The following is a 144,179-nucleotide window of genomic DNA, read 5'->3' as shown; positions in this document are numbered from 1 at the left end:
AAATAAAACAATAGAATATTTTATAGAGCAAAAAAAGGAGTAGTTAGAGATGGTATCCGGGAGGATATAAGTGAAGGAGTAAAAAAGAGTGTGAGGAGTTTATGGAATTTTTCAGAATCTATATGCATATACATTAATCAATAATTATACAATGAAAAAGTTTATAAATGACCTATTTTTTATTTAAAAATATTATATTTGATGACATTTTTTTAATATCACATTGACGGGTTTATCCGGCCTCATTAGAACAGCGGATGCATTGAACTTTGTCATCGGAGGAAGAATGAGACTAATCTCTCAATCGAGGAGAGAGATATATACTGTGCCCTCCAAAAATTTGCTAAACACTTGGGAACTAAGCTACCCTTGGAAGTTATATCTTACTTATTTAAATACAAATGAATGATGATGAGAAAATGCATTAAGACAAAGGGTGACAAAATTATAATTATTGATTTCATTTCACTTACCTCGTGTCATATGAGATGATACATTTCCGAGATCCATCACCGTTTTTGTTCATAAAGATCATTTTAATGTTACACAGTTTTCAATTATCCATATCATCTTCAATAAGTTGCGATTGCATTTAATCACTCATTTATGATTCATAGAATTTAAATTGAAAAAAAGTTGATATGTAACATATATATTTTTTGGATGAGTATAATTCATTCATATATGATTAATGATCAACAATTAAAATCATAATTTTCTCATTTTCAATTTATGAAATTCATCATTAAAACTATGGCCGTTAATTTATTTTTTTTGGTACATACTATGACCGTTAATTTGTTAACTAATGACATATTTTTCACATTGTCTTGTTGAAACAAGACATGAAAAGATATATGGGAATAGATTCTCTCATGTTAAAATGATTATTCTTTTTTTAGCCTTTAAGTTAATATATTCTATAATCATTGTTGATTTATATTTAGACGATTGGAATCCCCTTTTATGACTTCATGACATACAACAGTATCAATTCTTAACATGTGAATATGTTGAAAAAATGAATCCTAGTTATGTAGTTTTTTTTTTTTAATATACTCAAACTCCTTAAAAATAATAATATGACACGATAACATTTGGAGAATATGGTAGTTTACGTGGAATTTTACAAGTCATTACGCGGAGCAACATATTCTTGAAAGCTATATGCATAATTACTATAAATTCTTGAAACTATGTGTTGGGCTGTGGGCACTTACTGTTAATTTTTCAACTGTTTGGGATTTCTTATTGTTTCCTGACTCTCTGTTGCTTTTTCTTCTATTATTTGGCTATTGCAAGAGGATATTTAATCCTTCGATCACGTCCTTTCTCCTATTTTGACGATCCTTCTTTTGCATGGTAAGTGGGAGCAAAAAAATAAGACTCCATCGATCATTTTGGAAGTAGGCCTTTTCACTCATTTAATGCAACTTTTAAAATTTAAAAGATTTTATGAAAACAATGGAGGCATTATTTTTTGAAAGATAATGGAAATGAAAAACACAGCAAAAAGGCCTAAGTACAGAACCTAGCCCAGCGAACACCTACAGTGTCGCTGTATAAACTTTGAAGACAGCCAGGAGGAGGGTCATCAAAGACTTGCACATCCCAGGGAAAGCTATACGCATGTGAAGCTAAGAAATCAGCTACTTTGTTTCCTTCATGATGGACATGAGAAATCTGCACCTGCCAGCATCTTTGCAACATTCCTCTAATACGTTGCACCAAGCTCGACGAAGGGTGATCCTGATGACACCCATTAGATATAATCTGTTGGGTTGAGAGGGAATTTCCTTCTAGCCACACTTTTCTAAATTCTTTTTCCCAAGCTAAACGCAAACCTTCCAAACAAGTCCATAATTCTGCATGCAAAACAGTACCTGGCCCCAAATTCTTTCATGAAAACAATGGAGGCATTATTTTAGTAAAATCTTTTGAACTTGCATTGATTGGTACAAATAATTATGGAGTTAAATTTTTTAATAAAGGGGGTAAAATTACAAATGTAGTATTTCTTGTAAATTATAATTATCTATGTGACTAACATAAATGATATTCATAATTAAAAACTTCTTAGAATTTGAAGGGGACTAAACAACACAAATGAGGCTCGCAAAATAAGGTATCAAAAACATGTGATAATGAAAAAGCATGCTGGTCAGGTTTTCCTTTTAAGAGTATGTTTGGCACATTTTTTTTTTTATTAAGTTAAAAATTACTTTTAAGTTAAGTTAAAAAAAGAGCTTAAGAAATAAAGTAAAGTAAAAAATAAAATTATTCTCATGGTTTGAAGGTGGAAAAATGAAATATTTTATTATTAGAATGAATTATTAGAGTAAAGTATAAAATTTATAAATAAAAGTTTAGAATAAGGGTAAAACTATAAAATAAATATGAAAATTCCAAAATATTGATATACATATTAAAAAAACTGCTCTCAAGAGTTTTTAGCTTTTAGTTTTTTTTCTTTGTTATAAAAAAATTATGTTTGATTAAAAATAAAACATGTGATTACTTATCTTTTAATTTTTGTTTTTGAAGCTGTAATCAATAGTGCATTGATGCTCAGTATATATTATTCATCTAATTTGGAGTAACGCCGCAGATACCGGTTGATATCCACCAAAATTTGAAGAAGAAAAAAAAAATAGTGCTTTCGGCTTAAATTTGCATGTTTTTTTTTTTGAACTCAGCGTATCCTCTTTGTAACCGCACTCACCAAAACATAATTGTAATCCCTACATTATTGGTTGAAAATTTCAAACATTGGTTATGGTTCATTAAAATTTTATAAATGCAATTATGTCAAATGGTCGATTTCAATCAACGGATACATAATGGTTAAGCAAAAATTATTCACATATTCAACCATTGCCAACGATGCATGCATTATAATAAATGCAATTCCGTAATTAGGACATTATTGGTAGGATAAATTAAAAAGAAAATTTTGCCTTTCTAAATCAACAAACCACCTCATTAAAGGGTGCAACTCTTTTTTTCTTTTTTTTTCCTCAATGTAACTAATGATATAGACTATAGAGGCATTATAATTCAAAGAAACTAATCAAAACTTGACGACCTGCTCCATTGTTCTTTCAGGTGTTCACTATTGCTGTGATCTGTGCTACAACATGATGCACGGTCATCGTCAACACCAAGTAATGCAAGACTCAGGTGTAACTCTGCACTTGAATATGGATAAACTTCATCATCAATGTTTTCTTGATTTTCTGAATCATCGTGATCATTACCGTGGGAGTTGAAGATATGTTCAACTTTCTCATCTCCTTTTAGGATCCTTAATACCTGTACACATTGGAAATGATCAACTTTAGGAGCTAGAGGTTCTTAAAATATACATGGGAATGGGAATGTTACTTCCATAAAGAATTTGTCAGCTTAAGTGTCATTTGGTCATTTGGTAATACCTGGTTTAGTTTAGGACGAAGCCTAGCAGCCCGTGTGATGCATAAAGATGCTGCCAGAACCATTCTTTGCATTTGGGCCTCATCAAACTTCCCTTCTAAATTTGGGTCTAATAAGCCTTTAATATCCCCACTTTCTATTATTGGTTTTGCCTGAAAATGAAATCATAGATTTAAATTCTACATTGTACCCAAAAAAAAAAATATTTATATTCTATATCATATAACAGTAAGTCAAATTCACTCTAAATGGGGTTAGGTCTTACCCACACGACCAAGCTTTCCTGTCCTTTGAAAGGTTCGGAGCTGATTGGTTCCCTTCCTGATATTAGTTCAAGTAGAACTACACCAAAGGCATAGACGTCTATCTTGTCACTGACCTTTCCATACATGAAGTATTCAGGAGCAAGATAACCAAATGTTCCTACTACATCTTCTTGAGTCAAAAAGGATGAAGTTGTTGGTCCCCATATTGCAAGTCCGAAATCAGATAGCTGCAACATAATGAATTTAACACAAAAGGTTATTTCAATTTAGATGCTTATAGTATCAATTTACAAAATGTTCTTCTATACTAATAGTCTTAAAACTTTGATTACTTGTGGTTCAAACCCTTGGGAAAGAAGAATGTTTGAAGACTTGACATCTCTATGTATAACAGGCTTCAAAGCTTCCCTGTGTAGGTAATCAAGGGCTTCTGCGATCCCAACAGCTACATTAAATCTCATTTCCCATGTCAAGATAGATCCATCCTTGTTCTTTCCTACATCCATTTCAAAATTCATATCAGCATCATTTCCTTCTTTTCCAGCAATTCAAATGATGGGTGAAAAGGGAAAGCCAAAAAAACCACTGAAACATTACCATGTAGATTTTCCTCTAAGCTGCCTTTGGGGAAATAATCATAAACAGAGATTAAAGCATTGTCCTCAATGCAAATCCCAAGTAGAGGGGCGATACTTTTGTGCTTCAATGAGGATATTATTTCCACCTCAAGGGAAAAATCTTTCCAGGCTTGTTTTGTTGACTGCATAACTTTAACTGCGATTGGTTTTCCATCATGGAGAACTCCTTTGTATACACGATTGCTCCCTCCTTTCCCAATCAACTTTTCTGCAATGGAATTCAAGGTCCCTATCATTTAAAAACTAAAGAAGGTCATAACAGTCAGTGTAAGCAAAAATGGTCCAACCTGAAGAGAATTGGCTGGTGCAAGACTTCAGAACCTCAAGGCTGAACCACCTGCAATTGAGTGAATTTACATTTAACATCCCCTCTAGGCCCTTTGGTAGTTCAACGGATGGAGGTGAAGAATTTTTAGAGCTCTCATCCTCAATATCGCTGATGCCCCTTTTGAATGGATTTTCCTCAATGGAAGAAGAAGAGTGAGGACTTTTATGTGGTGAACGATCTGGTAAGTTCATTACCCATTGTACTACAGACATGTCCCTTGCATGACGGGTTTGTGAGATTCCTGAATTAGCTCTGCGGAGTAGAGGCCACCCAAGCTTCTGCTCAGCAGGATCACCAGCAAACATAGTTATTGACCTTGTTTTGCACCTTTCTGATCCGTTAAATGTTTCTTCCTTCAATTCTCTGGTATCTTGGGGTGTTGATTTCTCACTCTCCACCAGGGAGTCATCAAATTCAGACTGGATTATTTTGTCACTCAGGTTTTGTATGCTTGAGAAACTTGGTCTTGGATCCAGTATAAGACCACCTGTCACAAAATGGAAACAAGCCTTATTCTAGTTTCTTATGTCACTGACTCACTGGTGATATGACTTTTCTATTGAGAGTTAAGACTTGGTTTCCTCTAGCCTAATTAAGGAAACAGTTATAGAACCTGGTAGTTGTTTATTGGTGCACCTCCTGAAGACAATTCTTGAATCTTGGATGGCTAGAACATTGGTGGTAGGTGGAAGTCGTTTGGCGCAATATTTAGCTGTGGAAGATCGACCCCTGCAATTGAAATCTTTTTAGTATTTTTTAGACTAATCCGAAAAGGAAAAATAAGTAAATGAATACATATACAACTAAACCCACAACAGAAGTTGTGAAATACAAAGCCTCCACATACCCTACCACTAGAGCCAGAGCAGCATGTTTTTTTGCTTCTCTGACAAGAATGTTTTGAATGGAGTTTCCTGTGAAGATTTGACCAGTGAGACCTACCTGAAATCCAATTAGGACAAATCAATAAAATCAGTGACATGTACCAATTCCATGAATGAAAGAAACAATAAGGGGTAGAAATGTTGATGTACCTTCTGCACACTACACAGGCCTTCATAAACCTCTAAGTAGCCATCTATCAGGGTCTTGTTTTTAGAAACATAATCTGCATTAAAGTAACTTTTTTTTACAACGTTTAAGGAAAATAGAAAATAAAATAAAAATACATATGCTAATTTGTGTAAAAGTTTTGAAATTGGTTACCTGAACTTTTAACTACATGGACTGCAATAACACAATCCCCAGGTTCAGCAACCTTGACAAGAGCCCAGTTAAGGAGCTGTCTGCTATGGTTATCGATTCTAATCCCCACCAAAACAAACCTCCTCTCAACTGTCATTGTGTTTTGCCCTTATATCAATAACCTCACCTGTTCAATCCCAAAACACCTCTAGATTCAATTCCTCCTTGAATTTGCACAATAATAACTCTTGCAAATATATGCCATGCTGGTTCACAATAATCCCAGTTCTTGAGTGAACCATCTCATTCTCTGCAAAGCAAAGCTACTACCATTATTGGAAATTGAACCTAATGTCCCCTGTACTAGACACACCGGAAAAGTACTATTTTTGAATATAAATAGCAGCACCCAAAAGCTTAGTACCATTAAAAAAAAATATATTTATCAGTGAGACAGAAGGAAATAAAAAACCATTAAAAATCACATGACCCATTGGATGAAGCGATCGATGAAAACCGACAAGACCCTTCAAATATTATATGCTCATAAAAAAGATGGTATTAAAAAACGTTGAATAAAACAAGACCAGACAAAGAAATGTGCACCTAAATGTCGTAAGCATCCCAGGTTCGAGAACAACATGATTTTTTTAACTGAATTTACCGCCAAATTGCATCAGCCACCCTATCTACTTCAACTGAATTTTCAAACAAGACACACAAATTGCGTTTGTTTATTCAGTAGAATGGAATAGAATAACACACAGACCATTCTGGTCTAGCATTAACGTATATATATATTTGAAAAAAAGAAAAACAAGAAGAAGTGAGTTATTGAATGAAAGAAGATGTTAAAATTGGAAGGGAAAAAGGAGTAAAAGAAGTTGAGGGTGAGAATTAAGAAGGAAGGGAGTGTCGGCAAGGGAAAGAAATGTACCGAAAAGTGAGGAATAAAAGATGGAGGAAAGGAAAGGGTACGATAGGATAGAGGGTTGTTTTTTTTAACATATGATAGATGCAACTCATAATTTTTAGTCCTTGAGTGTAACCGGACATTTTCGCGGGAAACCCTTGATATCCGGTCGTATTACATGGACGGACCCATCACCATCAAACTCTATTCAACGATTTTTACGGTTCCCGAGCTTGGACCACATTGCTTCCACTAAATGATCTAACTTCGAGTCTCCCTCACATGGTCTTCCTATCATCATTATTATTATTTATTACAATGCCTTTTTTTAAAATATATATACAAATTATTTTGTAGTTTTTTTCTTAAATTCAATAACTTTTCTTATTTACACATATTAGCTTTATGCTAATGTGACATTGACGAAAGATAGGGTCCTGAGCGGTTTGTATAGTACATTTGGATTTTATTTTTATGATACGTAGCTACGAAGTACCGATATTTCAAAAATTCTGACATATTGTGTTCGACACTTTTTGATACTTCGACACGTTCCGACACTCCAATACTCGTTGCAAAGACTCAAAAAATGTTCAAAGGTTATGTTGCGTTACATTTTGAGTTCTAACTATTAGATTCGTTAGATTACAATTACGATTTTATTGAGTTTAATATAAATATAGAGATATATTATGTTTCTTTATAAAATTGATGAGTATTATAAGTTTAGCTTTATTTTTTTGTTAAATTATTGAATACTAAATATGATATACACTACATAAATTAAAAATATTATATAATATCAAAATGTGTCTTAACGCATCGAAATTTAACATTTTTTAGAATTAACATGTCTCATGTCGTATCATATCTAACCTCAACGAAAAAATGACCGTCAGTGGGTCTCTTGCGTAGATTAAAAATGAGAAAAATCTGTAGGGCACGGTGGCTCGAGTAATAGTAAGGAGAATTATGTGTAAAAGATATCTTCTCAATAATATTGAGGGGTATATAGATGAAGAAGATTCTTCAATAATTAGAAAGAACCATAACGTTTTTTTACAAAGGTAAGCCTTATTAAGTGTGAGACAAGCGCATAAAGTATGTGTGTTAGGGGAGTGACATTCAATGTAACTAGAAAAGATTTTTTTTTTTTCTTTCAAAAAAGAAAAGATTTTTTTTGGAAAATTTTATTTTCACCTATTGTGATTTTATGATTATTATTTGATCTCATGTGATTTTAAACTTATCAATTAAATCTATTATACTTAAATAATTTATCATTTAACTCATCGTGATTTTACATTTTCACCTAAATACCTTGTGGTTAGAAATTTTTTTACTTAGATCCTTGTGGTTTAAAAAATAAATATTTAAAATTAAAAATATCATTTAAGATGAATTAAATATTTAGATAACTTTATAACGATATCGGGTAAAAATATATAAAATAAAATAATATTTTATTTGAATTTATTTTCTTGATAAAAATAAGTAACTTTTTTTAATTTTTAATTTTTTTTTTAAATCCTAAATTCATTAGGTGAGAATATAAAATAATAAAGAGGAAAATTTTATTTTAAATATTTATTTTTGTAACCATAAGGGGTCAAAGTTAAAATTTTTCTAACCACGAGATGTCTAAGTAAAATTTTGAAACCATGGGAAGTTAAAGATAAATTATTTAAGCATAATGAGAGGGAAGTCGGAATAGGAGAGCACTCATCTTGGGGTGGGCCTAAGTGATAAGTTTAAAATCACATGGGATCAAATGATAAATCATAAAATCACAATGGGTGAAAATGAAGTTTTTCCTGTTTTTTGAGTAAAGTATATTTTGGATCCTCAACAAATATCAATATCACGGAGCCGAATCGAATTTAATCTCTTAAAAAAAATCGACTCGTGTTCCTTCTCGAATTTAATCTCCTAAAAAAATCGACTCGTGTTCCTTCTGAAATTCAAAATACAATCATGTTAATCCTTTTGAAAGACTAATGTAGGTCTTCTTTAAATTTTAGAGGAATCATAATTTTAACTAACTGAATCTATTTTAAATTTCAGAGGAATTACAAATCGATTTTTTTCTATAAAAAATTAAAATAGTATCCGTAATTTTTATTAGAACCCAAAGTTACTTTAATCTATTTTTTTCACTTTAGGAATGGATGAGTGTAACTCCCTTAAATTGGCCTACCTAGCGAATTGAGTTTATGTGACCAGTTCAGTTCTGAACAGGTTGGAACTTGAAACTACCTACTACTATGTATTTGGGTTCTTGTTTTGCTTAAAAGTTAAAAATCTCTCTGTTTCAAGTATATAAACCAATGGAGGTTTGAATTTTTTTTGTTATAAACCGGAGGTTTGAACTTATAAATCTTCATAACTTATTCTAACCTTTTACTGCCGTTAGTCCATTTTTTATAAATCTCGAAGTTAGTTTTCTGTTTTATCAGATATTTTTGTTGCATACTAGAGCAAAACTCTTAATTTAATCATGATGCGAGGTTTAGTTTGTAGCTTTGTTTGGTCGAGACAAACTTTACCAATATAATGTGGCCATACTTTCTAATGCTAAAGTAGAAAACTAGTATCATACCAAAAGTTACGTATATACCTCACCAAAAAAAAAAAACAATTTAAAATTATCAGTTATAACATGATTAGCAAAATACAAGCACATTTTGTATTTCTAATATCTTGAAAATATAGAATTTCTTTGCGTTTGTAAATCCACAAACAATTGGGATTTTAAAGAAAATTGATTGCAATTGTTTTAGAAACTTTAAAGTTAAAAAGAAATTACTAATAAATTAAGGGAAAAATATTTCTGCAGTTAATGCAGATAACTTATCTGCATTTATTTTCAAAACGACGTCGTTTTAGTATTGAAATCTTAAAAAATTATAATATAAAGATTATTATAACCCTGAAATAAATTAAAATTACAAAAATATCATGATTTCCGTCCCAAAACGACGTCGTATTGACTTACTGCAGATAACTTATCTGCAATAACTGAAAGCGAACCCATAAATTAATATAGGCTCAAACAATAAAGGAGTTTCACTATAAGCACCCACTAAGGCTACATCATCAACTGTTTGACTGGAGATTAGTCTTGCATTAAGAATATCTTCACACTCTTTTAATAATAATAATAATAGTTCACTTGACTATCTTGATTTTGAAAATTGGATTCAATATAAAATAACCTAATTATTTCAACTCGATTTTTTTATTAAACCAATACAATGAAACTTTACCATTATTAATCTTAAACTAGAATAGAGAGTAAAACTGGTTGTTCAACACACAAGGGACAATGGTTTGTTGTACTATTCGATTGACACTTAAATGTGAATTATTGGAGTTCAACAAATTCAAATGAGTGCACATAGCCACATATTCAGGCAATGACTGAGTAAAGCAGGAGGTACAAAGGGCACCACTCCGACAGTAAGAAATGCAATGATATAGAGTAGAGTGGCATAATGAAGTGGAAACATGTGCGGGAATGATTTATGGGAAATATAAGTGTCATTGACATAACTTTCTTTTGTTTACACATTCAAAAATATATGAGACCATTCCAAATTTTTTTCTCTTTTTCTATCCGTAAGTGGTTGATAAAGGTTTGTAAAATGTAAGGCCGGAATCGTTATCTTCAGTGGGCCCCACTTCCAATGAGGGGGAGGGGAGGAATATTGTGTGGTAGGAACGTTTGTACTATTTTTGTGGTAGGAACTTCTGCCAAAATATTATTTTTTTTTTTATAGTTACTTTTAAATCTTTATATATATGTGTGTGGGGGGATTAGATCATTTTATATCAGTGTAAGAATAATAAGTCTTACACCAAATTTTAACTGTTAAGTTTTGTGTATCTAATGGTTAAGATTTATTAGGTCTCATTAATTAATTAATTATTAATTCGTAATAAATCTTAGTAGTTAGATGCACAAAAAACAATGGTTAAGATGTGATGTATTCTTCCGATGTAAGTTGATCATATATATATATATATATGATTTACATCTTTGTAGCTGTTGCACGTGCATCAGTTAAATATTGCCATATATATATATATATATATATATATATATATATATATATATATATATATATATATATATATACACGTGAAAGCATTAAATATGAGGAATCATAACCATACAAAATATGAAAGCATTAAATATGAGGAATCATAACCATACATTTGTCATTGATGTATGTAAAGCGGCTGTAGAAATGACTTTATATATATAGGTTCACTTTTTCTACAGTCACTGTAGATAACTTATCTATATTGAGCCCAAAACGAAATCGTTTTGAGACGAAAATTAAGGTATTTTTGTAATTATAATTTGTTTCAGAGTTATAATAGTCTTTTTTATTATAATATTTTAATTTTTCAACCCAAACCGACGTCGTTTTGGGAGCGAATGTAGATAACTTATCTATATTTAATGTAGAAACATTAAAGTCTATATATATATATATATATATACAGGGTTTAAGTTTTCTTAGGTTGTAAGATTGTAGGAGAGAATAAAAGTAGAGAGAAGTTAAATGTGGGTCCCATATTTTATATTAAAAAAGAAAAGAAAAATTAATTGGCACGGAAAATGAATTTGTGTAGGAAAATGATTTACTTTCATGTAACATGAGAGTATTGTTTCCCACATATATATATATATATATATATATATATATATATAGGAAAAAACTAGTCTTATGCCATAGGAGATAGGTTTATTTTCCTACAGAGACATCGATCCTTGAGCTTTTTTATTTTTTATTTTTTTATTTTATAACTATGCGGGTCCCACCACATGATTGTGAGAGTGGTAGGAGATACTTCTCTCCTATTGATGGAGATTAATAAAGCCCATATATATATATATATATATATATATATATATAACTTGTATATCATTATTTGATCTTCGATCAACACATCCACATGAATACATGAGGCTAACTATGGAAGTACAGTTGCAAAATCACAACCAAAACTCAAGCAAGTAAATTATTATTGATAAATAATTATTTCATCTACAAGTTGAAGCAATTAAGCAAAGATTTTTTTAATAATTTTTTTTTTATATTTCTCTCGTACGTCTCCTCACATAAAAGTGGGCTTTTTAACTTTTTTGTTCCTCATTAATTAATTAATAATCATTTTATCCTTTAACCAGAACTATCTACCAATTTGTCCCTCTTTAATCGATTAACTTGAATATTTAATCGATTAAATGGTCAAAATAGACAAAAATGATTGACTCGAGATTTAATCAATTAAATCTTCCTATTTAATCGATTAAATCTCCCAAGATAGAATTTCGTTTTTGAGTTTGGAGTTGTCTTCTTGAAGAGATTGAGATGGCTTCTTCACAGCAACCAACTTGTTGTTATCTTGGAAGAGTACACCTTTGTAGACCCATCCATGGCTTCCTTTGCCTATGAGAAATAATCAAACTCTGCCATGTTCGTTAGTATTAATTCTCAGCTAATTCTTTTGCATGTGAGAAATAATACTACATCAATGGAGGGTTGGTTTGGGATGAGTGGAAAAGGCACTGAGGATTTCAATATGCACATATATCATACAGTTTTTTGTAGTACCCAGGGAATAAAGGTGCTTTGGAGACCTAAGAAATAATTAAAACAAAAAATTATCGAGAAGAGGAAAACAGGGGAAGAAGGTTCAACTTTCAGAATCAAATTGTGGGTCTTTGATGGAGAAACCAACTGATTCAGATTCAGAAGACTCCATTGTTGTTCCTCCACATTTCAAGAAACCCTAATAACGGAAATTAATTGATTGTGGAAACAATCAAGGCAGTGAGAGAAGAGAGAAAACAAAGTGCTTTGTAGCGTTGGGTGCTTTAGAGATTTAATCGATTAAACAGTAAGATTTAATCGATTTTCAATTATTTTTATCTATTTTGATCATTTAATCGATTAAATATTCAATTTAATCGATAAAAGAGGGGCAGATTGGTAGATAATTATGAGTAAGGGGTAAAATAGTTATTAATTAATTAACGAGAGACAAAAGGGTCAAAAAGCTCGTAAAAGTGTATTGGGTTTCAATGGTAAATAATACATCACATCCTTATACGTGCTTAAAATCTTTTCAATATTAGTTACTTAATTACTTTTCAATGTTTATAGTTAGTAAAGATTATCATCCTGTGATCACGAAGACTTTTTTTTTTATACAACTAAGAATTAAACATATAACTTAATACAATTTATCTAAATCCCTCACCACTAAATCAAATCTAATGGCTTGTGATTACAGAGACTTTAATACTATATAAAAAAAAAAAAACCAATTTATCTAAAAGTTAAGTAAGTAGGTGAAGGTGAATTAATAATTTTATATTATATTTCTCAAATAATTATCAAATATTTAAATTTGACCACATGCTTCACGAGTGCTTATTTAATGATAATTCATACTCGCGCAACATCCTACAAATGAGATTAACAAAGTAAATGATATTATCGACAATGTTGCGCTTCTAGATTGTAATATACCTTTAGTTTGCTTCGTTTTCATGAGGGGTCTAAAGATAACGACTGGTTAACCGCCTCATATCTACTTACTAAGTATAAACATTTCATAATAATAATTATTTTACAGTAACGCTAAATATCATAATTTTTTGTTAACAAATGTCCATATCTCTCTCAAGCATGTCCACAACACCCAATCTTGCATTATTATGACGTGTACGATATTCTAGGTATGATTATGTAGTATACAGGAGTTAGTTTACACGTATATTTCTCTAATAAAAAATATAACTTCCACATCAAAATTATAAGATTAAAAAAATTGGATCAATATGTTTGTCACTATCATGACCATGTATGTATAGTTATCCAATACTATTAGGATTCTCCGAGTGCACATCCTTGATTGAAAATATATTTGCTGACCAGAAGTTTCTCTACCAGAACATATTTTCTTTAGCAGCCCTCGCACACAACAGCATGAATGCAACAGTTGAAGGGATCCCGTGTGTGATAAATGGAATTGTTATTCGAACATGTAACTTAGTAACTTTCTTTAATTTATTGATTGTTTGACTAGATGAAATTTAGATTGGCAATAAAATTGAAGTTGAACACGTTAAACACCTGATTTATTTACGGGAAAAGTGTTTATCTTTTTAAATGACACAAATTATATCATTTCACTCTCACAAAGAGGTGGAACCCACACTTTTATTTTTTTGTCAACTTTTTCTCTTTCTTTATCTATCTCTTTCTCTCTTAAAATGACACAACTTTACGACTTTTAAAATGACACATTTTTTCTTTCATTTATAGGGTACAAATCCAAAGTCTAAAGAGTTACGTTTCAACTTTCAGTTTCAATATATTGCCACGTCTTCTCGTCCGGCCTTCTCGTTCTTTGGTGAGAAATGATCCTATAATCTTCTACCTTATCTGATATTAGGTACAACTAAAATGGTTTGGTTCTGTTTGTTTGGTTGTAATTGGAGTTTCACTTTTTTTTTTCCTTTTTAATTTGTCTAAAATATAAAATAAAAACACTATATATTTGAATTGATTAAATGTAACAGTCAAATAGTTACATGAAGAACTAATTTAATCAAAATGCTTAAGCTATTGGATGAGATTATATTAATGATTTTATATTTTTTTAGCATATCTCTCACACGAAAATCCATTGGACTTGAATGATGGATGATGTATCAAGCTCAGTTTACCTATATTAAGAAACTCCACAATATTTAATTATATTTATTAATAGAATGTGGGAGGTGACAACTTAGCATATTGGCTTTGAAACAATATAAAAAATTAATTCAACCAAAAAATTTAAACTATTGAGTGATGTTACATTAATAATTGTATATTTTTCTAACTAGTTAAATGCGACGAAATATCAAAATGAGCTTCGGAAAATAGCTAGATTAAAATTTTTCAAAGATAAAATTTATATGAATCAATAAAGTAAAGCAAAAAAATAAAAAATAAAAGGAAAGAAGAAGGGACAAGCCAACACATTTTAAAACTACTCCAATACAGAGAGAATGAGAATTAGAATTTTATACGTAGCATCTCGCAGATGAAAGTAAAAGCTATAGGTCTAAACTGTCTGCGAATGTTTTACAACGGTATTTTAGCTCAGACGGCAAAACTATTCAATTTCTAAAGTCATGGTGATGTCCTTTTCTTTTGGTAAACATATAGAATCTGAATAAAAAGTTAAAATCATTATAATTATAAAATCATCTATAATAATATATCAAAGGAATGAATGACTGATTCTAATTTTGATAAGATACATGACCAACCAAAGTGATTAGTGGACGATACATACCTTCTCTCTGTCATTAAACCATTGTATGCAGTACACTAATTTAATACTCTACACATCTGACAATATAGGTCAAGAGGCTTTTCTATTTAAATCTTATTGTGGAACTAGCTAGCATTTTTGAAATTATAGCACCCTGGTACCTTTGTTTTAAAAAATGAAGGAAAAGAAAGAAAATTAAAAAAATAATAATCTAAAGCAGTTCAAGCCTCACCATCGCAAGGGTTCCCCACAGACTCTGAATCTACCATCACATATAAGAAAGGTGCTATGGCCTACCTAACTGCATCTTTGGAACCAAGTAAAAGAATTTTTTGCTTGAGGAATATTGATGGGGTATGCCTTATTCTTTCTGCAATAACGCCAACCATAAGCATACCATTAGAATTATTCTTTGCTTGAAATGGCATCGCTAGTGTCTAATTTTGAATTCTATATGTGTGGTACGTAATGTCTGCTCCTAAAGTTGCACATATTGCATCTTGCAATTATTAAAATAAGACTTGAATTATAATATTAATTTCTATCGGAATATTAATCACACTCAGATATAATTGATGCCTTTTATTTCTTTCGAGTATAAAATGAAGGAAACGAACCACTGGATCCGGGACAAAGATGTGTATAAACAAACTACTCCCTCCATTTTAAAATATAAGTTATTTTAGAAAAGAAAAATTATTTTATATATCTTTAATTACTTTTTTTTCCAATTTTATCCTTTGTATCGTCACTAAGTAAAAACATTAATGGAGTAAGAGAGCTATTTCGTTAAATATGGTCATGCATGTTATCCGAAAAATGATGGTGTCTAATAATTTTTTTAATACATGTGCAAAAAATATATTAAATAATGTTTAATATGGTCAAAGACATGGTAAATATTATTAGATGCAAATGACTTTTCGAGTTTTCGTGTTTGGCAAGATAATGACTAAAAAATATATCGGTTTCAAGTTAAAATTGCTATATTAGAGCATTGATGGATCAAGAAAACTGGAGAAAGATAAGATTCAAGCCAAAAGTGTTATTTCATGCTGCAGCTCAACTAGCAAACATAAAAACGTGCTGATTTTCAAACTTCTTTGCTGGCTTGCTGTTACAAGTCCTGCATTGGTTGCCTATACAACTAATGTGGGATTTATAAAGTCTTCGGCACTCCCACCCTTTGAGCTACCTTTTGGGGTGGTGATCTCAAGACTTCATTCATTGAGAGTTGAAGCCGCCCATAGGGGGAAAGGGCTACCGTCGGGTCAGTGTCGATAGAGTGAAAGCCGCCGTGGACGTCGGCTCTTAAAGGGGGTGGCAATGTTACAAGTCCCGCATTGGTTGCCTATACAACTAATGTGGGATTTATAAAGTCTTGGGCACTCACACCCTTTGAGTTAGCTTTTGGGGTGGTGATCTCAAGGTCCGTAACAATTGGTAATGTTACAAGTCCCGCATTGGTTGCCTATACAACTAATGTGGGATTTATAAAGTCTTGGGCACTCCCACCCTTTGAGCTAGCTTTTGGGGTGGTGATCTCAAGGTCCGTAACAATTGGTGCTTTCATTGAGAGTTGAAGCCACATAAAGGGCTACCTATAGGCTGGATTAAGGTGCCTTTGGGCATTGAATACTGATAGGTGAGTGAAGCCGCCCAGAGGGGGAAAGGGCTACCGTCGGGTCAGTGTCGATAGAGTGAAAGCCGCCGTGGACGTCGGCCCTTAAAGGGGGTGGCAATGTTACAAGTCCCGCATTGGTTTCCTATACAACTAATGTGGGATTTATAAAGTCTTGGGCACTCTCACCCTTTGAGCTAGCTTTTGGGGTGGTGATCTCAAGGTCCGTAACAATTGGTAATGTTACAAGTCCCGCATTGGTTGCCTATACAACTAATGTGGGATTTATAAAGTCTTGGGCACTCCCACCCTTTGAGCTAGCTTTTGGGGTGGTGATCTCAAGGTCCGTAACAATTGGTGCTTTCATTGAGAGTTGAAGCCACAGAAAGGGCTACCTATAGGCTGGATTAAGGTGCCTTTGGGCATTGAATACTGATAGGTGAGTGAAGCCGCCCAGAGGGGGAAAGGGCTACCGTCGGGTCAGTGTCGATAGAGTGAAAGCCCCGTGGACGTCGGCCCTTAAAGGGGGTGGCAATGTTACAAGTCCCGCATTGGTTGCCTATACAACTAATGTGGGATTTATAAAGTCTTGGGCACTCCCACCCTTTGAGCTAGCTTTTGGGGTGGTGATCTCAAGGTCCGTAACACTTGCTCGCTGCATCAAGCAAGTCAACGAGCATTAACATATTTCCTCGCTATGTTGCTCGCTACATCGAGCAACCTAACTAGCAGGACGTAATTTTCAGCTGCAGCAAGCATCTCGTAAAGAAAAGCACATGGATCTTTTTATAAAAAGGGAATGAAAGAGGGAAAGATATAGCATTATTCTGCGACTGAGAAGAGGAAGGAGCTCTGTTCTGGACCTGAGGAGCGGAGGAAAGGATTGAGGCTTCACCGTAGAGATCAACAACAGAGTTCTTTCATGATTTTCGTTAATTTTTCATCTTTTGTCTTAGTTTTCCTGACTATGTCAGGCTAAGATTTCTTGTAGTTTGAGTTAAATGGAACCAATAAATTCTTAATTATATTTACTCGTTTCCTTTCAATTTAATATTCAATCTTTCATGTTGTGCAATTATTCCGTGTTTTATTCATAATTGTTATGTTTTGTTTAATCTAGGGACAAACTAATGAAACCTATGACTATGTTAATTCACTGCTCTTAATGCTTGTCATGAGCGGGATCACTAAGAGATTAGGATTCTTAATAGGTCAAAGAATGGAAATACCATGGGATTGGGTTTTGATTAATCTATAATGAATTGCCAATAACATGAGTTTGAATGTTAATTAAAGGAAATGGTAGATTAATTAGGAGAAAATTAGAGAAATCGAAACCTTAGCTATGGTTTTGCATTGTTGATTTTTATTCTAAGTTTCAATTTGAGTTCTTGATTTTGTTCTTTATTATAATTGTTTGGTAGTTTTAGTTCCTGTTTTTGTATTTCAATCATATTCATAAAAATCATTCCAGCTGATCCAACTTTGGTAGAGTAGTGAAAATAGTGCTTGATAGATCAATCCTCGTGAAAACGATATCTTACTCATCTCTTTATTACTTGTACTGTCGGTATATTTGTCATGATCGCAATAGTGCACAAGCGGTTAGTTACAAGACAACTTTTTGTGTTGTTAGTTATTTGATGATGGTTGTACATATGATAAAAAATGTTATGATATTAATTATTTAAGAAAAATATTACTCTCATTTCACATAAGATAACTTCTCTCACGCTCTGTCACTTTGATTTTTTTTTTTTTTTTTTTTTTTGATAACAGTCACTTTGATTTTTGTATACCAAGTTTTTTCTTTTTTTTCTTGTAATGATGGAATCCATCCATTTTGTCTCTACAACATAAGATAACTATTTATGTGAAATGAGAGTAATAAAGCTCATTATTTAATAGTGTAAATATTAAATAAAACAATGTTAAATACTTTTTGTGTTACACGTTATTTCGTGCGCAGCGCAGTTTTAAAAGTGAGAAGGCAAGAAGTATTGATTTTGTCTCTCTGTTTTTATATCATGGAAAAAATTATGTAACCTAATTTTAATAAAAATTCAAGTATTATGCTATCAGTTGTGTTGTTTTTTGTCTATTATTTTATTTCAAATATCAAATCAAATATATTTATTATTATCTTTTTGGTGTTATTCCTTATTTTTTAGGGAAAACGACTAATATTTTAAAATGGGTGTTCTAATAATTTTTGTAAAGCTGAATGCTTTAATAATTTAATACTGTTCTTGACTATATGCTAAAATCGATTAGTAACAGAAAACATACCTTTTTCAAGTCAGATGTATCACTTTATAAATAATACAAGACTGTTATGTGTCAATCTGACAACGAGAACTATTGGGTAAGGTTAAGATGTTTAATAGCACTGGCAGTAGAGTTTGTGTTTCTATGTATTGTAGTAGATACTCAACAAAAGCTGTTACCAGTATTGATGGTTCCTGGTTGCGTATCTTCGAGTAATTACTTGATACTTGTTCACTACGCTCATTGGGATCAACAAGCTGATGACGAGTTTCATTACCTTATAATCAAATGTATAAAAATTAATAAAGCCAAATTAAATTTTCATCCATTTTTTATTTTTTTTAGTTAACTCAACCCTAATTATCTTTCTTTGAGACGAGTTTGTTCTCCTGATATCCCTACAAGCTTCGACACTTTGAACTGGCTACGAGACTAATTCGGAGTGCAGATCAGGAATGAAGATGACAGGCGAGAATCCAACCGAAACACTTTCCTTTCCATTTAGTTAACACTCTTCCTACCCACTGAAGCTACCACTATTTTCTATTTTCATCTATTCTTACTCCTTCCTCCCCCTCCCCTTCCGAAAACAAACTCCAAGCTAGAAATACAGATCACAAATTCGTAATTTATGTCAAATAAAAGTCCAAGTATAGATATAATTCAGAACATTTTATTTCTTTCTTTTTTGGCCGTAGATTATATGATTCGGAGTATTTAACCTTGATTTATTTTTTCAAAAAAATAAAAATAAATTGCAAGTAAAGGGCATAGAGTCTTATCGAAACAAGCTTCAGAGGTGTAGTTATAGATCTCCAATGTAACATGATATTGTACTGATTGGGTATCAATCTTGAATTGAGTACAGGGGTCCATCTCCAGAAAAGATGTTCAATTCCAAATCTCACCATGGCAATTAAACAAGTGGAAATACACAATGATTTAGCCTTCTTGGTATTTTTTTTAATGAGCAAAATATAAGAAAAGCTTGTTCACCAAAAAATATATATATATATATAAGAAAAGCTCCAAATGATAGTAGCATTTATTCATAGAGAGCATGCTCCAATTACAGAGGAAAAGCCTTTGAGAACAATACCATATGTATGCAAGTTTTTCAGTAAAAAAAAGGGGGGGAAGGGTTTTGAAGAGCAAAAAGACAATCCCAAAAGTATTGGAAGAGTCAAAGAGGGCAGAGACTCTTAGCCCATGGCATACTTGTGTGTCCAGCTTCTAGCAGTGGACTCATACTTGCCTTTGTCAGTCTTATACATATGAGCAATTTCAGGCACAAGAGGGTCATCAGGATTTGGATCTGTTAGCAGAGAACATATAGAGAGCAACACCTGCATCATGATTTTCAACAATCAGTCACCACTCATATGAGACAGAAAGAAACTAATAGCTTCAACGAGGAAGGGGTCCAAAACATGACCTTGGATATGGTGAGAGCAGGACTCCATTGTTCTTTAAGTATGTCCAGGCAAATATTACCATTGCTGTTAATGTTGGGATGGAATACCTTACTCCTGAATGCAACCTGTATAATATGTTTTAGCATTTACAAAATATAAATATTAAAGACAAACCTTTGACCACACCAAAACAAAAAAAAAGACAAACCTTTGATTTAACAGAATCAATTTACATCGGTGTAAGAATATATATATATATATATGAACATGATCAATTTACAATAGCGTAAGAATAAGAATAGACTCTTTGGTTATCCAGTTTATAAATGATGGTTAAGAAAATGAGTACAAGAATGTAGTAAAAGGTTTTGGTATGTACCTTGGGAGGTTTGAAGGGATAATCAGGAGGGAAATGGATAGACACAAGGAAAACGCCACCAGCATAGGGACTTTCATTTGGACCAATGATTGTAGCTTGCCAATGAAACATGTCCTCACCTACAGGGCCTGAAATCCACCATAACAAGCATATCACACTACACTAATCTAGTGTGGTTACAGATAACATCAAGTAACTTAAATTCAAGTTTCATTTAATCTCTTTACCTGCACTGCATGAAGTTGGTGGGTCTCTTTGCAAGTCCTTGAGCTCCTTCAGTATTCTCTTGGAAGCCATTCAAGTGATTCTAGAATAGTAGAAGAGAAAATCAGGATGGATTGGAAAAGCAAAATAAATAATTAAGAACACTACAAGAAAGAAAAGAGGTTGCATCCATATTTAATGGAGCATGTAGGTGGTGTTGAGAAAGGGAGAGTGAACGGAATCAAGAGTTCCACTTGTCGTTTTTGACCTATGGAAGTGGGCACAGTATATATTCCTCAAGAAAAGGAAGATAAGATTTTAAAGAATCAACCAACTTTTAGAAATGGGAATGAGTGAAAGATGTTTGCCATATTACTTTGTATATTAGCCGCTTTCATTTATACAGGAATTAATACTTTGTCTTTTGTATGATGGCATGTCATATGCCATCATATCACCGTAACAAATAATATTCAGTCTTTATTCTCTCTTTTCTTCTTTCTTCTGTACCTAAATCCTATAATTTGAATATATCATTCCTTAGAAAATTATATCGAAGTTACTTTGACGGACACCTATTAGTTTGAGAGCTAATGAGTTCGATTTTCGTTAAACAAGATTCTAGTTAAGTCTTAAAATTAAAATTTAAAAAAATCTAATGAAAATTGTAAAAACTATGTTCTGTAGGCCTACCCGATTCATCAGAAACCAAGAATTCAGAGAAAAGCAAAAGAAGTTGAGCTGAACCAAAGGTGAAATTCACAAAGAATTGATGAATAATTAATTATAGTTTTGTTAACTACTTGTTGAGTAAAACATCTCTTGACTTTTCAAACATTTCTCTTTCTTCCGTTTTGCCTTGAGGTACCACTTCCCTTGTGAAATGCATCGATGCCAAAACAAGATACCAAGTTATTGGATGCCAAATAACAACCAATCAATGTCCATGTCCATAAAGAAGAAATAAGATCCTAACTTTGCTCGCCGTCTCAAACAGTCCACTCATTGAGTATCTGATAAAGCTATAAGAAGTGAAAGACGAATTTAGTTTTATTTTATGAATCCTTCAAAACAATGTATATTCCCTTGCAGAGATAGAGTTGTTGACAGCTCCATGGTATTCTCTACCCACCGTTATTAACTATTTTATGGTTTTCAAAGTTAACTAAGTCAACCGAACTTTGGATTACAAGTTAGAGCTTTACCATAACCACTTGAAAAACTAGGGAACAAATGGAAGAATGAACCCTTAATCAAACCAATTATATTCAGGCTGTTAAGCAGCTAACATAATTACATATACTTAGTTCATATCCAAAGCCACGTATGCAAGCACTTCCTAGATTAGATTACAACATGAATAGAACCCATGTCCACAGATGGAAATGGCCATTTAATAATCAATACAACAGGTAAACAGCCCAGAGAAACGCAAGAGTTGTCCACGCCAAACATATTGATATGGCTGTACAGATCCTACAGCCAAAGACAAATAGCTTGATGCTTATAAGCGAGCATTAATGTGGTCAGTTGAACATGGAGATTCCTTCATCAAGGTTGGAAATATTGATAAGATATAGAATGGCAAAGACTACCAGGAAATGGCTACAGTCATGTCATCCTCCACCAACTACATTATGAAGAACTGAAGATCACAAAATGGAACAGGCCTTTTGCCCCTTTCTCTTCTTTTTCTTCTGCTTTGGGGGCTGGAGTACTACTTTGATGGCCGCATCAAAAACAGCCTTCACATTCTGTATTCAAAAGGCAAAATATCAATAAGATCATGACATTCTTTAACCTCCAGAACTTTTAAAGATTCAAAGAACATATATGATATATGCACCTGCTGTGTTTTTGAACTACATTCAATGTAAACTGGAGCACCAATAAGTTTTCTCAGTTCCTCACCCTTCAGAAAAGACGGTAAATATTAAATCAGACCACTAACCTATCAATTAAGCTGATGCTTTAATTATGAACAACAAATAAAGGCTAAAAAGACAAAACAGTGAAATAGAAAACAAAGCAAAAGCAATTAATTGTATAAATGAAGCAAGCATTAGCAAATAAGAAGTACCTGCGCTGTAGTGATAGGCACTGCACCAGGATGGTCTTGAAAAAATTGCTTATCATCCCGAAGATCTACAAGACATAATTTGGTTGTCATGAAATGCCCAATCAAATTAATTCTGACATCTTTAGGATGGAACCATCAAATGCATAAAATTAAAACTAATATGTAGGAGGAACCACATTCCAAAAGCAACCATATGAAAACTATAAACAGAAATTTTTCATAACATAAGCTCTACTTTTGTTAAAAAATTATAAATTCTGATGAGCCATGAAGCCAAGGAATTATGTCAAGCACTGACTCCACCAAGGCAATTATTACTCATGTACTATGTACTTGCACTCTTCTGACTTCTTAAACTTCCTAAGTCCAAACTTCTCAAGCATTATCAGCGACCACTCATGTAGCATTGAAATCAGCCACTACGCTTGCCTTTTAGTTTTGCAGGAGGTAAACATTGAAAAAAGATGAAAAATTATCTTAGCTCTGCTATAAAAACTTAACAAGATAATTCCATGAAATAATTTGTTACATCTGAACCAATTATTGGTTAAAGTCATGACTGAGATAAGCTTGGAAGTTGGAAGATACAAAAGAACTTCCGTCTCTCAATCTCAACTTAAAAACAAGTTATCAAGGCAAGATAAAAATGCAGTTCAGATTCTAGAATTTAGGTTAAGACATCTATTGGGAGGTTGGCCTAAATAAATAAATAAGTAAATTCCCCCACTTTAAACAATGTGAGATATATACCATAAGTAAAATATGGCAATTGGTATCATCATTAAACGAAGAAACTTCACAATAACAAGGAGCTACAATTATGCTGAATGTTATCCGCCGGCGCCATGTAAGGAGCTCGACAACAGTGTAAATATAGTTAGAGAAGGTAATGAAGAAACAAGAATCTAACCAAGTTTTGTTCCAACAAGAATAATTGGAACACCAGGAGCATAATGCCTCAACTCAGGAATCCACTGAATAAAAGAGGAAAAAATTAGTCCAGAGTAGATAGGAACAAAAAATATAAAATGAATAATATCAAGCTTACTTTCTTGGCAATATTTTCATAGCTGGCCCTGCTTATGAGAGAGAAAGCAAGCAGGAATACATCTGCTCCACGATAGCTTAAGGGTCTTAATCTATTGTAATCTTCCTGGCCTGTTCCATAAGTTGAAAACATCAAAACAATGACAAGACACTCCTAAAATACAAGAAGAATGAGATATAACTTGTAAACTAAACTGACCAGCAGTATCCCACAACCCAAGATTCACAGTGCTCCCATCCACAACTACATTTGCACTGAAATTGTCAAAGACAGTCGGCACATAGTCCTGTTTCCAATGGATCACAAAGAAACACAAGATGTCACAACACAATTACTACATCCCAAAGCCATGCCCCCTCTGTCAGATAATTATAAGTCAAACAGCACAGCGGAAATTGTTTTGAAGATTATAGCATCAATTCAAGAACAAGAAGGATCGAAGTCCTAATTTCCAAAAATAACAATTCCAGCAAAGCAAATTACCTAGAGGAATCATTGTACCTCCATAGAGTCATATCAAATAGAAAGACAACATCTAAGAATCGAAATCAACACTAAAGATTCAATCCTAATATTTCCTCGTTCCTCTTTCCACCGAACAAATTACATAAAGGCCCAATTCAACGGGGTCGTGTCTAAGAAGTGCATACGAAATGATGGAAAAGACCCCAAATTTAACCTAATTTGAAGAAAGCTTATCACCAGCAACTTTAAATTAAAGGCTCAGACAACAGAACCAAGAAAACTCCAGCAACAAAAGAAAAAAAAAATATAAAAATTACAAGCAAGCCCATTTCTTAATTTGGAAGAACAACTAGGTCACATGCATCCCCAACTCATGTTTTTCTCATCACCTCAAAAACCCAACAACTTAGAACTTAAAGTGCACATAAAGTGGGAGTCTTTTTCTTAGTGCTTGGGACAATTTTCTTAGAGAAGAAACAGAAGCACTCACTGTAGGGAAAGTGTTGCTGGTGTAGGAGATAAGCATACAAGTCTTGCCGACGGCACCGTCACCCACCGTGACACACTTTATGAACCTGGAGGCACTCATTGTCGTTTGCTTCTTTCGGGTACCCACTTCAACTTTATTGTGTTTCTTGGGGGTATAAACCCTAATGATTCATGGGGCAATGCTGTTGTTTGTTCAAGTTGTGAGCTTTGTGCATGCCCAAGAAGAAAAGTGAGAGAGAGAGAGAGAGAGAGAGAGAGAAGTGACAATAAGAAAAGAAGAAAGGGTGTTTAGAGAAAAAGAAAAGAAAAGAAATTGAATTTTTGGGTACTGGTGCTGGTCCTGCTTATTGTAGAGCCAGCTCTTGCCAGCTATTGTTTATTATGATCTTTTTTTTCTACCAAATTTTAACCTCTATATAATACAATACATTACACCCACCAACTCCTCTCACTTTCATTTCAGTTTCACCTTCTTTCCCTTTTTTATAATCTATGTAGAGGGAAGATATTTTGATTACCAAAAATTTTCATTACCACCTTACTATCTATCTAATCACCATTGGATTAACATTTTCTCTCTCTTCAAAAACTTTTTAACATTCTCTCTTTGATCTAATGGTGATTTGATAAGTAGTAAGGTGGTAGTGAACACTTTTGGTAGTCAAAATATTCCTTCTCATCTATCTATCCATACATATTATAAAGACTTCAATGATGTAGAGGACACCCACTATTTTCCATTTTGATGCATTTAATGTCATCTAGAATCATTATTCTATTTTCAATCTCTTCATAATGCTTGCTATATATCGAAAATAAAGAGTTCATTTTTTTTTTCATGTCATTATGATTTTAAGATGTAGAAATTTTAATTAATATAAGATGTAGAAATATAATGTTGATTTTAAATTAAAATCTTAATTAATTTTAAGAATCCTGAGTTAAAAGTGGAAAAGGAATTTGCTGCTACATAATAAGCTTGCCTAATGTTTGTCGTTTGCTGTATACGAAGAAAATATATTTTTTCTGATTAATTGGTTTTCAATTTATTTATTTTCCCTTGAAGCTTTTCCCGAGTATTTAAATCGGAAGATGGATGTCATTAGGTCCGTGAACACCTGAAGTTAAATAGAAAACTGAAGAGGAAATTGCAAAATGTCTTTTGAGAATAAAGCAGCTTTTAGGATAGTATTAGAAGGATACATGTCTTAAGAAATGCATTCGTGCAATCAACTGAAATGCTTAAAAGGAGAGTGCTAGCAATCCAAAAATGGATGCAAGTAACAGTTGCCAGTGTTTTGGAACGATTAATTTATTCTCTATAAAATAAAAAGTTTCTTACTTAATTTTAATCGTTAATTGCATTTACATATAAGAATTAGCTTCTATTAAATTCTCATCTGTTTAAAAGGATTGAACTGAATCACTCATGGTTAAGCCTACTGCAATAGCTGGCAGGATGTTGAGGAGGGATTTCTTTGTAGGATCATTTGGCAGGGTGAAGAGTTTGTTGCTAGAATGTCTTGATTGGCCGAGAGAAATGTGGAGTTCATGCAACTGACACTCAAATTAGTATGTGAATAATGAGCTTTAGTCAATATGAGTTAGATGATTATATTTGGGCTTTAAGCCTCTCTTACACAATAGTTGGTTATCCTGCTTATGCTTGTTCCTACAAAGCATTCCAACACTCAAGTTAGTATGTGAATAATGAGATTTAATCGAGATGAATTAGATTATCATATTTGGACTTTGAGCTTCCGGTCATCCTACTTATGCCACCTTAGTAAAGCGGCATTTAACATCATTAGTGGGTAGGCTATTTCATGTGTTAGATACTTATTTATAGGCTATATCTTATAGGTATAGCGGAAACTAGGTATCTGCCCATTAGCTAATGACTATTAGGGTAGTTGTAGAGTTCTAGGTTATTGATATCGTAATTGTATGCCTTAGGATGACATCAACACGGGGTGGATGCATTTCTTTAGCTTTTTTTTTTGGATGTCAAACATAATTATCTCTTTGAGACGAATAGGCATTCTCGGGTATCCTATAAACTTCAATTCTTTAAGTCGACTATGGGTCTAATTGTGGGACAGATCGAGGATTAAGGTATTATATCCTTTTCAAAATGACATTGGTGGGGATTTTCTTTTCCGTTCTCTCAATTCACTTACATCTATTGAGCTACCATCATTAAATGTGTTTCTTTAGCTTTAAGTCTTAATTATTGGGTTTAATGGGTCATTTATGGATTAGGGCCTTGTATTCCACGTATGATAATTCCAAACCAAATTCAAATTTGCATATATTAATATATATGATTAATAAATTAAAACTATTAAATATAAATAGAATCCATCGTTAATATTTAGTATAACACTTACACTGATATGAATTAATTATGACCATTTTACAAACGTAAAGGAGTGAAATATGATTGGGGTGGAAAAAATATTTAAATAAAAATTATAAATAAAATATAACCTCATCTTTCACTGTACTTGATAAAAGGGTGGTCGGTAACGTGAGTAGGACACATGTGCAGGCAAGCTCTGTAAATATCACGTTGCTAGTAATAGTAAGGACAGTATGTATTAAATAAGTAATTAATGGCAAGTTAAAATGGTTCTGCCATACAATTTTTTGAGCAAATGTAACAGAATTCTGACAGAGAGAAAGAAACAGTGTCCGCTGCTCAATGAATTTATGTAATTGTGCAGCATATTGATTTAGTCCTATTTTTTTCTTCCTCACAAATTCTCTGTTCGAAGAATAAAATGGAAAGTCAAGTCAACAAATGCTTCCGTCCTGAACACGGAAGAGTTTTGCAACTGCTATAATAAATGAGAAGTGCTAAACAAATTAATAGTGCCAAAATATTATTATTAAGACGTTTGAGTCCATAATTTAATAGAAGTAGGATTCAAGTGATTAATGATAAAAGAGTACTAGTGAGTAAAGTAATAAAATCAGATGTATTATTTTTTTCGAAGATGTACTCTATGAGAGTATTGGAGATATTTTGATAATATAAGTGGGCAAATAGAAGTTATCGAGCAATAAAATAAGGGAAAAGTGTGTATAATTTTGAAGGATGCAAAGTTGTGTCATTTTAAGAGAGAGAAAGAGATAGATAAAGGAGGAGAGAGAGTTGACAAAAAAAATAAAGTTGTGGGTCCCACCTCTTTGTGAGAGTGAAATGATGTAAGTTGTGTAATTTAAAAGTATAGACACTTTTCCCATAAAATAAACTACAAATTTCAGAGTTCTTTACATTGGTGACCAAAATTTTCACACGCTTTTAATGCTTAATTACATATAATTAGAAACTTGTTGATATAAGAAAAGTTTTGATTCCGGGCATCAAATTTAAAGCTTAGAAAACTACGCATTAGGTATGAAAGCGAGGAAGATGATTGGGATGGACAATTCATTTTCCATTAAACCCACATGGAAGATGGTGACAAGAGTGAGCATAATGTGAAAGAAAGCAACACCTCTCATTACAATTATGTCACAATACACAACTGCAAAGAGACTGGACCACGCTTTTCCTTCCTTAGGAAGCGATTGCTTTTAGGGCGCCATTTATTCATGTGTAATTAAACCAAAGAAGCTACCAGTGAGTAGTGACATAAATTATCATTGGTCCTTCTTGTGTAGCATTGGTCCTTCTTGGTGCATCACACTAGACAAACATACTTAATTTCCAATTTATATAAACTTTTTTCATTCACCTAGCACTAAGTATGTGAATTTTATTTCCCTTAAAATTGCATGAAATAAATGGTTTTTGGGTACTGTGGCAAAAAAAGAAAAAAAAAGTAGTTGAGGGGCTAGTGTTATCCGCCACCTAATCAGATTAGTTGATTCAGGTCCATCTATGCCACTGTTTAAGCATAGGAACTATCATCTCAGTTCAAAGATTAAGCCCAACCAACATGTGAATGAAGACACAATCTGATTTATTATAAATTATGTTAATAAAGTCAACGGATTTTTATTTTTTTAGAAGACATGGTAGGTATCTCTTGGATTTTTTTAACCGAACTTACCTAAAAATAGCAATTTATCACAAACTAATCTATACCTAAACCTCGTGATCAACAGTTCACGACCTGATTTTAAGCAACCACCTAGATAGGTTATATTCAAAAAAAGAATGGTTCAAATTTCGAAGCATTGTTATTTATACAAAGAATTATAACAAAAAAAAATAACGAAACCTTTTCATAGACTGAGTCTCTGTCACATCTCACTGAACCTCCTTAGGCATAGTCAATCCGTTAACAGCCATTGTTGCACCCTTGAAACGAAAGCAACCTAAGAACATGTATAGGTATAGACCAGGGTTATAAAAATGGATTTTACTAATCTCATGTTAAAGGAAATAAGTTATCTCATGTCATAGAGATAAATTTGTGGACTCCATCACCTGAAAAATAAAAAATAAAAATGTGGCACAGTTATCAAAGTGTAGGAAAGAAAGTTATCATAGGTAACATAAGAGTAATTTTTTCTTATAAAAAGTGCGGTTTATATATTGGATTGGTTATGTATTTAATCCAATATAAAATTGGTGAATCGATTATGAATTGGATTTAACCAATATTAAATTTGCATTGATTTTTTTTTTTTTAATAATTTTAAAAAAATTTGGACAAAATATTTGAAAGATGCCATTAATAAAATTCAAACCTATATCGTGTGGATTATAAATTATAGCACTTACCACTAGATTAACTCTAATTATTAGTTAAAATATTTCTAATTTTATATTTATTATATATATTTAATTTATATGTTTGAACTAGTAATTCATTGATTGAATCGGTGATCCATTAACTTAATATTTTAACCGAGTCAATAATCGATTTGAGTTTGATAACACTCCTAATAAGATAATTGCTGTTCGGTAACATAAAAAAAAAAAAAAAAAAAAAAAGAGAGTTGAGGTGAAAAGTTACAACAAAAATGATAATTACTTAGCGGTGTCCTTTTCTTTAATATAGTTTTATTGGTACCTAACAAATCTTAGGATAAGGACTGTAACCCAAAAAAAACAACCCTCCAAATAGGGAAAATAGGACAAAGATTAATTTCTTTCTAAACCCGCAACATCAAAGAAGTTTAAAAAAAAAAATAAAAAAAAAAATCTAATGTACTGTTATATTTTTAGGTTGCACTCGTCTCACTCTTTATCAGGTAACAAGAAAACAACATGAAAAAGAGAAAGAGAATGGAAAGCAAGTGTCTTTATCTTTAAACCACTGGATATGAATTGACTCCACTTAAACTAAAGAAATGGCTAGTTATTCACCTTAAAATCAGTGTAAGACAATAGTCATCGACAATTTATCAAACATATCTGTGAAAGAGGAGGTATGAATTTGTGTATCTCTTATAATTATAGCACTAATCAAATACCAAATTATTAATCCATGTGCACATGGATAAAGGTCCACCAAGGCTAGCCTCAAGATTCCCCTATATATTGGCCATTCATCTTCAATTCCTACCAAAAACCAATAAATTAAACCACGGGGAAACAACTTTCTTTAATGTTCTTCCTCTTGAGTATTATTTTTTTCTCTTTTGCAAGAACGTATCATATTTAACGGTTGGCACAAATTGACGGCACATGGAATAATAAGTGTAAGAAATTTAATCAATACAAGAACAAGGCCTCGAATGTTCTTTGATAGATGGCTGCATTCAAATACGGGAATAGCTAGGTTGAGTCTAGGGGTGTAAATGGGTCAGGCTAGTCCAGTCCAGCCTACATTGAGCCGAGCCTAGCCCGGCCTTTCAGAGAAAGTAGAGTAGGTTTAGGCTTATAAGAAAGTATTTTTAACAAATAGGTCATAGGCTAATTTTGTCAAGTTTGGCCTAAAGTCTTGTAGGCTGACTTATTTAATTTATTAAAATAAAATAATATTTATTTTATGTGGCAAAGTACCAATACCAACCATAATTTTTATGTGCACCGCTGCTTCTCACTCTCGGCTTCGTCTTTTCTTTCTCTTGTCTTGATGGTGGTTTGAAGATTTTTAAATGAATGACATTCTCTTGTAGACTTTATTTCAGCACCCAATAATTGTATTTTTTTATTTTCTCCATTTCTTTGACTCTATTCCTCTATGATATACATTCTAGAATTGAGGTATTATGTTGACTCTTTTTTGTTTGTCATTTTTTTCTTATGAGAAGTACTAGTGCATGCATGAATGGAACTTTCTTTGCTCTATATAATTATTTTCTTTGCTTAGTATCTACAGTGGGAGGCCTACAAGGCTTGTAGGCCATGTCAGGTTTTCTTATTTTTAAAAATAGGTCGGGCTTGGCCTACAAATAAAGCCTTTAATTGGCCAGATAGGCTGAATTTTTTTTTACATAGGCTTGGGCCATGAAGGCCAAAGCCCAGCCCATTTACACCTCTAGTTGAGACTAAATTTTGTTTCCTTATCTCTCATACATAATACCTGAGTTTGAGTTATTTATTTGATATGTTTTTTTTAATACTTGGCCTAACTTAAAAGTTTAATTCATTATACTTTTAAATAAATGAATATATTTTCTTTAAATAGGTTAACAAGCTTTTAAACAGGCTAACGACCCAAAACTTTAAACAAGCTAATGTGCTTAGACATTTAAAAAAATCATACTTATTTAATTAAATAAGTTAATTTTTTAAGTTTAAAAGGGTTTTTAATAATTGATAAGTCCATGAAATGTGACTTAAAATATATGATTTCTGAAATGAAAATGTAAAAAAGAATATTTTTTGTGTTAATATATATCCCAATTACATTGACATGAAATGTTGTTGATTTAAATGCTAATAGGTTTCATTTTGATTTTCAGGCCCACATATTAAGACTTTCCAAAGCAAAGAAGGAAGAAAGAAAAGAAAAGAAAGTGGGCTGGATTTTGCAATGCAAGTCAGGAGATCCTAGTTGAGCAACAGAAAGAAAGGAAATTGGAAGAAAGAAAGACAAGGCAGCGTTGTACACAATTGGGAAAAAGCATTCTGAAACCATCGAACCCTAACCCTCATCGTGCGAACCAATCCATTTCCATCCAACCACAATCCTAAACCTTCCATCTTGATTCTTCTTTACAAATCAAACCACCAACCCACACCGGGTTTTTAATTTTTGTTTACCCATCGAGCCTTAGCCCCTCACCCATTGTCCCTTAAGTGAGCATTCAAACCAAAACAATGACCCTAGTCATTTTTATTTAAACAGAAAATGCCAAACACTACCAATAACTGATTGGGTGAGCTGGAGTTTGTTAGGATTGTTGGCTGAAGCAATTTTTGGAGTGCGGTTACTGCCTTTGCAAAGGAATCATACAATTGGGAGGAGCGCGTAGCACGTACCAGCTAATGTGTGAATCATCTCTGCATGTGGGAGCATCAGCTATAAAAGAGAAAAGCAAAGCATTGTAGGCACTTTTTTCTCTCCATCTTTTCTATTTTTCGTTGTGGTCTGTTTTGATCTTTACATTTTTACATTTTTTTCTTTTTTGTTAGTTTTTTTTTAGCACTGTAGCAGAGCTATTTTGCGGATATAGTTTCTCCCTCGTAATTTCCATTTGTTAGTTGTAATTTCCTTTTAATTTTTGTTTGTTGTTTTTGTAGCTCAACCCTTTTGGGTATGAGCTAAACCTTTGAAGGTTGGGTTTAGGTTACCCAAACCTCAGTGATGGTTGATTGCTAATTACTATTGTTAATTTTTAATTCTAAGTTGTTTAATGACGTGCTTGTTATTTAAACATGTTAGGAATGTGGCTTCCATACTCAAGAGGGGGGTGAATTGAGTATTACAAGATTTTCTCAAAAACCCCTTCTAGTTTCTAAATAATCATTTCAACCAAACTTTGATATGTGAAAAGCTAATCAATACATTCAAACAATCCATAATATATAATATATCACAATTATAGAACTAATTCTAGCACATACAAGATATCAAAGAAGAAATTAAAGTGCTAGAAATAAAGAGTTTAGAGTTTAGAGAATTGCAAATTGCAAACACAATATACCCTGGTTCGGTCACCACCACTTGTGACCTACGTCTAGACTGAAGCCGCTCGATCAACTCTTTCACTAATGGTCAAGCTTCACGGGTGCTTGACAAACCTTAACAATCTTCCAAGACTTCGGGTTCTTGGATACCTTACAATCTCCAAATTTACGAGTACTTGGCAACCTTACAATTCACTCCAAATTTACTTAGGTATCTGGCTACCTCTCAAACAATGGGTCTCACAACCCTTTCAACTCAAGAATACAAGGAGAGAAATATTTAGAAATGAATATACACTCTCAAAGTGTGGATATACAACTTGAAGCACTATGGGTATATGAATTTTCAAGATATGAGCTCAACTATGTTTGATCTTTGAAGATATGAAAGAATATGCAAATGATAGTGTAGAAGCTCTCAAATCATTCTTAAGATGTGTACGAATAATGATCAAATCATTTTAGGGTCATAAGGAATGTATTTATAGTGATTTTTCTCAAAACTAGTTGTTTATAACAGTTATAGGCTTTTTGTCGCAAGGGGAAATCGATTCCCAACTTTTCTAGAGAGTGAGAATCGATTCCTACTCATAAGGAATCGATTCCAAACCTGTTGGAAAGGTTGGAAATACGACAGCAATAATATTGTTTCATATTTTGCGCATAACTTGAGCTATTCTTGTCGAATTGATGTGATCTTGGTCTCGTTGGAAAGATAAAAGAAAGATCTATAACTTTTATAAAAAACACAAGATCTAAATCCATCATATTGGATACGATAAATTGTATGGAAGTCAGAAGCAAAATTATGCAATAAATTTTAAGTTCAAATGTGTTTTTGCTTGCTTCCAACCACTTTTTGTGAAAGATCTTGACTTGATAAATATGTTTTGAAGTTATAAAATATGTCAAGGATCTTTTCCATGGGTTTTTCAAATTTCTTTCAAGTATATAAAAGTTATGATTATGCAATTCGAAAAACACGTTTACTTTGAGACAAATTTTGAGCTCATGCAATGCAATCTATCATATACCCTCACACATATTCTAAGTCCTAAATATATATTCTAAATATAATTTTAGACTTAGTTTCATGTCTTGTGTCTTGGATTTTTACTTGAGCTCGATGCTTTGACTTGTTGGATATGACAATGCTTGACACTCTGTTGGTTTTGATCATTTTTCACCATGTTATGATATTGAGCTTCTCTTAGATGTTGTCTTTGATCTTGGTGTTGCTCTTCTAATTATTCCTTGTTGCTCTTGATCCAATGATCTTGTTACTTTGATATGTCATTACTCTTCTTGTGTGGCTACATCATACATCTTCAATATCCACATATGGTTGATGCTTTTTGCTCTTGATTAATACTCTTCTCTTTTTATTGTTGCCACTTTGTAATCATCAAAACATACATTGTATCTACAAAACATTCTTTCATTGAGGCCTGATGTTCGATGTTGTGTTAGGAAAAAGTCATCGAGAGGTGGCTAATTCGGGAAAATGCATTAAGCACATGGACTTGAATGAGAGATCATTCAAGGACTGTCACTTAGAGATGAGGGAAGCCACCATGTAACTTTGGATTTGAAATACAAGAGTCCCCACTTCATTCAGCACAGAGATGTGTGAATGAAGTTTTGAGATAAAATGATTTTAAGATATTAAAATTAACAAGAGTGATTCGTTAACTGGGAATTAAAATTAAGCAATCTGTAATTGACATTCCTTCCAATGTTGTGGGAAGGGTAAACTGAAAGCCCAACCTATTTTTCTAAAGATTTTCACCAACTCATTTTTTCTCTGATTTAGAATTTTAATCATCCTTCTGTTGTATTTCTTTTATAAAAATCTCTTTACATCAAAATAGACAAAACAATACTTAAATTGCTTTCTTATTATTTTTCATCTTTTAGAACAATTGATTCAAGAAATTAATTCAGAAAAGTCTAAAAAAAAATAGTAACGTAATCAGTGCTATTTCAGAGCAGTTTTGTGTTATGTTATTTTTACTGTTACTCTCTTTTTAAAAATTCAATCTTAAGCAATTGCACTTTGTGCTTTTGAACTTTTCGCCAAAAGATCTTTGTGAGAACAATAACTGGGACTTATAAATCCTATATTACTTGTGGCTGCATATACTTGCGCAATGCTTACCTACTCTTTAGCAAGTCCAACAATAATCTTTGAGCCTTTTGTCTAAATAAGTTTTTAAAATTGGAACAAGACTCTTCTATAGTGAGCAAGTAAAACTATTATTTACTCTCCTTTATTTAGTGGAAAGAATATTCTACGATTAACTTATTAGGTGTCTATTGGGGGGTTTAATTTTTAGCTGCTATTTTTTTATTAGGATAAGTTTAGTCAACTATATTTTTACAAAAAAATTTGTTATAACAGAATTTTTTTTATAATAAATAAAAAAATAAAATTTAAAATCTTCTAATAAAAGTTTTTTTTTTAAGATATATATTTTTAAAGTTCTTATATTTATTTTCTAATTTTACTTTTATTTAAATTTATATTTTTTATTTTGCTCGTTACTTTAATAATTTATCTTAATAACAAATCTTTTCATCTCCTCATCAAAATTTTGAAAACAACTTTATGTAATTACCAAAAAAAAATTTAGCCTGTATTTCCAAAAGAAAATATATTTTTAGCCTTATTTTTAAAAAAAATTATTAACTTTTGCTTAAAAATAATTTTAATAAAAAAATGTCAAACAGACTTTAAACTAAAGGTACTTATTTTTTTTTGTGAGAATACCTTTACTTATTTATTCTAAAAGTCATATCAATTTAGAAAAAAAATTCATAACTTTTTTATTTTTTTGGAAACTTTTACTAAAACAAAGTGAAGCATAAGGAATCAGTAGCCGGTCCTATTTATTGTAAAGTGAAGCATAAGGGATCCTGTTTGGATGATTTTTTTAAAGTTAAAAATTACTTTTTTTTCAAAAAAAAAAAGCATTTTTATTCTAAAATGTCTTTGGATGTCTACTTTTAAAAAAAACAGAACTCATAAAAAAAGTCAAAAATCTGATTTTTTTCATAAGCTAAAACTTTTTACTTCTTAAAAAAGCAAAAATCAAAAGTCAAATTTTTTTTAAAAAAAATCTAAATAATTTTAACTTTTATAAAAAGCACTTTTAAAATAAGCAGGACATAAAAGTAATTTTTTTTAAAAGGTAATCCAAACACAGGGGCTTTTGGTATCCGGAATATTTTTCATTCCCCGATAAACCAACCTTGGCTACATGAGAATCTCGCGTTTGGTAACAAAAAAATGTGTAACTTTCCACACTAAATATTTTCTCCGGGGATGACTGTTGTGTGTAAGTTTTTGTACAATCCCCAGCTCCAAAGTTCCATTGATCAAATCCCCATGACATTCTAGAACACTATAGGCTTCTTTGGAAGGGTCTCCATCCGAATATATTTGATATTTGTTGGAAATTTAAGTAGGAGAGATAAATATTTATATTAATTAAGAATAAATTACGTTTGGATCATATTATTAAAATGATCCATAAATTTTAATAATGTCTTTTAATTTTTGATTGAGATATAATATCAAATTTATTTATTATGATTTACGGGTATAGTTTAGTTCTTTAAAAATGACCCTCTCTTATTATAGATTACCCTGATATCTTAAATTTTGATTAAAATGTGATGCTAAATACATAATTGTGAATATCGATATTAATAATCGATCCCATTAATCACCCAAGAGTAGGACTTCAATTACACTTTCCCAACAATATTTTGCATACAATAAAAGCTTTTTCTTACGCTTTAGAAAATATTGTATATTTTTATATACATTTGACACTGTTGTGCATGCAGTTTAACATAATAGTACCCGATATTCCAGACACAAAAATTAAAATATATCATTTTTTTATTTTTTTTTATTTTTTGGGTAGAAAAACATTTTTGACCTGCTGTACCATGAAAACTTTTTTTAGTCTGCACCTATTTAAGTCGCGCTAGTCTCCACTAGCGAGATCAAGTTGCTACATGCTGGATCCACTAGCTAAACCATTTTTTGCTTGTCTGTGTATTGAGACTCACCAGTCACCACTGACAGAATCTTGATCTTCTATTCTAAATTTAATTTCCTTTTCCATCTCTATATTTTCATTTCCATAGATTGTATTAAATTATCATTATTATTTTATTATTAAATAAAAAATTCATATTAAATTAATTGAGTCAAATAATAATTAATTATGTAATTAATAAATTTAATTTATATTTTAATTTTTTAAAATTCCATCAAATTTAAAAATATGAAATTTATCGTCCATAATATCTGCAAATTTTCTTTTTCTGTCATTGTTTGCCAAATAAAAAAATGCTGCAGAGTAGATTTTTTCCCCTGAATAACATCTCTTTAGAAATTAAACATGTTGTGCTGTGTATTGTTAAAAAGAAATATTAGAAAAATATATTTCATTTTTAACTATTATTAAAATATATTAAAGTAAGAGTAAAAAACGACATAAATATGTTTATGATAAAATACTTTATTTTAGTATATTTGTAGAGCATTTACAAATATTTTTTAAATTTATTTTTTTTTGGTAATAAATTTATCTGTTTTCAATAAACAAACACAAATATATATATATTTTTTGTTTTTCGGACAACTTATGATCAAAATGTTTTAAAAAAATAATGTTCTTGTTCGCTGAGAATCTTACTGATTTGGATACATAGGCCCACCAGGTTCAAGGCTCAAGAAGCGCAATGGTCTCGTAACGCGAGATGTAGACATTGTGCAGATTATGTTAAACCGTCTTATATAACTTAAAGACTAACCAAAGACTATGTAACAGGCTGAGACCCACCGCGCATAAAGACCAACGCACGTAAGAAAGCTCCAGCTTATCACCACTCTAAGAAGACAGACAAATATATAGACTTATAGCCAAAAAGGCACCAGCTAAAACAGATAAATCTGCAGCCCATAATAACCAATAAGAAGGCATGCCGCCTCTCAAATGTGGCATAAAGCTTGTTATAAATATGAAGGGTACAAACTCAGGTATGATCATCTGATTCCCATTAAATATAACATAAACCTAGCATCGATACTGACTTGAGTGTCAGAGTGTCTTTGCAGGTACACCCCTCATTCATTCCCAGTGCGCCAGCAATATTCTTCAACCTTCACATACACAGTGAACATCTCAAGCCCACAAAATACCACATACAGCCCAAAGTCTTCATCTCTTTCAACCATGTATGATTTAGCTCAATTCATATTGGACTATTCTGATCACTTATCATCAAAGTCCTCGATAAAAAAATATTATTGAGAACTTTTTCTTTCCTCACCAAAAAAAAAAGTTCTCAATAATTTTTTTTTTATCATTTCCCAATTTTAATTAAAATATTTTTAAAAATGACTTATAGAAATATGATGACAAATATTTTTATTAAGATTTTATGACAAATTATTTACATGATTAATTATTATATGATTCAATCAATTTAAAGTTAATTTCCAATTATTTTTTTATTTTTAATTTAATAAAAAAATAATAATATCAATTTAATATAATTTATGTGAAGTATAGTTTTGAAAGAGAAAATTACAATTAAGAAGGACAATTAAAATTCTGCTATATGACGGATCGATATTGGAAAAAAAAAACTTTTCACGATAAGATAAATCAAAAATAAATTTGAAAATTTGATATATTTTGATTTATTTTTTTTAATCTCAGATTCACAAATCAAACTTCAATTTAGACCCAAATCAAGCTAATTAATATATATATATATATATATATATATATATATATATGTGACGATCTATAGTTTGGAGGGATTAAGAGCAATGTACATGTGTCAAAGTATCTAAATTGTACTTCTATTTGCCTTAATTTAAGAAAATGAAAAAAAAAAATTATTGACTTATTTTTTAATTGTTCAATAATTTTACTACGAAATATCATTTTGACATCAACAATTTATAAAACATTAGAAAAATGGGAAAATAAATCGCAAGTAATTATGTAATAATGTATTAGATTACGAATTTAAGTTATGAAATAAGTTAGTAATTTTTTTAACATTATTGTTTTGTGCTAATAAATTATGGAAAAAAATGTTTATCCTTTTAAATGACACAACTTATATCCTTTCACTCTTACAAAGAGATGGGACCCACACCTTTATTTTTTTGTCAACTCTCTCTCCTCCTTTATCTATCTCTTTTTCTGTCTTAAAATGAGACAACTTTACATTCCTTTAAAATGATACACATTTTACCCATAAATTATATATTGTACAACCGTACGTAGGCGTGATAAAGTTATATACAATTAGGTTCTAGACACACCCTGAGTGTAACTATGAACATATCTCAAGTTAAAGTTGGGGAAGAAAAAGATTAAAATGATACTAATTAAGATTAGGTTCCCTTATTTAATTATATATATATATATATATATATATGTGTGTGCGCGCGCGTGCGTGTGTGTCCCAAAAATAATAAGCAACAAAGAAAGGAGGAGAAAACCGCGTAGCTAACTGATAGTGAAAGAAGGAGAAAGCAACACATATAGAGCCACACATAGACGTAGGACGAAGCAACCACGACCAATGATTCATAACAAAAATTCAAAACGAGAAACCGAGCTTTGCTCTAAGTCCATAAACACATGTCTTAGCTTTCGGAACCAGTTTCTGACCAACACTTAGCATCTAAGAAAGAGGATCCTTGTCCTTTACCCTCACTTTAATCACCTTTAACCTGTGACTCTCAAAGTGTTTCCTCCAGTACTGCAGATCACAAGAATATGTTAACTCTCAAAGTTCTTTCGATTACCTTTCTTTCCTTCATTGTTTCCTTGGCCATTGCCAACGACCTTAATATTATTGATGACAAGAATGCTGTGACTTATGATGGAAGATCACTCATTATCAATGGAAAACGAGAGCTTCTCTTCTCTGGTTCCATCCATTACCCACGAAGCACCCCTGAGGTACCTACCTTCTTCATCAAGTAACATCATTTATATATCTATAATTATATAATAACATTATAATATGATCATAGCTAATATGATTTTTATTTTGTTGTTGTTGTGTGTGTTTTTCAGATGTGGCCAGACCTTATTGATAAGTCAAAACGTGGAGGCTTAAACGTGATCCAAACTTATGTGTTTTGGAATGTTCATGAGCCTGAGAAAGGCAAGGTATGGATTAATTCTGGAACCAGAGATCGACCTACTGCATGCAATTGAAAACTCTGATTAATGTCATAGCCTGTGACTTGGTTTGTTTCATTATGCAGTTCAAATTCGACGGCAGGTATGATTTGGTGAAGTTCATTAAGCTCTGTCATGAGAAAGGAATGTATGTGACCCTCAGGGTTGGACCTTTCATCCAAGCTGAATGGAATCATGGGTATGACGTAAATTAATTTATTTCTCATATGCATGTTCTCGATTACGTTTATAAAGAAACAACATACAACAGATTTTGCATAATTACATGTTACATCAATATTTTATTGAGATTGTCTCATAACCTTATATTACATGAAAGAAAAGATCTCGTGAAGAATCAATTCAACCCAAAAGCTTAAGCTGTTGGGTGAGACTACATTAATAGTTTTTATATATCTCTAACGCGTCCCCTGACAAGAAAGCATATTAGGCTTAAAAGGTGGATAATGCATCAGGCTCAGTCTACCTGTACTAAGAAATTTCACACAAAAAATTGAGGGATCAAATCCGTAACACCGTAGCTCTGATAACATGTAAAGAACCAATTTAACCCAAAAACTTAAACGAGACTACATTAATGATTTTTATATATCTCAAAAGAGATGTATTCCCCTTACCTTTTAGTATTGTTTATTCTCAATCTCATGATAATGTGCTTCCTACATGTTAATATATCAGAGGACTTCCATATTGGCTAAGAGAGGTCCCTGACATCATATTCCGTTCAAGCAATGAACCCTTCAAGGTAATCAACCTGTTATATTCTCTATATATAACTCGCTGGCTTCTAGTTTCTGGAAAAAGAGGCTATAATTAAGTGATATTGTTTCCTATTTGCAGAAGCACATGAAAGAATACGTATCAACTATTATAGCCAAGATGAAAGAAGAGAAACTCTTTGCTTCCCAAGGAGGCCCCATCATCTTGGCACAGGTTCTGATTTTCCACATGATCCTTCTCCCAAAGTCTATTTAGTTTCTTCTAGAGTGCTCAACCTTATAAATAAACCCCTCACATTCTATCAATGTGCTGCAGATTGAGAATGAGTACAACCATATCCAACTTGCTTATGAAGCAGATGGAGATAATTATGTCCAGTGGGCCGCAAAAATGGCAGTGGCATTGGACGCTGGAGTTCCATGGATCATGTGCAAGCAGAAGGATGCTCCTGATCCAGTGGTAAGTTCATGAAATTGTTTAGGCACAATTTTCCTTCCAAGTGAGATAGTGCATGTTACCTCTGACCTGACCAATCTTACTTCATTTGGAAGATTAATGCATGCAATGGAAGGCACTGTGGTGATACCTTCACAGGACCAAACAAACCATATAAGCCTGCCATATGGACTGAAAACTGGACTGCTCAGTAAGTATACCCCTTTGGCCTTGCTTACCATTAGTGAACAATTTATGAGTCTTGGACATTTTGTTACACTTAAAATAAGACAACATAACCAACTATCATTATTTCTAGTGATAAGAAGCTTCTTGTCCTTAATCAAATATGTCAGACTTTTGAGTCCTACAAATGAAGAAAATAGAAGGACACTCGAATCTAAGACATGGTTTCATGTTTTTGCTTACACCAAGCACTAAGAATATTTGTTGGTAATTTGCAACTACAGGTACAGAGTATTTGGAGATCCACCATCACAAAGATCTGCTGAAGACATTGCCTTTTCAGTTGCCCGTTTCTTCTCTAAGCATGGTTCTTTGGTCAACTACTACATGGTAATGGCCTTATTATCATCCAAACTTCCCATTGATGAAACTGATGGGGCATATAGTGTTTCTTACTATACTCAATCTGAAACTCTTGTAGTACCATGGTGGAACAAATTTTGGGAGAACAAGTGCTGCCTTTACAACAACTCGTTATTATGATGAAGCTCCTCTTGATGAGTTTGGTATGCAGAGAGAACCAAAATGGAGTCACCTGAGGGACGTGCACAGGGCTTTGAACCTATGCAAGAAGGCACTGTTCTCTGGTGAGCCTACAACCAAAAGACTGAGCCAATTTCATGAGGTAAGCATGACACAGCCTTCTCAGAATTCCCATTCCCATGTTAGGAGAAAAAAATAAAAATAAAAATGTGTATAACTTTCAGTTTAAGCTAAGCTGCATGTATATATAAATTATGCAGATTATAGTGTATGAGAAGGCAGGAAGTGATTCATGTGCTGCTTTCATCACTAACAACCACACCAAAGCGGAAAAAACTATAAATTTCAGAGGCTCGGACTATTATTTGCCACCACGTTCCATTAGCATCCTCCCTGATTGCAAGACCGTAGTCTTCAATACTCAAAATGTATGAAACTTGTTTATCCCTTACGTTACATATAGAGAATTCACATTGTTCGGTGCTTCTTGCTAACTATTTTTTCATTGCCTCCACAACTTGTGAAAAAAAAAAAAAAAATCAGATTGTTTCACAACATAGTTCAAGAAACTTCAAGAAGTCAAAGGTTGCAAACAATCATAAGTGGGAGGTGTTTTCTGAGGTCATTCCAACTACCAAGCAATTGCCACCAACTAAAAAACTTCCTGCAGAGCTTTACACCATGCTTAAAGACACCACCGATTATGCATGGTACACCACAAGGTGAGTTCATCTTATCCCATGCATGTAACCGTGATATTTCATTCTCTCAGTTTTTCTCTTTATCCCCATCATCGATCGGGTATTTTATGCTACTGGTGTGAAATATATTTACTTGCAGCGTGGAATTGGGTCCAGAAGACTTGTCAAGGAAGAATGATATATCCCCGGTTCTTCGTATTATGAGTCTTGGCCATGCATTGCTTGCCTTTGTAAATGGACAATACGTTGGTAAGTACACATAAATTTGACTAATGATTAGCCTTCTAAGAGGAAGTGAGTCCAATTGTATATATAATATAGATTGATTCATGTCAAAGTGATATTATTCTATAATATTCATGTTAATATTTGGGTAATTGTCTTGATGGTTTTAAGGATCTAATCATGGTAGCCATGAGGAGAAAGGTTTTGAATTCCAGAAACCTGTAAACTTCAAGGTTGGAACTAACCAGATAGCTATCTTGGCTTGCACTGTGGGACTCCCGGTAAAGACTCACCAACATTTTCCTTTTTCCAAATTTGCAACACTTCTTAGTTCTTAAGTTTCAAGAAGGATTATAACATTTTTTGTTTCTCCTTTAATATACAGGACAGTGGAGCATACATGGAACACAGGTTCGCTGGACCCAAGTCTATAACCATCCTTGGTCTGAACTCTGGAACAATTGATCTCACTGTTAACGGTTGGGGTCACCAGGTATTAATTTGAGAAAAGATGGCATAAAATAAACTTAGTAAAATCACTATGGAATAGGTGAGATATTTGTATCACTGAATCGGTTCCAATTTGCAGATTGGTCTCCAAGGTGAGAAGTTAAGCATTTTTACTGAGGAGGGATCAAAGAAAGTAGAATGGAAGGATGCCAAGGGATCAGGACCAGCTGCCTCTTGGTACAAGGTAATGGTTATTGGATTAATGATTGTAATGTTGTTTTTATTTCTAACAAGATTCAATCAAACACCTTGAATTATTTGTGATTCTTGTATTTTATTTCACAGACACATTTTGCAACCCCAGAAGGAAGGGGTCCTGTTGCTGTCAAGATGAATGGTATGGGGAAGGGAATGATTTGGGTCAATGGTGAAAGCATTGGTCGTCACTGGTTGAGTTACCTCTCTCCTCTTGGAAAGCCTACTCAGTCAGAGTAAGTAAATCAATCACTGATAAACAAATGTTGGCCTTGAAATCCAAGTAAATGAAAAAGTTTCTCACTATCTTTCTTTCTTCTTTGTCCATTTTAAATATGTTACTTGTACCAGTTACCACATCCCAAGATCTTTCCTCAATCCAAAAGACAACTTGCTTGTTGTGTTTGAGGAAGAGGTAGCAAATCCAGAAAAGATTGTCATTCTAAATGTCAACAGAGACACAATATGCAGTTACATCACAGAGAAGCACCCTCCTAATGTCAAGTTATTTGAGAGCAAGAAACAGAAATTCAAAGCTCTTGCTGATAATCTGGGGCCAGAAGCTACGCTCAAGTGTCCAAACCACAAAACCATTTCGGCTGTGGAGTTTGCAAGCTTTGGTGATCCTGCTGGTTTCTGTGGAGGCTTTACTATGGGCAAATGCCATGTACCTGCCTCCAAGCAGATTGTTGAGAAGGTATACCTCTCATTTTTTAGCAAACATATCAACTATATATATATATATATATATATATATATATATATATATATATAGGGTTCATATTTTCTTATGTTGTAGGATAGTAAGAGAGAAAAAAAGTAGAGATAAGTTAAATGTGGGTCCCACATTTTATATTAAAAAAGAAAAGAAAAATTAATTGGCACGGAAAACGAATTTGTGTAGGAAAAAGTTCTACTCTTATGTAGAAGGAGAATATGATTTCCCATATATATATATATAGGGTCAGGATCATTTTACACCAGTGTAAGTTACACTCTTAATCTTGTCCGTTAATCCCACTTATATCTAACGGCTCAAATTTTTTAGTAATGTGAGCCATTAGATACCAGTGGATCAATGGTCAAGATTGAGTGTAAGACTTCTAACTCTTACACCGGTATAAGAATATCCTGCCCCATATATATATATGTGTGTGTGTGTGTGTGTGTGGAAAGATCCATTTACAAGTTTTTTTTATAAATTACATTAAGTATGACCGATCATATACTCTTAATTAGTGTATGACTGGTGAGACATAACGTAGTTTGTAAGAGTTTGTAAACAAAAAGTTTGTAAATATAACATGAAATTTTGACACTAAATTCTAATCATTGATTTTCGCTAATCTACAGTTCTCATTTATTGGGAATCAAACTTACTAATTAACTATTAATTTACAATAAATGATAATCGTTGATTCGCGAAAATCAACCATGAAGATTTAGCATCAAATTTCAGAGTTTGACATCGATGTATATGGAAAGGATCTGTTTATAAACTTTTTTTACAAATTACATTAAGTATGACCGGTCATACTTAGTGTAGTTTGTAAGAGTTAAAATTTGTAAATATAATATTTTCGCTGCACATATATATATATATATATATATATATTCTATCCTATGGTATAACAAATATTGAAGTTGATCACATTTTTTTATTTTTTTATTTTTGTGTGTGACTTGGAGCAGTATTGCTTGGGAAAAGAAACTTGTACGGTTCCAATGGACAGTAAAATCTTCAACCCTGATGGCCACGATGCTTGTCCAAATGCGTTGAAGGCACTTGCTATACAAGTGAGGTGTGGTACCGCCCAAAAACCTGCCAGCAGGTAAGGTTGAGTTGGGTGGCTAAGTTAAGTGATTTGATTGGTGAAGTGGAAATGCATAAGCTCAAATTTTAGTTAGTTTTTTTTTTAATTTAATTTATTTATTTAGCAAATGATATCTGAATTGGATGTCTTTATTTAAGAACTTCATTTTGTTTGTTTTATTTACATTTAAGAACAGAGAGCTAAATTTACAATAATTCAATTTTGTTTCATATTCTTCAGCAACTTGCCATCCTTCTTGGAATGATGAAATAAATCCCTTCATTTCCTGGCTCATTAAATTAAAGCACTTCAGGCTTAGCAATTTAAAAGGCTCATTATTTCGTTTATTACCCAAATAAAAAAGTTCCAAGCTCTTATAATTCATTAACATATATCAGACTTTTAAAAAATAGATGATACTTATAATTGGGGAATGCTATTGGCACACTATTGAATTCACATTTTTTTTTTAATATTTCTCACTTTTTTTATATATGATTTTCCTAACTTCCTTAGCTAGTTGTTTTGTTTCTCATCAAGAATTCTTTGGTGAAAATGTTGAATTTTTATGTGTAGTATTAGATTTTCAAAAAATAATTGTCAAAAATAATTTTTGTCCAATATTTTTACATTTTTATTTTTACAGGGTAGTGAAAATTTACATTCTCATGGCATTGAAATACTTTATCATACAAAATGTCCAAAATGTTTAACAGAATAATGTTTTACCTCTTAGTGTTAATCAGATTGTAACTGCTTCCTATTAATTCATATACGTCATTATAAGCAATTAAGTAATCAAAATGCAATATTTTTTCCATTTCAAAATTGGGTCAAAAATTGTAAAAACTAGTCATGGTTATTAATCAATCATTTAACACTTGCAGATTAAAACAAATTGCGTTCACTTTATTTTTATAGATGACGACTATGCAGTTCGCGTGAACTATGATCCTTTTGCAATTCCCTACAAAAAAAAATTAACCGGCTGTTTGGTTTGGGTTTTCTTTTCAAAACTCCAGGCATTACATATTGGTATTTTATTAATTTAATGTTTGGTTCAACCTTTTTTAAAAATTTTCCAGCCAACTATTTGGCTATGCTTCTACAATTATGTGCAAAATGGAACAATAAACCCAGACCAACAATGCCAGTTTAAAAGTGGTATTGTATGATAACTAGACAAATGTGGTATATAGAATGAAGGATTTGACATTACTATCCTTCTATTATGGGTTACTTTTGTAATGATATTAAAAATTATTGTATTGATATTAAAAAATTAATAAGGGGTTACTTTTGTAATTTTATATCATCTACCCATCAATATTCTATCATCAACCAAACATACATTTTATAAATCTTACTTAATTTGCCCGGTAAAATTTCTTCTAACCAAATAACTTTTTTTACATTTTCCTACCAAACTCACTTTTCAACAATTTTCCTATCAAATACATTTCCCTAGTATTCAAACAATTTCTTCTCAAGCAAACGCTCCCTAAAACTTTTTCAGTTAATCCCTAAAGTATAACTATTATCCCAATAGACCTTACATCCACCTTTCGTTAAGTCACTAATGAAAAAATGACAAATCTTAGCTCTTCATGTATTCACAATCCTATCCGTTGATATTTTTTATTAAAAAAATTCTAATCTTACCCATTTATTATTATTTTATAATATTAAAAACAACTAAAAGAAGATATATATTAAAAGAAAATATATATATTCTTCCCCCAACCAAGCCTTCCTGAGGGTCCCCAAGCTGCTCTAAACACTTTTAAGGAGGCTTTTAGAGATGTTTGGATGAGTTCTTGAAAAGTCAAAATCATTTTGCATTTAGATGTAACATCCAAAAAGCATTTTTAAGTAAGAAATAAATTATTTTTTTAAAGTCAGGAATATTGGCTAAAAAAATCAGTATTTCAAGTTTTTTTTAGCTTTTATTTTACTACACCGTCTAACATAATAACATACAAATACATAATAAATTAATAAACACTTTTGTTTTGGAAAAAAAAAAAATTCCAAAGTCAGCTAAAGGTTTCACAGTGTGAAGAGTCTAAAGCTGATTGAATTAGAAGAACAAATTTCCCAATGCAAAGGTTGTTTTGACAGTTTTATTACCTTCGGCCTTCGGAACTGCCATCATTATCCAAAAGAAGCAATTAGGTTAGGAGAAGAACCATAGCAATAACTAGCAAAGTTGAAGGGATAAAAATAAATTAACGAAAACAACAAAGCAGACAACACCCATAGCACACAACGCAACCCAAAAAACAATTTAATATGTAATATATCCATTGGACTTTAGTTTTGAAGGGTAAAATTTGGACAACAGAGAAACAAAAAAAAATTCAAATACTAACTTATTACATACAAATATTGAAGTTAGATCAAACACTTCTCCAAAATACGGAATCGTATTCTGAAAAGGATATGACTGCTACAAATAATTTCTCTTTCTTGCAACTGAAGAGACATATATCCCATAATTATAATGTCTGAATTGATTGTAAAAGTTTCGAAGTTTGTGATAGTGAATCATAAAAAGGTCAAAGTTTAAGAGACTCTGATACTCTTTTCCTGATTTTCATTGAGTGGGAAGGGGGAGAAAAAGAGAGAGAAGCTAGATTTTTCTTCTTCTTTTTTATTGTAGGAATTTATTTTGAATTACTGTATTCAACAACCAATAAAAATTAATTATGATATTATTGTCAACATATCATTGAATTATAATATAACAAATTTTATACTAACCAATACATCAAGTTTAAACTCTTTATCATCGAGCTCCATAATATATGTATGTTTACAAGAAATATTATTATGAATTTCCTAATCCTTACATGGAAAGAAGACTTTTAACAACACTCGAAAAATAAATTAATCCAAATTCATATAAAATTATTTGAACACAACTTCAACGCAATACAAAATATAAATAAATGTAAGCCTTTTAGTTTGGTTTGGAGGCTGCGGTATGTTGAATCGGTTCAAGTAGACTATTTCGGCTTTTTGACTTTGGTGATGTGATTTTTAAAATGTATGACCGGAATAATTTGTGGGTCAAAAGCTTTGTCAATATAATGGATAACAACGCGGTTGAGAAACGGACGCTTAAGGACATGATAGAATCCATGCCGTGTCTTGTACAGTCTTTTGGAACGTGATACCTTCCCTACCACGTCCAGTACAGCTTTTAGCACGGTAATCGATGCTCCTAAGACGTGATACCTTACCTGTCGCGTCCTGTAAACAAACAATGCCCCTTCTCTTTCTTTCTATCCGTTTCAACTTTCAATTCATTTTTTTTGCATTTAATAACGAAATTTTGGTAAGAGAACTTAAGTGAACTACGACATTTTTGTTTGCTCATATCATGTATTTATTTTAATTAAAAAAAGTTCTGTGGCACTGTGCAAAGTTGTGAAATGCTTAAAATAAATATCGAACAGTAATGTGTCAACAAAGAGATGACCTATGAGTTGTACAATTGTTCGTTGGCTCTGTCTAGCTAGGCAAAGAGTACTTTATTTTATTTTATTTTATTTTATAAATATATATATCGTCTGCAAAAGATAATCTTGTTTGGGACGAATCCATCATTAAAGTTTTAAATTCGGCCCGGCCATTGAAGTGGTCAAGGGTCACGGGTTCAATTGGGGGGTTACGGGGTCACTTCACTGACCCGGTTTTAAACATTAAAAAATGTTTAGATACACAAATAGAGAAAGGAGATCCCTTACTCAATAGAGAATAGCGGAAGAGAGACGGCGAAACGAAAAATTAACGGTGGGGAGAGAGAACCAGCATGGTGGAGGAGATCACTGGAACAAGGAGACTGGATCTAGAAGATCGGAACAAAATAAGAAGAACGAGTTCAAATTTCAGATCTAGTTCTAAATCTAGGCAACAACGAGTTTTTGTTTTTATTTTTTTTTACACATCAAACGACGTAATTTTGTGTATAATTTTTAAATATATATATATATATATATAGTGGCCTCTCTGAACTCGTGACTCCCGGATCAGAATATACATAAAACTTTAAAGATGGATTCGTCCCAAACAAGATTATCTTTTGCAGACGATACATATAATTTATAAAATAAAATAAAGAAAAGTACTCTTTGCCTAGCTAGATAGAGCCAACATACAATTCATCACGTCTTAGGAGCATCGATTACCGTGCCAAAAGCTGTACTGGACGTGGCAGGGAAGGTATCACGTTCCAAAAGACTGTATAGGACGCGACATGGATTCTATCATGTCCTTAAGCGTCTGTTTCCCAACCGCGTTGTTATGCATTATATTGGCAAAACTTTTAACCCACAAATTATTCCGGTCATACATTTTAAAAATCACATCACCAAGGTCAAAAGGCCGACTATTTCGTATTGAGTTTAAGCAAATATTTTTTTTTTCTGATATGTATATATCAGAAAAATATTTCTGTAGTTAATGCAGGTAAATTATCTGCATTTACTTCCAAAACGATATCGTTTTGGGATTGAAAAATTTAAAAATTATAATTATAAAGACTATAATAATCCTGAAATAAACTAAAATTACAAAAACACCATAATTTTCGTCCCAAAACGACGTCGTATTGGGCTTACTGCAGATAACTTATCTACAATAACTGCAGAAAAAGCTAACCCTATACATATGTATATATATATATAGAGAGAGAGAGAGAAATATTTTTCAAGCAGCTTGAGATAAGTTTATCTCCGACTACCACAAAACTACGTCCTTTTATTTATATATTTTCTTATATCAATTGATTTACCTTTGAATGGTTACGATTCTCTTTTTTTTTTTCTCTTCATTTATCACCATTGATCCATCCTTGTACGGTTATGATTTAGTAGCTGAAAATAAGATTATCATGAGAAACGATAAGCTCATATATATGTATGAAAAAAACATTTCTCCGGCAACTTGAGATAAGTTTATCTCCGGCCACCCCAAAACTACGACGTTTTGTTTATTTATTTCCTTATATTAATTAATTCACTTTTGAATGGTTATGATTTCTTTTTTCTCTCTCTTCCTTCATCACCATTGATCCATATTTGTACGGTTATGATTTAGTAGCCAGAGATAACTTTATCTCCAGCAGCTTGAGAAATGATAAGTCACACACACATATATATATATATATATATATATAGGGTTTGATGTTTGTCATTTTAAATTACAGAAGTTATGTCATTTTAGGAGAGAAATAGACACAGAAAAATGAAAATCATGGGAGAGAGAAAGTGGATGATTTTTTTAAATTTAAAATTTAAATAATTTTTTTTCTGTATCTGTCTCTCTCTTAAAAGGACAGAGTGTATGTCATTTAAAATGACACATTTTTCCCATATTTATATAGGGAAAAATATTTCTCAAACAGCTTGAGATAAGTTTATCTCCGGCTACCCCAAAACTACGTCGTTTTATTTATTTATTTCCTTATATTAATTGATTCACCTTTGAATGGTTATGATTCCCTTTTTCTCTCTCTTCCTTTATCACCGTTGATCCATCTTTGTACGATTATGATTTAGTAGCCGGAGAAAACATTATCTCAAACAGCTTGAGAAACAATAAGCTCATATATATATATATAAGACAGGATCCTTTAACACCTCATCTGAGAGCCATTAGATCAATGGTGTCACATGCTTACAAATCAGAGTCGTTGATCTTTTTTAATCTAACTGCTCTCAGATGAGGTGTCAAACTTCAAATTTAACATCGGTGTCAAAGGATCCTACCTACATATATATATATATATATGAGGGAAGATATTCTTACTACCAATATTTTCTACTACTAAGTTAGTACCTATCTAATCACCATTGAATCAAAGAGAGAGAAGGCTAAAAAAAAATTGAAAAAAGAGAAAATGTTGATCTAATGGTGATTAGATAGGTAGTGAGTTGGTAGTAAAAAATTTTGGTAGTAAGAATATTCCTCCTCTCTCTCTCTATATATATATATGGGTTTTATAATTCTCATTTAACATGAGAATTACAATTTTCCTACACACCATTCAATTTCCGTACTGACATGGGTCCTACATATACTTTTTTCTAACACATGGGTCCCACATGCTTTTTATATCTCCAACATGAGATTTCAATTCTCCTTCAACATGAGAATTATAAAACCCTATATATAAATATAGAGTTTATCATCTATCATTTAACATGACCACAAAAAATTTCCTACACACACAACATTTTGTGGGGCACGCAGCAAAAAAAAAACAAAAAACTTCGACACGTAAAACGAATCTCTATTACATAACACAATCACTTTTCCTACAACATAACTCTTACAAAACCCATAAATATATATATATATATATATATATATATATATATATATATATATATATATAAGCTGACTCGAACCTGAGATGATAAATAACATACAGATTCCTTTCTCATATGAGCTAACATTAGTCATTAGCTAGGTTTATTATTAAGGAGTGTCCACAACAAATTTTTCTCATTTTCCAAAAATGATGCATGGAATTAATAATTTTAGGATTTGTAAAACATAAATAGAAGCATCTTTGGGCATGAAATACGAGATCATCCCAAGCACATACAACCTTTATATCAGAACACTTGACCTACCACTTCCTTTATAAATTATTAAAGTTAACATCATGTACAAGCTGGTATCGTATTATTTCACATGCAAATAAACAAACAATTTTACACTTCGTGAACGTTTCAGACTAGTTATCTATCTAGGCGTCCTCCATATAAAAGCAGCCCTATGCTCAACGGCCAAAACCCAAAACAGAATGGAATTACACAGCTAGCACCATAAATTTATTCCATGTACGAGTAACTAATTTTGGGACAGCAATGGCGAACTGAATAGAATCATCTATAAAAATTTACCACAATGAAGCTCCACTTGACTGGAGAACTTAACAGGAAATAATGAAATCATAAAGCATAGTATTTCAAATTATTTCTATCACTTTACCATCTTCCATCCATGTATAATAATAACTAACTGCCAATAATTTGACTTGAAAACAGAATGATAAAAAATTTAGGGTAGAAAAATAACTCAACATTCCTATTTTATTTACACGTTCTAACAGCTAAAACGAGCTCCGCAAATCCCTTTACACCTTGAAAATGTGGCGATTCGATTCAACTGCCATTTACGGAGGAATTCATATTAGTTTATCAAATTAAAATAATAATCAACAAATTGTGCACATGCTGCAGCACAGTCGACAATACGACTGATCTAGAAATATCAAGAACCAACCAATAGCTGAGATCCCAACTCACTAACAACAATGATAAACTCACCTGAATTATGCCACAACCGTTGATGAGCGCCCCAATGATGTCATTATTTGAGAAGCAAGTAGAAAAGTACATGCAACCAAAAAATAATTAAGCCTCGAAAGTAAACCCTGATTCATCATATTAACATACAGGGTCAGGTTGGTTAGCTCCAGAAACTCATGATAAATCAAAGGAACCCTGGCCTTCACTGATTGCATAGAGTAGCTTCTTGTACATGATTTCCTGTTTTAAATGGACATCGAAAATCAGTACCAAAAGATGATTTGACATGCAGGATCATATAAACAACAACGCTACGCTGCTTTGTACCTTGGTAGAATAAGGAGGAAGCTTCAGGTAATTAGCACACGTCATCACACTTGGCAAGTCATCATCTGCTGATTCTGAAGGCCCGTTGCCATTAGATGAAGCATTAGCTGCAGTTGACGAGAGCTGCACCCAGACATGTAACCACATATTAACATTAAACAAAAAATAAAAATAAAAAATGTCATAAATAAATAACTATGAAACTAAGATGCAACAAGAACAACTAAAGCAAAGTATCCATTCCTTTAACTTCACTGAAGTCAAGTAAATCTTTTGCATATCTTGTTACTTCTATTTTGACAGGCAGCCAATCAACACACACCATGTTACTAAAAAATTATGTTTATCTTAAAAAATGAGCTGCAATAACACTGGCAATAACAAAAGTTCTAATAGCACGAATAGAGCATATCTGCACACCCCCACTAAAAAAAAAAATAGCACTTAAAAAATTCAAGATATCAAGTACAAAATTACATGAAAGCGTGAATGAACTAGAACACGGACAGCTCGTGATAAAAAATATATTTCTAATACCTTCCTCACAATAGTTAGTTTTGGATTTAGAACAGCCAGTCCACCAGGTGGCAGCCTAGGTGCACCAGTAACAAACTGACAAAAGGCACGCTGCTGCTCCGGTGTGAACTCTCCCATAATTTCAAGTAACTGAAATAGCACCAAATAGAATGAGCATCAAATATAACAAACCTAAATTTCCAATAATACACAATTGTCCCTATACAAGGAAAAGAATCATACATTAACTATGGCAGGGCTCTTGGCAGTATACCCATGGTCAAATTTTATATGATCAGCTAGTGTCTCAGCCTGCAGAAAATACAAATAAACTTATTACATTACTCACGGTAACATTTCAAATAATGTTATAAGCAATAACAAATTTGGATTGAAAAAATACCTTCCACAATTCTCTACGGCCGCAAAGCAAATAGTCCAGTTCTTGGGGAGAGAAAATTTGTAAAGATGAGATGTCAAAAACCTGAATTGACCAGCACAAGAGTGCAAGTGACAAATGTTTAGTTTTTCAACTCAATTAAATGAAAAAAAAAATATCCAACTAGCTCTTCAAACAATTGCCCCGCTCATCTCTTCCGTATTCCACATAAGAGAGGCAGGCAGAATATCTTCACCCACTCATCACCAACAATATCTTCAGAATGTGTCAAATTTTGACAATCAATCACTGAACATTTCACATCAGGGGAAAAAACGTGCATTTGTTTTCTACCTTCCTCTCCTAATGTGCAAGGGCAAGGGGGATTGGAGGTTTATTATAGCCAACATAAGTAAAAGAAGAGGAACAAACATTTTATAATTTCCCAACTGATACATTGAAATATGATATTTGAGACTATATGTAGTTCACTGCTTAAGACATAACAAAAGCAGTAACTTTTAGTAGAACACTAAGAATCTAAATGACATGTTACCCAATTGAAAAGGAACAAACATATGTAGTTAACTGCTTAAGATATTACAAAAGCAAAAGCAGTAACTTTTAGTCGAACACTGTAAGAATCTAAATGACATGTTACCCAATTAAAGATATGCATCAGATAAAAACTCAGCAACTAAAAGCCCAAGGATGGATATACTCAATACAATCAAATTAAATCCTAGTTATTTTTAAATAAAATTGTGGGAGAAATAAGAGAAAAAGGAGTGGGAGAAAAGAATGGGCCATGTGTAAATAAATAGACCAATGTTGTTAAGATCGAAGGGGTTAAAAAGATCATAAATCGTAAGATCGATGCGGATTGTAAGATCTTACATGTGGATATTATTAAAATAGCATGAATTTTTAGAAGGGATTTTTTTCCAAGAATATGAGGGTAACCTTTTATATTTTAAAAGGGGCTAACCTTATTATATTTTATATTTTAAGTATGAAAAATATTTAATTAACTAAAACTGTATTCACAAATAAAAAATTTATATTATTTTATATTTTACTTATTTTTCCATAGAAAATATATTAATAAAGGATAGTAATTAAAATTCTCTTTTTTTGTAAGCACTATACTATACTATAATAACAATAATAATATACTAACTTCTTTTGTCATGAAATTTGGTATTATGGTACTAAAAAAAAAGACATTTTTTTCTATTAGTGTGTCCGAGAATAAAACATGTCCAGTCAGTTTCTTCCTCCACCAGTCTATTCTCTCTCTCTCTCTATCTCTCTGTCTCTTGCTATCTTTATCTCTCCAATTATTTTATCTATAAGTTATAACAACATTGTTTAGGAGCATTTTAAGTCAAAATATTAATAGTGGCACTTTTTAATTAAGGACACTTTTGACACCACGTGGCTGACTACGAAAAAAAATTAACGGGAGAATCAAGTGGATGGAAGCAAAACAGTGGAAGAAACAAAAAGATACATGGGCTAACCCACTTTTATCCTTCAAACAAAATCTAGGAAATAAAATATAAGCATGGAAAGAAACACTACAGAGTCGATGGAAGCCAAAACGGTGGAGGAACTCAGTCCAAGTTCGCAGAAGATGCAAGCCAATGCAGGTCATAACGTAGGAGAAGGTCACATTGTAGGGAACGGTCACACATCGTAGACAGAAGGAAAATCAAATAAGGTCATCACAGACAGAAGGGAAACCATAGAAGGTAGAGGGAAATTGCAAAAATAGGGGTTCTACTTTTACGAAATCGCAGAAATAGGGAAATCGTAGAAGAACGTCATGGGTAATTGAGTACTTTCTTTGAATCTGGATTTGTTTTTTTTTAGAAACGATGAAACGGTGGGATTGAACAATCCCATCGATTTTACAATCTTCCCTGTTGATCCCACTCCACATCGATCTTACTTCCGATTTGGATCATTTTTGGATCAAAAATCGTAGAATCATACGATCATACAATGTACAACGCGATCTTGACAACATTGAAATAGACGCAGCCAACAACATTAATACCAACTTTTTAACCACAGTTCAAAAAAAAGAAAATACCTTACTCTGCATCACGAAACAAGCCCCACAGTTAAATGAATTAATTAAGATCAGCATATAACCTGATTGAACCCAGCTCTAAATGCATCCATCTGACGGGTGATTCCAGTCTTGACAGTTGCATCAACCACCATGGATACGTACTCCTCCAGATTATTGATGTCAACCTGAAAATTTTACAGGAAGTTCAAAGCAATTTTCATAATTAGAGAAAGAATCAGAACCAAAACAAAAACCAATAAAAAAAATGGGATACACTAACTCAAGGTTTAACTACGTACAATCTCATCTCCTGGTTTCAAGATGTACTCTGGATAACCAGGAAGTGTAAAATCTAAGAAGAGATCTTCAATTGGGGCCCCTCGAAAATGTAAGTTAGCAATGCTATCAGTACAGCCACTGCCAATAGATTCTATATAATGTTTCCGGCAAACAAGAGCATTCAACTCTTCCAAAGTTTTCCCAAGCTCAGCATCAATGAAAAGAATGTCATGCAAATCAAGCTCCTGCAATAAATCAAAAGCTAAATATACAGTGACTCAAATAAAATCAGACTTTAGAACAACTATACACATTAAAATGGTTAACTCATCAACATTGCATAACAACTTACTTGACCCAAAACAAGCTTATAAAATGCCACTGACAATGGTAAATCCAATAGGCGTCCATCTTGAAGAGCTTTAGCCACTACACGGCCTACCAGCCGGAAATATTCAATCACTTTAAAAAACTGGCTACCCTCTGATGCATCAGCATTTGCAGGCCAAGGCCGAGGAAACAACCCAAGAGGAGTTTGAACAAGTTCTCCATCTCCAGCAAAAAAACCTTCACTGCTTTTCGTTTTCTTTTCATCTTCATCAATTTCCATTCGATAATTCTCTGAAGAACCTGATCTCCACATTTGAAGTACAACTTTTTGTAAATCATGACTTAGAAGTGTATAGAACTCAAGGGTGGGACCCAAGCCAGTACCAACTTCACCAAAATATTCTACTTCAAGTACAGCCTTTTGGCTAGAATACATCTCCATCACTTTAGCAGCAGAATCCAGAACACGGTTTCGAGAGACACGAACCTTTTGACGCTGCAACCTCCCAACCCTAACCTCCCTTTCATTTGTTGATCCATGACCATCAGCACCCTGCTGTTGCTGAAGTCGATACAGTGCACGAGATAACCCAAAAGCAGTTGAATAAAAATACTGTCGCCGGATCTCAAAAGGAAACAAAAAAGGGCATGCTTTGGTTAACTGGTAACACCACGAGGGAAGACTCCCACTGCATAGGGCAAGGGCATCTTGTATTTGCCTAGCTAATTTTGGAGTAAGCTTGCTGCTTATAAATTCCTCTGGCGGAACCCTAGCACCAGTTGCAACGGCTAGCTCATCTAAATCCAAAAAATTTCCCCCAGCAAAGCTATCAGTAACCACCTGGGCCCTCAATCGAGGTGCAAGCTGGTTCAAACCCTCTAGCACACGCAATAGTGCCAATATATTGTATGTAGGATTAGATTTTTCCAGCTCACAGGGCAATTCTCCCAGTAAGATACTATCTAGTACAGATGTTTGATGCAGCTTGGCTTCAGAAATGGAATTTGGTACAGACCCAGATTTGCCAGATTTTGAAGCATTTGAACTTGAACCTACAGTAGAAGCCTTATCTGTTTGGTTCTCTGCCCTCTGATAAGTTATAGTGTAAATATCACCCCACAGCCTGCTTCCATCACTGGATACATATTCGCTACCAGCAAATCTCTCATCATCATCTTCATCTAGCACAAGCTGTCTTTGAATTGCCTGATATATAGTCAAATGTCTATTAAGCTGCTTCCCACCAGCAGTAAAGATCAACTTCGGAGGATCATTAGAATTACAAAACAATGGACGTCCTTGCCGATCTCTGCCGCCCCTGATACCTCTGCTATTAGCAGATCCAAGTCCAGCCATGGCAGCAGCAGCAAATGACATTGCACCCGTTGAGCTAGAAGAATAGCCACTCCTAAGATCAGCCAAGTCTGATCCCCTGACTGCACCAACTTTGCTGCTAGAACCTGAGGCTGCATTAGTCTGACCATCACTTATAGCAGGAGCAACAGTACCCTCCTCAACTGAGTCACCCAATTTCACATCATGTACTTTGTCAGGCAAGCCAACGGGAAGAGAATCATCCCTAAGCACCTGCATCAGAAAAATTAAAAAAGCACAAAATTTGTAAGAATAGATGCAACTGAACTTAAAGATAAAGTTCAATCTTTGTTAACAAAAACTAATGATGGTTGTAAAATTTTGAAAAAAAAATAAAAGCAGTTCTGTTTGATAAAATCTAAAAAAGATAGGACAGCAGCAGTGGTTGTACAGGTGAAAAAAAAAATAAAGATGTATACAGATTTTAACATATCAAAAGCAATGTTAAGCATTAAGAAAGAGAAATGATGTCAGAAAAGCAAAGAAGACAATAACATAATATCCAGTTAAATGAGATATTGATAATTAATAAGGTAATGAAATATCAGTCAAAGAAGAAGAAGAAACACTAGATAATATACATCTTCATGGTCATCATCTTCATCATCAGAAATATCATCATCTTCAATCACCAATGCCTCATCGATCTCAACAGGAGATATATCCAAATCTTCATCCTACAACATAGCAACGGAAAATAATGTCAAAAGAGAGAAAAAAAAAGATAAGAAAAAATAGCTATTGCTAATACTAAGATACTTCAGGAGACATCGATTAAGTTCACGATTTGATACAAAGCAGAGCCCAAAAAAAATCGGCTTAACAACCAAGTGGAGCCCTATCCACTGCATATAGTGTGTGTATATATTTTGTACTCGGAAGATCCTACCAACAGTTTAACAACCACAAGAACCAAGCTAAATAACATTGAGCATGCATGTAAACACTCATAATATAGAGGAAGGGAAAAAAAACCAGAAAGTATAACCTGGATAGACAAGTAACCCCACCCAAAAATACATCTAAAATATTCCTTAATAAGACAAGCCTACAATCTCATAATGTGAAAAGTTTAATGTCAGACTAAAATAATCAAAATGTAAACTGCACACATCAGTTGGTTTTGACTTTTGAGTAGCATTACACAAATAATCCTGACATACATGCATTTTGGTATATATGTAATCTCCATTTTAGAATAAAGAAAACCAGGAAATGGAATAATCAAATGTAGTTCCTTTTAATTTAATAGTTTAAACTTATTTGACTTTTTAATTTCTTTCACGAGAATTGATGAATGAAAAACAAAACCAAAAAAAAAACATGAATCGTGTGATTCATATCGATGATATAGAATCACAGCAATTCACGCATGTATCATACAATATAAAATCATCTCTGATTCATCACATGATATGAATTGCTACCTTACCAAATCGTATTGAATCATGTGATTCTAACAATCATCTGAACACTTCTGCAGGGAATTTTTACAACAGCTTAATTTTAATATATGGAGAAAGAAATTAATGATGTCAAAAAGCAACTACTCTAACAAAATACTCAAAAGAGCACTTAGGCTAAGTTAATAAAAAAGGGATGAATATAGTTTAAATAAGTAATTATAATCAACAAAAACCTATAAAACTAAACCGCAGAGCTAAATCATTTGCAGGATCTACTGACATCAAAATCTAGCATGTCCAAAGCTACATATCCACAAATAGATTTCAGCTGTCTTTTCAAGTTTGCCATGCAAAATGTAATAAAGCATCTTTTAGGTATCTTAAAATGGCAATAATAAGTATCTCCTTTATATTTCACTTTGAAAGTCAAAACAAACTGTAAAAATGCAGAGCGAGATCCACCTCAAACTCCCGCCTTCATGTGTGGTCAAAGAAAAAAAAAATGAAGCCTAGACTCCAGATCACCAGAAAGAATTGGAGGAAAGAGCAAAACCATAAAAACCATCCAACAAAGACTAAAGAATTCAAAAATAAACATTGACTGGGGCAAACAAAAAAGATTGTAGTATCATGAACTAGTGCCCAGGATTTCACGGTATACCTCAGAAGTAGAGTCACCATTTACAGGTTTCATTTGAGTATCTTTACCGAGAGCTGCTCTTCTGCGTGCAGCATTCCTGGTTTGAGGTCCTCTTGCCTCCTCTTGTGCAGGCTTTAATACAGCTTTTCCCTTACCCTTAGATGAGCTCATGCTTTTATCTTGAGTTATTTCTTTTCTGGGCGTATCACATATATTAACAGATGATCTGGATCTAGTAGAATGGCGGCGAGTAGTGGAAGGAGTAGAAGGGGAAGGAGATGAAACACCAGCTCCTGCAGGAGTTGTCCCAGATTCAGAATTCCCAGCGGGTACAGTGGACTTCTGACCAGATTCACTTCGCTGGATACGAGGCCAAAGAAATTCTTCAATGGCTGCTAAACTTGCTAAAGGATCAATCAATACAACATTGGAAGAATAATCCCTAAGGGACTTTTCGCCCTGGACTCGACAGAGACGCAACTTGAAGGGCTGAGATAATGCACTTAGTCCAGAGGAGAGGCGTCCACTTCCACTAGATGACCTAGATGAATGACTCAGCACAACAGGGAAACGCTCCAAGGAGGACAAAGCATTTTGAAGCTTCTGGACCAAGACAGTCATAGGAGCCACAGCCCCAATGTCAGTACTGGACGGTAGCGCAACAGCTATAAAAGACTTAAACCTTTTAAGTGCTTGTTGGTGAACATTGGGCAGGTGGGTTTCTGATGTTCGATCTTTAGAGAAATACCCACAAGAAAAATAATTCAGCAAAGCTGCAACAACACCACTACCAATAAATTCAAAAGTAGATACACCATCTCCTTTGCCAAGTTCCTCTAGCATGTCAGATATCACCCCAATCAAATACTCTTCCTTATTAGCAGAGTTCTCTACCAAACCAAATCCAGAAGTTTTAGATTTCCCCTTCCCATTAGTCCTTTGGTCATCAACACCAGCATTTAACTTCATGCAAAGATTTTTCAGATGCAAAAGATCATCGGTAACTCCAACTTCAACAGCCCCAGGATCTGAAGGGAAGTACTTATCTTTAAAAGTTCTAGCAGCTGCACTAACAGATAACCGGATACTAGAATTTACTGTTGGAATATCCACAGAACTTGGAGGTGAACCAACATTTACCGAAACTGGGCTCTTCAAATCATCCAAAGAATTTCCATCAGGATTAGAATTACCACTGCGTCGCCTATAACGCCTGGAACGAGATGATGCTCCAGATACAGAATCATTATCCTTCTCAGTGGAAGATGCTTGAGTAGAGACATTGGTTGAATTTCCAGCTAAAATAAGTTGGTCCACCGCATGGACAACACCTTCTCTGATAAACATCTTAGAGAATGTCCCAGGAAGTTTTTCCATAAGAATTTCAGCAATTTGCAAGGCAGGAATCAAAACATGTGGATCTTTCCATGCTAAGACGCCAGCTAAGAAACTATATGATCAGAGGGGCAATGCATAAGTTTTCTAAACCCATAAAGGCAGTGAAAATATCAAACAATATCAACCCAATTAAACTTCTAGATACCTTGATATATTTGTTACGCTCAACAAAGACTGGATCATCTCTGCAGTGCTGAAATACATTAGTTTTCCAATGACAGAAAGGCATTTGTGCCGAACAGGACCATTGACACTAGAACCATAAACCTGTTTAAAAAGCATGCCAGTACTATCAATTAGCCACAGAAGAAGAGGAATGAAGAAAAAACGGAGCAATTTAACAGAACTAATTTCTTTTAATTTAAAAAATTTATGAAATAAAATTTAAGTATTTGATCAACACAACAAAAATCAACCTGTATTAAAACTGGGAGGAGATCCATCTTAAATTGCTTAAGTAGCTCAGGCTGCTCATTTAATAGTTTCTCACGAGCCGATATCTCAGGAATATTTCCATTTGTGTCTTCTTGTTTCCCAGAACTACCACCAAGCGTCTTTTTTATGACAGGCCCTTTCACAAACAAGTTGGAGCTGACTGGAAGGGAAATTGTTCCTTGCGGCAATGGGGGCAGAAGCTCATTTGCCAGATTCACAATCTCAAATATCTGTATGTAAGAACAGACAATTAGAATAATTACATCTCTTCACAAAGGTAAAAGAACTGAAAATATCAAGGATTTAAATGATGAATTTAAGGTTAGAATCTATCAAATGAACCATAAAGAGATGAAACTAAACATGAATGACCAAAAGAAGAATTCTGAAGTACCCTATACCTGCTCTGGTGGCCTACTCAATGCAGGAGATACAGAGCTATTAGAAGAAGCTCCAGAACCAGATAGAATATCTTTAAGAATGCCACTAATTCCAAGGAGAAGTAAAGTTTTAGCTCCAAGAGGGGACCCACTTGCACAAGTAGAAAGAAGTCGGATTAAACCCTGCATATACCTTTAAAGTTAAGGACCAACAACTAGAGGCAAAAGCATCAAGTGATAAATAAAACTTCAAGCAAAAATTGCACTTACAGTATACGTTGGCGTGCTGAGAGAAGCCTGTCCACCTCCAGAACTGCTGTTAGAAATGAGGGAAGCTGCTTGTGTAACCAGTCCATGATTGCACAATTCATCTAATTTGTCTGGAGACAATGCAAATGCTTCAGCTATTCGAGTCAAACAAACAGAAGCATGCTCCAGGACCTACAGAGATTAAGAATGCATATGATGAAGATATAGCTAAATAACTGATAATACGGACGGACTATGGGGATCAAATTTTTCCTCCTTTCAAACAAAACTTCCTTAAAAGTTAAAAATATAGCTGTAACAACAAAAACACAGTTTTCATTATATGACAAGTCTGACAACAAAACATGACCTTACCTTGGAATCATGGTACTGAAGGAGGTTTGTCAGGAGAGGAACAGCTTCCATCACAAAGTCAGCTGCATCTGAAGGAAGCTTCTTGCACATATTTGCAGCAGTAGACAATGCAACCCGCTGAAATATACAATTATGTCAATATATGGTTGCTCACTAAAGTTACCTATCGCCAAAAGAATTATGACAGTCCACGATTATAATGATCCTCTAAATGTAGGTATGAAGATTTACCTGAACTCCTGTTGAGAAGAAATCCAAATAAGACAGCACTGCCATAAGAGCACCAGCTCGTAGGCAGGCAGTTGGGTGCTCCTGAGATATCTTCTTTAGAGCTTGAAGGGACTGTTCATGTCAAGAATCAAAGTAATCAAACAATAAGAATCTCATTTCCAGAATCCAAGGCCATTGATAAGCAAATGCATACACTTAGACACAATAGAAAATATAACTTTGGAACCTCGTTCTAAAGAGTTCTATAAACAATTACAATTACACATGATCAGAATTCAACACAAAACATGCAACGTTTGTTCTAAGTTCCTAATACCGGGTTCAACTACACTAATCATATAATAGTAATGAATGAGGGAACAACCTGCTCCGCCAAGTCCATATACTCTATGGTGAGCAACCTGGCGCAGAAGATTGACACTGCCCCATAATGCACAACAGCAGCACAAGATGAAGGGAGCACGTCACAGAGATGGGTTAGCGCCCTGGCTGCAAGAAGCATGATATCAGGATTGCTCTCGTGATTGAGCAACCCAACGAGCACGGGAACAAACGAATCAACCGAGAAAGTACTAAGGGATTCTTCGGTCCCAATGGAAAGCATTTCACAAAGCTGCGTCAATGCCTCAACCTGCCTCCCTTCTTCCCCATCAGCCCGCAACCCAAACAATATTTTCTTCAGCCTCCCACTCTGATGAGACGACGACGTAGAACCCATTGCAGAAGACGGAAGCAGATCATCCAAACCCGCACCAAGTTTCCGAAGAAGACCTTGAAGTGCACTACTCGCAGAAGTCAAATTCTGATGCAAAATCCCCACGCCACCCTCACTGTCATCGTCACCGTCATCTCCAACACCACCGCTCTCAGCCATCCCCCTCTCAGCAATTGCATCCCTATCCCTATCCCTATCCCTATCCCTAATCCTAACATCATGTTCCTTCTCCTTCCCCTTGTCAGAATTGTCCCTGTCCCAATTCCTGCCTCCGCGGCGATCCCGGCGCGAACCGGAAGATTCGTTGGTGGTGTCCATAGGAGGAGGGTTTTTAGGCAGCAAAGGTTCCTTTTCCTTTTGCTTCTGCTTCTGCTTTTCCTTAGTCTTAGATGCGCGGGAACGAGTGTTGACAGAACGAAGAGGAGCGGTGGTGGTGGTGGCGGTGGCGGCGGAAGAAGAAGAAGAGGAGAGACGGGCGCGCTTGCTGGAACGGGTGGTGGGACCCGACGAAGAAGATGAAGGGGCAGCTGAGGAAGCCTCCGCCCGTTTCCGACTACGAGTTTCCATACAAAAACCCACCCACCCCTCTATCTGTCAACTCGCTCGCCACCGAGCGCCAATTACCCTGTCATCGACGCAATAATCCCTACCATTCGATTGATATGTAGATCGAATCTTTGTTCAATTGAATCAGCTCCACAATTCCAAACCCTAGATATGATGGATTTTCACGTTTGTGTGTGTGTACAGTGAGATTTAGTGTAATCAATAGCGACAAAGATTAACCAAATAAAGGGCTTGTTGTATGAAAACCCTAAGCCAGAGAATGGAAAAGAGAAGGTAGAGAGGGATGGAGAATAAACGGAGCCAGAAAAATACATGGGCTTTTATATGTAACTTTCTTTTGTCTTTTTTTATTTATTTATTTTTATTTTTCGGCGATGGATTGGTCACTCATTCTCGTCAAACAGCTCGCTACGCTCGGTGGCACTACCGCAGTGTGGCGCGTACACTTCATTCCAAGCCAACGTCATTTCGACAAACTACACCACAAGTGTATAGCAATCTTTCACCGTAATGGATTAGGATTTTAAAAGATTTTTTTAAGATTAAAAATTTTATAAATTTTAAATTTTAAAAAATTATTTAGAATACGAGGAACTTTAAAGTTTTTTAAAATAAAATTTTAAAATCAAGATTTCATAAGATTTGATTTTAAAGGATTTTAATAAAATTTATAAGATTGAAAGGATAATACGGAATTATAAGATTTTAAAAAATTATTTGAATTTTTAACAAACATTGAAAATTACAAAAGTCAATAAAAAAATACAATGAAATTAATAAAAAAGTAAAATCTAATATAAGATTCTTAATCAGTAAATCATAATATTATTTTTAACAAACATTCAAAATTATTAAGCAACAACTTTTCACATATATAAAGTTATACTAGTCCTTCATACATTATCATTTTCTCGTTTATGCTCTTGGTTTGACCGTTGAAAATTATCTTCTTCATTTAGTATCAAAGCTATGCATACATGATTATAAGATTCAAATTTTTTTAATTATTAAAATAATTCTAAATTTGTATATAGAACCTATAGTTCATGATAAATTTTCGTTTGAAATTTTTTCCAATTGATCTTGAAAACCTTGAGATTTTTGTTCTATATGATGAGAGTTTTCTAATCATATATCATATGCATATTTTCATTGAATATTCTAAGAAAATTTCGAATCTGAATTTTTGGGTTTTATTACATGAAGAAAATTTCTCAATCTTTTTTAATCGATATATTGAAACCTTAAATTGCTTTGGGCCTTTTGAAAAAATAAATTTTTAGTTATCTATCGACACAAAAATTGTTTGAAATCATTTCCTGTAATGAAGGAATTTCATTCAGAATGTATTGTTACGGAATATAGGGTTCATATTATGAAAGTTTTAATCTTTCTTTAAATTGATATTGTTTCATTGATGTAAAACAAAAATTGATTTGAGGGTTTTAGTTCCCCTGTTATTTTTCCATTATTTTATGTTATTTTTAATACAAAAATCATATCTTTTTGTGCCAAGAAAAATCGCAACCCATATCTTGAAAAATCACTTTTTAAACTTCCAAATTTCTTTAAAATGGCTAAAAAAATGCTATTTTTGAGATAGATTATATTAAAATCTCATTGGTTTGTTGTTTTTGGGTTGTTTTGTGTTGAAAATCGCTCAAAAATATGCTATTTTTGAGTTTTGACGAAGCTCCAATGGCAGAACCCGATTTCGAGCGAGTCAACCTTCCAAAGGAAAAATAAAACAAATATCAGGTGAGATTGTGAGAGAGCAATCCTATTTATATTTCTTACTAAAAGTCTCACGAAATCGACACCATTAGAAAATCCATTAAAATCGTTAGATTTTTGAATACCACAAGATTATTTTTCCATTGTTTAAAATCTTGATTGAATACCAACGAATTTGGACGGACTCTAAAATAATCTTTTAAAATCCTAATCGAATACCACGTGACTTTTTTCAATTCATTAAAATTCTAATTGAATACTAATGGATTTTTTTGTCCAAAAATAATCCATTAAAATCCTTTGAAATCCCAATGCAATACACTCTCCCCTTAACCTACTCTTGTGATATCGAGAGATTTTTTTTTAACATATTATATCGAGAAATATTTAAAAGGTTTAATGTTTTTCTTATTATAAAAAATAATTTTATCTCTTACATATTCATAAAAATATATGGATCCCATATATTTTTTCTTCTCTTTATATGGCCTTATACACTTTTATGTATGCATAAAATCTCCTATAACATGAAAAATACTATTCCTATATTTAAATGTGCTAAGTATCTACTTAAAAAAATGTACTAAGTAACAATATTTTATGGGATTTGCATTTGTCATTTAACATGACACAATAAATTTTCCTACACACACAACATTTTGTGGGGTCCACACTTTTTGAAGAAAAAAGAAAAAAAGAAAAAGAAATTACGGCACGCAAAATGAATCTCTATAACATTACACAATCATTTTTCCTACAACATAACTCTTATAAAACCCATATTTTATATCATATATTATTTAATGTATCATATTAATTATAATATTAAAAATAGTTAAAGTAAAAGACACTGATAAATAACAGCTTTCACCTGGACGACCTTAGTTCATCTTTGCCTATAATGAAATATTTTTTTAAAGGTTTTTATTTAGCATAATTCTTGAAAGATTTGTAGAGTAATTGGAAATACCTAAGGAATTTATTTAGCACTCCACTTATAAAGATATATATCTCAAAAAGATCGGTGTTCTCAACTGAAATGGACCTATCCATGCAGGATTATTGGCCCAACCAGTAAAAGGTCCAAAGAGCCCAAAGATTATTGCTTAATAAGGAAGAAAACATTGTTATCCCGCGTATCTTGATAATACCACAACCACCTAGCACATAATACCATTTGCTCGGTCAATTATGGTTACACAATATCAGCTACTCAGCGCATCACTACTCTCATGTGAACCAATAACCTAATGACAGACACATGCATACCACCACATCTACAAAAGACTTAGCCTAGTCATAGGCATCTCGTCCAAATAATAGCCTTTGAAGGTTACCACTCTCCACTAATAGAAATGAACACGGCCATATCAAGGTGGCATAATAGGACGCTCATCTACTATAAATACATAGGCATTAAGCCCAGCCATGATCAGTTTCCTATCAATACTTGAATATATATTGACTTAAGCATTGGAGTGCCTTGCAGGTACCTCCCTCAGTTTCTCCAAGTTAGATCAAAGTCTCAGTCTCATCTCCAACATCACGCAAAGGATCTCGTCAGCCAAGTAGGCATCTCGCAACAACATTCCAATCATACCCAACTTACTAGCAGGCTCAATCATGTATGATCCAGCCTAATAGTTATTGGATGGACCATTAACTTATGACGGTTATCCAATCTAAATGAAGCTTTCTTGATAAAAGTTACACATAGAAATTTTGTCAAGCTTAAGGATTTATGGTTCCAAATTCTCGTTGGTAAATATGGGGAGAAAGACAAACTTCTAGCAAATGATTAATGCAACTAGCCCTAACTCAAATATATGGATATAAGTGAGTGCAATATGTCCTCAAATCATATGAAACATTATCCCCCCCAAAATTAGGATAGTACTACTACAAATCTCTAAGAGGATGAACGACTTTATAGATTTAAGGAGTTAAAATCACATGCAAAAATATTAAATGTCCCTTATTACTCAAGAAATGAATACGGTTGTACCTAATTACATCGATAAGTAAAATGAATGGAATTTTAGTCAAACTATGTACTTTCCTTCCTACCAATGTCCTTTAAGTTTTCTTAGCTACATTTTCCTTAAATAGAACGGTGTAATAAAATTAGTTGGGGTTATAATTCATACGAAAATAACACAATCAAAAGTACATACAACGTATTACCTCAATTCTCCAATGAACATTAGAAATTTTGAAACACTATAGTATAATAAATTTATTCAGATATTTACGAACAATCTTGAAACACGGATTATCAATAACATCATTTTGAATTATGGATTAGAGGATAATATTTTGTAGCGTGACTTCTTCAGGGTGAACATGGTTGCCACAACAATGGAGGAATAAAGAACTGTATGAAAAACACTACATTAGACCTCGCAATGCAAAATTCTACATCTAGGACCATATGTATACATTATCAAAGCAAGGGGACAATAATTAAATCGGCACAATAATGAAAATAGAATTTAGACTTTGGCCAACTAGAGCTTCCCCTTTAATTGAGGATATGGCTTGTTGTAATCCATTATGTGCTCATGGTTGAATTACATAGCTTACTTACTGGTAATTATTTGGCCTAAGGATCAATACTCAAAAAATTTAGATCAAAAAGTGACTAAAGAATAAGAATAGCATATTGAGTTAGATATAGACCAGAAGGGGTGAATTTGGTCTAAAATTATACAACAGTGATGATTTATTACATGAGGATTCATTATCATTGCGACAGCCCCCTTTTCTCCCTTAATTCGCCATCGTCACTGCCTCTGTTATGCCTAGAGGAGGAAGACAAAGCAGATGCCACCTTATGTTCTATATACTCAATGAAGACTTTACCTACTTCTCAAGCTCCTTTGTTTGTGTGTAACGATGATCGGAACGTAAGAATGGAGTTAAGGTTTTAATCCAACAAACCAATGTAGTGTCAGTGAACCAAGGTAACTCGTCTTTTAACTAAGACTTTCTCTTTATTGTAATGGAGCCTTTAGAATGATATCTTATCCTTCGAGTAGAAAATTGCATCATTAATAAGGCGGTGGTCCCAAGCCAAGTTGAGATTCCATGAAGCTTTGTTAAGAAACAAATTAAAGAGCATGATGAGGTTGCTATAAAATGATTCTCCACGAGGAGCATGTCCAATTGTGGGCTCATTCATGTGTCTCTTCCTATAAGGCAAGTATCACGTCACGTGGAGGATGAAATGGAGTATTCTTGTAGCAACTTTCGCCACATACCAAAAGAGTTATGTACACAGTCCATGGAAGTCTCTAGATGGTCATTTATGGCATTCATCACCTCTTCCTCATGCAATACGAAAACAACACCATGAATCCTAATTGGGTGGCCAAGTATAATAAGATGTTGCTCTGAATCCCCACAGTAAACAATAGCTTTAAATTACAATAACAAGTGATTAATATTTGTTAGCATGATAAAAAAGGCTATATTGATATCGATGGATAATGAACTTATTATTCTATTTCGAATCCATTATTGTTTAACACTAAATTTATATCAATTGATTATTATTGATATCGATTATCTTACCATTTATTTTAAATTTTTGACTATTATAACATTAAATTGGTATCAATTAATTAAGAATGATATTGATTATCTTACTTTGTATTTCAAATCTTTTTATTGTTGAAGGCCAATGAATCTTCTTCATACTTGGCTGTAAACAATGTTTCCCGAGTCACATGGGTAGGCTAGCAACAAAGTTTCTCAATCTATTATGGTTTTCCTCCCACTGAACGAAATTAATTGTGAAATTAAACTGATTTTAGTAATGCTTGAATTGAATACATAAGAATACTAAAATTATGAGTATCTTTGTTGTGTTTTAGATTATGATTAGCAGCTTTTGTTCACTTTTTGCATTTTTGCTTTTGTGTACTGCAATGATCCTTTGAGGGAGTAAACTCTAGGTGAAACACGAACCAAAAGGTTAGGGATAGTAATCAGCGGTGAGGATGACGTATTGATCATTTTAAGCTAGGCCTAAGTATTATAATATTTATATATTTTTTATAACTTTCATTAATTGTATCACTTTTCTCGAGCTAAACCTTACACTATTGTTTTACGTTTTAGAAATTTTAATAATTGTGTTATACATATTTTGGTGTATGAGAGTACAATAACTTTAGCCTTGCATTTGTCCTTACCTTTGAAACACGGACACATAATTTTTGGGGGGAAAATGTGTGTCGGACACCGACACGTTCCGACCGTTCCAATATGCGATCATCTTTTTGAGACACGTTGACTAGTGGGACACGCGAGTTTGACCGAATCCGACACGCGGTCAACATATGTGGACACGTTTTGGCATTTTTTGTAAAAAAGAAATAAAATTACAATTAAAAAAATAGAAGATATTTAATAAAATTTAAAAAGTCTGGAACCCTATCCTCTCTCGTTCGGTCGCGTTGGAGGCTGCTGGTCCTTCTCTTCTTCGTCATCGGTCGTTGTCTACATCTCTGGTCATCTTCTTCGTTGTCGTCTATATCTCCCCTCAAAGTTGTGTTTAGTTATATTTTTTCTTTTTCCTTTTTTAGTTTTTGTTCTTTGTGGATTTGTAACTGTAGGTTGTTCCTATATTACTTGTTTAGCTCTTCAATCATGAAAATGGAGTTCTCTCCTCTTCTTCCCGGAGGTAGTAGAAGAAGTGGGGTTTCTGTTTTTTTGTTAGAATAGGGCAGGTAGGCTAAAGGCAGAAAGGCGGGAAATTGTTGGCAACAAATACTTTACTGTATGATGATGATGGGGGGTGGGTCATGAAAGGTGTATATGCACAGTTTTATTACAATCCTTTAATTAGTTATATGAGATGGATGGTTAATGCAGATCATTATTGTCTTCACATTTTTATATGGTTGATTAACTTTGGCAGTTTCATTATGCTATCTTGTTTAATTCCTTTAATTAGTAATATTAGATTTTTATATGGGGGTTGATGCAAATCATGATTGTTTTGAAATCATGATTAACTTTGGTAGTTTCATTATGCCATTTAATTTAATTCCAACTGATGAATTGCCTTCATTGCTTTGTGTTCCCCCCTGCTCCCCTATGTGCTAATTTGTTTGCTTATTCAATTATTTTCCTATACATATCTCTGTTTGTTTCCTTTTTTATTATTGGTTTACATAGTTGGCTAAGAAAAAGATAACAGTGCACGTGAGAATCAGGGAGAGACCCACACTTACTATATCTTTTCAGTTTTCATAGTTCTTCATTGGTTACAAAATCGGATCTGGATCGGTGGCTATGATATTCTCATATGCATTAGTGATTGATCATGTCAAGTTTCTATTTCATGAAGAGGACCATTCATTCATTAATTTCGATTCCTTTTTCAATCATGCTCCTGAGAAAGCAAGAAAAAGGAATATATGACTTGGTCATCTTCAGCTTGTTGTTGATCATCATTTTCTTCATTTTCTTGATTTTCTCCCCCTGCTTCAGCTTGGATAGGAGGGATGGGTTCTTCACGTCTGACAGTAACTCGGACTTCGGGCTTCGAGATGTCATGAATGTTCTCATGCTCATGAAAGATCACATCTTGGCTTTTCACGATCTTCTTATTGATTGGATCCCAAAGTCGGAACCCGAACTCACATCTCGGCGAACCAAGATAAATGCATTCTTTAGTCTTTGCATCAAGTTTGGCCCTTTCATCTTTAGGGATATGCACGAAAGCTCGGCATCCAAACACTTTCAATTGATTATATGCCGCTTTCCGACCTGTCCAGACTTCTTCTGGAATTTCTCCTTCAAGTGGCCGTGATGGTGAGAGGTTGATCAAGTCAACAACAATTTTGACGGCTTCTCCCCAGAATGATTTCGGCAATCCGGCAATGGACAACATACTTCGGACCTTCTCTTCAATAATTCTATTCATCCTCTCAGCAAGTCCATTCAACTGTGGAGTCTTGGGGGGCGTCTTCTCAAGTCGGATCCCGGCCACTCTGCAATATGCATCAAAAGGGCCGCAATACTCACCACCATTATCAGATCTGACCACCTTCAATTTCTTGCAAGTTTCCCTTTCAACCATTACATGGAATTCTTTAAAGGATTGGAGTACCTGGTCTTTAGACTTCAACAAATATACCCACACTTTGCGGGAATGGTCATCAATAAATGAAACAAAGTACTGAGCTCCTCCAAGGGATCTTTCTGACATGGAGCAAACATCAGTATGGACGAGGTCAAGAATATACCTGCGCCGTCTAGGTTGATCCGGTCTCACAAAAGAAACCCGGTGCTGCTTTCCAGCTAGGCAATACATGCAACTCTCCAACGCTTGGCCTTTCAACCCGGTCAGTAATCCTTTCTTGTTCAGGATCTGGAGCCCTTTCTCGCTCATGTGGCCGAGGCGCTTGTGCCATAGCTCCAAGCTAGGTTCATCTCGAACAGAATTGGCTTCTCCGCCATTGATCTTTCCTTGCATCAAGTACAAGGAGCCTTCCTTCTTACCTCTGGTCACGACCAAGTTTCCCTTGGCCAGCTTCCATCTTACACTACCGAAGTAGTTCACTAACCCGACATCATCAAGTTTGCCTACCGAGATTAGGTTCAAACGCATGTCAGGTACATGCCTTACATCCTTCAACACAAGTCGACATCTGACATCTGCGGTTAGAGTTACATCACCGACACCAACAATCTTGCTGGTCACTTGATTTCCCATCTTCACGACTCCAAAATCACCACCTCGGTAAGAGGAAAAAAAACCTTTGTGTGGAGTAACGTGGAAGGAGGCACCGGAGTCAACAATCCAGGTGCAGTCATCATATGCAACATTCAAATAATTATCCTCACCAAGGAGGAATATCTCGGCATCCGGGTTGGCAGCCACCGCAGTGGTGCTCTTGTTTTCCCTTTTCTTAGGAATAATCTGATCCGGCTTCACAGAGCCGTTCTTTTCATCATTCTGTAGGGTCCAGCAGTATGGCTTCTTATGGCCTGTCTTTCCACAGTAAAAGCACTTCAACTCATATTTCGGCTTTGACCGACCTCTGGACTTTTCTCGTTTGTCACGACCTCTACCCCAACTTTTGCTTCTACCCCGGGAGTCAGATTTCCCTTTGTTCTCAACAACGTTGGCCTCAGACGTGCTTGAAACACCTCGTTCTATTCTCCTGAATTCTTCCCTCAGGAGGCTGTCTGTCACGACATCCATCTTCAACTTTCCTTCTAGAGCTGAATTACTCATAGTCACCACCAGAGTATCCCAGCTTTCTGGCAGCGAGCTAAACAGCGGCAATGCCTGCAATTCTTCATCAATTTTCTTATCAGCCTTTGACAGCTGATTCACAATACCTTTGTAGGTGTTCAGGTGTTCAATCATGCTCATGCCGTCTTTGTATCCGAGCTTCACAAGTCGGCGAACCAGGTAAGCTTTATTCCTGGGAGTCTTCTTTTGAATCATGGACTCCAGCTTCGTCCACAACTCATACGCGTTCGTGATTTCGGACACGTGCTCAAAAAGGCTTTTATCAATATATTTCCTGATCGTGGCTACCGCCTTCCGACTCAGGATCTCCCACTCTTTATCGGTCTTGCCTGCTGGTTTCTCATCAAGGGTAATGGGCTCATGTAGATCTTTGCAGTAGAGATGATCTTCCATCATCGGTCTCCAATAAGTGAAGTTGTCTGCGGTCAACTTGAACATGTCTCCATCATTGGTTATGCCACTGGTCTCCATCTCGTCTCCCTCAGAACCCGTCGAACTCGGGCTCTGATACCACTGTTGGGAAAACTCGGTTCCCTCAAGCTCGGCTAAGCAGCCTTTGTGCGGAAGTCAATCAACAAGATCCTGATCTTGGATCTCGACAATACCTCGGCCTGAACTTCACCAGGTCGGGCAGCGCAGCGAAAAAATCAAAAATGAAAAACACAAAACAGGAAAGAGAGATAAGAAGAACACAACCAGATTTAATGTGAGAAAACCTTCTTCAATGAAGTAGTAAAAACCCACGGGACCTAGTCCAGATAAAAAATCCACTATGAAAATAATGGTTACAAATAATCAGAATACACCAATGTGGTGGTTAACTCAACCTCTCCAACAATAGTGGTAATCAAACTACCCTAGAGATGTTTCACTCAAACTCTCTCTAGAGATCTCTCAGATGCAAAGCATAAAGCTTTGCTCAAACAATCAAATAATTTTTCTCTCAAATTTGTTCTCTCAATCTGACCTAGCCTCCACCCACAACTAATGAGTATATATAGAGGAGGTGGAAATTAGGGTTAGGGTTTTTAGGAAACCCCTCAAATGGGCTTGGGCTTAGCATTGAAAGAGGAAGCCCAACAATGTTTTCCCATATATATATATATATATATGTGGGCTTATCGTTTCTCAATCTGCTTGAGATAATCTTATCTCCGGCTACTAAATCATGATCGTACAAAGATGGATCAATGGTGATAAAATAAGAGAAAGAAAAAGAGAATCATAACCATTCAAAGGTGAATAAATTAATATAAGGAAATAAATAAATAAAATGACGTAGTTTTGGGATAGCCGGAGATAAACTTATCTTAAGCTGCTTGGGAAATATTTTTTCCTATATATATATACGTGTGTGTGTGTGTGTGTGTTTAGAGAGCATGTATAGGTGAACATCACTTATGTATCTCTTTTTACCAAATGATGTATTATGTTCATAATTCATTTGGAAGACTTGTATATGTAATTGTATGATGTATATGGTGGAAGGGTTTTCATACCTATTTGATAGTTTGATGTTGAGTCATTGAAATAGATCCATGGATGGATCAATGAAATAAGCCTTGAAATAGCTAGATATAGGTATGATAATTGTATCAAGTGGTTAATTAAGTACCACAAGGATTTAAGATGATATAATAAGATGTTGTCAAAATCTATGCTCTTTAGTCAGTACAAATTTATGAAAAACGTAACTCACTCAATTCTTAACCAAATGGGATGTGTGAGATATCTAATTAAATTTTAGTATGTCTACTTTCATGTCCTAAAAGATGTAATTTTTCTGAGTTAAAATGCATTCCCAATTTTTGAAAGAAAAGACATTGTCCGAAATTGAGATAGAATGGATAGATTCTGGCCTGTTTTGTAATAGTCATTACTCAGTCGTTCCTTAACCAAATGAGGCATATTATATATCAAATTAAATCCCCAGAAGTATAGTTTATTGTATTAAAGTTTTAGAAAATTTTGGGTAGTGAAACATTCCCAGTTTAATTCTGAGTTCGCTGTCCTACTTTTCGGTAGTCCGATTTCAAGCAATTGGTTTGCGGCGAACATATCTTGAGTTATACAGATCCAATTGAGGCTTGTGATATGCCATTAGAAAGCTCAAGAAATCTAGTTTAACATAATAAAAGCTCATAATTTATGGTAAAGAATTGCAGCCCTAGTTTTAGAAATTGTGAGGGCTATTTTGGTGTTGGATTGATTAAATGAGTGTAATGTAAGTTTATGAAGTAAACAAATTAAGCAAGAATGAACTAAATGGACTAGATTGCAATACACAAGGTGATGAAAAAAAGTTTATTCACGTTTTGGTTATAACTATTAGTAAATCATAAAGTTTTATAAAAATAATTTGCTAATTAAAATTAACTCAAAGCAATAAATCAAGATAAAGATAGAGAGAAATCGACACAATAGTTTTTACGTGGAAAACCTAAAAGGGAAAAAAACCATAGGCTCTAATATCGAATACTGAAATTCAACGGGCAACTCCACTATGAACCTTGTGTACAAAGAGTTCTCTAGTATCCTAGTTTCCTATTTTACCCCTTACACAAATTCCCACATGGTATCCTAGTTTCCCAATACGAAATCCTAACCCTTTACGATTCCAAAACCCTATCTCACAAGGGTTCTCAAGTCCCTCTCAATTTCCAAAAAAGAGAGAGATATGCTGGTATCTCAGTTTCCCAGCACAAGAACTGGTATCCAAGTTTTCCAATACAGGCCTTCCAAAAGGTCAAGAAGAAAATTACTATTAAAATGATTTACCTCAGTGCTTCTTTTCCTCAAGCAGATAGATAATCTGAATTCCTAGGGAGAAATATTCACTTTGCCAAAGAATGAATCTATGAATGTTCTTGAGAAAACTTTTCAATTGATGTGCAAGAATGATTGAAACCTAATCTTGAAAATCTAATTCTCTCTTTTCTCTTTTATATATTATTCTCTCTTCTCTCTCTTGTATTTTTCTCTCAATAAATATTGTATTTTCTCCACTAATGAATAATATGCAATGGGCCATATTTATAACATTTACTTTCTCCTGAAAGTCCAAAAGGTATAATATTTTCTAAAATCTAACCAAAAATCTTTTATCCTTAAATAAAATTTTAAATGCAATTTCCAAAAATATGATTTTTAAATAAAAAATATGTAAACCTTAAATATCTTAATCTATTATGTAATGCAATTATAGTCTAAATCTTTGGCAAAAAATATTTTATTTTTCTTACATGAAATCTAAAAAGATAAAATTTATCCTAAACTTTGCTTCATCCTATATTTTTCTCTTTCTTCATGATATTTTCCATATATTCTCCAATCTTTATGCAATCTTCAATTATTTGATCATATTTTTTCTCTCTCTCTTCATGATATCTTCCATATCTTCTCCAATCTTAATGCAATCTTCAATTATCTTGAATACTATTTTAAATCAGAATAAATATTATTATGAAATCTCAAACAATAAGCTCATTAGTAATTTCAAGACAATAAATATTATCAGTTAAATTAACATTAAATTGATTGTAATCAGCAAAACATATTTTAAATCAATTAAACAATTGGGGTATATAACAAGACGAATGATCTGTTTACATTTTTTTTTTACAAATTATACTAAGTATGATCGGTCATACACTATTGATTGAAGTATGACCGGTCAGCCATAGTGTAGTTTGTAAACAAAAAATTTGTAAATATAATCTTCCCCATATAACAAATATCCAACAGGTTTTATATTATTTTACATAGGGGTAGGATATTGTAACAATTAATTAGTGTTACTACCAATGTTACTGTACCAATCAATTTCACCGTTAAATCGATTATGTTGATCCAACGGTTATATTTATTTCCATCTTTATATGGTTATGATTCTCCATTAATGGGGAATCATAACCATACAAAGATAAAAATAAATATAAAGTATTAAATATAAAGAATCATAATCATACAAAGATGGAAATAAATATATCTGTTGGATCAACATAATCGATCTAATAGTGAAATTGGTTGATAATAACATTGGTAGTAAATTGTTATAATATCTTTTTCCTTTTACATATTCCTATACTTTGATTTTGTTACATCACTCAAAGTATAAGGTATTTTGATGTTCGTTTGATTCGTGCGCTATTCTTTCGGATGCTCTAAGAGCAAAAGCTTCAAACAGCTTTGTATAAATCAATGGACCATAATATTGTTTTTTGTTCCCTAAAAATTAGAGATATAATAAATAAAGGTGTCCAAATTTATCAAAGCATAATTGTTTCACACAATCATAATGATTATTCTTCGAGAATATAAGTTTATTCAAGCAGGGGCATAATGGAACCTGAGATGCTCCTAACCGAACGCATAAAGGTTTTGTGCTTTGGTTTTTCAAAAGTCACGCTTATCCTTCGTAACCACTAACCAATTAGACATTTTTCTACACCCCATTTGTGTAAAATATGAAATCAATTGTAGGTTGCAACCATGTCCACGAATATATTCTTATTCTGAATGAAGCATCATTTTATCAACGTAGAATTTAAAGGATACTGAAAAGCAACCATTTCACTTCACTTTATATTTCTTTATTATATTCCTTCACACAAATTTTTTTTGGTTTTGGAATATGAATATTATATTGACTTAATTTTATTAAAAAAAAAACGGTGAAAATCGAATTCATGCTGTAATCACGAAAGATTATGATATTTATAAAGATCTCTTTAATCCAAACAATTAGACATGTAAATTAAAACCTTTTAATGATTTTTATATTTCTTTATGCTCTTATACTTTGAAAAAATACCATGCTTTAAATTTAAATAACTTCGATCCCATCTTCAAACACAAAACCTAAACGATACCATGTTCAAAACAACCACAACACTGTGGTAACCGTTGAAGTGTGGAGTTAACTCAATCATGCTAGTTGGGAGGGAGAATTTTACCGAAACAAGCAAGGTTGACCTTTTGCTGCCGCTTATGTTTTCAAGGTTAAAATAATAAGAGGAGGAATATTTTAATTATCAAAAATTTTCACTCTGAATTTACTACCTATCTAATCATCATTAGATTAATATTTTTTCTCTTTTTAAATTTTTTTTATCATTCTTTCTCTTTGATCCAATAGTGATGTGATGAGTGATAAGTTAATTAGTAGTGAGACTTTTTGATAGTTAAAATATACTTAGTTTATTACAAAAAAATAAAAATAAAAATATACTTAGTTAAATAATAATTGACCCATCTAATCTTGAATTTCATTATGAGACTACTCACATGCCAACAAGTCAAAGTGCTGAATCGTGGTTACAATAGCTACGTTACTGTTATTGCGGTTGTAAACTGCCACCAGCACATTGGAGGTTGAATTATTTTAAAGATTGGCCCACTTGAAAGCAAAGTGTGGTGGTAGGTTAATTGATTATTGAAATTCAGTATTAAAACAAGGTATTGGATTTTTTTTTGGCTTGTGAGTCTAAAATGATGTTATTTTGAGACAGAAATTAAGGTATTTTTGTAAATGTAATATATTGCAGGGTTATATTAGTTTTTATCTTTATAATTTTTTAATCTTATCACCAAAAACGACTTCGTTTTGAGCTTACCAGAGATAACTTTATCTGTGATTAGAGAAATACTTTTTTCTTTAAAATATATTAATAACATATTTTTTATGCCTACGTTGTGTAAAGTACTTTTTGAGTCTCCAATAAAAATTATGGGACCTATTTTAATTTTTTAGAAAAAAAAATCGACTTATGCTCCTCACAAATTTAAAATAAATTCAGTTAGTTAAAATCGTAGTCTTCTGTAATTTAAAGAAGACCATGTTAGTCCATTAAAAGAACTAAGATAGATTTATTTTGAATTTAAGAGGATAAGTCCATCTTTTTTTATAAGGGATTATATTGGATTGCGTGATATGTGGTATTTGTTGAGAACTCAAAAATTATTTTATCTAATTTTTATATTTACTACAGTATACCTGAAAATCTAAATATAGGTATAAAAAAAGAAAAAATATTTTCTCATGTTGCATGAAAATTCAATTATCATGTTGTGATTCTTTAATTTACGTGCACAACTTTTTTTTTTTAATAAATATAGAGCCAACCACTAGTTGAGTCACAATATGAGAATTCAATTGTCAAAAAAATCAAACCTCCTAAAAAATATATATCTAAATATAGAAACTTGCCAAGTTTCATATATCCGCGTAGAGGTGTTGTCCGTGAAGATCAACATCAGCTGATCTGGCTTATACCGATGCCGACAACTTCCCACGCACGCCACGTGTACACTTTTTTTTATTAATTTAATAATCTAAAAATTCATTTTGATAATTAATTATATCGATGCTTTGCTTTCTTCTTCAGACAACTTCACTGTTCAATGACCCTCGACCGTTTCGTTTCATCTGCCCCACTTCTAGTATAAGGACAACAACGTGCGAGTGATTTTTTCGTTCTTTTTATTTATTTATTTAAGTTAATATTATTGAAATATTTGATATCTTTTGCGCTACCCGTTTTAGGGTAGTAGGACTGGTGAACTGAAGTTTTGGTAGTAGTGGAGAGAAATCTCGATCTGGGAGTGGATATAGGTGAAAGATCGAGTTTGAAGTTGGAACAAAGACTTGAATTTGAGATGGGTTTCTTAAGTACTATATTGGGGTTTATGGGATTTGGAGTTGGGATTTCCATTGGTCTTATTGCTGGCTATTTTCTCTTCATATACTTTCAACCAACCAATATTGAGGTATGTAGGATGCAGCATGATTCTTAACAAATTGAATCCCTTGTTTTATGCCCTGATGTTTGAGACTTTGAATTTGACTGTGTTCACTGATACTCTAATTGCTTGAACAGGATCCGAAAATCAAGCCATTGGTCGAGCGAGACTCAGAGACTTTGCAACGAATGCTTCCTGAGATTCCGCTTTGGATAAAAAATCCAGACTTTGATCGGGTAAGCAACTACCCAACTGATACATTTCTTATTTTTTTTCTTTCTTTTTTTGGCTTTAGGATTTGACTACTGAACTATTATTTGTTTGTGCTTTTCTGAAGCTTGATTGGCTTAACAGGTTTGTAGAATGTATGTGGCCTTATCTTGAAAAGGTATGTAATTTTGATATGCTTTAACCCTTCTCAATTGACATCTAACTTTTTTTCCTTCTCCTTGTTTGTTAGTTTGTTTGAGTATATGCTCTTGTTTTTTCTTTCCTCCTTATTTAGGCAATTTGTAAGACTGCGAAGGAGATTGCAAAACCCATAATTGCTGAGCAGATTCCAAAATATAAAATTGATTCTGTTGAGTTTGTAACGCTTACACTGGGGTCCCTGCCGCCAACTTTTCAAGGTTTGTATATCTGGAATTCTGGATATGATTCATTCTTGGATAAGAACCTTTTAGTTGTGTACACAGATACTTAGGAAATTGCCAGTGTTTTGTAAAATGAGTTTCTATTGTTAGGGATAGATATCACAATTCATTATTTATAAACAGATATTGCTAGTGTTGTTGGAGGTTATGGGTTTGAGAGAAAAGGGTTTAGAAATACTTGAAAGGCATCAGATTTGGAATGCCCAACAATGTTATCTCAAGTGTAGGAAAAGCCTAGAGATAATGCAAGCTATTAGCCTAAATGGGCCCAAATAACTATGCTTTCGCATATTGTGCTTGTATGTGGACATATTATTGGACTATATTATTAATATATCCAACAAGTGCTACTAAAGAAAATATGTGCCTTTTGGGATGGGAAACAAACCTACAGTTAGATTGGATGATTTGGAGAAAGAGCAAATGGCATCTACATAAAAAATCTTCTGATATGGCTCGTTTGCCACCATACCATACAACTATAATATCATGGGTTTTGTTGTTCTTAAATTAATATCCTCTCTTAAAATATTAAGGTTTGAAACTGAGATCCATAAGGGTTGTACTTTCCTTTAACTTGAACAGACAAGTTGGAAAACGGTTTCTGTTTAGAATTTTTTGAAGACTTGATGTATTGTATGATACATTTCCCCATAAGATCTTCATTTGGATTTTACTTGTTATGTGTGAGGCAGTCGTGAAAGTCTTAAAGGTTACTCTTTTATCTGTTCATCTCTGCTCAAAAAGGGTTATTTCTTCTTTTTGGTATTTTATACATGTGATTTTTTATGTCTCCATGACTTACTTATGATGTCATATGAATATTCATAATACTTTTTGCTAAATGCATATTCATAGGAATGAAAGTTTATGTGACTGATGAGAAGGAGTTAATTATGGAGCCATCTATAAAATGGGCTGGAAATCCTAATGTCACCCTTGCTGTTAAGGCATTTGGATTGAAAGCAACCATTCAGGTAATTTTTCTCTGTGTATGCATATTAGTAGAGAGAGGATAGATAATTTTTATTTATTTATTTATTTTCTTCATGCTAAGAGTTCGGCATCTTTTCAGATTGTGGATTTGCAAGTTTTTCTTTCGCCTCGTATTACTTTGAAGCCTTTGGTTCCTAGCTTTCCTTGCTTTGCCAACATCTACGTCTCTCTCATGGAAAAGGTTAGTGAATGTTGGGTGTATTACTTCCCCCTACCCACTTTGCTTGCCCACTTGAATATGTAATAAAAGACATAAAGAGTAGAGTATTTGATAGCATTTTTATGGCTGTAGTGTAGTCAATTGTAACAATGTTTAAGAGCATTTTCCAACACCAAAGGAGTAGTTTCTCGTTGGAATTAATGTTGATAGAAACCACTAACTGGATGATGGAAAATTCAATTCTTATTTAGAAGGAGGAGCTGGGATAGGCCTTTCATTCTGACCTATTTATATATAATTCACTGCATGGTCTTCCTATCGAAATGCTTAAATTCAGGATATACCTCCGTCTTCTTATGTTGCATGTATATTTGGATTGCTACTTTGTCCCATAATGTCTTGAAAGTTTTAAGAATGTAGTTTACTATACCAATAATTGTTTTTAGGAATATTATAATGGTATTAAGGATCACTTACATCTGGAAATCACAACTCCCTATTTTGACATAATTTAAGTGACATGTCACCTATGCACTTAGCATGTTTAGGATTAAAAAAACTCATCAGAGTCATTGGTGTATAAACATTTTAAAACTGAAATGGGACTTCCAAAATCTTTTGAGGCTCATGGATTACGGTAGTGATGATCAATTATCAAGCTTTGAGTTGTTGTCAACAAGGGGATCGTGTTCAAATAACTTTTGTTTTCCTCCCTTATTAATAATCTAACAACTTCAAATATGATTATGATTGTTCTTTTTTTGGGTGGTTTCTTCCGTATATCATTGTGTAAATGATTTTTGGTTGTAGGCATACTTTAGTTGATGCTTATGATGATAATATCTGGAGTTATTATTGCCATTTTATGATCTTTGATGATGTTGAACTTCTAACCTTTTTCTTCCTCTTTATACATAATTAATTTGTTATTTGATTTTATTCTGTATGCTTGAGGAAACTTTGGTACTGCATGCCCCAGATTGATATCCACTTGTAATTATTTATGCTTTTATGTGTGGTACTTATATTCTCTAACTCCCTCTCTCTCTGTTTTTGGTGTATGTTATCTTGCAGCCACATGTTGACTTTGGGCTAAAGCTTATAGGGGCTGATCTTATGTCTATTCCTGGCGTCTACAGGGTTGTTCAGGTATAAGAAAGTATCTTTTTGATATGTTGTTTGTTTCCCCCCTCCTTTTCTCCTATCTTAATGTTTGAGGTCTAAAGTTGCTCATATTCATCCACTCTAAGTGGATGATCTAGTCATTGCCCTGCATATTAGACAATCTTCCCTGTGATAGAAATGAACCATTGTTTGCTAAAATGCATCTTATTTTGAAACGTGTGATACTCTCAGCACAGACTGTTGATTTGTGTATGCACTGTTTTATGCACAAAACATCTTGCTTGCAGAAGGATGGGAGAATTATCATCAAACAATTTCTTGCTTCAAGCTGGAGTTGCTGTATGTTCATGACAGATAGAAATTTGATTGCTAACGAAATAATGACTGACATGTTAGTAATTGAATTGACATGTATAATATTGATGTGAACATGATGGAATAGGAAATGTTATGTAGATGTCCGAGTCTCTGAGATTAAATGGTTTGTGGGATTGTTAGGTGTTACTTTACAGTTCTTTGAGGGTATAATTGTAGGGTCTTCTAGAAGATTAAAGTGGTCCTGTGTTGTCATTTGGGTGGTGTTGTTACCCTATTTGCTAGAAGCATGCCTTTAGTTTGATCGGACTCATCTGTTGGATTGAAATATTTTGATGGCTATATTAATATTAAATGCCTCTCATTCTCTCTATTATCCTACCTTCTTTAATGGAGTTTTATTATTACGGAATAAAGTGAACAGGGAAAATCATGATAATATTATGTAGCACATATATAACATATTCTTTGGTCTGGGGTACATTCGTGGTTTATGGCTGATAATGAAGCCAACAATTATCATTTGTTACATATCCATGTTTTCGTTATTGTCCTTAGCTAGTATTGGTATTGAAGGGTTTATGGCTTTTAAACTAATTTAAAGAGTGTTGTCTACAGGAGCTTATCAAAGATCAGGTAGCAAACATGTACCTGTGGCCCAAAACCCTAGAAGTTCAAATTATGGATCTGACGAAGTATGTTTCTTCATTTTTCTAAAATATTTGTCATAATATAATGGCATATTGTGTATAACTCCTTTCGGTTTTTTCTTGTGAATTTTATTGGGAATCTTAGAGCCTTTAAGAGGCCTGTTGGAGTGTTACATGTAAAGGTTCTGAATGCTATGAAGTTAAAGAAGAAAGATCTTCTTGGTGCATCTGACCCTTATGTGAAGCTAAAGCTTACTGAGGATAAGTTGCCATCGAAAAAGACTACTGTGAAGCACAAGAACTTAAATCCTGAATGGAATGAAGAATTTAATTTGGTTGTTAAAGATCCAGAGACCCAGGTTTTAGAGATTAATGTTTATGACTGGGAGCAGGTGTGCCTCTTGAGCTGAAAGTTTTGTCTTCTAGTTTCTTCTTGTGATATCTGGACTGAATGTTGTTTTTGTTTCTTTGATTAGGTTGGGAAACATGACAAGATGGGCATGAATGTGATACCTTTAAAAGAACTTTCCCCTGAGGAGCCTAAACGTTTTACGCTTGACCTCCTAAAAAATATGGATACCAATGATGTCCAAAATGAGAAGTCACGTGGGCAGATTGTTTTAGAATTGACATATAAACCCACCAAGGAGGAGGATTTGGCCAAGGGTTTTGAAGAGACACAGACAGTACCAAAAGCTCCTGAAGGTACTCCAGCTAATGGAGGTCAGCTTGCAGTTATAGTCCATGAAGCTCAAGATGTTGAAGGAAAGTACCACACCAATCCAACTGCACGTCTCATTTTCAGAGGGGAGGAGAAAAAGACTAAGGTAAAGGATCCCAAGAAAAACTTGCATTCTACCTTTTTTTTTTCTTCTGGATTAAATGAAATAGCGGGCTCCGTAACTTTTTCCCCTGGAAGATAGAGAAAAACTTCTTTATAGGCTGGGGTTTTAATATGCCTCAATGAGTTCTTAACAAGTCTATTTTATGGAGCATGATATCCTTTGGAATCTTGCAATCAAACATATTATAGTTTAACCATTCTACACAGCGTATAGTATTGTTTTATTAGGTTAATGGATTGCTCGTACAACTGGTGTATGATGATGTGGTTGGTGTGATCTGGTGAATTTTTTATGTCTTCACTTAAGAAGCAAATTTCTTTTTGGTTATACCTTAAAATAGAAAACAAGAGAATGGGATGTAGGTGCAGATGTCATAGAAAAAAATGGATTGGAATGGTACATGTACATTACATTCAGGTGGAAATTGGTTTTTGTATTGAATGCTTATGGTACTGTGGTTACTATTGCAGCGCATTAAAAAGAACAGAGATCCAAGATGGGAAGAAGAGTTCCATTTTATGGCAGAGGAGCCTCCCACTAAGGACAAGTTACATGTGGAGGTTGTCAGCATTTCATCACGAAACCTGCTCCATCAAAAGGTACATAATTCATAAAACTTACACAGTTCTGAATCATGTAATGCATTATTATTTATATGAAACTAAAACCTATTCAGAGTCTATGTCATGTGCTAAAGTGAAAAGCCTCAAATTGTTAAAAAGAGTAAAAGTACTTATGGAATCTGCACTGACATTTAATGAATCCAAATGTAAAAAATGTAGGCTAAATTATACAGAAAGTACGTTTAGCTATGGGCCATGTGATGTGCAACTTACCCGCTTATGCTTCCAGTTAAATCAATTTACTGACAACATGCTTGCAGTTATCTATTTTAATGGAAGCTTAATAGGTATGATTTGTACAATCTTATGTGTTTAGAAGTCTAACAGCCTTAATTCAAATCATAAAAAGTAAATCACACGTCTTGAAGTTAAAGGGGAGTTCTATATAATTTAGCCAAAGACAGATGATGGTATTCATGTTTCTACATTCTATGCGTATGAAGTTGACTTCATTAGTTCAGAGGAACATTATTTTGATTTTGCGGGAGTTAGGGAGAGGATCTTTGCTTTTCTGTGCGGTTTATTGGAGAAGTGTTATCAATCAAACTACACACACACCTTCTGCTTTTGTATGCTTTATGGAGCATCTTTGTTTCCGAAAAGTGTTTCTTGGATTTTGCCTTTCATTGCTAAAATACAAATTTATATGCTCAAACATGTCGACTTTCTTTTAAAACTTGATTCCTAACTTGCATGAATATGTTCTTTTAAAACAAAGTGCTTTGCCCTGAAAATAAGCCCAAAGGTTTGTTTTTTCCTTTATGCCATTTGAAATGATTGAGTTTCTCCTTTTGGCAATAGGAATCATTGGGTTATATCGACATCAATCTTGGGGATGTTGTTTCTAACAAAAGAATCAATGAGAAGTACAATCTTATAGACTCCAAGAATGGTCGCATCCAGATAGAGTTGCAGTGGAGAACTCCATAATCAGAGTGATAAAATTATTCATAGATCTCTACTTCTGATTCCCTTTTCTTCCCCCCTCTTCTCTTTTAAAATTGACACTTAAATGCAAAAAATGTAAGGGATAAGTGAGAAGTGCATTTCTTGCATTCTTCTCGAGGTAGATTGGTTTCATCTGCCAATCATGTACATGCTTGAGATAAAAAGGTTTGAAAATAGCAAAAGCATAGTTATGATTGGTTTTAATATATAACATTATATGATATGATTCAAGACGACCTATAGCGACGTTGTGGACGGTCTATTTTGTTCCACTTTTAGAGTTAATTCTCGTCATTTCTATTCGATGCTTGGATTTGCAGCTTGAACCATAATGTCATGTGAATCATCAGGTGGCCATGAAACATTCGCATTTTAATTTTTAGTAGTATCTCATGCCCGTTACTTTATAGTTTTTTTCGAGAGATTATACTTATTTCTTCTTTAAAATTTCTTCATCCTACCCTTCTATTTTGAGCTTGCATTTCTTCCTTTCTGTTTATATTTAATCTTCCAAATATAATCGATATAAATGTAAAGTGATATTCTGGAAATTTTTTTTTTCTAAAAAAGTAAAACAGTATCACAAGTAAGAATATCTTTTACAAAGTATAATAACAAAATAAAGGGCTTCTTTGATAAATAAATTCTTAGCATCAAAATTTCGGCGATGAAAATTTAACTATTGAATTTATAGTTTCCAAAGAAAGTTATTTTAAGTGCGAAAGTTCTATTATAGAAAACAGTTAGTGTTAAATATGGTATGAAACTATAGTTACAGAAATTATTTTTATTTATTTTTGTTAAAATAAATAAAAATATATTTTTGTTAAAATATATTTTTGGCAATTTTATATAGATGACATTCATTTTAAATTGAGTTTCTATATACTGCTTTCTATTCGGTCATTGTCATTTATTGCCATTATAATTTATAATAACAGAGTTGAATTAAATAACACAATAAAATGAATGGATTAAATTAAAAATAAGTGATATTTGTAAAAAGTATTATATTTTTAATTTCTTTACATAACAATTATTTTTAATTAAATCTTTATATTTTCATAATATTAAACGAAAACTCGCGTCGATGAGTATTAAAATGATCGTACAGGATTAATTAAAAAAATCTATACAAAAATTGAATTAAAAAATAAATATATTTTTAGGCACTAAAAATACATTTAAATTATTTTTCTATTATAGATAAGGGCTTTATTAATCTCATGCAATCGGAGAGAGCTCTCTCATGCTATACAGACAATCATGTGTGGGACCCACCCACTTATAGAAAAAGAAAAAAAATAAAAAAATAACAGGAAAATCGATGTATGTGTAGGGGATAAAAATACTCTCCTATAACATAAGAGTATATTTTCCCTATAGAAAATTGTTTGATAAGTTGTTGTCACAAGGCATGTGGCCCAATAAGGTAATGCCACGTGGCAAGAGAGGAGTGGGTAAGCCATGTAAATAGAAGCGAGCACCAACCACCCACCCCTCCAATTATCCATTCACAGTTGCAGTGCAGTGCAGTGCAGAGGAGTGGTGTTTGGTTTTCCCTTTCCGCCAATCGAAATCCGTTATTCATTCTGTTGAGAATGGCGTTACCGGTGGTGGTCGACGCTGAATACCTCAAGGAGGTTGACAAGGCTCGCCGCGATCTCCGCGCACTCATCGCCAACAGAAACTGCGCTCCTCTCATGGTTCGCTTGGCGTATGTTCTTCTCTCTCTCTTTTTCATTCTTTCTTCAATCAAACAATTGCTGTTGATGCTCGATTTCAACTTTTTCGCTACTTCTCTTGCTTAATTTTTCGTTTCATACCCGGTCAACGCTACGATCGTGTAATTTTTTTTTTCCGTGTTTGAATTTGCTTAATCTGATGCAGTTGGCACGATGCGGGAACTTACGATGCCAAGACCAAGACCGGTGGACCTAATGGTTCCATCAGGAACGAGGAAGAGTATTCTCATGGCGCTAATAGTGGCTTGAAGAAGGCTATTGATTTCTGTGGTAAGCTTTTTCTTAATTCATTCACTTTTATCTTTTCCCTAAAATTACCGTTAGGTAGGTAGTATATTTGTGCGTATAATTTGTAATACTCCATGCTTTTCTTTGTGCGTATAATTTGTACTACTCCATGTTTTTCTTTGTGTTATTTGAGTATTTAATTAACAAGAAGACATATAGGCCTGAATTTGACTTATATTCTGTCATGGTCATGCCTTGTGTTAGAATAGAATCTATTTGAATTTCGAATTATTTGCATCTTTTACTAAGTTTTTGGCGAAAGTAGAATCGTTGGCTGGAACTATGTCGGTCTTTCTGAGAGTTGTCTTATTTTCTGATTTCACAGAGGAAGTGAAGGCAAAACATCCTAAGATTACGTATGCAGACCTTTACCAGGTGATCATTTGTCTTCATTCAGTTGTTATGAAAATCTATAATGAATTAATAATTTTGTACTGAATTCGTTAGATGGAAATTGTAGAATGGAGTCAATGGACTTTCAATTTTGTCTGGAGTGTGCGCGATGATGATAATGTAAATTTCTATATCATGGTGTTCTGTCCTGAAGACAAAGATGTCTAGTCCAATACTGATTTTTTTATGTTGGATCTATGGGCTCTCTCATATATCTATGAATTAGATATCTTTGAGGTAGCATATCACTGTGTATTGAGTAGTGGCATTGCCAAAGGGGTGTTGTGTGTGCACAGTGATAGCATAACATTAAGAAAGAAAATGTGTCCATAACTGTAGGATTTACCTCTTATTTATAGGATTTAGCTGTGGGTAGTGGATTTCTGGACCTTTGCGGGCTCTTCTGAGAGTCCATGTCCAGATTCATTGCTATCGCATTAGGATTTGCATCCTTGATTGATACTTTCCTTTATCTGCTTTAGTTTCCTTTTTCCATTGCCCTTTCTTGGGCCTTTTAGAATATGGGCCTCTTATACAGGCCCATAACACATGGTTATTTCGGGGTTCCATTTTCTACAACTTGCGACTCAAATTCTTCTTTTTCTACAATGTTTATTGTTGTCAAATCTCATATGGATGCCGTGCTTAGGTTTTTGCTTAGTGTTAGGTTGAATTCGTTCATCCAATTCTTGTTCCTTTTTTGTTACTTGATCATGATTGAATTTCAGTATTAGGTGGATGAATGAATCTTAAATTTACAGATTTGACATAACCAGAGTTGTAGTGTCCTGTTTCACTTAAGCCCCATGCTCTCATGATGTTTGACAACTCCGACCTTTAATTATTGAAGACTACAATTGCAAAGCGATTCACAAGCTTGCTTAATTAATCAGCTTGTCTGGGCTGTGTTGTTCGTTTTCTCTCTGCTCTCTTTTAGGATGATATTTTACCTTCTTTTTTGTCCTTGTTTATCTCCAGTGTCTAAGAAATTCCCTTTTCTATCCAAAAACTAAAAGGATTGCTTGTTCTATTTAAGGTAGATACAGCCTTGCTTGTCTTGGCCTAATACCTCACGAGGCTTTAAGGTTTTTGACAAAGTTGTCAAGGGTTATGCCTTAAATTTGGATAAGGGGACTATCTGTGATGAACCATTAGAAAACGTAACTTTTTCATTCCTTTGCAAACTTTCAGTTTCTGAAATATTTGTTTGGTTATTTGCTTTATGTGATTTGGGAGCGTATGAATTTGTACTATATAAAGATAAAGATTACTACGGCACCTTATTCCCTTTAACAAATTTTGGCAACGTCCTGTCTCTCAATATTTAAATGACACTGATGACTAGTTTCATACTACCCACAAACCTTTCTCACTGGGCACAAAAGGAGGGGAAAAAACCCTCAAGAGATTTCTGGATAGCTAAATCAACTTTGGAGTAAGTGAAGAAGTACACGTGAAGGTTGATAGTTAAGAATGTACAAGAGTAAAGTTGAAGCTCAAACTCCTTGGGTTAGTTAATGGAGTGGTTTTAAGTTTTAACAGCTTAAGAATTTACCCGGCTGAGGTCCACTTCTTTTGTAACTACTAACTAGTGTTTGAGGTTGAACACCATTAGATTTTTTATACACTAATGTTAGAAGTTTTCAAATGTCGGCAATTTTATTTTTTGATAATCAAAATTTCGCTTAAAATTACTGTATTAATTTCTATCAGAATTAAGACATTTTACTGCATTTCCTCTATACCGCATACAAACCGATTAAATCAGTGCACATTGAGTCCAGATTCTATTGTAACATAAAGGGAGGGAGGATTACCACTGTGTGTAACGCATGCCTTGTCTAAAACAATATATGCATTCGTAAGTGAATTGAACGACCATATAGATTATGTGAATCTGAATAGAAATCATTTCTTTCTGTTTGTGCTTCCAGCTCGCAGGTGTTGTTGCAGTTGAGGTTACTGGGGGTCCCACAATTGACTTTGTTCCTGGAAGAAGGGTATGTTGTGAAATAACTTTAGTTAGAATAATTGTTATGTAGTCACCGAATCTTGCTAGTTCATGTAATTTTCTATCTCACGTAGGATTCAAAAATATCTACCAAAGAAGGGCGGCTTCCTGATGCTAAACAAGGTGAGTTTCAAATTTTTGTCAGTGTTATAACTATTCCCTTCAATTGGGCTGGATAAATATCTTACTAGAGCCGTGACAGGTTTTGTGTTTTGTGTTTAAAATTTTAAGCTTGCTAATTCACCATCAACATGGTTAAGAATGTTATATATGAAAGCATTAAAATATGTCAATGCTGTTGGTAGGTGTCCCACATCTCCGTGATATTTTTTTTCGAATGGGCTTGTCTGACAAGGATATTGTTGCACTATCTGGTGCACATACACTGGTGATTCTCCTTTTTTATATATCTTTTTATTACTTGATATTGTTATGGCTAGATATTCTTATTTTGTTATCTGTGGTGTTATAAGGGAAGAGCACATCCAGAGAGATCTGGTTTTGATGGCCCTTGGACAGAGGATCCTCTGAAGTTTGATAACTCATACTTTGTGTAAGACTTACGTTGTGTGCAATACTACTCACTTTTACCTTCCTACAAGGAGTTTGTAGAGCTTCATTTTTGCCTCCCAAAATGGAAAGGGCTTGATTTTTATCTACAGCTAAATATCGTTAATATCAGGGAACTTTTAAAAGAAGAATCCGCCGGGCTGCTTAAACTTCCAACAGACGTGGCTTTATTGGATGATCCTGAATTTCGCCGTTATGTTGAGCTGTATGCGAAGGTAATGGGGATTGTTTAATTCAAATGACCATTACATAATCCCTATCTGAAAATAATTTGGTGCCGGGTCCTGTCAATTAATGTTTTCCAATAGCATTCATTTAAAGTCTACCTGTTTGCTATAAACGCCATGAAGCTTGTAGGCTTGTTGCATTAAACATTAGATCGGTCTTTTGGCCTGAGCTGATTGCAATAAGTAGCAATTGATTAGTAGTACCCTTCTTCCCCATAAGCATTATGCTTTGGAATTTACTAGGCTATCTGCGGCTATCTTGACGCTTTATAAGTTAAAATGGTATTTCCCTCTTATGCTAGTTGGGTGGCCAAACCAACAAATTGACTTTCTTATTTAATATGTCATATCGTCTCTTTCTCCATTGGTTGGTCAGGCTTTAATAAAGCTTCTTACTCTGCCAAACAACTGACCGTACCTTGGTCTTGTTTTCCTTCTCTATAGACTAATGATGTTAATGTCTGCGGTAAACTAAACAACGTGCCTATTAGAATTTACTGGTATCTGATGTCTGATATTTTTAAACTCTGTCCCTCTGGCAGAACGAGGATGCATTTTTCCGAGATTATGCTGAATCGCATAAGAAACTTTCAGAGCTAGGCTTTGTGCCAAGTTCAAAAGCGACTTCTCCTAAGGATGGGACCATACTGGCACAAGGTGCTGTTGGAATTGTAGTTACAGCTGCTGTGGTGATCCTCAGTTACTTGTACGAAGTTCGCAAAAGAGGGAAGTAGACGTGGATTTGTTCATCTCTCTTGGATGTTGCGTTTGTTGAAACCCATAATGAGCAGTATTGGGTTCGTTTTTGCAGTTTCTGTTCCTGTTTTCTTAGTAACCAATAAGAATAATGTCACTGCCATTATGAGTATATGAATAGACTAAAAATACAACTGAATGCTCCATTTGAGATCTACTTTTTAGTATGTAAATACAATCTTCAATAGTCCCAGTTACACGTTCTTGTACTCTGAAATATTAGAAAAGGAGGCTAGACATGCTCAAAGAGACTAACATAATGTGTATATGTTATGCTCGAGCAAATCAGAGCTATGAAATCTGGGGAACATAATCTGGACTAGTTACTTTGTGCCCGAAGTTCGATGATCACTTTATGCCTTTACCTCAGCTCTGTGGCATGCTCTTAGTTAGAACATACTGTACTAGCCTAGAGGACTCTTATCCAAGTTTTACCAGTGAAACTTTAAATACTGGATTACTAATAAATGTGCATCACTTATGTTGCACATGTATGCTTGTATATCCAACCAAAACAGGAGAACCAGTATTTTTAACAATAGTTCATCCAAGCATGTATTGAATATAACGAAGGTATAATACAAGGTGGTACGGTTAACTATTATAGTTCAGCACAAGTATGAGCAATCGGGGATTGGAGGGCTATTTTAGTTTTTTTTTTTTTTTTGAAAAAGTGTGTTTCATTTTAAAGGATACAAAGTTGTGTCATTTTAAGTGAGAGAAAGAGATAAATCATGAGAGAGAATGAATGTAATTTTTTTTAAAGGTGTGGGTCCTACCTCTTTGTGAGAGTGAAAGTATATAAGATGTGTTATTTAAAACATTTTTTTTCCTTTTTTTGTTTTGTTTTTTTTTTTTACTTTTTTATGAGGAAAGATATCGCTGGCCAAACATCAGAGATGATGCTTGTTATGGCAAATACCAATTCAAACTAGATGATTCCTTTTCCTTTGAATGGTTTTTTTTATGAAGATTCAGCTGGTCTTCCTCTCAGTCTATTACCTCATCTCATCCATTATAATCCGGTAGTAGGCTGGGGGACAATCTGTCTTATTTAAATAGGAAACAAATGAAAAGAGGTAAAAGGAAAGAGAAGGAAGACCTTAATAACGTTAGAAAGAGGTTGAGATAGATCTGTATCTGCAGTTGGTGTCTGCCATTAATGCTACAAAACTAGAAGAACAATAAAAATTCTATTTTGCGAGCAAAGTTATTCTTAAATCTTGAATAATGGCTTTCAAATCTTATCCACCGTATAGAATATAGACATAGCAGAAAGGGTTCAAGTTCAGGAAGACGCACATGTGGAGGACAGCCGAAGAGGTAGGTAAGGGCTCTTAGGACAGCCTCCTACGAGTACCTAAGCACATGATAAACTCGTGTTGATGTGCTGGCTGTCACTATACAGAAACAATCATGTAAATGCAAATCACACGCTACAGTTTCTTTTTTGCTATGCATGAGCTGAGTCCTTTTTATAAATTTTAATCCTTTTCAATTTTTTTGATTTTCCCATGTGGGTGGTGTCTAAATTTGGGATGCAAGAGCAAGACTAATTGGGGAGAGAAGCCCTTAGGTTGCTCCTTCTTTTAGGGTTAGCTAAGAAGGTCATTTGAGGCTGATCTTTTGTAATAATTACACTCAACTGATAGCGACCATATGGGTCATGCTCAATTTATTGATGTGTGCAGTTACGCGTTTCATCCATCGTTTATTATTGGTAACTTTAGTATTATACGCACATTGCATCTTTTGCGTACCCTACGCAATAGAGTTAGGTGGTATTGTTGCCTCACCGAATAAAATATCATAAAAGAAATGCAATTATATGCTCATGATCTTAGTTGAATTGTTCATTCTCTTTAAAAGCAAATGGAAAGAGGAAATTTCTTTTGCACACTAACACAAGTGGTTTGTGAAATTTAGGTTTCAAAGTGAATGCGGTTAAAATGAGATGTTGTCATGAATGAATATAAGGAGAGAAGTTGTGTGTGTATGTTCAAATAAAATTCGCTAAAAAAGTTGGTTTTAAAAGTACAAAAACTTGGTTAGTTAGGTGGGAGTGATACTGTGCATCATGCCATTATGCCATAGTTCAACATATAACTGAGGGAGGATTTGGACTATAATTGCAAGTGCAGTCAGAAAAAGAGTGGAAAGGTGGGTGAAATACTCCTAAATAATTACCCAAGTGGACTGAATCTTTTCCCCACTCTTGTGCTCTCCCTCCTTGAAAGCAACTTGTGCCCATGAATATTAACTCTTACCATCCACTTGACATTCATAGGGAAGGAGAAAGAGAGTGAATATTGTGCGGTGATGGATGATGACAACTATGATATTATGTAATTGTGGGGAGAAGATGACAACAAAAAGGTGAATGAAGCCCCCCAATCCCAACCTTTCCCTTGCTACCTTTCCTAAACTTGCACCACAAGGTTTGGGGGAAAAGAAAAATGAAAAGTGGAAGGTGAACCAAAGCCCATATACAACCACAACCACAACCACACTCATTTGGCATTTCCTATTCTCCCCTTCTCTTATTTCAACATCCTTCCTTGATCCCTGCCTCCAATACTTCTAGAAACCTGTCTATCTCTCTCTCTCTCTCAAGCATATGATAATGCACCAATAGAATAAAGAACCTCAACTACCATTACCATACATGAAAAACCAACTACTGATGCACTTCTTTCAGGGAATTGCCAATTGCAACTAACTTACCGAAATAGCTAATTTTTTTTTTTAGGGAAACAAAACCAACATGAAGCTCTTATGTTTAAGGCATGGTATTGGTATTTGGTAGGTTATTCATATGTAATTGTGCATATATTAGTTATTGCAACACTGGGTGGTGATTTTCAGAGCAAGTAAAAATAAAACTAGTGAAGACTTGTGACGTTCCGGAATATCCATATGTTTGCCCAACTATTATTAGAGGATTTCAAAATTATGCTTACAAGATATGAGAATCATTGAATGATCAAATAAATGCTGAAACTTTCAGCTGGTCGAAAGAACATTGTACCATCTTGATTGTAGATATGAAACTCTTCGCAATAATAATTAGAAAAAAAAAAAAAGAGTTAAGAAAGATGAGAGGTTGTAACATTCTAACATGATAATAAAAATCAAATTCAAATGTGTTCAGGTAGTTAGTTCCTGGCATCGTGCTAATTAAGTCAATTCTCAAAACTTTAAACAAATTCCATTGATCGATCACATGCACTGTAAATGAAATAGTCTTTTCTTTGATTATAAAATAGATCAAATACAGAGATACCTTACTCCTTACATAACTACAGCTTGACATTTTTATTCAGCAATTATTGAAGAAAGAATTGGGGGTAAAAGCGTATGAGATATAAATTATGTTTCTCTTTTTCTAAAAAGGAGAAAGAGATCACATCTTGTCTTTGCCTTGCCCATAAAATATATTCTACTTTACACCAACCTGAAGGTTACCCATTGTTAGTGCCTTTGAACTTATTATATCATAGACGCAAATATAGTATAAATATATCATCACAGAGAGAGAGAGACAACAGCCACTCCTTTAACCTGTCTCACCAACTCACATCTAGAAGCAATTAGGGTCATTGCTTCTCTCTCTCTCTCTCTCTATCTCTCTGTCCACCTCTCTCCCTTTGGGTCAAAAGCCTATAAAAATCACACCCCAACCGCTTCCTAGGCCGGCTTTGTTGCTACAGCAACACAAGAAACAACATCAGAGACATAGACACAGACACAGAGGTTCCCCTATTCGAATTGCAAGCCAATCCAATCCAATCCTACCATACAATATTTCTGGTTATAAAGAAGTAGAGGAACTCAATTGAAATCTCTTTGAGAAAGTGAAGTAGTGATCAAATATGGGAAGGTCCCCTTGTTGTGAGAAAGCTCACACAAACAAAGGTGCATGGACCAAAGAAGAAGATGATAGACTCATATCTTATATTAGAGCTCATGGTGAGGGTTGCTGGCGTTCTCTCCCCAAAGCCGCTGGCCTTCTCCGATGCGGCAAGAGTTGCCGTCTCCGGTGGATCAACTATCTCCGTCCTGACCTCAAACGAGGAAACTTCACAGAAGAAGAAGATGAACTCATCATCAAACTCCATAGTCTCCTTGGTAACAAGTAAGCTCAAAAAATCAAACTTTATATCTATGAGTATGACTATCATATAATCATTAATAATGAATAATCATAAAGTTTTTCACTTTTCACTTCAATATCTTAATTAAAGTATTGTCCTTATAGGTGGTCTCTGATAGCTGGAAGATTGCCAGGGAGAACAGACAATGAGATAAAGAATTACTGGAACACTCATATAAGAAGGAAGCTTTTGAACAGAGGAATTGACCCTACAACTCATAGGCATCTTAATGAGGCTGTTCATGCTCAGAATCAAGAAGCTGTTTCTGTTTCTGCTGCTGCAACAACAACTATATCTTTTGCTTCATCTGGTAAACAAGAACAACAAGAGACAAATAGTACTAGTAACGCAAGCGTGCTTAAAGGGTCAATCTTAGAACGTTGCCCTGATTTGAACCTTGAGTTAACCATTAGTCCACCACGTCAACATCAGATTGATCAGCCATTCAAGAGCATGGAGAGAAGCCTTTGTTTTGTTTGCAGTTTGGGTTTGCAGAACAGCAAGGATTGTAGCTGTGGGATTGGTAACGTTGGCAACACTAGTAGTAGTAGTGGCAACACCAACGCCACTGCTGCTGCTTATGATTTCTTGGGCTTGAAAACTGATGTTTGGGATTACACAAGTTTGGAAATGAAATGAAAAGGGTTAATGCCAATGGGGTCATTTCTCAGAAATATCTTATGTTGGAGAGAATGAAACTCGTTAATTTTGAAGTCTCTCTCTCTCTCTTAATTTTATTTTCTTCTCTAATTTGTATAAATAATTAGTTGCTGATGCATAAGATATATAGGACTATTAGCAGTACAGTTCATCATTATTGGACAATTTTTGCCTTTATTTTTTTTTTTTGTTTCTTTCATCTAATTCTTCCTGTTTTTTCTTTTTCTTCTTTTTTATGGTCTAAATTTTCTTTATTTGTGAATCTGCAAATAATGGTAGTATTTTAAGGTATCATGAATTCGATTTTGTGCTTCATGTATGAGTTTTACAATTTTTAATTTTATCAACAGGAGTCGATCTTTCCAATTGGAATGAGTAATGACAGCTCTTTTAATTATACTTTACTGCATAAATTCAATAATTTATCTGCAGCGTCACATTCCAAGTCATTGTTATTTGTCTTTGAATTATTTAATTTATTAATTAATGAGTTGATTTATACCCTGGGCTTCAGCTAGCCAGGTTTTGGGTATATAATTATTCGAAGCCTCACATGCTTCCATTAAACAATTTTGCTACAAATCCTCACTCCCCCAGTTACTCTAAAATTCTTGTTGGTCCTCGCTAGCTACTAATTCTCTTTTCTATATTTTGTTTCTCTCATAATGAATATTGTATATATGCATTCATACCTCTAACTCTAATATTTTAGACCACTAAACCTGAGAATTATGATCTTTATTTACCTCTTTTTCTTCCACATTGAAAAATCTATTTAGATGGACTTTTGGTGTTGTCTTTTATGGAGAAAAATAAAAAGAGAAAAGAGTTGATGGCTATATTCATGTAAGAGTGAATGGATAAGCTGTGAGAGGAGGAGAAATTATTTAGATGGAATGACAATAACTAATTTTTAAATTTATTTTATCTTAATACACTTATGCTCTAATCTTATAAATATGTGTCTTATCGTACAAAAAAAGAAAAAAAGAAGAAGGTATGATTCTTAATTTTATATGTCCTCGTTTCCACTCAATCTCTCATAGTAATAGTAATAGCTAGTCGAACAACATATAAAGTACTGATACAGACTAGACTATCTAAAACGCGTGAATGAACAAACATTATCCATGTAGTACCACATGCATCATTCTACCAACCTCCTAACATTTAATTATATAGGTGCTGCTCCAACTACCTTCTTATCTATGGAATGTGGAATGTATATATATATATGAACCTACCTAGGTTTTTCCATTCTTTCTTTAACCTTACAGAGATCAACTATCCACTATGCTCTTCTATATTTGTTGATATGTTCGGCATGAGCAAGCCTTCACACCATATAACATTTACAATTAAGTTTGAGAAATGACAAAAAAAAGAAAAGAAAAGAAGATAAAAACCCAGGAACCCTCAAATTGTATTCACTAAGCAAAGCACCCTAGTATCACATATCCCTAGGTGGTGTTTGGTTGAGGAGAAATTTTTATGAATCATAAGAAAATGTGATTAGTAAGAAAATAGTTGGAAAGTGAGTTTGATAGGAAAATGTAAAAATAGTTGTTTGGTTGAGAACAATTTTATCGGAGAAATTAGGTAACTTTTGTAAAATCTATATTTGGCTTTTGGTAAAATATAGATGGAAAAATAATGTGCTATGAAGAAAATACCCTTGTTTTTATAAAATATCGATTGTGAGCTTTCAGATTTAGGTAGCTAGGCAAACAAGGGATACACTGATGTTTTCTTACATATACGGTGTGAGCAAATATGGAGGTTTTCAGGAATACCACCTACAAAAATAGCAATTTTGGCCGGCAATATCAATTGCAATAGATATGCAAATACATTTGCTAACTTTCAGATTTAGGTAGCTAAGTCAGGAATCACCTTGAACCAAATGATGATTTTTTATATTTTCACTTCTCATTTATCTATCGTTCTGAACAGAATCCTTCAAGCAAACAATGTTATGGGATGGCATTCTTGTCAAATAATGCTTTGCTTGGTGCGAGTATTCATTATCAATACTAGCTAAATTATTGCGTATTGACAATGTATATAAGGAACTTTTTAACAGGTAAATGGCATAAATCACATTAAAAGGTGGGAGCAACTAAAATAAAAAAAGGGTAGCGAACTGATCCTACCAACCATCCAAATTTTATCTGCCGCATTAATTTAGGGGTCATGTCATGGGGTCAGAGAGTAATTTGATTGGATTGGGCACCGGGTGGGGTCATCCCCAATTTTGGGAGGCTTGAATTAACGGGGATGCTTTCCCAAACCCAATAATTTTATTAAAGATTGTGATACTCGTGTATCTTTAATTCAATAGTTCTATGATAGAGAATTATTACTTTTTATTTTAACATCTTTATTGCTAACATAAAAATTGTTTTCATTGTTATATAAAATAAGAATTTTATAATTCTCGTTCAACAATGAGAATTGAAATTTTCTTATACACTCTTCGATTTCTATACTGATATGAATTTTACATATAATTTTTTTAATATATAGGTTCAACATATTGTTTATCTCTACGACATAAGATTTTAATTCTCATTTAACATATAAAATAATCATTGTAGATTTCATAAAAAAAAAGTTGTAGGTGTAGATTTTACGCAGTAATTAGCCTTATAAGAAATATAAAAAAAAAATCAGTATAAAAAAGTGTAAGAAATGTTTTAATAATATTACATTAACATAGAATAGAAGTGTGGATGTAATAGAGGTGAAAAATAATAATGAAAAACATTAACCAAAAAAAAAAAAATCAGAAAAGAAGAGAAGTAATCTTATAAAAGATTCCTCCAAAAGAAATGAATTGGATTTCTAAAAAGTAGTGTAAGACTTGGACATTAGAGAGCAATGAGCAGAAAGGACAGAATGGGTGGTAGCTAATTTTCAACCACATCCCAGAAACTATGCCCTTATCACAGATAATGGGGAGGGTCACTTTTCAACCATCAACCTTCCTCTTTTTTCTTTTTAAAAGGTGTTAGGTAGATACATTAGAAGCTTCCACAAGATATTTTTATTTCTTCTTTATTATTTTACAGCTCCCATAGCGCAGCCAGCAAGTGCCTTGGGTAGCGAGTTTTGTTATTCTGATCTTGAGTTTTATAAATCCCATGTAAATGTAAAATTTTCACGTCATAGAAATAAAAAATCATATAATATTAATATATTAAAAAGAATTACATCTAAGACTTATGTTAGCACATAAATTAAATGATATGTAAAAAACTTTCTCTTCTCGTATAACATAAAAGAAAAAAATTATTCTCATGTTACATGAGGTAACTTTTTTTTTATATATCTTTCGATAACTGTGTTATTTTTTCTTTTTATTTTATTTTATTTTTTCAGATGGTGGAACTCACAAATTTATCTCTATAACATGAGATAACTTATTTTCTTTAACATGAGATTAATAAAACCTTATATAAAAATTATAAAACCCTTTAATTTATTGTTTTTTCAACCCATCAATTGGGTACTTTATTGTTTTCTCTCTACTTTCTACTCCCTCTCAATTGTTAAGGGTTTTATTCATTTAGTGATATACAAAAAAAAAAAGGGTTTTATTCATTTAGAGTTTAGTAGATTTGATTTTAAAGAAATTGATATTACAAAAATTAATTTTGAGAGATTCAATGTTTAAAAAATATTAATTTGAGTTTCAAAATTATGTTTTTTGAAAAAATAATAAAATAAATTCAACTCAATAAAAAAGTTAAAAGAACATACTTATCTCAAAATTAATTTTACTTATCATAAAATTAATTTTTAAAAAATCACCCAAACATTCACAATATTGACCAATCACATTTTTGTTGACACAAATATGATTTTATGACTACCCAACAGGCTATTAAATTGGTTCAACATCCACCTACATCACATGCATGACTTGTAGTGGGTCCTTTTGGATTCATCTCTAGATCCTCACCTCACCGCATGAAGATGGCCTTGGAGATTACAAAATAATAGACACAGATGCCTTTCATAAGCCAATGCTTGGTGGAAGTACTTTTATGTTATCCAACGCCCCTTTGGGATATACATGTGTGTGCATATTAATAAGGATCGATCACATAATGTTGATAGTACCTAACCCAACTTGATAAATGGCAAACACACATGTGTACATTTTATGGCATTTCTCTGGGGTCCCTTATAGGTACAGATGGTTCAAATATCGACCTTCCTCTTACCTGCGGCTAAACTGATGCTTGCTAATTATTGCTAATATGATAGGTTATTTATTTATTTTTATTTATTTTTCTGTCTACCACTTCCAAATATCGTTATATCATAATCTAAAGAGAAGAGAGAATGATAAATATTAATTAAGATTATGATCTAACAATATTTGAGAGTGGTAGACAAAGATAAACAAAATTTTTTTTGTTAAAATAATCTATCCCGTTGCTAATTATTAACGGTTCAGTAGGTAGAACATTTTTCAGTGAACGCAATAATTTGCGATGAAATCCCAAATTAAAAAACATTTTCTATTGTATTTCCTGTATTGATGAAAGAAATTAAAACGTACTTTCACACAAATAAGATTGCCAAACACACAATGAATTACATTTTCTTTGTTTGATATGGGCTTTTTTTATTTGTTCCATACTGTCAAGTTTGCTGGAATTTAGATTTTATTAGGCTAAGGACACGAGTCCTTGAATTACCAACAAGATTAGTGAACATATTGATCTACGAGCATAGGGAAAATGGAATATACAGTAATAAAACTAAGCTCTTGCAACTTAAATTAAACCAGTTAATTAAGCAAAAAGTAAACACTCCAAAAATATAAGTAAAATCATTTATCACTCTAGTTTTTGAAAATAGTTAATATTAATTTAATTTCCTAATCATGAAAAATTTAATTTAGTCCATTAGTCATGTAAAGTTAATATAAATTTTGTCTTACAAACTTGTGGACTGTGGTCCATACATAAAGGACAATTTGAATATGGAAGAGCTGAAAAAATCAATATTCAAATCCTTTAAAAGAGAAAAGTGATAGCACTTATATATTTGAATAATAATGTTAGTAAACAACTATCACACGTATAGGGGCAAAAATTTTATACGTCGGGAGTATCGTCCTCCTTTTTACTTAAAAAAAGCAAATTCTACTTTAATATATATATTTTTTTATAATTCTTTCCATATCCCAAAAAATTTCTTATATGATAAAGATGCACCTACAACGAGAATAATGTAGGTTCTTATTAGAGTATTATATAAATCATTAAAAGAACTCTCACTCAATATCTTAAGATTTTAGAAGTTGAAATGATTCTTTATATAGTATCAGAGCTTAAGTGACCACAAGGTAACGAGTTCAATCCTCACTGCCCCCACTTTCTAGTGGAATTAATTAAAAAGCACAACAAGGTAAACCAAAATTAGGCATGTGCAATATCCACGCTCAAGCCCAAGGTGCTCTTGCGTGAGGGGATGTGTTAGAGAATAATATAAACTATTAAAAATGTCATCACCATATACCTTAGGCTTTGTTTGAGAGTTTGGAGGGGAAAAAAGGAAGAAGATCCGAGGAGGAGGGAGGGGAAGGAAATTGAAGGGTATTTCTTTCCCTTGTTTGGGAGTTAAAAAAATGTTAAGAAAAAGAGAGAGGGATAATGAGATATTTTTATCATTTTACCCTACTTTTAAAATTAATATAATTATTATATTTTATAGATTAAATTAAATTTAAAATTTCTAACAAAATTATTTATGTACTTTTCACAAAACTAAAAAAGATTATATTTTCGACGAAATTTCTACGTTGCAAACGACGAAAATTTTGTCACAAAATTATTTTTTCGTCAAAAAGCGACGAAATTTTTTCTCTGGTGAAAGTTTTTACAAAAATAAATTTTCTATCGAAATTTTCGCAGAAATTTAGTTTCGTCAAAAGTTTTGACGGAAAATGATTTCCTCCATCAAATGTTTTAAATGAAAAAAGAATCACATCAACAATTTTGACGGAATGTTTTCGTTCAAAATTTCAATGGAAATGTGTTCTGACAAAAATTTCGACGGAAATTGTTATGTCAAAAGTTTTGTGGGAAATTTTTTATTCGAAACTCTCGACGAAATTTAGATTCTATAAAGAATTTTGACAGAATATTTTTTCCTTCAAATTTTTTTCGTCAAAAATTTTCAAAGAAATATTTTCTCTTCAAATTTTGTTTACACAAATGTGCTCCGTTGAAAATTTTGATAGAAATACTTTTTATCAAACAACTTGATGGAAATATTTTTTGTCGAAAATTTTCAAAGGAAATGTGTTTTGTTAAAAATTTTGATGGAAATTTTTTTTGTCAAAAAGTGAACGAAAATGTTTTTTCGAGGGAATTTAAATTCTGTAAAGAATTTTGATGAAATTTTTTCTGTCAAAAATTTTAGATGAAAATATTTTTCATCAAAAATTTCTATGAATATGTTTTTTTGTGAAATGTTTTGACAAAATTTAGATTCCGTAAAGAATTTTGACACAAAAAATTTTCCGTCAAAATTTTTTACAAAAATGTTTTTAGCCACAAATTTTGTTGGAAATATTTTTCGTCGAAATTTTTTACGAAATTTTTTTATGGTAATGTTTTCTGTAAATTTTTTTTAAGTAATTGTTTTACATCAAAACTTTTCAATGGAAATGTGTTTCGTCAAAATTTTAGACGAAAATATTTTCGTTGAAAGTTTCGACATAATTTAGATTCTATCAATAATTTTGACTGAATTTTTCTTTCGTAAAAAATTTATGTCAGTGATTGTGGCAAAATCTGGTTCCGTGTCTAATTTCGTCTTTAGTTTTGACGAAATTTTTTTGACGTATATGATTTTCATCAAAAATTGCATCATTATTTTTGACGAAATATTTTTCGTCGATAAATTCTGTCGGTATTTGAGACTTTTCTAATAATGTCACATTTAAAAATGATTCACATTTATGTAATTTTCACATTTTAATGCTAAGAGTAGATAAGTAATTTTTAATATTGCCCCCTCAAACCCCCCCAAATTGAGGGAGTTTTAATTTTAAGAAGAAGGAGGATTTTGGAGGGTTTAGTAAAAATCCTCAATTTCTTCCTTTTATTTTTTTAAACTCACAAACTTGGGGAGGGCTTACTAAAATCCTCTTTTTCCTTTCCTTCCCCTCCTAAAATCAACTCCCAAATAAAGTCTTAAAATTTTGGGTTGAAGTGATTCTTTACCTGGTATCTAGATTTAAGCTGTTAACTAAAGGTTATTTTAAAGATTTTATATTATTCTTCTTTAACATATACCCTTTCATAAGAGCTATTAGACTTGAAATGTAAAAAATGCATAAACTTCTTTACATATGTCAAAAAATTTCATAATTAAATATTTATTTTATTAGAAGAAGGGCATCGATAAAAATCAAACTCGTAATCATTAAGTCAGTAGCTTCAATACCATATTAAAAAATTATCTCACCTAAAAATTTAAGTTGTTAATGAAGAATCACGTTAATACTTTTATATATTACTTGTTCATTAGATGCCGATCACATTTTTTAATACTTATATACACATTATTTTATATTTGTATAATTTTTATTATTTAATTAAAGATGGTCTCATCTCAGTATCTACTTATTTATTTTAATTCATTCATCTCATCGGTATACGAGCAACCTGAAGTTTATGGACGTGGAACAATCATTATTTATAATTGAAAGATTAAGTGCATGTTTGAAAATAATTTTTTGGGATAGATTATACTTAGTAACTTTTTCATGAAAAATATTTTCTTTTTGTTGAAATTTTCTTTAAAAACTAATAAAAAAAAAAGTTAATCTGACTGCGAGCTAAACATAGAGGATATATTTTGAGCAAAAATGAAGAAGTTTTACTAGGGGAGAAAACAACATTCACTTCTCGTATGGAAAGGGTTTGGCAAAATTTGGGGGATCCTCCTTCAATTGCCTCATGGATGGCACCACTTCCAAAAAGTAGGGATACCTTCTTTTCTTAATTAACAAACAGGAATGAGATTAAGGTGGGAGTTAGGCATCTATCTCTTCCTTGCTTAAAGTGGGGTTGGCACTTAGCAAGCTGTGCTAAATTTAGGATTTGGGAGATACAAGTCGCTACTGCACTCACGACAAGGAGCTAATTATTTAGTCAATCCATACTTTGACTTGATCACTTAAGCACATAATTTTCCAATTTTTTTTTTTTTTTTTTTTAAGATAAGCTTTCTTCTCCATGGAGACTAGCAACACAACGTAGGCACTTCAGGAAGTTTGAAGTGACCAAGGTGCCCATGAAATATTCATAATTTTCACCTTACACTTAAATTTCCTTATCTAAATAATATATTAGTCAACAAGTAGGTATATCCAATGTTATCAAAATCAAGATTCTACATAAAAATGAAAGGAGATGGTAGAAATATAAATTGTAAAAATGACACGAAATATAAAGTTTTTATTACTTAAAGTCAAAATACAAAAAAAAAAAAATATATATATATATATATATAGGGTAATGTTTTCCTCCTTTCACATGATACAACAACTTTTTTACAGACACATAAAAGTGAGCACATCAATTCTTTTACTTTTATTTTATTTTAAAAATAGTGGCCTCCACAATTGATTGTCTCTATGACATGACCTAAGAATTTTTCTACAACATAATACTTGTTTTTCCCATATATATATATATATATATATATATATATATATATATGAGAAGATCTGTTTATAATTTTTTTTTACAAATTACACTAAGTATGATCAGTCATACACTTTTGATTGAAGTATGACCAGTCATACTTAGTGTAGTTTGTAAACAAAAAATTTATAAATATAACATTCCCTATATATATATATATATATATATATGGAGTTTATATTTCTGCAGCTGCTGTACGTGCAGTAGTCAAATACTTGCCATATATATAGGTAAAAACATTAAATGTGGAGAATCATAACCATATTGAAAACATTAAACATGGGGAATCATAACCATATACCTGTCATTGTTGTACTTAAAGCGACTGTAGAAATAATTGTACCTATATATATGGATGTAAAAAAATCACATAAATCATTACTCAAAATTCATTGAACAACTTCATATTTTTTTAAGATATAAGTCACATAAATATATAAGACATAAGTCCAAAAATACAAAAGGAGTTCAACAACTCCTACAAACAAATTCCAAAACTGAAAATGAGCAAAATATTAGAGACACACACTTACCATTTATGTTGTTGTTGATTAGAAGGGTTTGGTGGCCGCACCACTGGCATTGTAGGGGGTAGGAGACAGGCGACACTAAGAGTTGCGGTGGACGCGAAATTACTGAAGAATTTGATTTGAGTTAGATAACTGGAACAAGATAATTGAAGTCGCTGCGTATTCTGATTTGGGGAAAATGAAAAAATAGGATTTTTAAAACAAAAAAATTAAGTTTAAGTAAAAACATAAAAACTTATATTTTTATCATTTTTATACAACGTTTTTATCCCATTTTATTAAAAACCATTTTTACTTACGTTTTGACACATTTCTACACTCCATTTTAAACATTTATACTAATTTTTGACAACGGTGTGCATATCCACTGATTTGGAATGTTACTCAGAGGCGGAGCCACATGTATTGTGGGTGTGGCCTCGGTCCGGGCTAAATTTTAATAAATTGTACTTATTATATATAATTATATAATTAATTATAATTTGGCCCGGATTAAAATTATAATTTGGCCCTATGTAAAACTTAAAATATTTTTGGTGAAAGATTTAGATAAATTGTATTAGATTATGTGTCTCATTTCCACTTATATAAAAAAAATTATTTTTAGTAAAATTAAAAAATATTTAATAAAATAATAACTCGCTGCTTGCTCAGATATTCTGTATTAAATATAATTTAAATATATTATGATATGAATTAATTAAAAATAAAAAAATAAATACACATAATTTTTTGGCCCGAACTCAAATTGGAGCCCGGCTCCGCCACTGATGTTACTATTATAAGAATTGAATACTATTATACAGAGGGGTCTATAAAAATTCACAAATAACCAATTAAGAGTAAACTACTTATGAGAAACTTAAATAGTTTGTACAATGTCATATATTTATATTTTAATGTCACCATTGTATTAAAAAATAAAAAATAAAAAATCACGTAAAGACTTGACTACTAACGTAGATTTAAATCCATCTCGTAGAAGATTTCCAAAAATAAAAAAAATAAAAAGATCCATCTCGTAGAAATATATACATAGCATTATTCAGTTTATTAACTAATGTATATCTTGGGTCCTGAGCGTTATCATGGATTGTATGTTTTAGTTGGTAGCCATCCGACGGACGCACATGTGCGCTGCTGCGGCGGTGGGTCCCCTCTCAACAACCACAAATCACCTGTGGGTCCCTCCACTGCTCTAAATTTCTCTAAAACGCCACATGATTGATATACATATCTCCCTCTCTCTTTCTTTCTTATCTGCATGCCTTCCTCTCTCTAATCTAATCTTGGTTTAAAGAAAATGTCCTCAGTTAATTGATTGACTTAAACGTTAATTCTTCTCTCTAGTACATAACGATGGAGCACACGTAGAAAAGTCGATGGATTTGGTGATGTAAATCAGTTATAAAATAAGATTAATTAAAAGGTATTAATTGGAAATTATCTTTGTTTAGGTTATATTCTTTTTATAATGATTAAGTGTTACGAAATCTGTAGTAATGTAGTGGTTCAAAAGTTCCTCTTGTTTTGTCTTTTCTTGCTTATTTTGTAGGATATGTGGAAAAACTTAATGAGAATCCAAGCCCATGGGTTGAATATGATGAATTACATTACATCAATTCTTTCATTCTAGATCTTTTACCATCATTTATTTTATGCAATAATTACTAAACGACAACAAGTGGTCCCCTTCACTATTTTTCTATGAAAATATTCGAGTAACCTATCTTTGATTTTTGAACCATACTTGCTTGCATGGTTATAGCAGTACAAAGCCAAAGAGGTTTCTTTAAAATAACCATAATCAAGTTAAATTGTGGTTATTGCTATCAGTCCTGAGTTGATATGAATAAGATAAGCAGATGTAAAGTAAAAATGTAAAATAAATAAAATTGAGGAGTTGAATGAATTTTAGCATATGATTTTCATGATATATATTTATATTTTTTGGAAAACATGATTTTCATGATATGAACACAAAAAGCAAGACTTTATTCTTTTATTTCTAAGACAAACTTGGGACGACAGAGCCATAACTAAGGACCAGCAGAGTCAGACCTAAACTACCCCACAAGCCTAGTTATAATTGGGTCTCTGGTTCAGTTTCTGGCACTTGGTTGGTATCAATTTTTCAACTATATCTAGGGTCAGTTGGGCAAATTGGATAACTATCTTCAATAAATATTAGCAGTACTGATTTTTATCACAACTCCTCTTCCTTTCTTGAACAATGAACACACTCTCCAAGTTTGTGATGCAATGAACAAGTTGCTAATTGCCTAACCTGCAACTTGTCAGAGACTGAAAGGAACGAAACATCCTAAATCCTAATCCTTCCTTACCCGAGTGATATTAAATGCAAGAAATGCTCTGGTTTCAAATGATTTTAGAAATTTGTTTCTTTTATATAACATGAATTTGATTATAAGATATTTTCTCTTCTTTCTAGTTGGCATGTATAATTGTTTTTGTAATTTCATAAAAAGGTCATAACTTCCCCCTCGCCAATTTGTTTTCATTTCCTCGTTATAGACTATAGAGTCGTAGTTGTCAAATTAAATTCTGCTGAATTTCCCTTGTGTTTTTCAATTTTAATACCATTATTACTGTGGGTCATTACTCATTATGTCTAGCTAGAGGAGCTATTTTAATTCACTTGGGCCATAGGCCCATAGCTGGGCCTATACGTACCAAACTACGAAAATGACTGGTACGCAGAACTATGATAATAAGCAGTGCGCGCAAGATAGCAAACATGTGGATGGTAGGAAAAATTTATAGTTTGGTGAGATGTCTGTCTGTTATTAAATAACGAGGAGATTGAGATAAAGAAGAAGAGGGAAATTAAAAGCTGAAAAATATTAAATAAATAAATGCACAAATAGGTCTAGAGCATATGGGAATGGTTAAAACAAAGTGTCTTTAACAAATTTGTTATTCAATGAGTAATATTTTTTACTAAATTGTTATGTGACATAATTCATTACGATTGATAACGAATTACGTTTGTCAATAATTTCGTGACATGTGACCATATTGTATACCAAATTCATTATCACTAATAGAGAATTATGTCCAGTCAGTTTTTTCTGAGAAAACACGTATTGTGTCACAAAATCATTGACAAACGTAGTTCGCTATCAATTGTAGTAAATTACATCACGTGATAATCTGATAAAGAATACTATTCGTATGATATTTAGATAAATATTTTTTCAAAAAATGACACTTTAGTCAATATAGCAAAATTTATAAAGGTGAAGAAGGGAAAGAAAATAATAGTGTGTGGACGATAAGCATGGATGCCCATCTTGTTAGGTAGTAGTTGCTTGGATTTAGGTGATGATGATTGTTGTGAGATCATCCCCATTTATGGCATGTTGTCTTTTCTCAGTCAACCATCTATCCCTTTCACTAAACTGAACCTATGCCCATAACACTTTTCTTTTTATTTTTTTCATCTTATTATGATATGATATCTAATTATTGCTTTCTCTGCTGTCTTACCATCTTACTAATCTAAATTCAATCCTATCTTCTTTTTGTTCTCAAATCTCCCCACTTGCCTTGCCCAACATTATCTTTTAACCGTAGGCACATAACCCTATTTTAATGAAAAGAAGTGGTCCATTGATGTTAATTAGCAACACATAAAAGTACTTTCGGAAATGCGCCGTCGAGATTGAAGATTTCTACGCTCACTGATTCTAGTTGGTCACCACTTGACTGTTTGTGGAATTCAAATCTTGAACTACCTATTCTTATTTATTGAATGTAGTTTTCATTACTAAATTTTGTTTAGATTTTTGTTCAAATCTTGGAAATTTCCTGACGAGTGATGTTTTAAACTATTAGTCTTGCTATCGTCTTAGAAACTTTAATATCATTTGTTATATTACCTTACTATACAAAATATTGAATGTTTTCTGAACATTTAAGAGCTGCATTTCATCTTAATTGATAAAGAGTAACTCAAGACGTTGATTAATAGTTGGAGCTATATTAATTAATTGTCGTGAGATCTATAATAAAAAAAATCTTCTTCTTCTCTTTCTTCTTTCTCTTTGATCAATTATCTCTATGTTTGTCGTTGACTCGTTGCTGTAAAACTAACATCTCATGTCAAGCATAATAATTTAATTTAAAGACTTTAGACCCATTATATATTGAGCCTAATAAGGAATGAAGAAATCCTAGACTCGTGGGGAATTTTAGTGTCTAATATATATAGGTTATACTGTTATAGGCTCTGATACATGGACACGCATTTTTCTAGGAAAAATATGTGTTAGATAGCGTTGGATACGACATGCGTTTGACAATTCGAGATATTTCGATACGCATTCAACACACGATAATCAATATTTTGGGATATGTGGTTAACACTTACAAATATTATTTAATACTAAAATGTGTCTTAATGTGTCGAAATATAACATTTTTAAAAATTAACATATCGGTATGTCATGTCATATCTCGTGTCTCGTGTTAGTGATGTTGGATATTCAAGTATGACGAGTCCACATTGATTGGTAATGGACTAAGTGAAACATATATAAGTGGATAGACCTATGAATCTAATGCCTTAAAGTTTTGAGTTGAGATATGGTATCGGATCCACTTACTACGGTTGAAGTAGCTTAACCTATTGGTGGTGGTCCCCCGCCACGGGCTCCCCCTTGGATGTCATATCATAACGAGTTGGGCTCGAGCTAGCCAGATGTTTGGCTAGGAGGTGGATGGAGTATTTTGAGTTTCATACTTGAAGAGAAGATTGTTATAGTTTTGAGTTGAGATATGATATCGAATTTATTTGCTATAGTTGAAGTAGCTTAGCCCCCACCACGGGTTCCTTGACCCGCTGACACGTGCAACATAGGTTATAGGGACTTCATCCTCGTTCTAAAAAACAAGAAAATTGCAAATATTGATTTTACCTTACACACCACATCTATAATTCTTAAGTCGGATGTTTTGGAGGTGCACCACCCCTTATTCCATCCAAGCACATGGAAGAGTTTCTTACCGTTACCCCCGTCAACCCTACACACCATGAATGTTAAGAGCACAACCTCACATTATATTCAGTTCAGTGTCCATATTTGAACACTTTCACAATTTATTTTCCTGAAGTTTGAACTTTGTTCTTTTCTGGTTTATTTGAAAACATTTCTCTCTTGTTAATTGAGGGACAAAAAGGTATTGAAAAAGTAATTGAGAAGTGAGCGCAAATAAAGGCGGTTTAAGTTTTATACTTTACGAAACCAAGAGATGTTTGACCTAATATTGTAGGCTAGAGCTGTTAACAACCGTGCATTTATGATCTGTAATAGATGCACTGGGGAGTAGTAGTTGAATTTGTAATTCCATATTAATTATGACATGCTAAAATCCGTATGTACCTTAAATTTTCAGCTCATATGCTTTACCAAACATTTTTATTTGAAAGGTCATTGCTCAAGGGACCAATTAAGACATTTATACATGTGCATTAGAGAAAGATATACACCTGCATTCCATGATCAAGAGGTAACAAGGATAGATTTAAGGGGAAACTTGCACCTAACATCCAATGAGAAAATTCCAAAGATTTACAAATCTCAGCAATCTTCCAAAATAATATAGGCCAAAATTAGTTGTTTGGTGAATTGATTTTTTAAATTTAGCATTGGCATCACATGGGGACTGGGGTTGGGTCCCTTGATCCTACAATATCTAAAAGTTCCTAGACATACCAACTATACTCGATCTTAATTTTGATCCCGACAACTTAAACGGTAAGCTACAATTATTGGATTTGTTTTTCAGTTTCTCCACCAAAAAAAACATGAGATGAGATTCTGAGAAACTAGTTTCAATTTCTTGACAAGGATAACTGATTTTGCATGTAAAAAAGCTTAGAACCAAGATAAATCAAAAAAGAATAATGAATATGTATATAGAATCTAATAATTAAATTTAACAACCGTCACGGTTGAGTTTGACAAATTTAATATTGTCTTATCGCTTCTACCAACTAGCATAATCAATAAGCTTGAAATAATTACGATCACTGTTTTAGATATCGATGTGACGTTGTGTTTTTGAACACACTTGGGCTAAACATTAACTCCTCTACATACCAACCAGCAACTTTCCCATTTGATTTCTTACACATATAGTTCCAAAACTAACGTGAATAGTTGAATACTGTGGAATGCTTGAAAATCAAGGTGCGCCTCTTCAATTTCCAAGTTGAGGAATGCAGTGAGAGCAACTAAGCCGTACAAACTGTATTAGCAACTAAAATGGAGGTAAATTTTTATTTTATATTTATTTTGGCCTTTGGCCACACAAAAAAGGGTTTACATATTGCTCGGTCTTGCCAGTCTTTTGGGCCTTTGATTGATTCCCAAGCACAAGCTGAGCTCCTATCAAATGACCAGGCCTATGAGTTGGACTTATTTAAAGCAAATTAAGTAAGTATAAGAAATTGGGCCTGATATTTGGGCTCCACCTCACAGGCTTTGACAAATTTCTATATGTCAATCGATCTTAAGGAAGTAAAGGTGGACCACAATCAGGGAAGATCAAGACTATAGGAAAATGGGTTATGTTTGATAGGCCCAAATCCACTTCTATATAATCGATCTTTTGATCCAGTATAACATTAAAAAGTCTTATTCTCAATCTCAATAGTTGATTTTTACTCATTTATCGGTTGAGTTATATTAAGTAATTAATTTTTTACTCCAAATAATTTTTATTCATTAGATAAATGAAAATTAACTACTGAAATTGAAAGTGATACAGAATTAGGGGGATAGGGTGGGCCACTGCCTCCCCTAAAATTTGAAGAAATATATATATATATATATATATATATATATATATATATATATATATATATTAAAACCCCCATTTTTTAAGGAGTTGCCCTTGAGAAAAAGAAATAGTATTAGGTTTGAAAGCATCCCCAAGGCCTTGACACTTGGAAGTAAAAAGTAGAAATAACATGTCTTCGAAGTTCGTAAAAACAATTTCTATTGCTTGTTGTTGAGATATATAGTCTCACATTGATTAGATGAGCAACTAATATGGCCTTTATAAGGCCTTGGGCACTCCCACCCTTTGAGCTAGCTTTTGGAGTGGTGACCTTCTTAACATAGTATCAGAGCCTCACCGTCCCCCGCTTTAAAAAGTGGAATTAAAAAAAAAAAAAAGCACAAAAAGGTAAACCAAGAATGAGCCTGTGCAATTTCCACGCTTCTAGCCTAAAAAGGCTCTTGCGTGAGGGGGCGTGTTGAGATATATAGTCCCGCATTGATTAGATGTGCAATTAATATGGCCTTTATAAGGCCTTGGGTACTCCCACCCTTTGAGCTAGCTTTTGGAGTGGTGACCTCAAGGTTCTTAACACTTGTAAATATGTTTCTACGAGATGTTATGTGTAAATATGTTTGATGGATTTTCTTAGTGCGCCGTATATTAATCTTAGCACAAAATTATTGCCTCTTTCAAAACTCAACTCAGTGCTCTGAAGATGCTTTATTCTTTTTAATCTTGGATTTGACCTGTAGGTAGCTGGGTTATTATCAGTCATCTCTAAGGGAGAGAAGTATTTGAGCAACAATGATAACAGCACCCTGAAGTAGTAGTTTCTGAACTACCTGATAAAACATATTTACAAAGGGTTGCAGCTGCTTATTCTTTTGATGTGGCTGAATTTGTGTATGAACCTAGCCTTTATTTACTATCATAATATCAAAATCAAATCAATTGTTATCGTTTGATGTTATTTTGTAACTATCTATTTTGGCCTTCCGTCCTTAAAATTCCCAACTTTGCCACCGAGAGTAAAATTTGTTAGTATTATACTGGAGTTAAAAGAGCTCTTTTATATATATATATATATATATATATTCGTTAGAATTTTTTTTTTACATATATTAAGATATATTAAATTTAAGTGTTGAGAATTTAAGTATAAATGATACAGTCCTATATTGAGAATGAATGAATTGAGCATAAAATATATAAATGAAAAAAATTCAAAAACTTAATATTTTAAGATTTTGGGTTGAGATATGATGTCCAAATCTATTTATTTTAATAAGTTTATTTGATGATAATTCTTCCCTCGTATGAGATTGCTGATCAAGTCCGATCTAGAGCCATGATTACACCTCTTCCCTGTTTTTGGACTCTATTTTCAATTGTTACTTTAATTTTTTTTAGAACTACTTCAGGTAGGGGTTACAATTGAGAGTCTCTTTTTATGTATTCTGCAACCTAAATGATTTGCTTCCATAGTGGGCACCTCCTCCTCTTGCTTTATTAAAGTTTTTGATTCTGCCTGTGCAGATGAATAAAATATAATTGAAGCAATACAATACGCCTTTCTTCTTAACTTTCCTGCTGCTAAGAAAACAAATAAACTGCTAGAAATTTACATGCATTTCCTATGAGAAATCATAAAAGTATATTCCATGTGCTTCACAAAAGCAGAAGCTTTTTGGGCTCTATAAATATAATGGATTGAGTGAGTGGGAAGCACAGGAACACGCTTTGATCCACAACCTCATTATTTTTTGAACTTAATCAGGAGTATACTATAGTGCTTGACTAGTTGACCGTCAACGCTAATGATAAGACCCGTTTAGGTGCTTGTTGGGCTAATTTCGCGAAGCTAATTATTTAATAGCATCATCTTCAATATCTCACAATTGTGCATGTGTTTATCTCTCCACCAACATCAACCAGCATCATCCTGTACAATCACGATTTATTACCGTTGCTTTTACTAATCAAACTCGAAACTTTCGTATTAGAGTATGCTGCTTATTAACAAACTTTTCACTGATTTCAAGGCTAACTCATCTGAATCAGAAAACAAATATACAGAGAGGCCAATTTATTATTTATTAACTTAAATGGGAGTATGTCAAAAGCATAAATTTTGTGCAGGTATCGTTACTAATGCATGAACTAAAATTTACATGCGAAACATACTTCTTGAGGAATTGAGTCGTTGACCCATGGCACATGAGAAGCCTAACCACTTCACACTCCACACTTCCCCTATGAAGGAAGAGCAAATTTCGGTCTTTTATTGCTTTTCTCTATGAAGTAAGAGGAAAGTTCGTGTATTATAGTTCTTCGTCTATTTGGGTTTGTTTGTCCTAAATTGGAAGGGACAAAAATATGAAGAATCATATTCATATAAATATGGATTAATGATAATAAATAAAGAGAGAAAAATATTAAAGTAAGTAGTTATAAGATTTAATTCATCTATGTATAATTGTTATCCTCTCGTGTGATCATGTCATGTTATCCATTTCCTCTTCGCGCTGTTAATATATAAAGTCAGTCTTGTAGTAAGATAACTTCACATCTGATTCTTAGAGGCTGTTTGGTATATAGGTTGTCTTGGAAATTATAGGGAAAGTGATGCAAGGAAACAATATTTCCTATGTTTGGTAAGTGATTTTCACCAAGATAACCGGTATAATAATACAATCGAGAAAATATGTTTCTACTAGACATTGGCACAAAAGAATGCAATGTCAACGGTGGTATTAATTTAATCCACCAAGTGAGATAGTGTTTTGCAATTCTTAGAACGAAAATGTCCTGAAAAAGCAACTTTTTGTCGTTGATAATTTTAACATAATGGGTAAATATGTAATTTTAACTCATTTCCATTAATATTTCACCATCAACCAAACGTGGTATTACTAAAAAGAACCCAACTTTTCTGGCAAAATTGATGCCTACTAAACACCTTTTTGTAACTTACCCAACCAAAAATTATTTCCATCATATTCCGGATAATTTTTTGTTACCGGTAATAAAAAATTTCTCCCATACCAAACACCCCTTAGTAGATAAATTCTATCCGTGGAAAAACGTTTTACAATTTACTATAAGAATTTATTTTCTTCTCGCGTGAGTATATAAAAGAAATAAAAAAAACCCGTCAAATTTTTTTTTTTTTGAAATATTTCAATCGGTTCATTACTTCGCAATTAATCTGATTCAGGACGAGTCCAGAATTAAAATTTTAAACTCCTCCCAAAAATAATACCGAAGAGATTCAAATACAGCCTTCACCCCACGTTCGACAATAGTACAATTTGATAAATCTATCGAACTTTAAGAAGTAGAACTGGGGTTGTATTAATTTGTCGAGGCAACTTAAGTAGAAATAATTAGCTGATAATATAGTTTGTTGAAAGCTTTCTCATTGTGAATTGCATGCGTCATCTTGGTGATGTCAGAAAGTCAAAGCAATCATGATATCAGTAAAGACCATTAATTATTCGTACAGTTAGGATGAACAAAAAAAAAAACAATATCAACAGTATTTTTTTTTTTTATATTGTTAGTAGATAAAATTTCCTGCTAATCGCACTAATAAGAATTGATTTCAGATTATTTAGTAAGAGGTTAATGTGAAATTTCATCCAAATAAAAAAGTGTTTTAAGAAGTGTAAAAAAATTGTGTTACAGGTATTTCTTTTGTAAACAATCTAACAGATATTTTATGGCCGGAGAACTAGGCAAAATGACCATACTATCACTATTTTGTAAATGTATGGTGGGAATGAAACACATTTGGAAAAGAAGGCTGAAGTAGATGAGATCAATTCCGTGACTGAACAAGACGGGATTAGAGGCCACGTCGGATTCTACAGAGTGCCGTAAATATTGTTGACGTGTTTCATTCTTGCCAGGAAACTTGACGGGACCGCGTGTCTATTGACGTCATGTCCTGTTTGTTTTTTAATTAATGAATGTTGGCAAGTCTTTGTTTGGACTTTGGAGATATATGTGTTCTCAACTTGTTGGGTTAAACGCCTTCCTGTTAAAAAAATTGGCTCACTTTTTTTATTATAAAATCTCTTGGTTCATAATGCTTTAATGGAGTCAGCTGTCAAACAAAACTATAGATGCCAAAATCTACAATTGAAGACAAAACAGTGTCGTGAGGAAAGGAAAGTGATAATATGAAGAAATTAAAAATTAAAAAAAACGGAACGGTTGTTTTAATAATTAGTAAATTTGTTTTAATTAGTAAAACGTGGCCCATTTGTTTTGCGTAATTAAGAAATAAAAAAATTAGTAATATTAAGCAAATATAATAATTAGTAGATTTGTTGTAATATATTTTTGGTCTTTAGAAGTGGTCCATATAAAAAAGCTAAAGACGTGTTAATTATTTTTGTAATTAATGAAGGTTTTTTGTTTTGTTACAAATAATTAATGAATTAATTAAAATAAATAACAACCTAAGAAAAAACATGTTAAGTAAAATAAATAATCATTAATTATAAATGAAACAGTAATTAGTATTAGTGTTATAAGTAAATATCAATCATGTTATTAAATTTTTTTCGTAATTAATGATTTAATCATAATAAATAGATAATATTAAATTAGTATTAGTAATATTAAGCAAATATAATAATTAGTAAATTTGTTGTAATATATTTCTGGTTTTTAGAAGTGGTCCATATAAAAAAATTTAGTGTGTCTATTTATAAATAGGTAAACGTCCTTTATGAATGAAAATTCCATGCTGGAAACCAATAACAAAATGCCATCTCTTGTCATGTCCCCAAAATGCTATCTCATCTTCATAGCATAGCTTTTGATATTTTGTTTGTTCCTATTTGACAATGGCCCCAGGCACTAGCATTATTAGAGTGGCATTTTGCTATCTCATAAGCAAAGTGTCCTATGCTAATGTCCAAAGAGGCATGATTTGCAAGCTGAAATTATTCTTGCCCATTGATTAAAGCGCGTGTACTAGCTAGCTCCTTGGAAATACCTATCAATACAAACGTTATTTACGTGGATCGTACACAGAAACAGTCTTTAATTCCTATAAAATCCCATTCCTTTTCGTCAAAACTTATCTCTCTCACATTCACCTTTCTTTCTAGTTAATTTCTCCCTCACACGTACTCAATAGTATTATTCAGCTACATTTCACAACCATGTTGCCAAGAAGTAGAACCCTTCCTAGCAGAATCCACCAAGGAGTTGTAAGAGCAAATTAACCAATATTCTAGTATCATACTCATTTTCTTCTTTTTCTATCTATTAACGTAGATTTATGTTCAATTATTTTCAACAGTTAGAAGAGAGGCATGATGTGAGGCACTACTTACAAGTAGATGTGCAGCCCAAAACCCAAACAGAGTCCGAAGCATTGAATATACAGTCTAACTATTCCAATTGCTTCGATGATGATGGTCGCTTGAAGAGAACAGGTTATAGTTCAGCTTTATATAAAAGCTCTAATATATTGTGTTCTTTTTTATAAGATATATAATGTTAAGTTTTGGCCAAAAAAAACACCCTATTAATTGTGATTAAACAAATTGCCGCAATGATATTATTTTGAAATGTTTTATCTAACTAATGCAATCAGTTGTACACTTACATGATGTACAATCACCACGAGACAAGCTTTCGTGAATTGTACACGTATCAAATCACATGCGCAACTAAGTAAATGTGCAGCAATAAACTGCATTAGTTGAGTAAAATATTTCAACTAATATGCTTGAAATCATGCTGTTGCAGGGACATTTTGGACTGCAACTGCTCATATCATCACTGCTGTGATAGGCTCGGGAGTGCTTTCCCTAGCATGGGCTGTAGCACAGCTTGGATGGGTTGCTGGACCTATTGTAATGCTTCTCTTTGCCTTGACCAATTTCTACACTTCCAACCTATTAGCACAATGTTACAGGACGGGTGACACTGTTACTGGACAGAGAAATTACACCTACATGGACGCAGTTAAGTCCATCTTAGGTAAGAGGATTAAGAAGCCGTGATATGTTACCTCAATTGTTGAAAATATTCAAGTGAGTTATGAAGAAGTTTCATGTCAGTTAGAATTGAACCAAATGAAGATCATAGAAGTGTAAAAGACCCATAAACTTATAATAATAGCCTTAAGATTTTAGGTTGAGATGCGATGTCGGCCGACTTATTGTGGTTTATCATTTAGACCAATTGGTAAATGTATCCCTTCGAAAGGGTTTTAGGCTCCCCCGTATCATTCTCAACAATGGTATCAGAGTCAAAAGTTTGGCTAAGCCAAGCATATGAAGATTGTGTTGCCCTTAGGGGAAATATAATGTTGGGCCTCATACTTGAAGAAAGGATGTTGAAAATATTCATGTGTGAGTTATAAAGATGTCCCACATCAGTTAGAATTGAACCAAGTGAAGAGTCTATATAAGTGCAAAAGACCCACAAGTTTATATCTTAAGATTTTGGATTGAGATGTAGTGTCGGCCTATTTATTATGGTTTATCATTAAACTTGCAAAGATTTTTGGGCTCTCCCGTGCCATTCTTAACATCAATATGTAAGTTCAGTGCTTTAAAGTGTTGAAATCGATGATGCCATTCTTTTTGGGTTTCAGGAGGAAAAAAGGTCAAGTTATGTGGCGTTATCCAATATGTGAATCTGTTTGGAGTTGCAATTGGGTATACCATTGCTGCCTCAGTCAGTATGATGTGAGTTAAACAAAAAAACAAATAGTGTCCTTTGTTATGTTTTCTTGCGGTCTAAATGAATTAATATGTTAGAGATTGAACTAATTTTTCCTAGTGAAATGAATTATGTTTTTTCAAATGGAAATACTATAATTATGATGTGTATTCTTGACCCGTGTCTCAGGGCCATAAAAAGGTCGAATTGCTATCATAAGAGTCATGGAAAAGATCCATGTCATATGTCTAGCAATGGTTATATGATAGCATTTGGTATAGCAGAAGTGATATTTTCCCAAATCCCAGACTTTGATCAAATATGGTGGCTATCCATAGTTGCAGCTGTCATGTCCTTCACTTATTCTTCTGTTGGATTGGGTCTTGGCGTGGCGAAAGTAGCAGGTACAAGCAGATATATACTTTATGTACGTGGATAACATTTATATGCAGCATCTATTCACTTCTTTGTGCAACTTTTTGGTCTTGCAGAAAATAAAACTTTGAAAGGAAGCCTGACGGGAATTAGCATTGGCACAATGACACAAGCTGGAACAGTCACTAGCACACAGAAAACATGGAGGAGTTTACAAGCTCTGGGTGCAATGGCCTTTGCATACTCTTTTTCCATTATCCTTATCGAAATTCAGGTAATTCAGATATGGCCTGTCATTATAATACATATTCTTCAGACAATGCACAATATTACAAAAGAAAGCATTTTGGCTGTGTGGCAGGACACCATAAGATCTCCACCTGCAGAGCACAAGACAATGAGAAAGGCTACTATTTTGAGCATCATGGTTACCACACTGTTTTATTTACTCTGTGGATGCATGGGTTATGCAGCCTTCGGAGATAATGCACCTGGAAATCTTTTGACTGGTTTTGGATTCTATAACCCTTATTGGCTTCTGGACATTGCCAACCTTGCAATTGTTGTTCACTTAGTTGGGGCATACCAGGTATAAAATCATATTATCCTTGGTGCTAGTTTATTTTCTTGAAATCTAGAAATTTTCGCAAGAATTATGGTGGGCTTAAGATCTTGAGTAGGCAGCAATAGACTTAAAAAAGATAGGAAAATAAGAAAGAAATGAATATGAACTTATACGGATATTGCCTTGGGTCATGCTTTGCATCTCATAGGAAATTCCCCTTGTACAGTATTCCTAGAACCTCTTTAGAATAATGCAACTAAAAAAGAATTAACTAGAAACAACTATAACAATTACATAGTACCATATTAGGTCTTAATGACTAGTACGTTGTTTCAGAGAATTTGAAGACTAAGGCTCTGCTTGATTTCTGTTCGCAGAACAGTTTTTAAATTTTTAATAACAATAAAACAAAAAAATTTAGTTGGTAATAGAATTCAATGAACACGAAGAACAGTAAGCGAGTGTGAGAGAGAGTATAGAACCCATAGCACAGATCTGAAAGTGTGTAATATTAAAGAATGATTAGTTAGTTACAAGTATGTGAGAGGAGCTATTTATAGAGCTCAAGTCTGAGTCACCTAACAGATTAACAACAGAATGGTCTAACAGATTAACAACAGAATGGTAACTAACTAACTGTGAGAATATGAGATATAATCCTATACAATGAAGCTATATCGAAAGCTATACTCTAATACACCCCCTCAAACTCAGGATCTTTGAGGAAGGAGAGCTGAATCAAAGATGCAGAGTTTGCTGCGTAACTCGTCAAACCTGGTACTTGGAAGAGCTTTAGTTAAGGTGTCAGCTACTTGGTCAGATGCAGGAACATGAGCAACTACCATCTGTTTAGCCAGAACCCTCTCTCTTACAAAGAAAATATCCAGCTCAATGTGCTTCGTGCGAGCATGGAGAATCGGATTATGGGAGAGAGCCACAGTGCTTAAATTATCACAATGAACAACCGGTGTAGAGATGGGCACCCGAAGCTCACACAAAAGAGATTGAAGCCATAAAATTTCTGCACAAGTCAAGGCCAAGCTCCTATATTCAGCCTCAGTACTAGATCTATCGACCAATGTTTGTTTCTTAGACCACCAAGAAACAAGATTTGGACCCAAAAACAGACAAGCACCCGATGTTGAACGCCTATCGTCAGGATCACTTGCCCAATCAGCATCGCAATAGGCTGTGAGGGAGAAGGAAGTAGAAGAAGGGGCAGACTGCAGCTTCAAACCAAAGGAAATGGTGCCTTGCAGATAACGCAGTATGCGTTTCACAATTTTCCAATGATCAAGCAAAGGCTGAGCCATAAACTGACACACCTTGTTAACAGCAAAACTAATCTCAGGCCTAGTGATAGTGGCATACTGAAGAGCTCCAACAATGGACCGGTAGTGATGAGGATCCTCATAGAAGTTAGAGCCATGCCTGGAGAGTTTACAACCAGTGGGCATAGGAGTGGCAATGCTTTTGGCAGCATCCATATGAGCTCTTGTAAGCAGATCACGTATGTATTTAGATTGATTGAGGAAAATAACACCAGGAGCTGGGCTGTGAACTTGAACCCCAAGAAAATAATCCAAATTGCCCAAGTCTTTGAGAGCAAATGTAGAGTTGAGCTGAGAAACAATGTGCTGAATGTAACTTGAATCATTTCCAGTCACGATAATGTCATCAACATACACAAGTATGTAAATGCTTCTGTTGGCTGAGTGATGAATGAACAAAGAGGGATCACACCGACTGGAGATAAAACCAAGAACAGAGAGAGAATGTCTAAGCTTATCGAACCAGGCTCGTGGAGCTTGTTTAAGCCCATAGATAGCTTTATTGAGTTTGCAAACAAGCTTCCTATCAGATGACTCAAAGCCAGGAGGCTGAACCATGTAGATGTCTTCAGCCAAATCCCCATTTAGGAAGGCATTATTGACATCCAACTGCCGAAGAGGCCAGCCATAAGAGAGAGCCAAGGTAAGCATGACTCTAATAGTAACAGGCCGAACCACAGGAGAAAATGTCTCAGTATAGTCAAAACCAGCCAATTGATGGAAACCCTTAGCCACCAACCTTGCTTTGTATTTATTAATACTACCATCGGCATTTTCCTTGAGTTTGAAGACCCATTTACATCCAATTGCAGTCCTGTTAGATGGTAAAGACACCAGATTCCAAGTATTGTTAGCAATAAGGGCAGTAAATTCAGTTTGCATGGCTGCTGTCCAATTGGGACTGGCAAGGGCCTGTTTGACTGTACAAGGTTCAATGTGAGCTAGGAGAGCAATGGACCTAGCAAGGGTTTTGGATCGAGTAGTGATGGAGTGAGGAGAAATAGAGCCAAGAGAGGAAGATGGAACATAGTCAGACGTAGAGGAAGCAGATGTGGGTGGAGAAGGAGAAGAAAAGGATGGTGAAGGCAAAATAGGAGACACAGCTGGAGAATCAGAAGAAACAGGACTATAACTGGTGTTGAGATCAGGGATGAAGTGCAAAGTGGGGCTGGCACTCAAATCAGAAGAATTTTTTGATGCACAAGGCACTTGATCAGGTGGGACTAGTGGCTGCTGGGAAGTGTATGATGTACAAGGCACGGGATCAGGTTGAACCAGTGGCTGCTGTGGAGTGTTTGAAGCACAAGGCACTGGATCAGTGTGGACCAGTAGCTGCTGTGAGTGTTGCAGTGGCAAAGCAGGCGTGAAAACAGAAGGGGATTTAAAAGAGACAATAGGAATAGAGGGCTGTGCAGTAGGTTGGGAAGAAACAGTATGCCAATAGGAATAAGGGAACTTATACTCATTAAACAACACATCCTTTGAAATAAAATTTCTACCTTCTGGGTTATGACATATATAACCTTTATGACTAGAGGAATAACCCAAAAAGATACACTCTTGAGAACGAAACTCCAGTTTGTGTTTGTTATAAGGACGAAGAAATGGAAAACATGCACATCCAAATGTTTTGAGGAATCGATAATCAGGAGTGGACTTGAATAATAATGTATAAGGAACAATGTGATTTAAGGCAGCAGTGGGAAGTCTATTAATGAGATAGACAGCAGAAGTGAAGGCAAAATCCCAATATTTCAGTGGAAGGGAAGCATGAGACAGCATGGTAAGACCAGTCTCAACAATATGTCTATGCTTTCTTTCAACAACACCACTTTGATGATGTGTATGAGGACAAGCTATACGATGTAAAATACCATGAATTTTGAGATAATCTGAAAACACTCGAAACTCACCCCCCCAATCTGTTTGTATGGCTTTTATGGGTAGGTTAAACTGAGTTTTAATCATAGAGTGAAACTGTTTGAAAACACTGAGTGCATCAGATTTCAGTTTTAAAGGATACATCCAAGTATACCTAGTGCTTGCATCAAAAAAGAAATATAATATGAGTAACCAGAAGTAGATTTCATAGGAGCAGGACCCCAAAGATCACTATAAACCAATTCAAAGGGAGTTCCATAAACAGTAGAAGAGGGAGAAGAGGGTAGACGATGAGCTTTGCCAATGCAACACGAACTGCAGAAATCTGATACAGTTTTATTGATATATGGAATTTTACAAGTAGAAAGAACACTCTTTACAGCTTCATTGTGTGGGTGTCCTAGACGACAATGCCACAAATGATATACAGAATGAGGTTCACAACTAACTGTAGTTTCAGATACATTTTTACAAGAGGTAACAGAAGAATGAGATGGAGTACATTTCTCAAAAACTGAGTTATTACATTGAGACTGAAGAGAGTTTCTAAACACAGGCTCTAATGAACAAGGTTTATCTTGAGCAATATTGATTCCTGAAAAACAGTATAATCCATCACGACCAACAGTTCCTTGAAGAAGAGTCTTATTGGACCCCTGCGATTTGACATAACACACAGTAGGGTGAAATTCAAAAAACACATGATTGTCTTGTGCAAATTTGCTCACACTAATCAGATTTTTAACAATTGAAGGAACATGAAGGAGGTTTTTGAGCTGAAGTCGTGTGTGACAGTTAATAGGTGAGGTAAAAGTAGAGGAACCAATAGCATTTACAGTCAAACCTTGCCCATTGCCAATTTGAACTTGGTCAGATCCAGTGAGTTGCTGGCTCTGGATCAATTGGGTATACCATTGCTGCCTCAGTCAGTATGATGTGAGTTAAACAAAAAAACAAATAGTGTCCTTTGTTATGTTTTCTTGCGGTCTAAATGAATTAATATGTTAGAGATTGAACTAATTTTTCCTAGTGAAATGAATTATGTTTTTTCAAATGGAAATACTATAATTATGATGTGTATTCTTGACCCGTGTCTCAGGGCCATAAAAAGGTCGAATTGCTATCATAAGAGTCATGGAAAAGATCCATGTCATATGTCTAGCAATGGTTATATGATAGCATTTGGTATAGCAGAAGTGATATTTTCCCAAATCCCAGACTTTGATCAAATATGGTGGCTATCCATAGTTGCAGCTGTCATGTCCTTCACTTATTCTTCTGTTGGATTGGGTCTTGCCGTGGCGAAAGTAGCAGGTACAAGCAGATATATACTTTATGTACGTGCATAGCATTTATATGCAGCATCTATTCACTTCTTTGATCAACTTTTTGGTCTTGCAGAAAATAAAACTTTTAAAGGAAGCCTGACGGGAATTAGCATTGGCACAATGACACAAGCTGGAACAGTCACTAGCACACAGAAAACATGGAGGAGTTTACAAGCTCTGGGTGCAATGGCCTTTGCATACTCTTTTTCCATTATCCTTATCGAAATTCAGGTAATTCAGATATGGCCTGTAATTATAATACATATTCTTTACACTGTTAGAGATATATAAAATCATTAGCGTAGCTTCACTTAAATTGGTTCTTTACATGGTATCAGAGCTTCGGTATCTCAGGTTCGATTCTCGCCATCCCTACTTTCTCCTGTGGCATTTTCTTAGCACAAATAGATAGGTCTGTGCATTGTCCACCCTTTAAGTGGAATGGACTTTCTTGTCAGAAGACATGTTAGAGATATATAAAATTATGAGTAAACACCCTTTTTGGTCCCTGACAATATCTACGAAATCCTTTTTAGTCCCTGGCAATAAAAAAGGACCAAATTGGTCCCTAACAGTATGTAAAAAGGGCCACGTTAGTGACGGAGGAGTTGACACAAGGACTAACGTGACCATTTTTTCATAATTTTAGGGACCAATTTGGTCTTTTTTTATTGCCAAGGACTAAAAAGGATTTCGTAGATATTACCAGGGACCAAAAAAGATGTTTACTCTAAAATTATTAATACAACTTCACCTAAAAATTTAAGCTTTTGAGTTGAAATGACCTTTAAAAAGACAATGCACAATATTACAAAAGAAAGCATTTTGGCTGTGTTACAGGACACCATAAGATCTCCACCTGCAGAGCACAAGACAATGAGAAAGGCTACTATTTTGAGCATCATGGTTACCACACTGTTTTATTTACTCTGTGGATGCATGGGTTATGCAGCCTTCGGAGATAATGCACCTGGAAATCTTTTGACTGGTTTTGGATTCTATAACCCTTATTGGCTTCTGGACATTGCCAACCTTGCAATTGTTGTGCACTTAGTTGGGGCATACCAGGTATAAAATCATATTATCCTTGGTGCTAGTTTATTTTCTTGAAATCTAGAAATTTGCGCAAGAATTGTGGTGGGCTTAAGATCTTGAGTAGGCAACAATAGACTTAAAAAAGATAGGAAAATAAGAAAGAAATGAATATGAACTTATATTGATATTGCCTTGGGTCATGCTTTGCATCTCATAGGAAATGAGATTCCCCTTGTATAGTATTCCTAGAACCCCTTAGGGGGCGTTTGGTTGAGGAGAAATTTTTTGAATACTAGGTAAATGTAATTGATAGGGAAATGGTTGGAAAGTGAGTTTGGTGGGAAACTGTAAAAAAAGTTGTTTGGTTGGAAAAAAATTTACCAGGAAAATTGAGTGAAATTCATGAATGTGTGTTTGGTTGAATATAAAATATTGATGAGAAAATTTATTGAAATTACAAAATTATCCTTTTAAAAATAACCCTTTAGCTTTTACAAAACTTATTGTGCAAACTTTGCTCACCTGTGAGGGATAATATTGTCAATGTTTAGAATCACTGTATCAACTTATCTGATTTTTATAGAAATACCATGTTCAAAGTAGCATTCAGGAACAGTACTTTTCTTCTTTTTTAACGTGTAACTGTGGATAGCTAGCTAACTGATATTCATAGATAAAAATTGAGAATCCGTGAAACAAACGCAGACAATTGACAAACTTAGAATCACTTGACTGGGGAAATCGACAGAAGTCTTGAAACAAACACTGCCTTAAGAATTAATTAGAAACAACTATAACAATTACATAGTACCATATTAGGTCTTAATGACTAGTACGATGTTTCAGAGAATTTGAAGACTAAATCTTGTTCCTGAGACTTAATGTCTTAGTACTTAATTCATGGAATCGTTATTATATAACTTATTTCTAAAAACTTGTTAACATTACAATGGTCCAGTTTGTCACTATATTTGGTTTGAGTTGCTTTGATTTTGATCGTTCAGTTTCTCAGTTGAGGATATAAACTTGGAGCATGATATAGAAATGTATATTTATTTATGAACTGTATATATTATTACAGGTTTTTTCTCAGCCCTTATTTGCATTTGTTGAAAAATGGAGTGCAAGAAAGTGGCCAAAGAATGATTTCGTCACGGCAGAATATGAAATACCTATTCCCTTCTTTGGGGTGTACCAACTCAACTTCTTCCGCTTAGTATGGAGAACCATTTTTGTGTTGCTTACGACCATCATAGCTATGCTGCTGCCTTTTTTCAACGATGTGGTTGGAATACTTGGAGCTTTTGGGTTCTGGCCCTTGACAGTTTATTTCCCAATTGACATGTATATCACGCAAAAGAAGATTGGACGATGGACTAGTCGGTGGCTTGGACTTCAGTTACTTAGTGTTACTTGCCTCATCATTTCTATATTAGCTGCCGTTGGCTCCATGGTTGGGGTGGTTTTGGATCTCAAGACTTACAAGCCTTTTAAAACTAGTTATTAAAGGAAAATATGACCTTGAGAGTTATATACGTAATAATATAAGCATATGATAATATAGCAAATGATAATTTGGTTTGTATATGCTGAATGCCTGCAGCTGTAAGAACAGCAGGATTTGAGAAAAATAAAATGATAGTAGGACATACCTCAGGTTTAGAGACGTGTCTATGTGCAAGTATCACTTTGAAGTGCCAAGGGTAATTTGGATCTGTTAGAGACAACGATTGTACTTTACTTCTACCCTTTGCCATTTTGTTCTCTAGTCATATATTACTTTTTGTTCCTCCCTTTGGTATTTCTAGCTTTTGCCATTTTATTTCTTCAGTCATATTACTTTTGTCGCACCCCTATTTAGTTCCCTCCGAAAGATGCATAATTGAATCGAGGTTGCGAGCAACGCGGCTACACCACACAAGCATAATTTCTCCTGATATGGATTTTATGGACTCCAATAAAAAACAGTAGATCTTTTTGAAAAGAAATGTAACAAAGGCCATTCCTTTTCCAGAACATCAATCATTAACTCATAAATATTTATTAACACGATGAAGAGTAATTAAAAAATGAACAAACAGACAAACCAATACAACTCTTTACATACACAGAAAAATTTTGAGGGTAGGGGATATCCTTATTCTCTCAATGCCTTGACTTCTTATTTCTTAGCCTTCAGTTCAGATGAAGTTGCTTTGGCAGCAGCTTTGGCTAATGTTGTTGGTTTAATCACGCTCTTCGGGTTGAGTGCCTTCCTGATTTTAAACACTGCCCAAGCTGTCCCTATCGCATGCCCTGCAGCGTCAAGGCCTTCATTTGTAACCTGAGCTGCTTGCTCTCCATATCTAATATGACAAAAAAAGTGGAATCGAAAAGCAACTCAATCATACTAACATCGAGAAGGCTCAAGATGCTTCTTGGTACTGGTTAATTACATGCGAGCTCATAAGAAAACAAGTCATGCGTTAGACGCAATCTACAGAAACTGAGTTTTTGTTTAATCTTAACACCAAACAAGTGGTGTAATCCCCACCAAACAATGAACTAAACTAACCAAACGTAGAAAAGATTGGTCTGATAAAAATTTAACATTTCAAGCAAAGGCATTCTATCATTGAGGCCAGTCAATTATGTTGATGAGAATACTTGACTAGAGGACTAAATCTATAGAGAATGAACTTACTTATGTGAAACGAGTCCGGTGGTCACAACTGATGAAGTAGACATGACATTCCTTCCAGCTACTTCTACAGCATCACAGACCTTGTCTGCACACATACACACACAGCCAAAGCATGAGAAGAAATAAAATAAAATAAAGTCCTAGCTTCCACGCATAAATAATCAAAAGACTAATACCGAACCCAGAAGCCACATTAGAAAACTGGGGTTGGTTATAGGGAAAATGTTCCACATCTTTAGGGCTTCTTTCAGAACACAACATCCCAATTTTATTTTATTTTTTTGAAGGAGTGCCATCCGGCATTCTCATATAATCATATTCTCACAGCAATAATAAATAATTGCTTCCTTATCATTTTCAATCCTGGCTGCCCACCCGAATATATTTATGAATATGAAACAAACTCTCATGACATGAAGTATGAAATCAATGCTTCTAATTTTGAATCGGTGACTAAATTCTAAGCATGAGTTTATAAAATACATCTAGGACACACTAATGTGCAATATGTGGAATGTTAGTCAGAGCCACCTCAAAACCAGAACATATACATGGCTTAGGCTTAACATCAACTGAACATCAGGCATAAAAAACGTCTCATATATATTACGATGGCAAGGTAGAAATTGAAAATATGCAGAGTCAAGCACAGAACATATAGCTCAGTTCTTCCCCACCACGATAAAAAAAACAGGCAGAAAACTAAAAGCATAGAAAGTCAAAGATATGATAACATACTGAAACCATCCATGGTGGCAAGGACGATTTCTCCTGGAAGAAGGCTAAAGAATTTCTTGCCAGCTGTGGAGTTCACTACAGAACTTGTGAAGAATCCAGACACCTTGATAACCCCAGAGAGGACACCGGTGGCCACATTCTCCGACATCTTCGTCAACTTCTTAACCCTGAAAGGAACCACATAACATAAAAATAAAATTAAAAATAAAAAACGAAGCATTGAATTCGCAGTAAAATCGATAGGAAGTTTCCAAGTTCCAACCTTTTAATCCTCTCCATGGCTTGTGAACTGATTTGGGATTGAGAACCAGGCTGCATCCTCTTCTTCAAGAAATCATTCCCCCATTTCAATCTATCAACAGTGACATCCCCACACCACAAAATCCCCCTCACCACCTGCCCCGAACCTGAAGCAATCCACCTTGCAAAGCTACTACTATAATCCTCAACGTTTGGCGCCAACGTAGTCCAATAAGCAGCAGAACTCTCCTCCACCAGTTCCTTCTTTTCCCCTGATTTCAACACCTCCCAACCACCCACACCCTCCACTTTCTCCACAGAGAGAAAACTATACTTTTCCAGAACATCATCCAGTTCCTTCAGCAACCTCTCTTGCCCTTTGGCCGTTACGGTTAACCCGTAATTCAACACCTCAAACTCATTCTCAGCGTCACTCTGTGGAACTGGAACCCTAAGCGTGAAGAAATAATGCGACTCGTCGAGCTTCACCGTAGACACGTCTTTGGCCAAAGGCCATTGAATTTGATCGCCGATGCGAGCGAGAACCGCGACGACGTTGTCCCCTTCTCCGATGCTCGCTATGGTGAGGTCACCCGAAGCGAGGTGGACGCTGGAATCCTTTTGTATTAGATGCAGAATCACACCGGGGACGGTGACAAGAACATGTTCGAAGGGTTGTGTCATGTTTGAATCTTCCGAGGAGAGATTTTCAGTGGCAACGTTGTTTGTGTCGATTGAGGGATACATGGTAGAAGTAGAAGAAGAAGGGGAAAAGGGAGAATTGGCGTCTGGGTTAGTGAAATCGACTTGTGGGTAGAATGAACTTTTTTGGGGAGAAGCAGAAGTAGAAGACATGGTTGTGTTGTGAATGTAAGAATGGAACACAAAATCGGATGTAATATATACTATGTCGGATAAATGGATTAAGTCGAACATTAAAAATAAAACGCAGAGACAAAACCGACTTGTAGAAGAAAAGAAAACACGTGGCGGTTGTGAAGACGTGTAATAACCGCGGACGTTGAGCTCTACGATTTTGCCATCTGTAAACAGCAGTATTCAGTTACACTTGACAGTTACTTTCTGTTTAAGAAATAAAGCACTGAGCCGCAGACTTTATAAATATAATTCCCGTTCCCGCGTAGTTTGATTATCAAATTGAAAGGGGGCCCAACAAGTCCATTCGTCCGGCCCATAACAAATAAGCTTTTATGAGTTTTATCGAACATGGCGCGTTTTATTATTTGGCAACTCTCGGTAGAGCTATTATCTCGTGGATTAGATGGATCCCACACACTTTTATATGAGTATAGGAAATAAAATTAGAGAAACATTAATCTCAAAAGGAGAGAGATCATTTGACTCTAGAGTAAGATTTATAAGTCTTACTCTCCATCCTAGCTGTTGATTTCAGTCCATCCAACAGTTATAATTTAGAAAATTATATTAATTAATTATTAATTACACTATAAATGACAACACTTGATTTCCGTTCATCAACGGCTGAGATGGGGAGTAAGACTTAAAAGTCTTACTCTAGAGTCAAAAGAACCCTCCCCATCTCAAAATATATTTATTAAACTACTTTGTTGCCCTTGAATCCAAACATCTACTTATCTTGCAAACATTCACTTGCTGCCCATACCACGAATTTGGTTGTCTAACACTTCCTTCCTCACCGACATTGATTTCTTGCTTGTTTGCATTGCTGCCTTCTTGTTCTTGATTGAGATTCACCGTATGTCTTCATCATAGTCAACAACAAAAGTCATGCAGAGCCTATTTTTATATACTTTCTTGGACGTCCAAATTTAAACAAAACACATACGTGAAGCACCTTTTTCTATCAACATTGCTCTTGTGCATATTCCAATGTCTAATTTCAATGGTACTCTTCATGAGAGGAGTCACGTTCTTCGTGTGCTTAGGTATCAATTAGACTTCAATTGAGTGTTGATCTTGAAGACACTTTATCTCATGTTCCCTAAAGAAATAAAAACTTGCAATTTGGCTGAACAACATTGTGAATTTATTATTGTTCTCTGCAACATTTGATTTAAACATTTTCTTCTTAATAATCATTGTTATATTATTTTTTTTCCACATATCTCCTTGATTCTATTCTTAAATTCTTGAGGCAAGCCTAGCATTGAGCATGGACGATCCACGCTGCATGAGGTTATGTGATCATTTATGTAGTTCTCAACATTACCACTCCTTTCTGGTTGTAATTCTTGGTAAGCGATTAATTAACTACTGCAATCAGATGAGAAAAGGCCACAATCACTCTTCTCGAGTGTGAAATTTTGTTCGCACAAAGGGGCTTCAATTACTCCTGCCAAAATCGGTTAAAGTCCATGGACTAGTCCCCAAAGCTATGTAGAGCCTGTCATTAACAACTTTCTTAGAAGCCCAAATTTGAAGCTCATCATTTGGCTCAAACTCATAATGTCATTCCATTTAGCTTTCAACATGCACACGAAGATCACTTTTCTCTCAGCATTGCTTTTGTGCATGTCACATTGTCTAAATTAAAGGGTACTCACCTTGACAAAAATCATATCCTTTGTTGGCTTACGAATCAATGAGACATCCTTAGAATGTTGGTCTTAGGATAATTTATCTCACTTTTCCTTTAGAAACCAAAGCTTGCAATTTGGTTGAACGACATTAAGAATATATTGTTTTTCTTTGCAACGATGATTTAAATAATTTCTTCTTAATGACCATTTTGTTATTGATTTCCCCACATTTCTCCATAATTGTGTTCTTAAATTCTTCAGGAAAGCTTAGCATTGGGCTTGGACCTTCCGCGTTACATGAGGTTCTTCAAAAACTTTGGGTTTTTTTTTTATATTCCAATTGATTCAGTGCTTTGTAACTAGTCCGATTCGGGGCAAATCACGGGATTAAGACTTTAAATCCCTCCCAAAGACGGTACTTGGAATGATCGAACACATGCTTTCACCCTCAGTTCCTTTATACCAACTAAGCTACCATCATTTGTGTTCTGTCTTAGAGACAGAAATGTCCAGCCCAGTGGGCTGGTATGTTAATCTTGGATCTAGTGCTCTCTCCAAGGTATCTATGGAAGAGATACCCTTGAGTCTAGCATATCACTGTGCACAGAACACTATTAACGGCGTTAGCCAATGGGGTGTGTGTGTGCGCCAAGTGACAGCATAACAGTCAGAGAGAGAGAGCGTACCGTACCTTTAGGGTTTACCTTTTACTTATAGAGGTTACCTGGGGTAACGTGGATGGGCCTTTAGTGCTCCTGATAAGGGCCCATGCCTGCTTGCTATGCTGTCGTATTAGGATTAGTATCCTTGATGGATATCTATCCATGATTATATTAGATTTAAATCTTAGATAGCCCCTTATTAGGCCTGTCATTCTACGGGCCCTTTATACAGGTCCATAACAGTTGCCCCTCACCCCGATTACCTGGGCGTCCGGGTTTTCGGGATGAACTTCTTTGCGCTTTTGCTTCAGGTTCTCTGCTGAGCTAGGCGCATTTGGGTTTTAGTAAGTTCTTTATATACGTGTTACTTGATCTGAGATTTTTCCACCGAGGTCCTCATTGCTCCTTATCTCGGAGAGTTGAGCATAACCCTAGGAAAGCATTTCACGTATTCCCATCGGCGAGTTCAGAATGTGCTTGAGTTGTTAGGATCCAACTGGCAAGTTGCCCCCAAGCATCATTCCTTACGCGCACACTTTGTTTGTAGCCCTCTTTTGGAACCAGGAATGACTTTTCCCAGTAGTTATGTGGACGGGTTATGAATGAGCCTGGCAAGATATTTTGCATATGCCACCGGGTATCGAATGTGCTCGAGCAGTTGGTGTCCAACAGGGGAATTGCCCCAAAGCATCAATCGGATAACCGGCTAAGAGTTGTTGAGTACACGTGTCATCAATCTCTCTTGTCGATTTATCATTAGTACTCATTTCATTCTGACATGTGCTGTTTGCCGCATGTGTTAGCGTGCTATAGCCATTTTATGCCGTTCTCGCATTTCGTGCACATTTATTGGCAGCGTCATTTCAGGCGTTTAATCATTGCCTTTTTAAGTGCAAGGACGCTGATGCTCCTGACCCTTGCCATCCACGACTGCTGCAGTTACCACTCATGAGTTAAATGTCTCTACTATCCCTGACCTTTGCCCTTCGTAACCACAGTGGTTACTGCTTATGCATATGTAAGCCCTCGTCCTATGCTATTTGTTTTCGTTTTCCTTTTGAGCATTGTGCAGAGACTTCCTTCCGTGTGAGTTTTCCTGAGTATCAGTATCTCCAACGCATTTCCCCCATAGCTTTGCAAGATCATCCCTTTCTTCAGGTATTTCACATGCCTTTGATTTTTGCTATTTCTATCTTGAGGTGTTTGCATCTAGTCATCTGATTTTGAGCATGCTTTTTCGATGCTTCTTCAATCCTGAATTTTTGGTCCAGCATATGTCTTGTTGATTTCCTTTGCTTTCTCGTTGTATCAATGTTATGCACTTTTTAGGGGGTTGCATATTGCTTCCCTTCTGGCATTTTGGTGTTCATCACCTTGCCTTCATCGTCTTTCTTTGTTATTTTGAATCTTAGTGTCGTTTGGTCTTTTAGCAAAATGAGGGGGAAAAACTCTCCTTCTTCAGCTTTGTGTTGTAAGTGGGTGAAGGAGGAAGATTCTGATTTTTTGAAAAAGATTCCCCCTGGTATTCATTTCTGGCTGTGGGGGATTCCGAGGACTGAAGAGGAAGAACGTGAAGCCATGCTTCGCGGTTGCTGTGGTGGTAGATCTCGGAGGAGGTCCGGGTTACCTTGCAGAGAGTTAAGGCCGACCCGGGGTAAAGGTTCGTCAACCGGGGTTAGGGGTCGCCTTACTTCGAGTAGACATACTTCCCAGCGATTTGCCCAGCTCGAGTATCAGCCCTTTAGCACTTCTATAGTTCACCCTGGACATTCGTCTATTGTCCGAGATTTCCGTCATTCTTCCCCTCTCCAGAAGAGTGTTCCTTGTTATTCTTGTGTCTACTTGAGTTCCAAGCTTATCGAGCAAGGACGTGACTCTCTGGCCGAGCCTACTTTGGCTAGTTGCCGGCATGATTTCGGGATCTACCTCCGCATCTGGTGGGACAGATGGCCCAATCATGATCTCCGATATGTCGACTTCCTCATCTTATACTGATTCCTCTTCTGATAGCATTTTTGATTCAGGTATGCCCGTTCTCTTCTTCTGATCTAGTTCTTTTCTTTGTTTTAGGTTTTCATGGCATCTCCTCCAGAAGAAATTGAAGAGTCGGGTTCTACTGAATCATACCCTCCATGTCCCCCCACCTCTTTAGTATCCCAGTTTCCTTGGGTGACTTATGAGATTTTAAATACTGCTTCCGAGATGGGTCCGGACGACGTGGCAGGTCTCCCTGTTGTGAAGTTAGAGTGTTATGATATTGTCCCCCCACATGAGGATGAACCGGTTTGTTCTAGTGGCAGGTCATCCATTGCCAAGTTTTCCAGGTTCAGATTCATCGTGCTCACCGGATTAGGCCTTTCCCGGTTTTCCACCTCAATAATTCGGTTTTGATGATCCGAGTTGCGATTCCCTTCACGGCCATTAGCATCTTGGCCTTCGACTCCTGTCGCCCCTGGTCCAGTCACCCTCATTAAGCGTTGTTCTAGATCTCGCATTCTCCTGGTATTCTCTACTAGTATCCTTTGGAAGTCTTGTTGACACTGGAGGTTATTACGATTCTCCGTCTTTGTCATTCGCTGCAAAATTGTTGCAAACACATTTTGAGCCAGCCGAGAGTCAGAATCTGAAGATTGAGCTATATGTGCAGCAAAATCCTCTGGATGTTGAGAGGGATTGTTCGGAATCAGGGCCGCCACTCGATTGCGGGGTGCTGGAGTGGAGGCCGTGTCTGACACATCCTCACTGATATGGACATGATCATAATCCACATCGTTTTCAAGCTGGTTTTGAGGCTGATTTACCTCTTCTAGGACTAGATCCAGCGGCGAATTCTGGTTTTGGGGCGGCTGCTAGCTATTTCTCCTTATAAGAACTGCCATCGTCAGTCAAAATTGTGGGAATGTCAAATTCAAAGGGATGAATTTCCCACAGACGGCGTCAATGTTCTGTCTTAGAGACAGAAATGTCCAGCCCAGTGGGCTGGTATGTTAATCTTGGATCTAGTGCCCTTTCAAAGGTATCTATGGAAGAGATACCCTTGAGTCAAGCAGATCAATGTGCACAGAATACTACGAACGGCGTTAGCCAATGGGGTCTGTGTGCGCACAATGACAGCATAACAGTCAGAGAGAGAGCGTACTGTACCTTTAGGGTTTACCTTTCACTTATAGAGGTTACCTGGGGTAGCATGGATGGGCCTTTAATGCTCCTGATAAGGGCTCATGCCTGCTTGCTATGTCGTCGTATTAGTATTAGTATCCTTGATGGATATCTATCCATGATTATATTAGATTTAAATCTTAGATAGCCCCTTATTGGGCCTGTCATTCTACGGGTCCATAACATTTTGGTTTTACAATAACTAAGGTACTTCTCAACAACGCCTTTCCTATTGTGATTTTTGATAATTAATTAATTTATCAATTGCAATTGCATGAGAAAAATTCATTATCATTGTCATTAGGGAGGCAAAAATGAGCCAACCCGTAACCTGTAAAAAATGAGCCAGGTTGGATTGGCAAAAATAAATTGTCAACCCGAGGCAAACCGACCCTAGCCAGCTCGAAAAAAAAGAGCTAACCCGCAGGTCAAACAAGCTAGCTCGCGAGTTGAGGTTTTTTTTATTATAAAAAAATACAAAATATAATATATAAAATTGGACAAAATCCACAAATGTTGTCTTCATCTTTCTTCTTTTTCTAAACCTAAGTCCCTAATCTTCTCACATCACTGCCATTTTTATATTATTAGGTTGTGCTGGCTCTATTTGGTTCAAATATCTTATTCACTTGGTAGAAAGTGATTCTGATTGTTTCTTGATGTTGGTGCAAATTTGTTGTGAAGAAAATTTGAAACTAGAATATTTTGTTTTTATTTCTCATTTTGTAACTCTTTGTTTAAGCTGATGGAAGCCACATAGCTTATGCTTTAATACTACAGGTTCATTTAAATAGGTTGAAAATGAGCCAACCTGCGAGCAATTTTCGAGCCAACCCGCGAGCTAACTCACGAACTATTTTTTCAAGCCAATCCACGAGCCATATTTTTTAGCCAACCCACGAGCCAACTGTGGTTGGGTCGGGTCAGATTTTCTGGTTCATTTTTTTTCGAACCAACCTTAACCCGACTCATTTTTTTCGGGTTACATGCGGATTGGGCTGGGTCGAAACGGATTGGCCATTTTGCCAACACTAATTGTCATTCACTGTGAAATTTTGTTTACAAGAGGGGCCTTCATTAGTGCTGTCACAATGGGTTCAAGCCGGCTAGTCCCCAAAGCCATACAAAGCTTGTGTTTCAAAACCTGATTATTTAGTGGATGCCCAAATTCATTCAATGGGATAATGTTATTCCATTTACGTACCTTTCTACACGTACATAGAGCACTTTTTCTCTTAGCATTGCTGTTTTGTTCATCCCATTGTCTAAATTACACTTGTTTTCCATCAATCTATATTTTATCTCATTTTATTTATACGAGCTAAACTATTACTCTCTTTTTTTTTTGGTAAACAGCTAAACTAAATTATTACTTAAGTCGTTAATGAACTGCTCTCTTTATTTTTCATTTTTTTATTACAACAATGTTCGACTTTTTGTTAGAAAATCGAGTATTTTTTTATATGTTTACTGTTCAATCTTATATTCGACATTATTGCTATCATATTAGAAAATTGGTAGTTTATATTTAATTTTAGAATCATATATATGGGTTAATAGAAGTCATACATAGAAGTAAAAGATAATACTCCATAAACATATTCAATCACATATTAATTCCTTTCCAAATGCATATATTGCTTATAAAATATTGTCAACTCTTCGTGTAATTGTTTATCCAACTAAAAGAATTTCCTTTATAATTAAAATTAATAAAATCTAACTTAAAATTAATAATATCCCATGAAAAAGTAAATCTATCAATTACATTGGCAATTAAAAATAGCAAAAATAAATTCCGTTTTTGTTGCAAAAAATTATTTTCATTCAAATTCACATAAAAGTGAATGAATTTCACTCACTTTCTCTCTCTCTTTTCTTTACCATAGGACCCATTTAATTTTATATGAATGTGATAGAAAAAAAAAATTATACAACAAAAGAAAAAATATTAAACTCTTAAAAATAAGTATTAAGGGAATTGTAATATAAAATTTAATTAGTAACTTTGCATTTGAAAAAAATTTAAAAAATTATTTTAAATCTTATTAAATGAATCTAAGGTTTCGTAAACCATTAATTCTGTTAAGTTACTCCGCATCTGGAAAGTCCCTGCACCGAAGTTCTTTTTTTTTTTGGAGTTATCCAACTCTAATTATCTCTTTGAGACGAGTTGGTTTTCTCCGGTATTCCCACGAGCTTCGACTCTTTGAGCCGGCTATGAGACTAATCCGGAGTGCGAGAAAACAGTGATGGCTAAAGGTTCAACCCCTCCCCAAAAATACATTCAGCGGGAATCGAACTGCCCGAAGTTCTGCATTCGAATGTTTTCACTAATTCCCAATTTTTATAGCAACCTTTGTTTCGGTTATGTTAAAAAATAATATAATACAGTTAGTTATTAATCAATGTCCACGTTTAACGCCAAGAATCAGATTTCCTTTGGTTTCGGTACGATATGGTATCGTTCCCACTTAGATTACAAGCTCACCTGTCTCCAAATTCCAGCCAAAGGCCTAACTTCTCCTATATATTAATACTAATTAATTACCACTTAACTAATAATTAGACAAAACCAGACAAAGCAGAATCATTAAATAATTTGCACATAAGAGGGCTTTTATTTTATTTTATTTTTATTAGGACTGTCTGCCTGATAGATTTCTGCTGTCCGTGTTTGAAACTTGGGGTCTATTGTTTTTCTGACATATATCTTTCAATGAATTAATTTAAAGCTTAAGAATATTATTAATTAATAATTATTACTATGATCTTCATAAAGAAAATCCCTTTCATGTGGTTCTGATTCATGCTACTGTTGTTATCCCATTCCTAAATATCGATTTAATGAGTGATAAAGACTTGACTGGAGATAGAGGGATTTGCAACTGTGTTCTCCTTTCTTGGTGGGCTCTTCCCATTCACTGTTGCGCGAAATAAGATAAAATAAAATAAAATGTAGAGGCAATAAATAATTTCCAATAGGTTGAAATTATATTTCATGAAAAAATATAGTTCTCATTCATGACTAACGTGTTGATACCTAAGAAATAATACGACAAGAATTTACAATTTTAAAAAATTAAAATAACTTTTTTAATTTAAAAAAACTGTTCAAAAAGTTCGACCAAGATGGAAGAACTAATATGAGGAGAATCAAGACTACTAAGAGTCATATATTTTTTTTTATTATTATTATAGAATAAAATTAGAACGGTTTTTTTTATTTTATTGTCCACTCCTGTTTCACTCATCTTTCAAAGTGTACGCATAAAATCATATAAAAAAAGGAAACGCATGTGGGACAGCACACAAAGTGGACATATGCTAAAGTGACAACGAACTTCATGGCAGTTTTCTGTGATACACGACATATCGTTTGTATCCGTCAGAAGACTCAAAACAGCTTTAACATGTATTTATAAGATTAGTTACGAAATAATATTAATATATTTTAAAAAAAAAAACTAACTTGTTTTTTTTTTTTTTTTTGGAGTTACCCAAGCTTAATTACCTCTTTGAGGCGAGTTGGCTCCCTTCGGTATTCCCATAAGCTTCGACTCTTTGAGCCGGCTATGGGACTAATTCGGAGTGCGGGGGTCAGTGATAGCTAAAGGTTCAGCCCCCTTCCCAAGAATGCATTCAGCGGGAATCGAACACATGTCCAACCCCACTAACTCAGCGCCAGAAAACCACCTGAGCTGCACCCATTGCGTAACTAACTTGCTTTCTAGATGACCATTTTGGTTCCTTATAATTGCACTGGACTTAAGGGAACTGGCCTCTTTATAATGATTTAGAACAATTCCATTTGCTTTCTCTTGTTCCACATTCAGTCTCGGAGTCAAATTATAATAAAAAATTCACAAATATAGCATTAACAACTTAAAATGTAGAATTTATTATACACATTACAAAAATACAGACGGTTGTGTAATATTAATTATCGGTAACCCAAAAACAAAAATTAATTATTCAAGATTAATGTTTCATAAAAAGTGCGTAAAATTGATACCAGAAACTACAAAAAAAAAATTATGATTATAATAAAGGGTTTTATAAGAGTTATGTTGTAAGAAAAGTGATTGTGTTATGTTATAGAGATTCGTTTTGCGTGCCAAAATTTTTTATATTTTTTTAGTTTCAAAAATTACGGGTCTCACAAAATGTTATGTGTGTAAGAAAAAAATTGTGATCATGTTAAATTATAGATGCAAAATGCTATAATAAAATACAGACAAAGAATAACTTATGTTGTTAATGAAAATAAATGTTTTCAAATCAAACAAGGTCAATGTAGCATCGAACAACGGTGAAAAACAAAAATCACAAATTATTATTTATCCATATTTTTTAGAAAGTATAAATAGACACCTAGAAGTCTATAAATACAAGAGGAAGCTAAGAAGTAAACCCAAAACAAACTTAAAAAAAGTACAATAGAGGATTACAATTACAACTCTAACCTTGTCATTTTAACAAAGAGGTTACACACAATTCTAAATAAAGAGCAAAAAAAAGTAAAAAGAAGGTAAGAAAAATAAGAAATTGGAAGGATTCCCATTGTCTATTATCATTCATGGCACTTGGCAGCTTATGAAGATGCCACTCAGGCACTCACGAATCACGAGCCACTAGTCGCATCGATCAAAACATCATGATCGAAGCTTTATAACGGTTCTATTTGAGTAACGACAATTGGGCTACGAACGACGTGCTTATCATCCGTCCACGAAAGCGACCCGAACACCGCCCCTGATGGACCCAGCTTCAGATTTCGGGTATTCGCCGTCACAGTCAACACAAAACTGCGCTTCTTCACCGTTTCCGAGAACACAAGCCGCGACGGCCTCACCGTCACCGTCACACCATTCGGCTGCGAATCAACCCTCACCCTGTAAACCGAGTTCGCAGGCCCCACGTTCGTCACGGTCCGTGTAAACATCTTCGATGCTAACCCCCTCGACGTGACCGGAAACATAGCAACAAAAGACGGGTAATTCAGATTCTCCGGCAACGGCTTCTTCGCCGGACAACTCGCCGGCGTTCGAGTAATCACCTGAATAAGCTTAGGTCCGTAACCGTTAGCGCATAGGAAAGTAACGTAATCATTACTGGTGATATCGTAGACCAAGCCAGGATCCATGGCGAGACCCAAATTCAGATGCCCCGCACCGAAATCATAGGGAGTGGAACCATTCCCGGTTGCTTCATCGATCATAGGCTGGTTTCTGTTATCCATCAACGTGGCGGTTGTCATCATGGCGGACCTTACGGCGGCGGGGCTCCAATCCGGATGGGCGGACTTCAACAACGCGGCGGCGCCACTCACGTGAGGGCAAGCCATTGAAGTACCAGACAAGATGTTGAATTCGGTTCTCCGAGAATCAGAATCAAGACCGGTGGGTCCAACCGCGTCGGTCCAAGCTGCGAGAATGTTGACACCAGGAGCAATCAAATCCGGTTTAAGTATTTGAGGGTTTAAACCGTTGGGTCCTCTGGCTGAGAAAGAAGCAAGAACCGGTGCCGGTTTGATTCCGAGAACAGTGCCTTTGAAATCGAGGGTGGCTGTGGGGTTTTTAGAGGATGAGATGTAAGCTTTAATTGCATCACCTTCGTTGGCACCAACGGCACATGCAGGAAGAAGATGAGCATCACCAACAAGTCCTTCACCGTTGGATATTCCGTTTGCGAGAATCATCCCAACGCCGCCAGCTTTCTTCACCACTAATCCTTTCGCCACTCTTGGACTACTTCCTCTGTCACAAACCACAATATTTCCTTTCACTACGTTTGGATCCAGTGAATTCTCCATGCACAGTGAATCACCCAGAACCCCTGATTTTCCAGGGTAAACTAATTGGTACATTTTCCCCTTCAACGCCACTCCGGCGTAGAGTGACACGCCGGACAATCTTCTCCCGTTGCCGAGAATCACCTGTGCTGGAAAATCACGATCAATGGTGCCTGCTCCAACTGTTGTCAACCATGGAGCTAAGTTTGTCACTGACATTCCGTTAGGTCCGTCGTTGCCGGCGGAAGAGGACACGAAAACACCTCTTGCAACCGCACCGTAGGACCCGATTGCAATCGGGTCAAGATAGTAAGGCGAGGCTATACCGTCGCCGCCGCCAATGGAAATGGAGATTACATCGACGCCGTCGGATACGGCGGCGTCGAAGGCGGCGAGGATATCGGAGTCGAAGCAACCCGAATTCTTCCAGCAAACCTTGTAGGAAGCCAATCGAGCTTTTGGAGCTACACCCTTTGCGATTCCAGAAGCGTAACCGGACATGTTGGCTTGGAAAGCGTAGCGACCCGCCGCCGTCGACGCGGTGTGGGTCCCATGACCATCTGCATCGCGTGGTGATCTGAATTCGACGGTTTCGTTGATGGGATTCAAAGGACCTGGAGAACTGGAACCTGCCTCGTGACCTTTGGAGAAGAATCTAGCACCAATCAGCTTCCGGTTGCAGTTTCTGGGTGAAAATCTGAATCCAGTTTCGCAAAACCCTTTCCAGCGGCGAGGAATGGGGCCGAGGTTCAAATCGGAGAAGCTCCGGCGCTCAGGCCAAATTCCGGTGTCGAAGACTCCGATGATGACGTCGGAGCCGTAGTCGGATTCGGACCAGAGACCTCGCTGGTTGCGAAGGCCAAGGAACTGAGGCGAGCGAGTGGTGTGAAGCTCACGGCGACGATCCTCGAAGACGGCGAGGACGGAAGGGTGCTGGCTTATGGAAGCAGCTTGTTGGCGCGTGAGAAACGCAGAGAAGCCATGGAAAACGGTGTCGTATGTGTGAAGGATGTTGGTTTGTTCGGCGAACTCAGAGGCGTACCAGTGGTAGTGGGTGGGGAAAATAGAGGGTTTGGATTCAGAATTAACACGAAAGATGAAGGTCTTGGAAACTTGATCCGCAGAAACAACCAAGTTTTGGGAAAGTAAAATGAACAAGAACGAGATCGAGAAAACAAGTGCGGAAGGAATGGTATTCAGTATAAGTGTACCCATTTGAGACACAGTGGTGAGTGAGAGTGTGAGTGTGAGTGGCAAAGAGATGGCAAGTGTTATAACGTTCACAACAGACGCGGTGAAGTGCTCTTTTCTTTTTTTAAATAGAAAAAATGAACAGTAAACACTTTTTTTTGGTCTCTGACAAAAAATACGGTCCTCACTTAGTCCCTTACAAAAGTTAGTCCCTAACAAATTTAAAGTGGATCTATTTTAGTCCTTTTGAGAGACTAATATGGGTCTTTTTTGAAATTGTGAGGGACTACGATTTCAACTAAATGGGTCCACTTTGAATTTGTTATGGACTAACTGACTAAT

General features: G+C 34.2%; 11 protein-coding genes across 14 annotated transcripts; 5 read left to right on the top strand and 6 right to left on the bottom strand.

The window, feature by feature from the left end:
- Positions 1–2,883: 2,883 nt before the first annotated feature.
- LOC133288395 (protein kinase STUNTED) lies at positions 2,884–6,668 on the bottom strand. 2 transcript variants are annotated; one of them, XM_061486146.1, is made up of 11 exons: positions 6,456–6,668; positions 5,871–6,159; positions 5,699–5,772; positions 5,512–5,606; positions 5,278–5,393; positions 4,624–5,151; positions 4,296–4,544; positions 4,031–4,194; positions 3,698–3,925; positions 3,435–3,584; positions 2,884–3,312 (listed from the first exon to the last, which is right to left on the bottom strand). In XM_061486146.1, exons 2-11 carry the CDS (start codon positions 6,004–6,006, stop codon positions 3,067–3,069), a joined length of 1,986 nt encoding a protein of 661 aa, XP_061342130.1. In that variant the 5' UTR covers positions 6,007–6,159; positions 6,456–6,668; the 3' UTR covers positions 2,884–3,066. The 2 variants fall into 2 exon arrangements, with proteins under 2 accessions (XP_061342130.1, XP_061342131.1); XM_061486147.1 differs by lacking the exons at positions 5,278–5,393; positions 5,512–5,606; positions 5,699–5,772; positions 5,871–6,159; positions 6,456–6,668 and having other exon boundaries at positions 4,624–4,673; positions 4,859–4,890.
- A 13,326-nt stretch (positions 6,669–19,994) lies between these two features.
- LOC133288397 (ubiquitin-conjugating enzyme E2 10-like) lies at positions 19,995–21,269 on the bottom strand. The gene is made up of 4 exons (XM_061486148.1): positions 21,019–21,269; positions 20,792–20,919; positions 20,433–20,537; positions 19,995–20,343 (listed from the first exon to the last, which is right to left on the bottom strand). The coding sequence occupies exons 1-4, from the start codon at positions 21,086–21,088 to the stop codon at positions 20,200–20,202; spliced, it is 447 nt and encodes a 148-aa protein (XP_061342132.1). The 5' UTR covers positions 21,089–21,269; the 3' UTR covers positions 19,995–20,199.
- Positions 21,270–22,212: 943 nt separating this feature from the next.
- Positions 22,213–25,431, bottom strand: LOC133288401 (rac-like GTP-binding protein RAC1). Of its 2 annotated transcripts, XR_009748360.1 has the most exons (8): positions 25,079–25,431; positions 24,322–24,409; positions 24,124–24,233; positions 23,986–24,049; positions 23,076–23,140; positions 22,842–22,907; positions 22,591–22,749; positions 22,213–22,471 (listed from the first exon to the last, which is right to left on the bottom strand). XR_009748360.1 is itself a non-coding variant. In XM_061486154.1 (7 exons), the coding sequence occupies exons 1-7, from the start codon at positions 25,175–25,177 to the stop codon at positions 22,648–22,650; spliced, it is 594 nt and encodes a 197-aa protein (XP_061342138.1). In that variant the 5' UTR covers positions 25,178–25,431; the 3' UTR covers positions 22,215–22,647. The 2 variants fall into 2 exon arrangements, 1 of the variants encoding a protein (XP_061342138.1); XM_061486154.1 differs by having other exon boundaries at positions 22,215–22,749.
- Positions 25,432–40,236: 14,805 nt separating this feature from the next.
- LOC133288423 (beta-galactosidase 13-like) lies at positions 40,237–45,959 on the top strand. Its single transcript, XM_061486175.1, has 18 exons — positions 40,237–40,332; positions 40,431–40,543; positions 41,044–41,110; positions 41,206–41,298; positions 41,401–41,544; positions 41,637–41,731; positions 41,991–42,096; positions 42,188–42,391; positions 42,510–42,677; positions 42,793–42,971; positions 43,090–43,199; positions 43,347–43,456; positions 43,561–43,668; positions 43,765–43,869; positions 43,971–44,116; positions 44,232–44,577; positions 45,573–45,712; positions 45,935–45,959. The coding sequence occupies exons 1-18, from the start codon at positions 40,237–40,239 to the stop codon at positions 45,957–45,959; spliced, it is 2,355 nt and encodes a 784-aa protein (XP_061342159.1).
- A 6,608-nt stretch (positions 45,960–52,567) lies between these two features.
- On the bottom strand, positions 52,568–64,968 carry LOC133288360 (E3 ubiquitin-protein ligase UPL3). Its single transcript, XM_061486092.1, has 18 exons — positions 63,784–64,968; positions 63,420–63,530; positions 63,189–63,305; positions 62,835–63,005; positions 62,586–62,747; positions 62,166–62,414; positions 61,895–62,016; positions 60,373–61,801; positions 58,887–58,982; positions 56,953–58,518; positions 56,621–56,845; positions 56,402–56,506; positions 54,266–54,346; positions 54,106–54,174; positions 53,884–54,012; positions 53,347–53,469; positions 53,038–53,259; positions 52,568–52,876 (listed from the first exon to the last, which is right to left on the bottom strand). The coding sequence occupies exons 1-17, from the start codon at positions 64,699–64,701 to the stop codon at positions 53,194–53,196; spliced, it is 5,739 nt and encodes a 1,912-aa protein (XP_061342076.1). The 5' UTR covers positions 64,702–64,968; the 3' UTR covers positions 52,568–52,876; positions 53,038–53,193.
- A 15,149-nt stretch (positions 64,969–80,117) lies between these two features.
- LOC133288371 (synaptotagmin-2-like) lies at positions 80,118–87,115 on the top strand. Its single transcript, XM_061486105.1, has 12 exons — positions 80,118–80,476; positions 80,587–80,685; positions 80,787–80,837; positions 80,955–81,078; positions 81,961–82,079; positions 82,178–82,279; positions 83,333–83,407; positions 84,317–84,393; positions 84,494–84,740; positions 84,825–85,175; positions 85,664–85,792; positions 86,618–87,115. The coding sequence occupies exons 1-12, from the start codon at positions 80,366–80,368 to the stop codon at positions 86,744–86,746; spliced, it is 1,614 nt and encodes a 537-aa protein (XP_061342089.1). The 5' UTR covers positions 80,118–80,365; the 3' UTR covers positions 86,747–87,115.
- Positions 87,116–88,282: 1,167 nt separating this feature from the next.
- Positions 88,283–93,076, top strand: LOC133288357 (L-ascorbate peroxidase 3). The gene is made up of 9 exons (XM_061486084.1): positions 88,283–88,481; positions 88,655–88,779; positions 89,123–89,172; positions 91,125–91,190; positions 91,276–91,324; positions 91,507–91,589; positions 91,675–91,754; positions 91,884–91,986; positions 92,541–93,076. The coding sequence occupies exons 1-9, from the start codon at positions 88,366–88,368 to the stop codon at positions 92,730–92,732; spliced, it is 864 nt and encodes a 287-aa protein (XP_061342068.1). The 5' UTR covers positions 88,283–88,365; the 3' UTR covers positions 92,733–93,076.
- A 3,081-nt stretch (positions 93,077–96,157) lies between these two features.
- LOC133288364 (myb-related protein 308-like) lies at positions 96,158–97,684 on the top strand. Its single transcript, XM_061486094.1, has 2 exons — positions 96,158–96,889; positions 97,013–97,684. Exons 1-2 carry the CDS (start codon positions 96,627–96,629, stop codon positions 97,545–97,547), a joined length of 798 nt encoding a protein of 265 aa, XP_061342078.1. The 5' UTR covers positions 96,158–96,626; the 3' UTR covers positions 97,548–97,684.
- A 21,120-nt stretch (positions 97,685–118,804) lies between these two features.
- LOC133288439 (amino acid permease 4-like) lies at positions 118,805–128,785 on the top strand. 2 transcript variants are annotated; one of them, XM_061486197.1, is made up of 8 exons: positions 118,805–118,868; positions 118,961–119,096; positions 119,413–119,646; positions 120,266–120,359; positions 120,523–120,737; positions 125,887–126,044; positions 126,654–126,881; positions 127,930–128,785. In XM_061486197.1, exons 1-8 carry the CDS (start codon positions 118,821–118,823, stop codon positions 128,353–128,355), a joined length of 1,539 nt encoding a protein of 512 aa, XP_061342181.1. In that variant the 5' UTR covers positions 118,805–118,820; the 3' UTR covers positions 128,356–128,785. The 2 variants fall into 2 exon arrangements, with proteins under 2 accessions (XP_061342181.1, XP_061342180.1); XM_061486196.1 differs by lacking the exons at positions 125,887–126,044; positions 126,654–126,881 and adding exons at positions 120,825–120,982; positions 121,070–121,297.
- Positions 128,786–128,863: 78 nt separating this feature from the next.
- Positions 128,864–131,409, bottom strand: LOC133288440 (protein EARLY-RESPONSIVE TO DEHYDRATION 7, chloroplastic-like). The gene is made up of 4 exons (XM_061486198.1): positions 130,532–131,409; positions 130,270–130,436; positions 129,532–129,616; positions 128,864–129,193 (listed from the first exon to the last, which is right to left on the bottom strand). Exons 1-4 carry the CDS (start codon positions 131,362–131,364, stop codon positions 129,010–129,012), a joined length of 1,269 nt encoding a protein of 422 aa, XP_061342182.1. The 5' UTR covers positions 131,365–131,409; the 3' UTR covers positions 128,864–129,009.
- Positions 131,410–141,201: 9,792 nt separating this feature from the next.
- On the bottom strand, positions 141,202–143,913 carry LOC133288393 (subtilisin-like protease SBT1.6). The gene has a single exon (XM_061486144.1). The coding sequence runs from the start codon at positions 143,859–143,861 to the stop codon at positions 141,522–141,524; it is 2,340 nt and encodes a 779-aa protein (XP_061342128.1). The 5' UTR covers positions 143,862–143,913; the 3' UTR covers positions 141,202–141,521.
- Positions 143,914–144,179: the final 266 nt, after the last annotated feature.

The sequence above is a fragment of the Gastrolobium bilobum genome, unplaced genomic scaffold (genome assembly GCF_033153095.1).
Source record: "Gastrolobium bilobum isolate Gb01-03AN ecotype WA unplaced genomic scaffold, APGP_CSIRO_Gbil_v1 utg1578, whole genome shotgun sequence".
Classification (NCBI taxonomy): Eukaryota; Viridiplantae; Streptophyta; class Magnoliopsida; order Fabales; family Fabaceae; genus Gastrolobium; species Gastrolobium bilobum.
The sequence above is the reverse complement of the archived record's forward strand: the minus strand, read 5'-3'. Positions and strand labels throughout refer to the sequence as shown.

Excerpts from the sequence above, each read along its gene's own strand:
- LOC133288397 (XM_061486148.1), bottom strand. The coding sequence starts at position 21,088 with ATGGCTTCCAAGAGAATACTGAAGGAGCTCAAGGACTTGCAAAGAGAC. Across the intron at positions 20,538-20,791 it reads ATCCCTTCAAACCTCCCAAG|GTTGCATTCAGGAGTAAGGT; the intron begins GTACATACCAAA and ends CATATTATACAG. Across the intron at positions 20,344-20,432 it reads CTGCTCTCACCATATCCAAG|GTGTTGCTCTCTATATGTTC; the intron begins GTCATGTTTTGG and ends ATCATGATGCAG.
- LOC133288440 (XM_061486198.1), bottom strand. The coding sequence starts at position 131,364 with ATGTCTTCTACTTCTGCTTCTCCCCAAAAAAGTTCATTCTACCCACAA. Across the intron at positions 130,437-130,531 it reads GCCATGGAGAGGATTAAAAG|GGTTAAGAAGTTGACGAAGA; the intron begins GTTGGAACTTGG and ends GGTTCCTTTCAG. Across the intron at positions 129,194-129,531 it reads ACCGGACTCGTTTCACATAA|ATATGGAGAGCAAGCAGCTC; the intron begins GTAAGTTCATTC and ends TTGTCATATTAG.
- LOC133288423 (XM_061486175.1), top strand. The coding sequence starts at position 40,237 with ATGTGGCCAGACCTTATTGATAAGTCAAAACGTGGAGGCTTAAACGTG. Across the intron at positions 40,333-40,430 it reads ATGAGCCTGAGAAAGGCAAG|TTCAAATTCGACGGCAGGTA; the intron begins GTATGGATTAAT and ends TTCATTATGCAG. Across the intron at positions 44,578-45,572 it reads CCAAGCAGATTGTTGAGAAG|TATTGCTTGGGAAAAGAAAC; the intron begins GTATACCTCTCA and ends GACTTGGAGCAG.
- LOC133288364 (XM_061486094.1), top strand. The coding sequence starts at position 96,627 with ATGGGAAGGTCCCCTTGTTGTGAGAAAGCTCACACAAACAAAGGTGCA. Across the intron at positions 96,890-97,012 it reads CATAGTCTCCTTGGTAACAA|GTGGTCTCTGATAGCTGGAA; the intron begins GTAAGCTCAAAA and ends TTGTCCTTATAG.
- LOC133288439 (XM_061486197.1), top strand. The coding sequence starts at position 118,821 with ATGTTGCCAAGAAGTAGAACCCTTCCTAGCAGAATCCACCAAGGAGTT. Across the intron at positions 120,360-120,522 it reads GCTGCCTCAGTCAGTATGAT|GGCCATAAAAAGGTCGAATT; the intron begins GTGAGTTAAACA and ends CCCGTGTCTCAG. Across the intron at positions 126,045-126,653 it reads TTATCCTTATCGAAATTCAG|GACACCATAAGATCTCCACC; the intron begins GTAATTCAGATA and ends GCTGTGTTACAG.
- LOC133288401 (XM_061486154.1), bottom strand. The coding sequence starts at position 25,177 with ATGAGTGCCTCCAGGTTCATAAAGTGTGTCACGGTGGGTGACGGTGCC. Across the intron at positions 24,410-25,078 it reads CCAGCAACACTTTCCCTACA|GACTATGTGCCGACTGTCTT; the intron begins GTGAGTGCTTCT and ends CATTGGAAACAG. Across the intron at positions 23,141-23,985 it reads TCTTGTTGGAACAAAACTTG|ATCTTCGGGATGATAAGCAA; the intron begins GTTAGATTCTTG and ends TATGTCTTGTAG.
- LOC133288393 (XM_061486144.1), bottom strand. The coding sequence starts at position 143,861 with ATGGGTACACTTATACTGAATACCATTCCTTCCGCACTTGTTTTCTCG.
- LOC133288371 (XM_061486105.1), top strand. The coding sequence starts at position 80,366 with ATGGGTTTCTTAAGTACTATATTGGGGTTTATGGGATTTGGAGTTGGG. Across the intron at positions 81,079-81,960 it reads CCTGCCGCCAACTTTTCAAG|GAATGAAAGTTTATGTGACT; the intron begins GTTTGTATATCT and ends GCATATTCATAG. Across the intron at positions 84,394-84,493 it reads CAAATTATGGATCTGACGAA|AGCCTTTAAGAGGCCTGTTG; the intron begins GTATGTTTCTTC and ends TGGGAATCTTAG.
- LOC133288360 (XM_061486092.1), bottom strand. The coding sequence starts at position 64,701 with ATGGAAACTCGTAGTCGGAAACGGGCGGAGGCTTCCTCAGCTGCCCCT. Across the intron at positions 62,748-62,834 it reads TCAGCACGCCAACGTATACT|GGTTTAATCCGACTTCTTTC; the intron begins GTAAGTGCAATT and ends AGGTATATGCAG. Across the intron at positions 54,013-54,105 it reads AGAGCCCTGCCATAGTTAAT|TTACTTGAAATTATGGGAGA; the intron begins GTATGATTCTTT and ends GTGCTATTTCAG.
- LOC133288395 (XM_061486146.1), bottom strand. The coding sequence starts at position 6,006 with ATGACAGTTGAGAGGAGGTTTGTTTTGGTGGGGATTAGAATCGATAAC. Across the intron at positions 5,773-5,870 it reads CCATGTAGTTAAAAGTTCAG|ATTATGTTTCTAAAAACAAG; the intron begins GTAACCAATTTC and ends ACTTTAATGCAG. Across the intron at positions 3,926-4,030 it reads CCCAAGGGTTTGAACCACAA|CTATCTGATTTCGGACTTGC; the intron begins GTAATCAAAGTT and ends ATTATGTTGCAG.
- LOC133288357 (XM_061486084.1), top strand. The coding sequence starts at position 88,366 with ATGGCGTTACCGGTGGTGGTCGACGCTGAATACCTCAAGGAGGTTGAC. Across the intron at positions 88,482-88,654 it reads CCTCTCATGGTTCGCTTGGC|TTGGCACGATGCGGGAACTT; the intron begins GTATGTTCTTCT and ends AATCTGATGCAG. Across the intron at positions 91,755-91,883 it reads TTTGATAACTCATACTTTGT|GGAACTTTTAAAAGAAGAAT; the intron begins GTAAGACTTACG and ends CGTTAATATCAG.